Source organism: Rhinolophus sinicus, linkage group LG13 (assembly GCF_036562045.2).
Source record: "Rhinolophus sinicus isolate RSC01 linkage group LG13, ASM3656204v1, whole genome shotgun sequence".
Taxonomy (NCBI): Eukaryota; Metazoa; Chordata; class Mammalia; order Chiroptera; family Rhinolophidae; genus Rhinolophus; species Rhinolophus sinicus.
Window position 1 is genome coordinate 12848765 of NC_133762.1, and position 120840 is coordinate 12969604.

Below are 120840 nucleotides of genomic sequence, written 5' to 3' on the forward strand. Positions count from 1 at the left end.
CTAGGCCCTGGAGAACTTCCTGCTGGAGCAGCGTGAGACACCTGTGAAGGAGGCAGACACTTGTACTGATAATGACAACATAAGCCATAAGAAAGCGGATGGATGTTACAGGAGCATGGGGGGGTGGGGGGGACACATGGGCAGATCTGCAGGGTTAGGTAAGGCTTTCAGGTGTCCTCACTCCTGAGAGATGAGTAAGAGGTATGTCTCAGGGACATACATTGCCACCAGACCCAAAAGGACTAAAAGATGCACTTATATGCCCATAATGCGTGTGTCAAGTGAGCCTCCATGAGAAGAATGTCATCAATGTAATGTCATGCCTGTGCTCCTGGAGAAAGGTGGACACGGTGAAGCCCGTGTCGGCAAAGATTGTGTGTGAGGGCAAAGCTACAGCGGTACCCCATGCCTGGAAAAGTGACCTTGTATCCCTTCACAGGGGAAGGCAAACTGCAGCTGAGAGGCTGTTGAGATAGTCACTCAGTAGGACACATTAGCCACATTTATAAGAGCAAAATATTTACTGGTTATTGATTGGATAAAGTCATTTTTATAATATTGGGTGTGGGGCTCTAATGAATGGCACCAGGGCATTAATGTAGTAATCCACCGTGGGCTCCCGTTACGGACTGAATGTGTCCTCCCAAAATTTATATGTTGAAGTCCCAACTGCCAATGTGACTGTATTTGGAGACACTTTTATGAAGATAACGAAGGTTAAATGAGGCTGTATGGGTTGGCCCCTAATTTGATGCAGCTGATGGCATTAGGAGGAAGAGAGAGGGGTCTCTTTCTCTGTGCCACCAGAGTGAAGGCCATGTGCGGACCCAGCAAGGAGGCTGCTGTCTACAGGCCAGGAAGAGAGGCCTGACCAGAAACGGAATCAGCCAGAACCTTGATCTTGGGCTTTCCAGCCTCCAGAACCGTGAAAATAAATGTCTGTTTAAGTCACCCAGTCTGTGGTATTTTGTTATGACAAACCAGGCTAACTACTACAGCATCCTTTGTTTTTTTCCAGGTTTAAAAACAGACAAAATTGAGCTGTCAAGTGGAGAAGCAGTGGGGCTAATCATGCCTTTATGAATAGGTTTTATATAATAAGTTTTAATCCTTGAAGGCATTATTTTAACTTACATTGGGCCATATCAACTATTTAACTGAGGATAAGAGGTTCCTTGGGTCCCATTGTATCAAGCCAACTTGTAAGTGCCAAAGATTTAATTTTAATTTATTACCCACTGTGTTAGAGTGTGTATGCCCAATATGGGTATGTTTAGGGCTATGGGTATTATAATTATGGGAAATTTAGGCAGGGCTATAAAGTGAGGCATTCCTATTTTTTTCTCTATTTTAAATTTAGTTGCTTTCCTAAGATTATAGAGGCACAATGTTTACATTTAGTGGAAACCCCAGGTATAACTATACCTTGAGCCCCAGGTATTGGTTAAGTCCATAAAGTTTTGTCAATTGGTGCAGTTTAGCAAATGCTAGAGTTAATTTAGAACCTAGGTTGCAGACACACAAAAGCCAGTCAGCACCCTTTTTATGTTTTTGTTACATACTTTTAGTATATAAATCTTTGTATATAAATTTGGAATTTCCAATTGGGTCAAATTAAGGACCTTCATTTTAATTTAGTTAGCTGTCATATATACATATATAATGTATTTATTATATATTTGTTAAAATATTATATATACTTAATTTATTTAGTTACCTTTTATTTTCTCCCCCTGTATTAGGTTTCTTTTTCCCCTGACCCACCCTTTTGTCTCCTGATTGTCTGATGCCCAGGATACTGCAGTGTTGTCAGCCATGCTATGGACTTTTCAGTTACATGAGCTGATAAATTCCCTTTCATACCCCCCCCCCCAAAAAAAAATGCAAGGTACAAAATAGTAGACATAGCATACTACTGTTTGTGTAGAAAATAGTATTTATATATATCTACTTAAATTTTATATGCATTTACACTTTCTGATAAGTGAGAAACTGAACCATGGGTACATGTTGGGGGGTGGGAACTGGGTAGATGGAGAGGGAGTCATAGGAAGACTTTCCTGTACATCCTTTTATATCTTTTGACATTTGCACATTTGAGAATGTTACCTATTCATAGTATAAATACAGAATTTTAAAAATACAAAAAACTAGAGGTCTGAGTGGTATTTTATAAGCCTTAGGAAAAACAAGTCCTATTCTGTCAAATATACTGAATTTTCAAAGTATTGTATGTGCTAGTAAGATAAGTATATTTACACTCCTAACCACTCAGGAGCAAAGTAAACAAAGAACACTGGAGACCAAGGAGATGGGAAAGATCTTAATTAAATTCAAAGTTATGCACAGTCTGTCTTTTGTTATGTTTGCTAAGAGGATGGCAGAAGCTTTCTGAGATACCAGTGATAACTACAAAGTTCTTCCCAGAATATCCAAAGTTATGCACAAGGAGCCCCCGCTTCTGAGTAGGATGTAGTAGGTATCAGTGGGTCATCATTCCTGCTGAAACAATTGGAAAAAGGATAAATCACAAAAATCGTATTTTAAAGATACCAGAGAGCAATGGAAGCAGAAAAAGAAGAGCCCATTCTAGGTGAGTTGAGATTGTTGGTCATTTTTCCCCCTGGTCATTTGTGAAGTCTGGGCATAGGCTGAAGATTGGGTTTGGTCTACACGGAACTGTGGAGGCCACTCAGACTATCATTACAGACTAGAACCTAGATATGAGGCTTTTTTTCCCCATGGGATGTTTGCTGAGCGCTGGGGTAGCCTGGTGGGGAGGTAGGTAAGGGAGGGCCTGGCTGGGGGCCTGAGCTGGAAAGGCAGAGTAAGATCGGCAGGCTCCTGGTGTTTGGAAAAGAGTGTCCCACTGGAGGGAAGGGCCTGCAACAAACACAAGACAGGTCTCACTCAATTAAAAACAGGCAGACCTAGTCTAACTTAAGCTGCAACTCACCCCAACTCAGCTCAATTCCTGATTGGATTGAGGCATCATCCCTTTAAGCTATACTGTCTTAACAGGATAGGTAAACCCTCTGGTGGAAATATGTTTAACTTTTTTATACACAATATTTGGCATATAATAAAAAATTACAAGTCATGGAAAAAGCAGGTGTGGTAGACTGAATAATTGCCTCCCAAACATGTCTGTCCTATTCCTGAAACCTGTGAATGCAGGGATTTTGCAGATGTGATTAAGGACTTTGAGATGGAGATCCAGGTGGGTCCAGTAGAATCACAAGGGTCCAGATAAGAGGGAGGCAGGAGGGTCCGAGTCAATAGCAGGCGATGTGAGGATGGAAGCAAGAGGTTGAGAAAGGGATCAGAATCCTGGATTGCAGGCACCGCTAAGTGCTGAAAAAGACAAGGGAACAAATTCTCCAGAAGGAACCAGCCCTGCCAACAGTTTGCCTCCAGCCCAGTGAAGCTGATTTTGGAGTTCTTGACCTCCAGAAGCATAAGATAATAAATCAAAGTGTTGTCTTAGGCCACTCAGTTTGTGGTAATTCATAGTAGCAATAGGAAACTCATACAGCAGGGCAATGTGCCTGATCATCAAGAGAAAAATGAAACAACAGAAGTAGACCCACATCTGATCTGGATGTCAAGGACTTTTAAAAAACTATTTAAATATGTTAAAACCGTGGGGACAATGGACAAAATGGTGACAAGGTGGGGAGTTTCAACAGAGAATTGGAATATATAAAAACCAAACGAACAATCTAGAATTGACAGATACAGTATTTGGAGTAAAGAATTCAGATGGGCTGAGCATCAGACAGGACACAACAGAGGCAAGAGGTTAGTGAACTTGAAACTATCCAAGCTAAAGTACAGGAGATAAAAGCACAGAACAACGTTAAGTTCTTGTTTTAGGAAATAAAAGGGAATTTGTGTATTTAAACTGTAAATAAACTCACTTTGTAAATCGTATTGTATATACTCCTATTAGACCTCTCGATCTAGTTTTCTGAGATTGCAAGTGACATAAAGTAAAGCTTCTGGCAGGTTTTGAGTGTAAAAACCGCACTCGTTTTACACTTTCAGTTCCCACATTTGTAAAGTGGAAGTGGTAGTACTGTCTCATAAGGTTAGAATGAGGATTATGTGACATAAGGCCATTAGCATAATGCCTGGCACAGAGTAAATGTACATTTTTTAAATTAGTTTTTCCTCGGGCAGGTACATCTGCCGCGTCAGAAAAATCATCAGGGAGTATGAGATAATGGACTCCCATTAAATGAGATGAACTTCAATGAGACACGGATGTAAAGCTCTCCGTGAAGTCCTCGTAAAAGGTGACCTTTACTATTATAGCATGAATCTCAGTTTACCAACTCAGGTGTGCTAAAGAAAATAATATTTTCTTTATTTTTACATAATTTATATTTGGAGCTCCCAATCTGCTAAATTCATCTGCTTATGGGGCTTTTAGCTGGTCTCCTTGGAGAACTCCACCATCCTTAACAGGCTTAGGTTTGGGGAATATTGTTTTCTGCTTTCATTGCTGCTCTATCTCTCATCTGAGCCAATAAACACAGAACTGGCTTAAATGGATGAAGAGGAGGGAAGGGAGGACACCAGAAGGAAACAAAAATATGTCAGGTAAGGGTTCCAGCTGTGATGCAATCCCCGGTACCAGCTTAGCCTCCCTTCTGTGTTGAAGAGGCAGAGATCAGAGTTCGGGGCTATGAAGCAGATGCAAGCTAAGGTCATGGCACTGGAGAGGAAGTTGCTGCATGTGTGGGAGGCAGAAATCTATGTGCGAGTTCCCCCATGAGTCCATGGCTGAGGGCTGGGGTGCACAGGGGACTACCTGAGGCTTCCCAGAGAGAGGCTGCCACAGAGTTGAGACGAAAACAGATGCTAGAAGTCAGGTAGATAACCAAATCTAGAGCCTCTATAATGTATTACCCACAGTGTCCATTAAACAATCTAAAATTCCTACACATGCAAGGAAACAGGAAAACGTGACCCATAGTAAAAACGACAACAACAGAGACTCAATAGAAACTGACCTCCAAATGGTCCAGGTAGTAGATTTAGCAAAGGCTTTAAGGAAATTATTATAAATATGTTAAAAAATCTAAAAGAAAATGTGTTCACAGAATAAAAAGAAAATATTGTCATAATGAGTGAACTAATGGGAAATCAAGCCCAAATGTATGCAGTGGGTTAAGGGGGTCTGGGGGTCTACCTGCTCTCAAATTGCTTTCATCCAGTCCTCATTAGTTTTAGACCATCCCTCACTCCATTCCAGAGATACCTGGTTCTGTCAGTGGCTCTGCCTTTTTAGGATTCTGTGGTATAAACCAGCTTGGCTTTCACTTTTGCCCACTACTAGCCCAGGAATTATCCCTTCTTAGATCTGTTAAAATTTTAGTCACCATTCCTCTTCTGCGGTCTAGCTTCCAACATGTTGTTACTGTTGTTTCCTCTCTTCTCATCCTTGTAGATTTATTGTAGTTAAAAAATACATAAATACTTTACTATGGTTTTAGTAGGGCTTTTAGAGGGAATGAATTTAGATGTGCATGTTTAATCTGCAGTTTCAGTCTGGAACTCCTGTATTGATTCTGAAAAGCAATTTAAATAACATAACACTTCCTGGAAACTGTTCTCATCCAACATGTTAGCCTTCTGTTGGCCTCCCCCTCACTAAAAAGGCCTCAACTGAGATTTCTAATCTCCCTTCCTTCTTGTGCCCTCAAGGTCCACAAAGCCTCTAAAATAAATTAGTTATGCCTGCCCCGAGCCCATTACTTGGACATGACAAATCGGTAAGACACTCATTTTCTTCTAGAGAAATAGCCATTCTCAAGGGCCCTGGGCTCACCAGTTTCACAAATGCATGCCTTCTTGGACATATCTGGGTTTTGCTGACAGCAAATATTAAGTTATGCTTCAAATATAAAACCTCTACTGCATCTAACACAAGCTAACAACATTAAATGACTTAGGTCTTAAAATCCAAAAGGCTTTTTCTTTTCCTTAAACAAGTCCTGTCAGCCCCAGCATTAGGTAGCCATGATTGTACTAAGTACTTCCCTCTTTTCCTACATTAAAAAAAATACCTTAGTTGTACAAAGATTAATGAACACAACTGCCTATTGCCCATTATAATTCTCCTTGCTCTCGGTAGCACCAGATGTGCATCCAGCCTGTGTTCCATGGCTAGGAATCCATCTTGTTGGAGACTTCTATTTTTCGTCTTGGCTGTTCTCTAAATGGGGTTGGGGGAATGGCTCCACTTCCCTCTGTCTCTGGTGCCATCCTTTGTTGGTTCCGTAAACTCTGCCCGTACTTTTGTAAATAATCCCCTCATTAGCCTCTTAAATGTCCCCTTTGGTGTGTGCCACCTCTCAGGACTGACTGATGCACTGGGTTTTCAATTGATGTAGTCACCGTCCACCTGACTGAACCTATATTGGCCGCAAAGACGTCTGACTGTCATCTTTTACGTTGATGGATCTATTCATTGCTTTCAGAGCATGAAGTGGGGTAATGTTCCCCTTTGATGTCCGACATCTGTCCAGGTGAGGAACTGATTGCTTTCATCAGATCACATACCCTTCTAATAAATCTGCCAATATTTTCAGTGATTCCAGCTGACTCTTGAGTTCTTCATATTTATGGCCACCTGGGAAAACAATGAAGAGAAACAAATATCCAAATGTCTTTAGATGAATGCCTTTTCATGCCTTCCTACTATCTTCTACGGAAGCCGTATGCGATGCTGCAGCTGAACATGCTTTGGCGATTGCAGCCTTCTCTCTTTGCTCAGGCCATACTTTATTTTCCTCATCTACCAGCCTGGCTCCTCTGACAACTTCCTTGGATGTTCTTTGCTCCAAAGCCAGGCCCTGAATTCAGGGGAGAAATCTGTAGAGGCCAGTGGTCTTCACCCAGCTCACCTTACGTATTCCCTAGACGGCCACTTGATGGCGCCCAAGAATCTTCCCGTGGCTCACATGATCTGTGCTGTGGTCCACGTGAATAAAGGGGGTATATCAAGGAAGTCTGATGAAAGCTATTGGTGTGTTCCAACATGTTCCATTGTGGATCATAGTACTGTCATGCCGGCCATTTTTTAAGCTGTCGACAAGAGAACATCCAGCTTAAGAAAAAAATCTTATAAGAGTTTATTTTATCCAAACTGATGACAATTGCCAGGAAGCAAAATTTCAGCGGATTGAGAAAATGCCCCAGAGGATGGCAGTTCTGCAGTTTATTTTATACATTAGAATCAAAGGAGGAGACGTAAGGAGGGTTACGTCAAATTCCCTGGTGGTAGATTAGGGAGGCAGGAAAACACAAAGCGGGGAAATTTCTGGGATTGGATAAAAAGTAAAACGGAGAGACACATACCTCTTTTTGCACGGGTGAGTACAAGATAGCTCACATTTACAGCACATAGAGATGGAATGTGGGCAACAAGATAACAACGTGGTCTCATGCTCTGATGCTGGCAGTTGTGTCTCCGAGGAGCCTAGAAATGAAGAGTACGCTGACATTTCAAAATATGTTATCTTCGATGCACAAAGACAATAGACAATTTCAAAGTTAAAGATTGACCTTTAGCAAGGAAGCCACAGGCCTAGGACGTGATTACCTATCATGACCCGTTTTCAGTTAGCGATGTTCACAGTCAGACCACCCTGTGTGGTTTCTTTGGTCTCTGGGTTTGTCAGGCCCACCAAGCGGGCCTCCCCTGAGCTTGTCAGGTTTAGTATGTGGCCCCTTTTTCATCATAAATCATATAATGAAAGGGCCCAATCCACAATGAGATTATTCTGTTTAGTTTCATCCATATGAAGAAATACTGATTGTGTTCACGGAATATATAGAAATATCGCCATATGTAAAATATAATACACTGTTGTCATCAAAGAGCTGTGAAAAGGTTTCACACTCATTGGAAACATTCCCGTCCTTTAGTATAATGGGACTAACTAGGACTAACCTTATGGGTCTGGAAAAGAAGTCGGTGAAGCCTCTCAGAAACAGCAAGAATTTCACTATTGACTTTCACTGTAGATTCAGTCGGGGGTGGTGGTGTAAAATGACAAAATGGGATTTTGAGAACAAAATTGGCCTCAATATGTGCAGAAACCTGAACCAAACAGCCTCCATCTTACTCTTAGTTGTTGAAAGTATAAGATGCATAGCTATCAAAGAGACAAACCTTTGTTATCTTGAAATATTAATGGACTGGCCCGTGAAACTTCCAATTATACTTCCAGGTAACCCATTAAAAGACATCATATAGTAAATGACGTTCTACTAACGTAGTGCAAAGCATTTTTTTTTTTTTTTAAATATCTCAAGGCCTTCCATACTTAAATGTCCTACCATAGCAAATGCTATTGGTCTATATCCCCTATCTATATCCCCTTGGATCCTTCCAACTCTGATTCCAATTCTGATGTGTTTTTTACCCGCCAATAGCAAGCAATTCTCCCACACTAGCTGGGTGTCCTACAATTCAACTCAGTTCTGACACTATCTACCCTGAGATAGCATCAGATCCCACACGCTAAGGGCCCAGCCCTACAAGTCAGCCTCCCACCTTCAGACTCCAGTCATTAAGTCCAGGTTGGTACCCGTGCTTCTGACCTACTGGCTATAGACCAGAGGTTCCCATGACCCCTTCCTTGGGTTCAACTAATTTGCTAGAGTGGCTCACAAAACTCAGAGAAACATTTCACTTACTAGATTACTGGTTTATTATAAAAGGATAGAACTCAGGAAGAGCCAGATGGAAGAGATGCACAGGGCAAGGTGTAGGGAAAGGTGTGGAGATTCCATGCTCTCTGAGGGTGCCACTCTCCCCACACCTCCCGTGTTCACCGGCCCAGAGGAGGGTCTCCGAACCCTGTCCTTTTTGAGTTTTTATGGAGGCCTCATTGTATAGGCATCATTGATTAAATCCTTTGCCATTAGTGATTGAACTCAGTCTATAGCCCCCTCCTCTCCCTGGAGGTGGGAGGTGGGAGTTCTAAACCTCTAATCACATGGTTGTTTACCCTGGAAACCAGCCCATCCTTTGGTGACTTAGGGACTTCCCATGTCACAATCTTAACAGAACTTTAAAAAATATCTTGCTCACTCTCATTCCAAAGATTTTAGAAGCTCTGTGCAAGGAACAAGAACAAAGACCAAATATATATTTATTACAAATCATTATATTATCAAAGTCTCTCACTATTTCTGTTCTGTCATCTTCCAGCTTCTGTGCCCTTTGTTTTCAATGGCTTTTACCTGTGACTTTGTTCAGAAAATCACCCTAGGGCTGCTTTGCACACCAGCACACAAAGGGAGCAAATTACCCGGGAGTTTTTATGTCCCTCTTCTGTGTGGGTGGCTAATGACTGGTGCAGGGGTATGAAAAAATAACTCCGCTGGTTTACAGAGGGACAAACTCCTAGGTGTAATTTACCCTTCTGAACTCCTCTGAATCAGGCTGAGGCTGGGGTTCGGCCAACATCATGGGGACATATCGCACATGTTGTCTTCCCTTTGTGTCTGGGTCCAGAACACTATACCCAACAACTACGAAATAGAAATTTTTTTCAAGGACACATGGAACAGTCCCCAAGAAAGACCATATGCTGGACCTTAAAATAAATCAATAAATATTAAAGAATTCTTATAGGGTATGTTCTCTGATAACAATGGAATTATATTAGAAACAATAACAAAAAGAAATCCAGAAAAGACCCAAGTGTTTGGAAATCAAATAACACACTACTAATTAACTCGAGTCAAAGAAATCACAAAGAAAAATTTTAAATATCTTGAACTGAAAGATAATGATAAAACAACATCAAAATATGTGGGGTGCAGGGAAAGCTATGGTAGAAGGAAATTTATAGCTTTAAATGCTTATATTACAGAAGGAAAGTTTTGAATTAATGATCTCACTTTCCACCTTAAGTAGCTAGCAAAATAACAAATTAAGTCCAAAACAGGAAAAAATAACGAAAAGAGCAGAAATCAGTGAAATAGAAACCCAACAAGAATAGAGAAAACTCAAATTGGTTCTTTGAAAAGATTAATAAAGTTGATAAACTCCAGCAAGACTTAGCAAGAAAAAAAAGAGAAAATAAAAGTGGAGCCAGGATGAAACCTACATGGTGGTTTCCTTATGCTGTTCTTACAGGTTTTCTGTATGTTTAAACTTCTATCAAAATAAAACTTTTTTTAAAGTAGGTGAATGTGCAAACTGACAATACTGAACATCCCAACTATTGGTCAAGAGAAATTGTCTGTTTCTGCTGAAATGAAGACAGGAGGGAGAGAAGTGTGGGCAGGATTAAAGTGACACTTGAAGAAATGGGAGGGCTGAGTCCTTAGAAGCACTGCAATGCCGGTAACTGGCTCGGCTCCAGGGCACTGACTTTCTAACCTAAATGCCCACACAGGCTGCGCAGTAGCTCTGTCATACGGAGTTTTCTGAGCAGCATCAGGTTTCCATGCCAGTTTGCCTTCTCCCCTTGATGTTTCTTGTACTCAACACTTGAAACTCCTCTTGCAGCTCTAACCTAAATACCATGTGAAGCCAAGTTTTTCTTTTCCTACATTGTTATGGGGGAAGAGGATTCAGTTTCACAGGAGGAGAAGGCAGGCATTTAAATTTAGATGTGGTAGATGAAAGCAAGTTTCATATTGCATCTGAATCAGAAACGAGGCAGCGTCACTTCTTTATTCTAAAAGCCAACAGCTGCTCAGAGACAAGCAGATTGGACCACTTCCTCCCTGCTCAGAAATTCTCCTAGTGTGCGCGCGCACACATTTATATACACATATGGTTAGAAGAACAAAGAAAAGGAGCACAAAGAAAAATAATTCATTGATGATGTCAATTGTAACTTCAGCACAGTTATATGTTTCATGGCACATGATTTCCTCCAAAAATCACGTTCATGAGTCCAGGCCATTCTCTCAAACCGGAGGTTAATTAGGGATTACATTGCAGATAAGTACTAATCAACCAGTAAAGACAGACTAGTCATTATTTTTTCTTAATGAGAAATGTTATTCCTTTTTTTAGAGTTTTGTTATAGAAGATTTAAAACATATACAGACTATTCATAATCCCCTCATGTACCCATCATCCAGCTTGAACAATCCAATTACATTGAGTTGGAAGAAATCCTACAAGAGGAAGTCTGCAGTGTGGGATACAGACCAGGACACTAAATTCGGCTTCTTCGGGAGCTTGCTCCAACCTCATTAATGAGCTACTCAAAGCTCTTTGTCTAGTTTCAGTTTCCTTATCAGCATAAAGAAAGGCTATTCACCACTGACCATCTTCACCAAGTTTCTGTAGGTCCAGGTTGAATGCTCACACTGGGTTCAAGATTCTTTGTCTTAGTGAATCCTGCATTAAGCACGGTTGGGAGAAAAGACTTTATATGATTTTTCACAGTTTTTTTCCAACAAAAGTGAGACAATTTCTCGCTATGATCCGCCGTGTTAAGGTGGTCACAGGATATCTGGCGGAGGTGATCACTGGACAAATAGAGCTCAGGAGAGCGTTCTGACTGGAGAGCTATCAGAAGTGATAGCTCCTGAAATTGGGAGACAATGTCAAGAAGAGAGCGTGAGAGTGAGAGACAATGGCCCATGGTTGGTCTAGAGCAGGGGTGTCCAAACTGCGGCCCATGGGCCAACTGTGGCCCACAATCCATTTTTAATTGGCCCACAGCAAATTCCAAAAATATATTTAGTTTACTTAAATAAGCCAGGTGAGGCAATACGTACTTCACCTCGAGTGAGTGGCCCGGCTGTTTGTGTATTTTACCGCATATGGCCCTTGGTGGAAAACGTTGAAAAAAGTTTGGACACCCCTAGTCTAGATCAATGGTTCTCACCTGGCAATGTCTGGAGACATGTTTGATTGTCATGGCTGGGGGGGCTGCTATTAGTGGGGGTCATCTAGGAGGCAGAAGCCAGGGATGCTGCTAAATATCCTGCAATGCACAGGATGGGGCAGCATAAAGGGGAGAAGGTGTGGGTTTTGTGTTGGGAAGTTGAAGGAATCCCCGTATGATGGTCTAAACTTTTCGGTGGAATAAGAAATGCATCTTCCGGTGGGAGTAAGGGGATGGAAGGGCCATGGATATTTGAAAGAATGAAGAATTGGAGTTGTCATTTAAGGTGTAGGGGAGCTAGGTGACACATAATAGGGTTGCCAGACAACATGTAAGAGAATGGAGAGGTCCCGTGGTGGAGCCAGGACAGACTCCTGGGGGCCACCCAGGGGGCAGGGGCCTTTATGGGGACCCTGAGTAGAGTCTGTGTGCCCAGGACCCTCAGCAGAGCACTGCTCAGACCTGAGTGGCACTGAGGGGCTCTCTCTTAACAGACCCACCCTCTCTTGTTGCTGTAGGTCTTGGTGTCCACTAGTCCAACCTCGGTGTCCCTCACTGGCCCACATCGATGAGTGAGTTCCGTGATCAGTGAGCACACATTCACTGCAGGGATCTCTCAGCCCATTTGTTCCTGTTTTCCATTTACAGAGGGGAGAGCTTCCGGCTTGCACCTCAGAAATATCATCGGGCATGGCTGCAGCTCCTGCACGAGTCCGTGAGACACCGATGTGGAAGGCGCAGCGCTTAGTGCCTCTTACAGAAATGGCTGGTGCTGCGGTGCTAAGTGACAGACACTGCCCCTGACCACAGAGGAAATTCACGGGAAGGATGAGTCCCTCACAAAGGAAAGGATTCAGTTGAAGAACTTAATCTGACAGGACAGGAACCAGGGAGGCCTTGAGCACCCAGAAGCAGGAACCAACTGACCGTGTCATCCAGCCAGAGTACAGGGATGTGGCAGCCCCACCTCTTCTCTGCTTTCCCTCCATTCCAGAGTCAGAGGCCAGGAGAGGGGGCCTGGGTGGGCCCAGTGCCCCCTGACCGCCGGGAGGACCGACACCATTTCTAGCTGCCAGAGGTAATCGGAGTGTTGTTCCCAGAAACTGGGAAGTAGATGCAGCGCTGAGAAAACAAGGCTCGTGGATCTCCTCGGCTCTATGGAGGAGTTCTGATGCCCACGCCTTAGAAGACCCTCCACAAGTCCTAGAGCCCCTTTCTCCATGGTACAGACGCCTAAACTCTGAGTCTCAGACACCCTTGCAACTAGGATGGAAACAGGACTACATAACAGTTTCCGGGGGTTGCTGGACCCCCACCTAGAGTCCCGAGTCTAGAAGTCTCTGTCCTCTCCAGCCAGCATCTGTGGCTCAGAGGCAGGCCTCAGACACTGTCTCTCCGGGGATCTGCAGTTTAACCATTTCACGCCCACTGCCACGTGGGTTGCACAAGCAGGGCCCTAAACCTTGTCTGAATCTTGTAAATTTTCTTCCTACAAGGGTAAGACACTATTTTAGTCAGTTTTGCAGGGAGAAAAAGTCCTGTTTGTCCTTATGATTCATTTTGGTGGTTTTTGGACGGCGTTGTATTGATTCAAGACGACTCACTCAGCATCTGGTCTGAATTAAAAGGGACTTTCTCTTGGTGACAGTAAAATGTTAAACAAGGCTAACATTAACAAGAGGCTGGTGGGAACACCAGAGTCTGAGCAATCTTCGGGACTTGAGTCAGTTCCATCAGAGGCCGCGCCGTCTCAGCAGTTAGCAAAGCCCGACCCGCGGCCTCAGTGAGGTGCTGCCATGACGTAGCGTCTGTTCCGCAGTCGTGCTGACGACTCCTCCAGGTCAAACCGCTCCCCTAATGTGCTGCGGTATCCTGCAGCCATCAGCCCAACTAGGTACATGGGGAAACAGAGGCAGGATCTGTCGTGGAGGTTGCATCAGGGGCCAAGGTTTCTCTGCTGGTTCCAGGAAGTTTTCCACAGAAACTCAGAGGCCACCCACTGGTTCTTAATGGGGAATGATTTTGCCACCCCAAGGGGCATCTGGCAATGTCTGGAGACAATTTTGGTTGTCACAGCTGGAAGGCTGCTACTGGCATCTGGTGTGTAGAGGCCAGGGATGCTGCTGAACCTCCCACCGTGCTCAGAACAGGCCCCACAACAAAGAATTTTCTAGCCCCAAATATCAATGGTGCTGAGGTTCAGAAACTCTGTTCTAATATAAACCGATCCAAATCCCTAGTGATTTGATGGTTTCAGGTCATTAACTGACTTAATGAAAAGGGCACCAACGTGGTAGAAACAGATCTTCTGAAAAATCATGTAATTTCTGTGTTTAAAAAGTGTGTATATCTTGCCTATGTCCTTGTCCCTAGATACCATTCTCCACTACAAGGAATCAAGGCTGCTGAGGAATGGCTGATCAGGGCTGGGACAGAGCAAGGAAGGTATTGGAGGCTGTGGGGTCGGAATTAAAGGACGCAGAAGCTAACGTGAAAAGACTCTCTCTGGCCAACATGGGACGACTTGAGCATCGAAAAGAAAAATGCAAATATGTTAAAATCCGTATCTGCAAGTTGAAAGAGAAGTGTGTGGTCGAAAGATGAAAAGCTACCTCAGAATCAATCATGTGGAAACCTTCTAGAGGTTTCCTTTATTTAAAAAAGAAAGGGTGCTTCTATTGCCTTGAGCAAAATGAGCCAGAATGAGGGTGCACAGTGATCACACACTCATCGTCTAACGACGCAGGACCCTACACATACTCTTGGATGGTTGCAGCTCTCATGTGTGTGTGTGTGTGGGAGAGAGAGAGAGAGAGAGAGAGAGAGAGAGAGAGAGAGAGAGAGAGAGAGGTGTGAACAGGTGATTGCAGAATAGATGGATATGTCTGTGGCACGTTGCTTCAGTCAGAATCTGCCTCTGAGAACTGAAAAACCAATTCAGAAAAGTGTCAAAATAAATTTCTAGGCCTAAGATGGAGCCGCTCCTGCCAGGATGTCATGTCAACAGCCCAAACTTTTGTATTCCTGTAAATGCTCCCTGTGACGGGAAACGCAGTGGATCCAGTCAGCCAATCCCCCAAGCCAACTCTGGGCTCTACACTTGTTTCCTTGTTCCTTAATCTTTCTCAATAAGGTCAGACATGCAACCTCAGCCACTCATGCTGTTTCTGCATTGCCACTTCTTCCCCTCTGGAAGACTCGCTCTGGCCCCAAATCCCTGGGGACGAGTGCTTCACCGTCGTGAGGCTCTACACTGCCCCAGTCCATGGACTGTTTTCCCTTGAGTAAAGGCCATCAAACTTGTTGCTAAATTTAAAAAAAGTTACTGAATCATGTAATCAAGAAGTCTAGACAGTGCTTCTCAGAGCATGGTCATGGACGAGCGTCTACAAACGCTTTGTTACTGGCCCACAATGAGCTATAACTACTCCATTGTTGAAAGAGCCATGTGCCCGACCATCTTTCTACACACTTCCTTTCTTCCACTGTTGATAATGCTACAGATCAGTGAGAGCACCTAGGTTTTAGAGGCAAGGGAAGTACTACTTTTTAGAAGGGAAACCATTAGAAGCCACATAGTTCATTTTCATTGCATATTACAAAAGTACCAGGCAACAAGGTAATAGACACATAAAACTGGAAACAAAAAACAAAACAGTCTTTATCACAGAAAGCTGGAGGAACACTGGCCTCGTGTGGTGATTCGCAGTCCTGGCCACTTACTAGAATACCTGGTGAGTTTTGACAGCTACTAAAATCAGTCCCAGAGATTTTGATGTAATTGTCTGAGGGTGGGACCCAGGCATGGGCAGTTTTAGAAGCTCACCAGGTAGTTCTAATGTATAGCCAGAGTTGAAGTTGGTGGCCTGGATTTAGACTGGCCTCAGATGAGACTTGGGCCAGCGCTCAGAAATGTCAACAAGGACCTCAGTTCTCAGCACTAAATGCTGATAATCGGAAAAGAAGGAAGACGTCACACCAGTGACCTCAGCTTCTACCTTGAGAAACTAAAAAAAAGAACAGTAAATTAAATACAAAGTAAGCAAATGAAAGAAAATAAGATTAAAGAGGAAATCAATAAAATAGAAATCAGAATAAAAGAGAAAAATCAATGAAACCAAAAGCTGGTTCTTTGAGAAAATCAATAAAATTGATAAACCTACAGCCAGACTGATTAGGAAAATAATAAAGAAAACACAAATTACCAATATCAAGAATGAAAGAAGGGAGATCACTATAGATTTTATAGATATTAAAAGTATAATAAGGGACTATTATGAACAATTTTATGCAAATAAATTTGAGAACTTAGATGAAATTGACAAATTCCTTGAAAGATTCAAACTACCTAAGTTTGCTCAAGAAGAAATAGATAACTTGAATAGTCACGTATTTATTAGAGAAATTAAATTTGTAGCTAAAAAAGCTTCTCACAAAGAAAACTCCAGGCCCAGATAGCTTTACTAGGAATTCCACCAAACATTTAAGGAAGAAATAATGCCATTGCTACCCAAACTCTTCCAGAAAATTGAAGAGGAGAAAAATACTTCCCAACTCATTTTTTAAGACCAGTATTACTCTGAATCCAAAACCAAAGACATTACAGGAAAATACATAGAAATCCTTAAAATCCCAGCACCTACCAAAGTGGCACCCATTCCTGAGACATTCATCACTGTTGCCTGCCCCTCCACAGCAATTTTGAAAAGAAGTTATCCTAAACCAGGACCTGGGCCTTACGTGGCCTTGAGCTATAGCCCATGACCTTCTTCCTGGTTCCAGATGTTTGGACTCAACAACCACCACTGACCTTCTGTCTGGAGACTGGCTTGAAAAGGTGTGCTGGAACCCAACTGGATGCCCTTGTCAGGAGGTGGATCTAAGAGACACACCCGGACTGGAGGAGCTGAGGGTGAGAGCTGAGGATAGAGACTCATGTTGCATAAGCAGATGTGGCAGCTGTTTTGGAACCAGGAGGAGAAACAAGAGGCAGTGAGGCCAAAGAGGTGAATGGGCAGATGCATCGGCAGAGGCAGAAACTGTCTCCGGGTTTCTGTCTCTTCAAATTCCTCTGGATCCATGGAAGATCCTTTAACCCTGACCCAGTAAGTGGACTTCTATTTCTTGGAGCCAGAACCACCCTGACTAACCAAAATGTGCAATAAAAGTTGCTCCTTCCCTTCCTGCAGGTTCAGTCCGTCCCGTGACTTCACAGCCTAAGGACACTACAGGCCACCTTCTTCATTCCCAAAGGCCTCAGATTTCATTGGATTCTCTTTTCTTTTGTGTATGTTTATCTTCTGAAAAATTATTGAAGGCATAACATACATATAATATAGTGAAGTAAACCTTAAGTGTCTGCCTCGAAGAATTTTCACACACACACATCCGCTACCAACTACCACCCAGATACAGAGCATTTTCAACACTTAACTTTTTTACTCTTCCCACCCTCTCTGGAGTCGCAGATCAGATTATGAGCAGTTGCTTGGCCTGTCCGTGTGCCATGGACTGAATTGTGTCCCCTTAGAATTCATATGTTGAAACCCTAACCCCCAGTGGGATTATATTTGGAAATAGGGTCTGTAGGAGATAATTGAAGTTAAAGGAAGTCATAAGGGTGAGGCCCTAGTCTGACAGAATTGGTATCTTGATAAGAAGAGAAAGAGACCAGAGTTCGTTCTCTCTCTCTCTCTCTCTCTCTCTCTCTCTCTCTCTCTCTCCTGTATACACAAAGCAGAGGTCATGAGAACACACAGAGAGATGGTGGCCATCTACAAGCCCAAAGAAAAGGCCTCAGAATGGAACCTACCTAGCTAGCACCTGGATATGGGACCTCCTAGCCTCCAGAATTGTGAGAAATAGATTTCTGTTAAGTCACCCAGACTATAGGATTTGTTACGGCAGCTCGAGGAGACTAACACACCATGTCACCCACACCAAGAGCAAAGAGAGGAGAGAGACATTTGAACAGGAAGCGACCCTTGGTAGGAGCGTGGCAGCTGGCCCCACAGTACAAGCAGGTGGCCCTGCCCAGTATGGGGGGGAGGAGAGTGCCAGCAGCAGAGCCTGGAAAACAGGCAGCCTCTCTGGCCACAAGTCCAGTCCACTTCCAGGCTGACTGGGACATATTGCAAGAAGACGTTCAATAAATTTGGAACTATACTTAAATGTCAACCAACAGCTTCTCGCTCATCTGTCCCTTAGGAAGTGCTCCAAGGCGTCCCAATGATCCCCTAGGGCTTTATTTTATGTTCCTGACCCAAATAGGAGCCTCGTGGGTAGACCCATCTGAGCATTGACTTGTTAGGAAAAACGAACCCCTCACCACAGAACGGACTCAGTGAATTCACCAGCTGGATTTCACTGAACCACCTCTGAAAACACACTGAACCGCCACAACCTTACTCTGGCATGAAGTGGAAACCCCTCCTCACCTGGATACTGGTGAAACCTTGGCCAGGAGTAGCTGGGAGGGGTCAGGCCTGGTCCAGGCCCCCTTACTTCGTCACTGTCCTGGGGGTTGTCCACTCATGGTTACTCCTTATGCCATTTTGTACATCATGTTTCACCATCGCTTTGTAAAAAAGAGTAGCACAAAGAAGAGTCGGTACACATGGGTGTTACAGACGTCGTGCAGTTTGTGTAGTGCTGTGGTGCAGAGGCCACCACCTCCTGGTGGGGCCAGCGCCCTCCTGCCCTCCCAGCAGAGCCCTGAGACCAACGGCCACACCTCCCAGACTGGACCCCTCCATGGTGCTGGAACCTCTGTGCACGTGGGTCCAGAGTCCTGGGAGATGCCACCCTTGGTGCAGAGAGCAAAGCCGGGCCTTCTGTGTGCTCTGCTCAGGCTGCAGACTTCACCTCTGCTGGGGGTGTCTGGGGTTTCTCACTGATTTGAAAAGGAGGTGCATGGTGGACATGTTGGGCTGGAAAAAACAAACAAACAAAACCCAAACACCCAACCTTGTTTCTGGTTCTTGAGGGAGAATGGACGCTGAGCCCACACGGCCCATCTGACGCCCGACTCTAAGGCCCCGGGCAGGTCTCTGTCCACACCAGCTTTTCCCAACTTTCTCTCATCTCAGCCCCCACCCATGTCCCTGCCACTGCTCTGAGCCCACGCCTCTTCCTGAGCACAGAGCTAAGAACTCCTCCTCTCCTCCCACGCCCGCTTTCTGTTTGGTCTAAAGCCACTCCCTCCTCCTGAGTTTCCCTTCTATTGGTTCTGGGACCTCAAACCAGTAAGTCTCTCCCATTGTTCTCAGTGGCTTTCCTCCCAACTGTGTTCTTCCCCTCAGCACTGAAACAAGCTCAGGTCTTTCCCATTAAGAATAGCCCCCGTGACTCCATCTCCCCTCCTACTCCTGCTTACTCAATCACTCTGCTCCCCTGTGCGTGAGCCCCCTTCTCTATGCTCAGCCTGAGTTCTCGTTCTGTTCAAGTCAGTGGGGTAGAAGCCGGAGAGCAGCCCTGTGGGTTTATTCTACGCTCCGTTTCTACAGCAGCATCAGACATATCCGGTTATTACCGCTCTGGTGTCAGTCTCCGTGTTCTTCAAAAAAAATATCCAAGCAGAATTGGATCCCCAACCTTTGATGCCCAACCTTTTGGGGGAGCTGACACAGTGGTTCAAAGGGAGGGCATCTCCTGGATCTCTTTATAGCCTCTTCTGGGAGCAGAGATAATTAGCAAAACACCTTCCAATTCAAGCTCCATTTCCTCATCAAGGCAGGCCCCTCTCTGTTCAGTACTTGGCACAATTTTGAGACATGAGTTTTCCCAGGAACTTTTAAAAACACTCCATATTCATTTTGTATGGAAAATGTAAACTGTGTCTTTGTGTGAAAGGGAAACACAGATTTTGGTGGGACTGTGAGTCATAAACAATCACGATTTGTTTTATCTTTCTTTCCAGAAAGAGAAGAAAATATAGCTGCATGATGGTATTACATGGGCTTCAGGCCTTTGGAGGAGATTTTAACCATGGGGCTTCTGGACCGTCTTCAAAGCCAAGTTTCTAGAAAGCGTCGTCCATACTCTGTGTTTTCCTCTCTCGTCTCCTATTCACTCTTCTCCGTTCTGCAGTCCAGTAGCTGTGGTTTCCATCTACCCACTGAAGTAGCTCTCCCCTCAACCTCACCAACTTCCTGCGACTCTATCCAGTGACCCTACCGTCCTCACCATTCTCGGCTTCCCACTGCCACTTGACAATGGGGGCCGCTCCTCCTCGAAACCCTCCCTTTCTCCGGTGTCTGCGGCACCACATCCCAGGGCAGCTCTGACACAGGCTGTGGGTGTGTATGGGGGAGAGGTGCGTGATGACACAGCTTAGTCTCCGTCTTCCGTAGAAGGAGGTCGGAAATCAGACGACAGTCCAAATTGAAAAACCAATCAAAAATCATAGGAGCATATTGAGAATTATGGAGGTAAATGCCCCAAAAAACTAACTTAAAAGTTTGAACTTTGTAGGTCTGGATTAGGGGACTGTTGCTGTTTAACCAATGCTTGCTGTACAACTGACCAAATCAAAATTAAGTGAGAAAAATAAGAAAAACAGATCAAACCAGAGCTGCTCTACTTGGACTAGGAGGCTGACCCTGGCCCCCACCCATCCTTGGGGCTCTCACAGCATAACTGGAAAACCATGGTTTCAAGAAATTCCCAGGAAACAAGAGATAACTGCCAAAAGCCTTCCATGAGAAACAGCTGCTTGGACTGCAATTAGCGTCTGTGATTCAGGATGGGAGAATTTTGCCGCATTTAGTTTCTACCAAGCTAATGCAGACATCTCCCTTTTGTGGTTTATTCAAACAGCATGGAGAATCTAGAAGAAGCTGGAGTCTCTCCCCCAGGCCGGAGTGGCTGAAACCTACGAATTGTCACGGGCCCCATGTTAGAGGAGCTGTGTCTTTCTGAGATGTATTCTCCTGGCTGAAGACGTGCCTTCCTGGTCCTGCATCTTGGCCCTGCATTCACAGGGATGTGAGGAGGAGGGCTTGACAAAGCACACAGGAAAAAGCTCTGTTCTCACACAATATGTAGAATTTTTCAGACACAATCTTGGCCCGTTTAAATCAAGGAAATTGCATATTCTGGGTAGGTGCCTCCCGGGCCAGGTTTTTACACAGATTTTCAGCAAAGTCAATGCATGTATATAATTATAGTATCTTTCAATGAGGAAGAGGCTGCATGGAGGTGCTAATGCAACACGCTGCACTTAGAAACCCTTTCAGCTTGAAATCATGTAGAACAGGGACGTATTTTTACCATCTTCTTTCAGTCACATGCAAAATATGTCTTTTTTAAGCCTTAGGAATTCATATATTTATAAAATCTGCAAAAGGGAGCATTACATGGGGGGTCTGCCCCAGAGATTTCCAGGTGCACCTCTTTCTGTGGGGTTTGCAACAGAGAAGAATTTTTTGGAGGTGTGTCCCCACGGTTTGTCCTTCATCTGAGAACTCTCACATCCACTGCCATTCCCAGGAGTGAGCCTGACCCCACTTTCCCCACACATGGGAGCGCTCACAGAGCCACAGACAGAGGGCTGGCCGACCTAAAGGAAGCACTCCAGAGGCTGAGCCAATTGTGGTGTCCAACCTCGGGGTTTGGAATTGGGACACCTAGAGACAGGGTCAGTTAGTGTAGGTACCCAATTTGTTAGGGTCATGGAAAGACCAGCCATGCTTCAGCTGATCTGCAGAGAGAGGGAGAGATGGAAAAGCAGGTATGCTGAGGAAGCAGAAATGGGAGATCTCCTGTGTTGAGAGAGACCAACAGAGGCCAGGAGACAGAGATCAAGTGACAGAAAGATGGAAGGACAAAGACACAGTAAGAAAAAAGACAGGAGACAGAGAGAGAGGCATAGATTGAGAGAATGACAAAGGGATCAGGAGACGCATCTTGGGTCCCCACATGGCCCCCGACCCCAGGACACGCGGCCCCTCTGCCCAGATCTGGAAGCTGGCCCTGCCATCACAGGTAAATCACCATTTTCTCGTGGCCTGCTGGAAGGGACTCTGTCCCACTGGGCACAATCCCTGGGTGAGTCAGTGACCAGACAGCGCTTGACATGGGAGAGCAGCAGCTAGGACTACTGCTTTGTGTCTGTTCCGGTCATTTATTTTTATCCTTTTTGGGGGAGGGGGCATTCAGTGCTACTTTTCCCCCAAAGGGTTGGGAATTAAGCATGTGAGTCAGTATAATAAAACTTGCTAAGCATGTCTCTTTGTTCAGACAATGATGTATATTTTTTCCCTATCTCCAGTCATCAAGTCAAGGCTGCTGTGGGAGTGACACTTAAGTGACTGGGTTTTTATTTTTGTCCCCAAGGTACAAAAAGTACTGCTCGCTTTCTTACTGTGCACAAGGTGGGTGATGTGTCCAAGGCATGACGTGTTCTGAAGCTTCAGGGAGCTGGGAACGAAAGGTTGATCCGTAGAGGTCGGCCATGGTCATTTCTGTAAAAACCCCACAACGGCATGCTTTGAGACGATTCTGCCCACCAGCCTATAGCACATAGTAGTTACTCAACAAACAGTTGAAAGAATGGACATGGGACATACAAATGGGAGCTCGTGGCTATAATCAGGCCCCAGTAGCAGAAGTGGGAGAAAGCAAAGCAGGAAGCCAAGGCCCTAGGCTTCAGGGGTCTCCCCCATTTCCAGGTAGGCCCTGGTGGCCCCTTTCCTGCCACGCGGCGGGTTGTGATGCCACCTGATTGGCTGGTTGTGATGCCACCTGATTGGGACTGGGGAGTGTCCTGGACACTGGGAGAGAGCATGCTCACTTCTGTTCTAGCTAACATCAGAGAACAAAGGGAGACTCCAGGTTCAAGGGCGGAAGCCACAGGGAGTCTGAGAGAGGGATCAGGGCTGCCCTTTTCTCATTACAATGAACACGCCAGGCTGTGCTCTAAGGTCGTCATAGCTCTCAAGGCCCTCCATTGCTTTCAGCGTTCCTGCCGTAATTCTGTGGGTGGGGGGAGAGAGGGGGTAATGTGCCCACCCCAGGCTGAGCCCACCCCAGCAGCACAGAGTGCTCACAGAGTCTGGGAAGACTGTCCCACAGGTCACCACCCAGGGCCAAGGGGCCTGCAATGTCAGAGCTGCAGCTGCCAGTGGTGGGCTGGGCTGCAACCTCCCCGGCTGCTGTCCTCTGGAAAGGGTTGAGGCTGCCCCGCTGGCCCCACTGATGTGAAGGCAGGAGTGACCAAGGGCTGAGCTCTCCCTTTTCATGTGTCCTTTAGTCTCTGCGTTTCACCAAAGGCCTGTGAGGCCATTTTCCTGAGTTTCTGGGTCCGGGATTTCCTTCAATTGTCCTCTCGGCTTCAGGAGTCCTGGGAGGCACTCTTCCCTTAAGGATTTTGTAGTTTTCACGCGATTGTCTCAGGCAATGACTGTTGCCCTGGGAAGTTCAAAGCTGTCCTGATTATCGACATTTTTGAAAGTCACTGACTTTTAATTCTGCTTGAAATTTGGGAGAAGACTTTATATTTTCCATCATGTTTAGGAATTTCACCAGGATGTATCTTAGAAGCCGGTTGGTTTCCCATTTTAACAGGTACAAGATGACCCATCTTAGTTCACTATAGAGCCATTCATTCTTTTATTTAACGAATATTAAGGGCTTACTGTTTTAAGGTCTGAAGTGACAGCTGTGAAGAAAACAGACAAAACTCTCTGCCCTGGTGTGTGTGTGTGTGTGTGTGTGTGTGTGTGTGTGTGTGTGAGAGAGAGAGAGAGAGAGAGAGAGAGAGAATAAGCAAGTTTTGATTATTCATTCTGTTCTACTTGATTTATTAAAAAACGTCAAGGATTTCCACCCCCCATATTATATCTTCACACTTGATCCTGAAATCTGGCATTTTCCCTAGCTTTTCTTTCATCTCTCCATTAATTTGCCACCTAGGTTCCCCTAGTCTTCTGTTTAATAATCCAATCTCCTGTAATGCTATTAATCACAGCTCCCAGTGACAAGCTAATGTGACAGGGCAGCCGGTTCCCCTGCACTTGCCCTTGTCTGATCGCCGAAAGAACAGGGAATAGCTGTTTCCTAAAATCTCTCATTTCACCTGCGAGACCTTTGCAGAGAATAAGATTATCGACACAATTTCACTGCTTTCTGCTTTTACTTCTGTGCTCAGAGCTTTCTCACTGGGATCAGATTAATTTTCTTCCTCTTATGTGCAAACTTCTTGGCAATTCATGTTTCAATCCAGTAAGAACAAATAAATTTTTTTTAAATCACTAAACCTTGCGGTATATATGTGTTCAAAACGGAGGAAAGAGAAGAAAGAGGGAAGGAGGGGGGAGGGGCGAGAGGAGCATTTGAACCAGGCCGTACATGCGGCTCCCCTTCTACGGGGTGCACGCCCCACAGTGTGCAGAGGTGGACAACGTGACGGGGGCCTGTGGTCAGCGTGGATCTGGGTCCCGTGTGCCTCACACTCTGAGCATCTCATCATGAGGAGTGTGACTCTGATGTGGAAAGACGTGTGTTTTTCATACGAGATCCATAAGGCAAACCAACTACTTCATCTGGTGCTCAACCAAAGAAACAGCCATCTGTTCCCAGTTGGAAAGGAAAATTGGCTGAACTGGAATTTTGATAGGTCGTACTGTATGGTAGAGAAATGGATGGGTAATTTAGGGATTTTCATGAGTAACCCTGACTATATGGAATAAAGTCTTACATGGAGATTTTAGAATCTAATCCTCAGGTAAAATGTGCCCCCATATGCCAACTACAGTGTCTGGGATGCCACAGCCCCTTCTTGTTGACTAAAGTGGGCAGATATCTCTCCCCAGAACTTCCAGTTTATAGGCTCCCTGACTACTTATGTCTTGGTACAAACAGATAAAATGAGCCAGTGAGATTCCTCCTCTCTGGAATCTGAAATTGGCAACAGCCCCAAAATGAGGCAATTAGCCATGGGAGCTGAGGTTTGAAAGTCACATGCTGTCATTTCTGCAGTGTCCTCCTGGTCACACAGCTCAGCCGTATTCAATGTTAGAGGGCCATCATGGGCACAATTCATTCACTTCACATGTATTGGCACCTATGACGTGTCAGGCACTGTTCTAGGCACCAAAGCTATAGAGACGAACAAGATCCCCGTCCCCACAGCACGTGGCCAGAGGGGAGGCTAGCAAGCAATAAATAAATACATGAGCAAGATGGCCAGAGAACGGCAGAAAGCCCTAAGTTCTGGAGCAAAGCCATGAACTCTTCTCACAAGTAACTATTTTCTTTTTGAGAAACAGCTCTGGGCTTGGCAGTGGGTTCCGTTCTTTGTAAGTTTAAGTACGGAGGAAGTGGGGGTGAAGCAGTTAAGTCACTGAAGGGGTAGACTACGAAGGATACATGTCATCAATTCACTTTGGCTTCCCCACACCATGGAAGCGTCGTCCTATATTTGGAGAATTCTCTACCTCATGCACTTGCTTCTCCCCAGGGTGGAAGCCAGAGACTTTTCCAGTCTTGCCTGCAGACGGAGCAGAGTGTTACATGACACCACTAGTCGGCGGCACCTGCAGGAGGCGGAGGACACTGATGAGGTGCCCCGGAGTCCTCTCCCGCGAGGATGACAGCACACCCAGGGGTGGTGCCCACGTGCAGGAGCCTCCCCAGGCAAGGGCGGTGCGTGTGCTGGGGCTTCTCCAAGGACTGACCCCTGCAGAGGGCCTCCAACCCGGGGTCTCTGCTTTCCCGGAGACGTCATGAGGCCCTCACATCTCAGATCAGACCAGCGAGGGCTCTCGCTGGTACTTGAAGGGAGAAGGGCAATGATCCAATAAACAAGCTAATTCCTGGTAGAGGCCAGTGCTGGGAAGAAGGTAACACACGGTGATGGAACGGGCATCTCCAAAGGACGCGTAGTGTGACATTGGTTCTGACTGAATGTGGCAAACCATCCAACGTAATTGTGTATCATCCTTCATGTAGTGTCTACACATTTGTAACAGTAGGAGAAAAACCTACAAGGTGATGTGAGAGAGTGACAGGCAGGGGTCAAGGAAGCCTGTCTGAGGAGGTGACATGTGAGCTGAGACCTGACAGACGAGAAGGAACCAGCCACACAAAGATCTGGGTAAGGAGACTTCTAGGCAGAGGAAACAGAAAATAAAAAGGATGAAGCAGGGATGTTGAGGGCCAGGTGGAAAGTTGGTGTGTTTGGAGTTTAGTGCAAGTGGGAAAGAGGAACGTGATGAGATTGGAAAGTAGGTAAGGGGCCAGTTCATGCCAGGCCTGCAGCCAAGGCCGGGCGTTTGCCTTTTATTCTCAGGTGGTGGGAAGCCGTTAGAGAGACCGACGTGCTACCTGTGGTAGCCGCCTGCAGAATGGCCCCACTGACCCGAGTGTGGTCCTTCCCACACAGAACACGCCTGCTCTGTAGGGTGCTGCAGAAATGACAGGGTGTGACTTTCAAGACTGGGTCATAAAAGACATTGTGACTGTGCCTGGCTCTCTTGAATTGCTCCCTCTGGGGACGCTCAAGCAGCCCCAGGGAGAGGCCTGCTGGTGAGGCTGCCGACAGCCTCATGATGAGACGTCTTGGAAGTGGGTCTTCCAGCCCCGGTCAAGCCTTCAAATGACTTCAACTTGAACCAACATCTTGACTACAAGTTCACGAAGGACCCTGAGCCAGAACCACCTAGCTGAGCAGCTCTGAATTCTTGACCCCTAAGAGCATGAGATTATGTTTGTTGCTCTAAGCCACTGAGTTTGGGGGTAATTTGCTACCTCTATCCATTGTTCACAGCTGGTGTCTGTTTTGCTTGGCGGGGCCCATGCTTTAGTATTTTGACTATCAGTAGGAATAATGACACAGAGAGGAGTCACGAAGGAGACCAAATGGTGGCGGCAGAGAGAGACGCTGCACCCTGGGCGGGCTGAGTCACTCGTGCCATTTGGACGAGGACAGAGCAAAGATCTACAGCCCAGCTCGTCTCTGGTCATGGCTCTTCCTGCATCCGGGTTGTTCTGGGTTCGCAGGGTGATATGGGTGAGTGCTCTTTCTTGTTGGAGGATTGGGTTGCTGTCCAGATATGGGCACAGGGCACGGGCTGGCGACAGGACCTGCCTTCACTCTGTTGCTCCATGAACTTATGGCCACATCCTCACCCCACATCAGACTTCCTTTCCAGCCAGGCACGACAGGGCTGTGTGAAGGGAATCCACTTCCTCTCTTCCCATCAGGACGGGTCATATGGAGCCATACGCCTCCTTTTTGGTTCTGGCTGTGCCTGAGAGTTTGTTTGGGTTGATTTCAAGGACATTTTAATGGGATTTAGGGACAGGAGGTGCTGGAATTTCAGATCACTCTAATCATTTCTTGAAAATCAGACACGCAGCATTTCCCCCCTTCTTGGCATTAATTTAAAAATATTACATAGAAAAAGATCCAACAATACAAACATATAAAAAGTGAACATCCCTTTCTCTTCCCACTCTAATTATTTGGATTATCTGCAGTTTTTCCTCTCGTGCAAATAGTACTGTGATGACTGTACTTGTTCACTTGGGCAGGTGTGTCCGAACAATAGGTTCCTAGCAGTTTAGCTGCACATTTTCCTTCCACTGGCCTTCGAGACTCTACCAGCGCGTAATGCCTACAGCATACAGGACCGTCCCTTTCCTTTTGCCAACACTAGATATTACCGACTTTTAAATGCGCATTTCTCTGCTCCCTAGTGAGTATAAGTGTCATCTTTCAACTAGTGGCCATTTGAATTTCTTCTCCTGTGAATTGCCTGTTCTGGTCCTTTGACCATTTACATATTGGAATATAAAGCTTTATCCTTTGGCAGGTAGGGACTCTTTATATGTTTGGCGTTGTTATGCATGTTGCACCTATTGTCTGTCATTGGTCTTTTATCCTTCAGCCCTATAGAAGTTTAGAAGTTTTATGAGGTCAGATATGTCTTTTTTTTTTTTTTTTTTTTTTTGGTTTACGGCTTCTAGATTTTGTGTCTTGCTTAGTTAAGTTTTCCCACTCCAAGAATATAAAAAAGATTATATCATATTTTCTTCCAGTACCTTAATAATTCTTTTTGGTAGTGAGTGTCAAATTGTCCTCCAGAAGGGCTGTACCAATTTACATCCCATCAGCAGTGCATCTGAGCCCTACGTCCCCACGCCCTCACCAGCCCTGAGCATCTGCAATCTTCTCGGATCTTTGCAAACGGTGAACCATATGTATTTCGTTTTAATTAGCATTTCTTTAATTATAAAGGAGATCCAGAATCTTCATATGAGTATCAGTTATTTATATTTCTTTCTCCGTGAACTGCCTGATGCTATTTTGGGCCTGGTTTTGCTGTGGGCCGTTGGTCTTTGTCTTATTGATACAGTGCTCATTGTTCATGAAGAAATTGAGCCCTGTGTCCCACCCCGAATGATAAACGAGTGCCCCTGGTTTGTCCTCATCTCTCCGCTGTCTGCTAGTCTGTCTGTTGCGGGCTGCTTGGTGCAGTGGGTGGAGGAGGAGCAAGCCCTCACCACACCTCCCCAGTCACCTTGCCAGCTGCCGGGGCCTCGCCCGCTTGCTGTACCGTCTTCCCGGCACGCGGCTCACCCCTACGGCCAGCCCCTCCCTTTACAGGAGTCCTCTTCACAGCATTTATGGTTAGATTTTTCTCTTCAATTTAGTCTCCTCTATTTGCCTTTCACTTTTCAGCATCCTTTATTCCTCATAATTTCTGATTATGAGGATTTCCCTTTGTAGTTTCTAGCCCTTTGATGGATTATTCAAAACACAAATTTCTTTGGTCATGTTTAGAGGGTTGGGTTGGAACGGGTGGTTGGAGCAAGTGCTCAAGCTGCTATCTTGATTCAATCTCTTCACCATTAGTTCTTACATAATCATGTAACTGATTCCTCTTATTGTTTCGTGTGGTTTTAAATTAGATTTTCTCCAAGTTTTCGGGCCTAGAATCATTTCATCTGCAAATAATAATCATTTTGCTAAAGACATTTTAATAAGCACGCACTGGTGACCTATACTCTCATCCACACAAACTAGATGACCAGGCAGACGTTTTTGAATTGGAAAAAAAAAACCAAAAAACTTCTAGACCAGAGGCAGCTAGTCAGCACATCCTGGGCTGGGTACCCACAACTGTTTCCATGAGGCGGTGGGAGAACACGAGGGGGCATCTTTACAAGCAACGGTCCCCTTTCCAGTCACTAGTGAAGTCTCAGGGGTAGCTTCTTCCGCAGTCACTTATTTATGTTAATATTGGTAATCCATAGATGTAATAATAATATTTAAAAAATAATACTAATATCATGGCTTGGTCAGAGGCATTTCTCAGTCTTCCCTGAGCCTGGCCTCCTGGGTCCTCCATGTTGGAAACTCTGGGTACCCGCTCATTCTTTCCTTGAGCTCTTTCTCAGTTTTTGTTCCATCCTTTCCCCTCTCCTTATTTGGTCCTTTCAAAGTCTCTAATTCTCTCCCACATCCTGTTCTCACCCATCCCGACTTGTTTCCATGCCTTTCCCAGTGTGGTCCTGACAAAAAGGATTCCAGGGTCAAACGAGTTTGAGAAACGCTGACCAGCTCTGGGAAGTGGGCTGGCACTTCCAAGCCTCTGAGAAGTCCTGCAGTGAGGACGTCTCGTCATGGAGTTTCAGCAGCCAGCACCCGGGCTGCAGGAGCACGGCCCTCGTGTCCTTAGCTCTGCACCGAGCCAGTGTGTTCCAGGCCTTGCCACGGGGCATGCTCACTTTCAGGATCCTGAGTGGGAAGTGGTTAGAAAGCACTGTTTACAGCGCCGAGAGGTATGTGATGGCGTAACACTGGAAGTTCCCCAGAGCGTGGCGAGGGAGATCTATCTTTAGAAAGAACCTGGAGCAAGAAGTGACACGTTCCACCAGCTCCCACTGCCACACCTGATCCAAGGAGGCAGAGTTGGCAACAGGCGCCCACGTGGCAGGCCAGCCACTCGGGTGGGGCAGAGACAGAGCTGCTGCGATTCCCAAGATGTCCCCAGAAAGCTCAGATTTTGCGAGCTGTTAAAGCCACTCTGGGCTCCAGGGGACTTAAGAGGAAGTTAGAGAGCTGCTGAGCCGCTCAAGGGCCTTGGTGGGAACCTTCTCTCCAGGGCACTGCCACTAACGTGGCTCAATTGCAATGACCCCCAGACTTTGTGTCCTTCCCATTCAAGTTTCAAATTCCTGGGAGAGAACATATGATTGGCCAAGTGGATCAAGATAGCATCGCAGGGGGTAGGGACTGTGCCAGCCTCACTTCTGGGAGGGAAGGGCCCAAGTAGCCTCCAGGTGGCATGGCTCTGCCTACAACCAGTAAAATGGGCCCCTGGAAGTGTGCAGGGTTTGATGGAGGAAAGGGAAGCTCCTGCAGAAACCGTTAAGGAAGATTCAGTACTTACAAGGCTAGGCTTCGAGTAGGTGAAGAATAAGCATCATTTGAGGTTGGCCTGAGGCTCATGAACCAGGAACCTGGAGCGTGGAGCAGCCCCGAGGCTGGCTGCTGGTACCCTGGCCCGACTGGTTAGCCTCTCCAGCTCCCTACAGAGGAGGGTGGGGGCTCAGACAGGAGCTCTCTGTGTGTTGAGAAAACTATGTTCAGTGATCTTTTCAGAGTATGGACTTTGTCTTTTCAACAAATCCTTTTCTTGTGTTTCTGAGGTCTAGCAATATTAAGTATTCATTTAATGGAGAGAATAACAGTGAAAATGATAGCTAACATTTAGGAAGTACTTACTAGGGGCAGGTACTACCTAACGAGGTTTGTCTCATCACCCCATTTTATAGATAAAGAAACTGAGGTGCACAGAGGCCACTGACTTGCCTCGGCTTCACAACCAGGAAGAGTGGGGGCAGATTTGAGCCTGGGTCTCTGGAACTCCAGAACCCATGCACTTGGCCCCTAAGCTGTACCGCCTCTCGGCCTGGATCCTTTTCCCAGGCCAACCATACACCCTTGTTTATGCCTGTTGTCCTCGAGCAATTATTAACAGGGCCTCCTTTCACTCTCAAAAGTGTCCCGGTTTGGATGATAAATTTTAAGAGAACCGGGCCTGGTGGAACGTAGATGATCATAGCAAGATGCTGGTGGGCAGAGTGGGGAAAAAGCAGCCTGCAGCTGGCCCTTGCGGGCCCAGAATTCTGGCTGCTAGTGCTCGTTCTCCTGGGCGAGTCTGGGATGTCATCGTCCCCGAATACTTGGGCACTCTGAAGGCAGCCCCCCAAGATTTCCATATTCCAAGACTCTGTGCTTCTATTTGGACAAAGAGCTCAGTTCTCTTCCTGCGCCCACCCTCCTGTGTACTTACCAGGGTCTTCTCCCTGTTTTCACGCATTAGCCTGGCTAGGAAACCAGCTGCTGGGGGCCCTGGTACTCCCAGGCAAGAGCAGCTGTGCCCTAAATGTTTGCCCCAGTGGTGAGCACCGGAGCAGGGCTTTCGAACCATCTTGTCCAAACTTGCAAGTAAGTCTTGGAAGCAGAGGCCTTGGGCTCTCCACTCAGATCGGCTGACCTGCAGAGGGGGCAGATGGAAAGGATACCATTTAGCTGGGCACTGGGGAGTCGGAATTGAATCAGACACAGTCTTTGCTTCAAATTGCTCATAAACTAGGGGGAAAGGCAGACTCTCTAACAAAATTAGTTCTACAGTTAATAAAGCTGTGGGAACGAAGTGCAACTCAAATACAAAAGAGGAAGTGAACAGAGAAGATTATCAATTATTGCCACAACAATGCTGCATAACCAATGAACCCATAATTCATGGCTTACTGCTATAAGCATTTATTTCTGGCTCATGTATCTGCAGCCCGACTAAGGCAGCCCTTCCAATTTCAGTTAGGCCTGGCTAGATTGCCTCCTGGGCATGGCTTTGGTCGAAGTTTGCCCTGTCTCTCATTCTTCTGGAACCAGTGGGCTACACAGTGGCAAAGCTGTGCTCATGGCAATGGCACAAGCCCAAGAGGGCAAGCTCTGCCATCAAGCACCAGTCAAAGCTTTGTTCCAGGTTTCGTCTCCAAACACCTCACTGGCCAAAGCAAGTCACAGAGCAGAGCCCCAGGGCAAAGGGGCCTGGAGACACACTGCTCCCAAAGTGGGAGGGCGGGGAAGGAAATACTTGCCAAACAATAATCCAAACCTCGCAGAAGGCTTCACAGAGGAGGTATTATTGGACGGAGACCTTGGATTTTTCCAAGTAGATGGGGAAGGGAACTGCTGTCAAAGGGATGAACCAGAGGAGGTGGGAATTTCTAGGGTAGTGGTGGGGGGCCTGGTCATAGAGCTAGAAGCCTGGCATGTCCTTTCTTTGAAAACAATACTCTCTGGTCACCTCACCCCATTTTCTTTATTTCCAAATTCTAAAACTTCCAATTATATGTCACCACATACAAGTTCAAGACTCAGTTTTCAAGGAGTCATTTTGGAAAGTGCAGTGCTTATCCCCACAACGGGGATTTATTCCAGTTTCACTGGCCATAAATCAGCCCAATTTTATAGCCCATCCCCCCCGCCCCCCATACACACACACACACACACTTCAGGGTTCCGGCCGCGGCAGCCCTGTGGCTGTGACCAACACAACCCTTCTTGAACAGACTCCTCGACGACAAAGTCAAGGGGGCCAAGAAATGAATCAAAATAAAGAACTCAGGAATGGAGGTCTGGGAAAGCCGTTCTCCAAGGGCTGGCAGGGGATCCACGCACACACAGAACTGGGGCCAAACAATGGTGGGAAGGATGCAAACAGTATAAAGCTTGACAATGTAAAAACAAGAACTCACAGCGCTGGGAGTGGGGCGGGAGGTAGGAAGTGGGTGAGCTCATTTCCTCCTCACCCTAAAGCGCAGGCTGTCAAGAGATGGCATCTACAGTCGAAACAGGTTTAAAGAATGAATCCAGCCTCTTGATATTTTTCTTGCCTTTTGGAGAAATAATTAAGAAGCACAATTATTTGCAGTTTGGTAATTTCTTAGGTACATTTAGGCTTCCTTTTTGTTCTGTTAAATTTAAGTACTTTTCCCAAAAGGAGTGTATATTGCTGAGGTTTTTTGTTGTAAAGATTTCCATCCACCTGTCCTTTTGTCTGAATACATAAATAGAGAGGTGTCTCCATCTCTTCCCAGACCACCTGAACATTTCGTTTTGTAGTCTTCAGCGTTACATGAATTTCTTATAATGAGCGCGCACTCCTATTACAAAAGAAAAGTCTTTTCTTGAAAACAATTACGTACATTTCTGGAAAAGAGAAGATCTTTCGCTGCTCGTGGCCCCCTCACTCGGCATTCTCCTGGGGTACAGTTCCCTGGGGTGGCTATGCCCACACCTCTGCTGCACGGAGGGCTGCACTGCTTCCCACTGCTGGTCCAGCGCGGGGTCTGAGCCCACACGCCACCCTGGGCCTGCTTCCTCATCTGGAAAGCCGAGAAGTCATCCTTGCCCTGCCTTACCCTCGGCGGGCGGTGAGGGACATGTTATGTGCAGTGTCTAATAGTCCACAATGGAGTGATCGCTAGAGAGACTTACTTACATTCTGTCCTCACAGGATGCAAAATTCGAACCAAGCCGGTGCAAGCCCAGTCTAACGGCTCCATTTGAGAGGGTCGAGTGGATCTACCTGGTTGTTCAGAGTCTTAACCGCCACTCTTATGGTCTCAGCTCCATCTAGTGTCCACATCAGGACACAGTCACATATTAACTGGCTTATTGCAAACTAATTTCCGTACTTGCAAACTATATAGCACTCAGTAGGCAAACAGGACCTAAATAAGATCAATTTAAAACATTCCTCCCTCTACTAAGACTTATTTCAAAGGGAGCATTATACAAATTTTGTACTTCTAAAGATGTGTGCCTCTTTTCTTTGAAAGGACAGCATATTCATGGAACAAATAATACTTCTCATAATTGACACTGAGGGAGCTGCCCCGCCCCTACCATGGCCGGGGATTTCTAGATGTGAGGAGAGAAATGACAGCCTTGAGGAAAGGTCTGGAGTGCCCCCTTGGTGGCAGGAAAGGGCTGGGTTAGTGGACAGTGCGGGCTTGTTTTTTTTCCCAGCAGGGCACCCAACAGGGAAAGGCCGAGGGTCAGAGCAGGAGGAGGCTGGGAAGGGTGTCACAGAGGCCACTGACCCACTAGGGCTGGGAAGGAAGGGCAGCAAGAAGAGGACAGCAGGCTGAGAGAAGAAGGGACAAGGGAGGGACAGAATTCTCAGTGGGGTCAAAGAACAGGGTGTGTGTGGACCAGAGTAGAAATGGTAGCTCAGGAAGTCAGGGTCAGAGATGGGATTTCTGAGTAAGGTTTCAGAGGAGTCACCTTTATGACGAGCCCTGCGTGTGGGTGAGGAGGTGGATCTCTGAGGGAAGCGTGAGGCTTCTGGCTATTGGCCAGGCCAGGCCTGTGAGCCCTGCTGGGACATGGGGCAGTGGGTCAGGGTGGGGGTAGGAATCGGAGCCCAAGTCCTCGGTGAGGTGGGGAGAGGACTAAAGGCCAGTATAAGACAGCGGAGCACGGGGAGAGGAGAGGTGTTAGATGAGGCAGGAGCAGGGGTCTGGAAGGGGCGCTGGCAGAGGGAGGCAGAACTCTGCGGCACTGCCAGGATGCCCTCTGTCCTTGGTACTCACAGCTTCAAAGGAACCGCGTGCCCTACTTCTTTCTGAGCTTCTCTCAGGAGCAGACTCAACAGCACGAGTATTAAGGACACATGACAAGCAGGTCAGTGCAGGACCTGCCAAGCCAAGGAGCGGAATTCCCTAACTGCAGGCTGAGCTGCACAGGAGGCGGCGAAAGAGAAAGGCTTTCCCCCAATTCATCTCATCCGAGGCTGAAGAAAAACACCAAATGCAGATACAAACTTATTGTGCTTTTAATTACGAAAGATGTAAAATGATGCATTATAAAACTTGGAAGCTACTTTATACAAATTCCAATCTTTAAATATTGTTTAACAAGGGACCTGGGAGTTAGGACACTGGCGGGAAGTCTGATTAGTTGCTGTGATGGTTCCATCACGAAGCAATGGAAACACGCTCAGAACCATCTGTGCATAAATCAGAAGAGCCGACGAGAGTCAGAATCGGAAATGTCTTGAAATATGCAAATGGACTGGAATACACAACAGTTCAGCTCAGGTAATATACAGTAGACTTAGGAGAAATGAAACAGGACAAAGGAGAACTTATGTTCATCTTGACACGATCAAGAAAATTTTCTCCTAACACCTTATGTTCTAAAAACCACAACCGTACAGAAAGAAAACAATGGAAAACACAGATAGGTTTTTAGTTCTATGCCGTTTAACTGCTAGTAAATGAGAGTAGTACAGCCAACAATTTCTTGTAACAAAACTAAATATTGACAAGTAGTTGATTCTGAAGTACGCAGCCACTTCAGATGCGGAGGACCACGCCCGCTGTGTTGCAAAGGCAGCAGTGAGTGCAGACTTACCCGCCGAAGGCCAGAGCGACACCTGTCCACGGTTGTCCGACACCATCTAAGCAAAGTGGGTTGTATAATGCCCAAAACCTTTTCACAGGAAAAGATCGGACTGATGGACCTAAGGACAAATTTAATTCAGTGCTAAACCTTATTGTCGTCATTATACTCCCCCAAACAAGTCACTTTTCCTGGGAGACTCCATGTCCACGAGTCACATGGAGAAAGCCCCAGGGGCAGCACCTATTTTCATGTAGGTCTCGGGGTCTCCAGCTGTAAGGCGGGGATGCTTCGCAGACAAAGAAAGACCCCCCGGGTAAGGCACTGCACAGAGTGGATTATGCTGGGACGTCCACTTTGAACAAAAACCTCTTATAACTTCAGCACCACTCCCTGTCCAAAAGGCCGGACCAGAGGTCGAGGGCCTTGGACTCAGGAAAGGCAGCAAGGAGCGCGCTCCTTTCGGCACACTGGGTGCTGTGTACCGTTACAAGGAAAGACTTTTTACTTGAACAAAGACTCACCCTCTACCCCCGAGATCTCAAGTACAAAGGGATCTGAAAGTGTAACTGGGAATAAAGCTGGGAAGAGGAGGCCAACTGCCCCTTCCTGAGCCAGCGCTTGGCGAGGACTCTGGTTTGATTTCCTAATTCACCAGTGGGGACTGGGGGCTGAAGCGAAAGGGAACACTCAGGTTCCACAGAGAAAGATGGAGTCGTACACCATCAGGGCTGTTGGAAAGCTCGGAGGGCAGGCAGTCCCTCTGGAGATAGAAGAGGAATGGGAGGCGGTCTGGCGAGGTTAGCAGCCCCGGATCGTGACAGACTCCTCTTGCCATAAGGCACAGATGTGTCCGATTCAGACCCGCATAGTTCAGACTGCTTCTCTGGGCTGGGAGTAGCCTAGTGACCTTCAGGGACACTCCTGGTAGCTCCTGGAAGGGCAGCAGCTGTCCGGGCAAAGGTGCCGGTCTCTTTCACTTCTCCTTAAGTGTCCCTGTCCTCCCACTTTTTCCCCCATGCCCGCATTCCGCCCAGAACCCCCTACCCCAGGAGTGCTTGGCCTCGTCCGCCTGCCCCCTTCACGCCCACCCATCAGGTCTCTGGTCAGGGGCTGACCTAGCCTAAGTCAGAGGGGGCAGGCAGTGGTAGAAATCTGGTAATACTAGTTTATGCTACAGTATTAATGACTAATGATGGTTTCAAGAATTAGGCCTTCATTTTACTACAGAATTTCTTCAACTTCAAAGAACGAATCTCTATTTTGAAACAATTTAGAGCAAAACACGGATCTGAGAGGGAAGATCTTTGGGGGTGGGGCCTGCCAGGACCCCTGAGCCCCTAACACTCGGGAGGCTTTGGCTTGCTCAGCCTTTCTGGAAGCTCTCAGAAGACAGTTTGCACCTACCTGCTCTGTAGCAAAACCTCGAGGAGAACGGGTGCCCAGTCCAATGATGGATTTGGTCACCTAGTGTTAAAAGCATATTAAAGTGCATGCTTGACTTAACCACAGGCACAAGTATTAGAAAAGCTAAAGCTCTGAGAAGATTTGGCAAGGAATAGGGACAGTTAAAGATTAGACTGCCTTACAGCAGGCAGAATCATCCATGCATCCATTCACTCACTCGTGCATGCATTCAACACGCAATTACACAGCACCTGCGCAGTGCCAGGCACTTGTTGGTACGGGGGGGTTCATTGATGAATAAGGCACAGTCCCTGCCCTCAAGGAGCTTGCGGTTCAGTGGAGTTACATTAACACTCCTGTTCACAGAGCTTTGCTCTGCTGCTGCTCAGCTGCTGGCTGAGTCTGATTCAACCCTCTAGCCGTTCCCTCCAGCCGGTGTGGAGAGAGGGAGGCCTGTACGGGTTTGGAGCTTGTCCGGAACTTGTCCAAAGGACGTCGTGTGTCTGCAAGATACCCACAGGCCGCCCTCTCACTTCTGCAGCCACCAAGAAGAAGCCCTGTTCTTTCTTCAGTCTTGTCCTTTACCAAGGGCCTTTTTTTTTTCAGTGACTGAATAAAACAGTCTTCCTTTTCCTCCTGTCCATAGGAAAAGGTGAACTGAAGCAGCAGAAAAGAGATTACAAATGGGAAGAAAACCAATGAGCATTCAGCTTGCTTAACTCGAGTCTGTTCTTGGACTCCTGGTGAAATCCTTCTTCATATGAGAATTAAGGCACCCGAGGGAGCCGTGGCTCCCGCTCCGCCCTGGGCACCCTACCAGCAGCTGGCCAGCACCCCCATGACAGCTGGTCAGAGAAGGCACCTGGCACTGCTGCTCGATGCTGCGCTAACTCCCAAGGCTGCGGCCCCTCCGAACCTCCCACTCCAGCCAGCGCCTTCTTCAGTGTTGACAGCAGTGGTTCTGAGAACGACCCAGTGCTGCTGGGGCCTCCGTTGCATGGTATTTTCTGCTTTTTCTCACTGACCGACTAGAGGGTCAATACAAAGAGGCGAGGGTCATAGTGATGACCAATTCACTGGAAGCTCCGAAGCAGCCTGCCTGCAGCAACATAAGCTGTGCCACAAGCCCGAGAGGCAGTGCATAGCGCTGTGGTCTAGAATAAGCCCCAGTGTCTGAGATGGGACCTCATGAAAGCGAGGAGCCGTGGAACTGGTTCCTTCCATGTCATTAGTCCGAGATAACTAAAGCCCAGGGGTGTTGCTGGCTCCATTCTAGTCCGTTCTATTCTGGCTGTTTCAGATATAAATTTTCCCATTCCATTTCATTCTGTTCAGAGCCGGTCCGCTCGAAATGTCTCTTCCACGGAGGGGTCGAGGAGGCCCATGCTGGAGTCGCTCAGCATGCTGAGTCCGTCCAGGCTCAGGGGTTCAATCTGCAGCTCTTCTTCCACTGGAAATGGAGTGTCCATGCTCAGGCTGGCCTCGGGCATGCCCGCCAGTGCACTGCTGAGGTCTCTGAACAGGCTGGAATTCGAGTCTTCTGGAAGAAACAGTGAGAGGGAACAACAGTGCAGATTAGGAGGGGCGAGGGCCCCAGGCCACAAAGAGGATACAACCGATGACATCCCCAAAATGCTGTCCCTGTCATCTCCCCAACCAGGACAGTGATCACCGTGTCCCAGCCACTCCCAGGCCTACACTTTTGCTCTAAAATCTATGTTCTTTCCAGTCAGTTCCACAACTTCCGATTTTTGGAGGCTTTCTCCCTTTGAACAGTTGTCAATCACTTAAAACTAAATATTTCAGAAATGGCTCATTGCCTCATGGTCTCTGGGGCTGGACACCTGCAACTCAAAAAGGTAAAGCTGAGCTGGGGGACTTTCATTTTTTTGTTTTATCTAATGTTATTGTTAAACTAGCTTACAATAGAATCTGTCTAAACAGCAAAATAAAGAGTGAAGAAGCTGAGGGGTGGGTGGCCCACACTTACCTGTCAGGATGGTGTTTGGGAAATTCCCACAGTTGGAATACAGGTTTGGTCTCAAATGAAATGGATCCTGCGGTTCTCGGAGACCTTGTTGCACCAGTGGCACCTGGAAACAACAAAGGTTACACTGTAAGGAACGCTCTCTGCTTCCAAGGAGCGAATGCAATGGGCTCCCAGAGCAAAATTAGACGTGCAAACTGTCTCCTAGTCCCATCTCTCTAGAATCCTAGAGTTCTTTGCTGTTGTAATAACTTATATAGAACATTCTTCTCGGAAGGCAGATGCAGGCATGGAATAGGAGCTCCACAGTGTAGGGGACTTGTCCCCATTCCACACTGCCCGGCCGCTCAGCCATCCCAGGAGACACCAAGAGCTGTGGCTTCTGCGCTGCTCTGGTCTCCGTCCTCCTCCTCCTCAGCCACACTGAGGCCTGTGAAAACTGCCATCTTGGGAACCCTGTCAAGGCTCCCCAAGGATGACCAAGTAACTGATGTAGCCAGTGGGCTCTTTTCCTCTTTGATATCCAAAAAAATGAGAGAGTGGAACCCTTTCCTTCACACTCAGAGGGACGAGCCTCAGCAAGCCCCTCTATGAGAAAGCCTCTATGAAGGCTGGTTGGAACTGGGGCCTATCTTAGGTGCTTTCCAGAAATTAATTTTCTAAACTATTTTTCTTAATCTCCCAAAAGTAGGAGTTTTCAGCATTTTTCAGGCAGACACTGACTCACCAAAACTAAAATGGCTTCTCCAGACAACAGGAAGGCAAGGACTATTGGTTCTTACCAGGAGGCTTTACCACAGCCTACTCAGGAAATATCTGTCTTTATTTATTTTACTGTTATTATTATTAAGACATGGAAAGTGCTCCTTCTGTCCTTTATTCTAGCCTAGGGCCCAACCCATACTTATTGAACATTATAAAACCTAGGGAATATTAAAAATGGTCAGTGTTAGGGAAAAACCAAAAAGCAAAAGGAAATGGCTGAATGCAAACATTTTAGGGAAGGACCGCTGGCCCCAGCAGGACCCAGCTCTCCTTGGAGGCCACACACGGTGCTGGGCACAGCAACCAGGCGGAGGCTACGCCCTCCCGGAGGCTCCGTCTCCTTGACGTGACAGATTAGTGGACTGTATGCTCCCTTCCAGTAAGAACCATTCTACAGCTCTACGACTAGAGTGTCATCACAAGTCTCCTATCACTTGTTCAAATAGTTCCTCTGCTGAGGCCTGACACTAAATAAGGCAGCCAGCGCCAGCATTTTAGGGCTAGGGGAGATTCCAGGTGCTCTGAGCCAGCAAGCACATCTGAAGTCAGAGAAGTGGAGTACCTAGTGTGTTTGGAGTGGGTTCCTCACTGCACAATAGTTCCTGCTCTGAGAAGAGGCGGGCCCAGGCGATCACTCACCTGTTGAGTAAAGGCGGGGCCTGGCCTCATGGACTGCTGGTCAAAGCTCATAGGTGGGAAGAAGTTGGTCAAAGATGAGCCCTTCGGGGAAGAAGGAGGCGACCATTTAGCTTGGAACTCAAGGCAAAGGAAGCATTCCCTCCCGACTGGTGTACCTGGTGGGACTCACCTGGGTGGTCAGGAGCTGGAAGTCCGACTGGGGCAGTGCTGAGGCTGCCTGTGCCTGCTGAGTGGGGAGCTCCTGGGCGTGTGGCTGCTGTAGGAGGGGCTGGGGCAGCTCCTGGGGGGTAGGATAAGGGGGTGGGGGGGACACTTGAGTTTGAGCTTCTGTGGGCAGGAAGGAAAGCGGGCTTCGATCAGAGGACATCATCTGTAAAACAAACAAAACCACTAATTAGCTTAGCTTCTGAGTTTCTAGCAGTAAGTCCTTTATGGTTAGGAAATGTCACAGTGAGGAAATAAGCCTGAGATCTTCTTCACCGTAGGATTCTGTGCAGTGCTCTGAGAAGCCTATTTCTGCTCCTTCAAAGTATATCTCAAACCTCACTTCCCCCCAAAGCATTTCCCATTCAATGACAATGTCTACTGTCTTGAAAAACAAAACAAACAAAACCCAAAAACCCCAGCCAATTTAACCAGTTTCCTCTCAGTTTTCTCAGTGACAACCATGCTGTTCCTTTTTTTTGTTGTTTTTTTAAATCAGTAACTTCTGGTTAAAAATGGAAGACTGAAAAAAGCATTCAGCTCTACTGTCTCTCAAAACTCTACTAAACATACTAAAATATTAAATAACAGTAAACATTAATAAACAACACTAAAACAGTAACAATAACATGATAATAAACAACATGAGGACAGATAATGGGAGAGAAGAAATGGCCACAAAATTTTGAAAATGAAAAGCAGATGGACAAGTAGTGACTGGCTTGGCAGAGCTGAGAAGGTCAAATGCTCAGAGGGAGTGGAGAAACCCAGAGCCAATCTGATTGACATCACAGAATCCGAGGCCTCCTGGAATTGGGGCAGCAGGCAGCAGGGGGTGAGGATGGAGCTGAATCCAGGAGGATGTTGTCAAAGTTTACGGAACAGTAGTTGGGCTTTGGAGCCCTGGCCTTCCAGGAGACTGGGGGGTTCTACTCCCAGCCCTCTCAGGTGAGGTGTTCTACTGAAAATATGAACTTGAGCCCGCCACCGTTCTTTCCCAACTTAGCTCTGAGGGAAAGAAATCATGAAAGAAGTCATTAAAGAAAATTTCCCGGAAATGAAGAACATGAGTTTCCAGATTGAAGAAATCTACCTAATATCCAGACTCATGTCAAGCCTCATTATCCTGAACTTTCAGAAAACTGGGGACAAAAAGAAGATCTTACAAGCCTCCTGGGGAAAAAAAGGAGATTTCATTCAAAGTATTAAGAATCAGAATGAAACTGTGTTTCTCAATAGCAGCTCTAGAAGCTAAAAGGCAATTAATAACTTCAAAATCTCAAGAGATAATTATTTCAAATTTAGTATGCTGTAGCCAGACAATTATTAATGAAATGGTGGGTAAAATAAAGACATATCTAAATCATGCCATGAACTCTTTCTTGTAAAGCTACTGAAGGATTTGTTTTTAGTTGTATTGAGAGGAGATCTACTCAATTCCGAAAGTTTCTACATACACAGAAAACCAGACTAACAAAAAAAGTAAGACATTTATTAACTCCTAGGAGGAAAAATAAACGTTCATTTTGTTATTCCATAATATACTACATTGGTAAATTCTGACTACATTATTATAACTGTGAAAACACTTAACACTGAGTACTGCTTTAATCAAAATGATAATAAACCACATTGTAAAGAATGAGGACGACGAGTAGGAAATGTGTGTATGTGTGTGGGAGGATTGGGGGAGTTGGAAGAGAACGAAAGCCCAATCTTCCATGGTTGGATGTCACTGATAATACCTAACACTAAACATCTACAACAGAATAAGCATGAAATAACATGGTTGTAACAAAGAGATTCGTTAAAGAGAAAGTAGCCATCTACAGGGAGTGAGAAATAAGGTTAGTGCGGGCGGGGAAACAACTGTAACTTCATAATACGTCCTTTAGAACCACTTGACTTTTGAAACTATGTGTATGAATAACATTGATTTTTAAAAAAAATCTAACTATTAAGCTGACAGAAAAAGCAAAAACATCTGAAAGAGGATGCTCTCTATCCCTACAGGCTCCTTAAAATGTATCTAGAAAGCCAGAGTAATAGTTTTTATATCCTATCAAATAATCTGACAAAATAAAGTTAAAGGCAATCCAATAACATGAAAAGAACCATTTTAAAAAAACAATTATGAAATACCCTCTCACCTCCTCCCAAAAGCCCACAGCTAGTAACTGGTGAAGAATGACTAATAACTGGGTCTGCTAATCCTTCCGTTGTGTTCTGTCCACTCCTCCTTGCTAAGTCATTACTCATTTATGGAGAAGTGGTGAGTAAATGATGTTATAATGTATCCAGGGAGTGACCAACAGGTTAAAAATATATTCGCTGATGATTTTGGTAAGGAGACCCACCCTAAGAGCTTAGAATAAAAACAAAGTCAACAAGTCAGAATCTGATGTTTCAATTCTTGCATTTCGGTAACAGGCTTGGGACTTCCTTCAGCCTTTCTCTAAATAGACGTCTTTGGGTTCTTTATCTATGATCCTTATTACACCTGGTATTTCATGAACCATAAAAGTGCTGTTTCTCAAATCTGTAGTTGTAGTCAGGGCGGAGGTCTAATATCAAAGCTTCAGGAAGGTACTAAATGTCTTTTTTGGCATCCCCCTGTGGTTTAAAATACTTATAGAGCCGGTTGGTTTTCCACACCAATTTTAAAACCCCTTAGCTAACGTAGACACATCTGGACTGCATTCTCTACACCTTACCTCTTCCCCAAACCCCAACTTTAAGAGTTACAGTAACTGCAAACTGTTCAATGTTCGCTTAGGAATAATCAACACAACTAGTCTGCTCTTAGAAAATCATTAATGAATTCTGAATTATTCACCCTTCTGCTCTCTCTGATTTCACATATAAGTGAGAACTGACTGCATCTGAGACCTCATGGACAATGCTTGGTGGAATGGAGCCAATCCAAAGTCACGCAGAGAAGGAAAGCAATTCCTCTATTTTTCAGTCTGTTTCATCGTAGTTTGTTTTTACCTGTGAGGAGGGATATGGGTTCAGTGGGCTAGTTGAAGAGAGCTGTCTGCTGAATCCTTGATGTGCTTCAGGGCCAGGAGAAAGTGTGAGGGGGCTGACGGGAGGCTGCCTGCGCCGAGAGGGGCCGCTCAGGTTTGTGGTGGAAAGAGACGGGTTGCTGAGGGAAAAGAGACGGAGTGAAGGGTGAAGAGCAGAGGCGTTGGGGGCAGACATCTGCTGGTGGCTGTTCAGGGAAGAGGAAAGCGCCGCCTTATCGAGCGTGGCCTGGATGGAGGGGTTGCTCCGGGAACTCTGGAGACCTGGAAGACAACAAATCCACAAGTTACTTGTCATAATTTCAGACCAAACCCTTTGTTTTCCAAAGATTAAAGAAAACTTAACTTCCTACGATCCCTATTTGATGAAGATTCTGTATGTGAAAGAGCTCTTAGGCAACTCTCCTACTGAAAATGTACGAAATGTCCGAACAGCAAGGAAAAGATGCCATCAAGAGAACGGATTTTCTTCAGAGGAAGGAGATTGCATAAAGACCTGCTGGGAGAGCAGGACCAGGTAAGCAGTGGGCAGCAGACACGAACGGGCAGTGTGCCCAGCTCCAAGCCAGGGAGAGAACCCAGGGCTGTACAACCAAGCCTGTTTAGAGCCCCCGAATCCTTCTGCCCCAGGCACACTGCCCAGACCCGCTGCTGACTTGGGAGACATCTTTCACTGAGAGGCGTCACTCTCGGGGCGTGCGCCTCAGTGGACCCTTCAAATACCCTGCGCACACCAGAGAGTCATGGGAAGGACACTCTCCACGTCTCCTGCCCCACAGTTCCTTTCTTTCTGTTTTTCTGGCTCCCGAGAAATTGTCCATCACAGTCTATTCTAATTCAGGGAAAAGGAATTTTTGCTGCTGGTTAGTTTTATTTTGGGGGGAGGGTAGTGAATTTTAACATGAGCAAGAGTCTTGGGGGAAAACATTTCCATGACACCGGCTGCTAGGGTACAAGCTCGAAGGGGCCAAAGACCCTCTCCCATGCCCTGTTGGATCCCTGGCACCTGGCACGGGGCCTGGCACGGAGTGGCTTTGCTCCGTGACTGAATGCTGCTGTTGCTATGTATCTCAACTGGCAAAACCCATGTTTCAAAGTTCGGCCCGAAATTCTCGGACCAGCAGTTGAGGTAAACAGAATTGTGTATTGTTTCATGTTGACAAAAATTTAGTGTTAATGATGGAAATGAAGAAATGACAAAATATTTTTAGCTGGCAAATAACTTTTAAAGGTAGGAAGGACATCTCTGATAAAACTCCAAGTAGTGTCTCACCACTTAACTCTCAATGTAAAGGTCAGACATTGGGCTGGCTCAAGTAAGAATTAGAACGAAAGATAAGAATTTTGATTTAAAACAAAGCCCACTCATTCAGAAAGAAAGCACAAACATCTGTAAAGAAACATGTGCAACTTCACGTACCATGCATTTTAAGTTCCATGTCTAGGAACTATAAAAACTTGACACTGGTTCTGACATGTTCTGGACAAAACAATGCTTGAGGAAAATAACAGCCAGTAATTAAACATGGCATTTTTAGCTGAAGCAAAGTGTCAGAGGCTGTACCAAAGAATGCCAGCTTCCCCAAGGCCCAAGGGAGAGTGTGACTTTACTTATGTGACTTAGATGTCTGTGTTCATACAGAATTGACTACGTCACCTAAGTAAACCAGCAGGGTAATAAAATGACCAAAAGAACCAAAAATAAAGGTGGTCAAAGAAATCAATTTTTCAAACCTAAAATTATGTCACACGATGGCAGCAGCACTGCTATCATTAGCGAACTTCCAGGGGCCACCCTGAAGGGGGCCACTCTCATTTGAGTGGTGAGTTCTATCTGCATGGACAAGTCTTGTTGAACCCAGAGTGGAGAACGGCAAGCACTTTCCACACCAAAAGCCCATCACCAAGGATCCCTTCCAAAGGAAATGTCCACACCACAATTCTTAGGACCGTTACTGCAGGGGTGACCCCGCCCTAGACGCTGACAAGAGCATCCGTCAGAATTTAAGCAAATGCAGTCACATAGGGTCTGAGCTGTAGACACTCAGACTCAGAGTAACACCCAACTCACATTCTGGGTAGCATTTGAATATAGCTACATGTCACATCTTTTAGCACTTCTGAAAATTTGAGCCAATAATTTTGAACTGTGGTAGCTTTCTATTTAATATACATATGTATTAAGTACAAGTATTGTTGTCACTGTATCCACTGTAAATTTTGTAACATTCAAAATATTGTCTTTTGAAATCCACTGGGAAATTGGAGGGATCTACAGGTATCTGTATTTATTAAATGTCAGAATGTATCATTATGAGACACTAACACTGTTCTGCCCACATAGACTAGAATGGACCCTTGTTTCTTAATCTCAAATCCTTTTCTCCAAGTCCCAGGGACACATGGGCAGGTGAAGACGATAAAGGAGGTTTAGCAGAGCTGCTGCAGAGCTCCTCACATCCAGCAGAAACAGAGCCACCAAAGCAAACTGTCACCAGGGTCAAGAGTTACGTTATAATCTGTAAATCAGATGCCACCAGGCGACAGAGCAGGGACACTTACCAGAAGAGCTTCTTATGCCCAGGTGAGTCATAGCAGCAGGAAGGTTGCCCATACTATTCCCCATGCTCATGCTACCAAAACCGTGGTCACCGGTGTCCAGGGAGGCTGGCAGGGGTGCTGAGTAGTGGAGGTTGGTCAGATCTGGCAATGAACCCCCAGTGTTCAGGGACCCCAGAAACGGCGAGAGGCCTATGTTTTGACCGTTGTGTGGAAAAGTACTGAAAAAGGAAAGATAAGTATTAACTTTCTAAGATCATTAGGCTTGGGGGAATAGGGCATATATGGTATTTTTCCTTGTTAAATAAACACAGTGGGTATCAAACAGCCCAGTCGTCATGTAGACTCTCTCTTCCTTATCCTGAGAACTTATATCCTTAGCTTAACCTTTCTGAAGTGCCATTTCCTTATTTGTTATCTTGGACTGAGGATGTCACCCATGCCACCTTTACAGGAATATCTTCCAAGACCAGATTAGATAACTGATCAAACGGACTTTAAAAATTATAATGCACTATAAAATGTGAGGCACTGCTCTGCATTTGTAGTTGTTTGCTAGGTTTCTAAATTACCTTTCCAACAAAAAAAAGTATCTCTGTATCAATCAGATACATTGTAAGATACAGTTTTTCATTCATAGTTTTCACACAATTTAAAGTGAGAGAGAGACATTACCATTCATTTATCAAAATCTGTTGGTTGGTCCCTCTGTGCCATGCACCGGGCTAAGTGTGGAGGTGGGATGCTGAACACGCAGCGTGTGGATCGTGGTCAGGCCCACCCTTAACACGTGCAGGCCTGCAGCCAGAGCACTAATGGAGGCCCGCATACCGTCTGTTTACATCTCTTAGTGTTACAAATCAAATGAACAAATCCTTAAATGAACTGTGTTCTATGTGTCCATCTTGGCAGATTATACCTCCATAACCTAACTCAGATCTGCCACCTCCTGGGAGTTCTGCGATGAAACACGTGGAGAGGCAGCCCCCATCCTCCGGCATGCCCCCTTCTCTTCCTACCCGAGCCCTGGCCTGCACTGCGGGGCACACACGTGGCCACCCAAGCCTGGCCACGCTCTGGCCATGCTCTGTGTCACCCCTGGTTGTCCCTGCTCTCAGGAGAAACGTTAGGACAGTCTCTGAGCCATGGACAGGAAGAACACTACTCACTTGCCACCTCCGACATCACAGGACCGAGGGCGCCCCGACAGGGACTGAACCTGGGGAGACAGAAAGCTGGGCTTACTCACTGGAAAGCAAGATCAAGTGTTTCAAGTGTCTTTGTAAGTGTCTGGGGCTCCTGTCAGTGCGAGCGAGAGCCGGCACATGGACACAGTATCTTCACATAGCAGCCACTTAAGTTTTGACTAGACTTTTCCAGGTGCAAAGGAGGCATACATTAATACATTTTCTCAATTTCATGTTTTATTAATTTATCTTCTAGATGAATATTTCCTTCAAACAGGCCAATGTTTTACACATAGAGCTTTTAAATAAATACACATTTTCCATTGGCCTGAAAGGAAAAGAAGAAAACAAAAAAATAAAACAAGGTGAAGAAAATAGAAATTATGTGAGACAAAAATAAATATTTCAACTAGAAAACAAGCTGGTGGGAGGGGGGCAGGAATTTTTATTTTGTTTATTGCAGAATCCTTGAACCTAGAATGCCTGGCAAAAGGTGCTCAATAAATATACTACATGATGAAAAGCATGAATGAACCTATTGGCTCACGTCTTCTCCCAGAAATGATTTCTGGAGAACTGTAAATCCTTAAGAATTAAGGGAGGTGAGCACCTCTTCCTGGAGAGAGCAGGCCCCAGGACTCAGGGATGAGAGGTGCCGCTGCCGCCTTTGCCAGAAGAGATACAGCTGTGCTCTGATAGAAGCCTCCAAAACCACTTGTGCCTCCCAGAGCCAAAAAGACAGTGCGGCTGCTTCTCCTATGTTTAAGGATGTGAATTTTAAATCATATCTTTTTTCCCCCAAAAGATGAAACATCAAATACATCTGCTTTTACAAAAGACCTTCCAAGCCCACCCTAATGCTAACGATGACCTTGGTGGACGTGGCAGAAGCAAATGGAACTGGACCAGAGGAAGCCTAAATGGGCGGGATAATTAAGCACGGAGACTACATAAGCAAGTGCAAGGGGCAGCACTAAGGGCTGGGATGATGAACTGTTTTCTTTCAAAGGAAACACCGCTTTCCTACGGGAAGAAGGGCCAAGGGCTGAGTCAGAGTCAAGTACGGTGGGACCACCCCCTCTTCCACAGTGAGAGCGTGGTGGCGGTCAGCTAGTACAACTGTAGATACAAATATTCAAAGACTCATAGAAATCATAAAACAGATGACTTGTTTACTGACTCCCTGAGGACGCAGGTCAAATGCCCTCGGTTGTAAAAAGGACTATCTGGTGAGCTAGCAAATCTGGATAGAAGCTGGTGACTGGTAGAAGGTGTTGGCTACAAAACAGAAAAGACAACCTATGACTTGTCACCAGGTGTCAGTACTTTTAGCAACATGGATGAGATCTGGGGGACTAGCGGGTTTTTCTGACTGAGTCAATTCACATGCAAGTTAGGAAGCCAAGCGATCACTGTACTAATTCATTCATCAACAGAGTGGGATAATTTTCATTTGAACCATCCTTCTCTAGTGTATCCTCCCTTCCTTTTTTCCCAATTCCTCTTGTTTTCTCCTCTGCAGGATTTTACAATGACTCCTGAAGTACACATATTCGGGGACAACAAACAAGCTGAGTGCTGCTCACCCACCTCCTTGGTCTCCCACAGCTGTTTTGGCAATGGCTTGGCAACAGTTAACAGATTCTCTTCTTTCAATGGCCCCGGGAAAGATACCACTAAAAGGGAGGAAAAAAGCACATTCATTGCATTAGATGGCAGCCATCCCACCTTTCGCCAAATTATATTTGTAAAAAAATCATTTATTTCACAGATATTTATTGACGGTTGACCAGGAAAGGTGTTTTCAGTATCACTGTGGAGTTACATAGATGGGTAAGTCATGGACTCAACCTTTAAGGAATTTATAATCTATCTAGTCGGGGAGAAGGGCGACGCGTAAATACCCATGACTGAAAGGAGAAACGAGTGGAGGCCCATGAGAGCTAAGGAAGTGCTGAGAAGGAAGGGCACTCCCAGAGAAGTGAAAAGAAGAATAAAGGCGACAGAGGGAAATGGTAGACTTCTACTGAGTAAAGCCACTCTTTTCAACTGGAGTGTAGTAGGGTAAGTAGAGGAGAGTGGCAGGAAATAGAGCTTGGAAGGTCAAGGACAGACCAGGGAGAGCCCTGCAAATTTGGAAAGAAGAGACTGAAAGAAGAGGGATGAGGAGAGATCCACAATAATCTGGGACAGATGGAATGAGGAAAGTCAGAAAGATAAAGGTGGAGTATTATATGGACGACATGGTGGCCGTGAAGCGGCTTGGTATTGGGCTGGGAGTTGGGGGGGATAAAGAGGGATCCAGAACCCAGAGGATTTGTGGCTGGGCAGCCGAAGCCACCCCTACTGACTCTTCAATGCTATAAAACAACCTAGCTCTACACCAAGGACCATTCCAGGGCTTTCTGCTTTAACGTTCTCAGTCATGCCAGATACAACTGCAGTGCTGAGCCTAAGACAAGGGACACGTTATTCTCAGACAGAGACCGGAAGACGAGGGCCAGCCGTCACCAGTTAAGGGATCGGATGCCAGGAAGGGGATTCAACATTAGACACTGGTGACTGCTCAGAACGACAAATGTGGTCAGAACAATGGAAGCTCTCGTCTCACAGTCATGACTGTTCTGTTTTAACCCCACACAGGATAACAGGGCCCAGAAAGAAGTCTCTTAAAACAGGGATCAAATTCTGAGAAAAAGGGTTGAAAAATGGAAAGAAAAACTCTAAAATAAGTTTATCTCATATTTAATAAAACTTAGGATATAACTGCATTGGCAGACTGTTAGGATGAGCTAAGGACAGATGGGGGCACAGCTTCCCTGCCAGCACTGTAACAGACTATGATGCAATATCTTCACACTAACCTCCTCACACCGTCATAACAGCTGTCATTCCTACTCAAATATTCCCGGCTTCATCAATGCTCCCAGGTCTCTCTTTTCATCATGATACTCAAACCACCCAATTTTGAAGAATTTATTTTGCCAACATCCTTGTTTGACTTTTTCTTCAAATGTTACCTGGTTAACTGTTAACAAACTGCTTTGGAAATGTGAACTCCACAGGGGACTTTATTTTTTCCACCACTGGGGAGTGCTGAAAAGCAGTGCCAGGCAAACGCTGGCCCTGCAGCTGACTCTCAAACTGGAGGGCAGGAATAATAGGCTTGAGAGCTTTCATAAAACAACATAATGAGACACTCAATTAAAAAATTAAAATTTTTTACTGCTCTGTAAGGTCCCATTAGGTGACAGGAAAAGTTTCAAGGGCTGAATGAGGTGGCTTCGTGATTCAAGGTGACTTCTTATAAGAACGTGGTCACAGGAAATGGTTGGAGCAGATGCCAGGGCCTTAAAGAGGACTGTTTCCTTAAGAAGTTATTTGCTTTTAGTCTCTTTTCATATTCAAGATTGGTTGGGAATTCTTCAAAGAATTCATTGGTGGAATGCAAAGAACACTGAAGCCTTTTTTACATTTCTGTCCTAGTGGATGTTTATTGATGTCGCCACTTTTCATGATGTAGTCATGGCCCAGAGCGGCTTGCCCAGAAAAGTATACAGAATGATGACAGCGCATTGTGCCTCTGGTGCAAGAGGCTCTTCATATATCATACTCCCCACGTCCTCACCTGTGCAATATATAAACCTAATTGATTTGTTCACTTTCAGATTGTGAAAATTAAATTTCAGATGATAAATATTTAAGGAAAAGAAAACAGTGCCTGGTACTGAACGAATAAATGAATTGTGTCAGACCGTCATTTGTCAATGGCTTTCAGTGTCAATTCAGCAGATCGCCAACATTACTTTACTCGGCTGCATAAAACTCAGTATCTTCTGCAAGAGTTGTAATTTCATTTTGCAATCAATTTGCATTTTCCTCGAACTGCTTCCTTATATCCGTCAATTACTGACTCACAGAAATTTCTAAATGGGCAGAGACAGACAGCTGAGGAGGGCGGGATATTGGAATAACCAGTGGTTCAAACTTTTGCTTCCCTGAACCACCCTGTCACTGTGGGGACTTGGATGAGGAGGAGCCCTTGGAATCTAACCATATATTTCTTTTCTCGTGGACCCGGGCATGGCTGGCCCTAATTTTACAGAGCATCTCAGAAAAGTAAACCAATCCACAGTGTGAGCACTTTGGGAAGTCCTGAAAGATGAGTATTAATTAGTTCAGATGTTGAAAGGAGGTTATGTGAACTACCGTCAGCATCACACCCAGCATAGTGGCAAAATCAGTTCGTACCTTCCCCATGTCCATCATTCTCACCATCACAGAAACCTAGGGGGAAAGAAAAAAACGAGATACAAAAAAACAGTTTTACGTGGTGCTTTCATTTTCACTTATTCATGAATTAGTAACTCTTTTGGATTTGAAAAAGAATTTTGAAAATTCCAACAATTTTGGAACACTGATGTTCATCTAAGGTACATTAGTATTTATGCTAAAATTAAGACAGATATGCTACTTTAAGTCTAATGTTGGTGCCTATCCACTTTTTTTCTTCTTTAAAATTATCTCAGTCTTAACTTTTTTTACTGCCTCTGTCCTGAAAGAGGAACAATTTACAAAGTCTGAGAACTTCATTCAGATCACAAAGAAAACAAGTGTAGATGGAAACTCTCTTCCAAACGTTTTCACGGGGGAGGGCAGGGAACTCCAAAAGTCCACCTCACTGCCTCACACCTACCATGAGTGCCTAGAGGAACAAACTGGAAGCTCCGTGCTGTATGTTGTTATATATTTCTTGCAAACAGTCAAGTTATTTTTAAAAAGTAATTTATCTGGCATCTCAATCAATTTAAATAGTATATGTGATGGCCATTCACAAAATTTTAAAAATTAGGCTTTAAATAAATTCTGGCTGAATAAAGTATTTTCAATTCATAAAGTATACTGCAGAGAAGTACAGTATAGCCTATTGCTCTAGGCTAAAACCAAAGACTTACGCCAAGGATGTAATGTTACCATTCTCCTTGGAGCAATCAAATATACCAAATGAGTTTTCAGTATAAACTGGACAAATTTTTAAGTTGTAAGCCTTTAAATATCACTTATCTGAAGTTTAAATAAGTTTCTGGGTCAGCTTAATCTGTAAATTAACCTGGTTAGTCTATAAAACTTATGCTCAATATCTAATAATCATTCATTCAACATATACCGATTAAGCCCCTGCACTAGCGCTAGGTGCGGCCAGGGACGGAGTGTAGGTAAGAAGACAGAACATGGAAGCAAATTCTACGACATAGGCGGAAGGGCCTGGGGCAAGGGCAGAAGAGGCTGCGCGGAGGGCATCTGCCCCTAAACTCCTGTGATGTAGGGAATGCAAGGTCTTGTTCATGATGTAACTAAGCGTTACAGAGCTTGTTCTCTAAGCTGAGTGGGAGGCAGATTGAAAGGACAAAGCGCAAAGGCAGGAGACCAGGTGGAAACCAACAGAACAGTCCAGGTGGGAGGCAGGAAGCGAGGTACCAGCCAGGAGGACAGAAACAAAGGTCGAGCGGTGGGACTTGGCTACCGAATGGCGTCGGCTGTGGGAAAGACAGCAGTAAAGACCACACCCAGGGTTTGAGTTTAGGTGCCGGCGACAGCTGATATGTTAGCACCAAGCTAACATATGACCAAAATACCCAAGCCTGGATTTTTACTACTGGATAAAAAAATATCATGGGATACAGCTATAAATAAAGGATTAAAAATAAAAAGGAACGCCTTGTGACTAGATCTCTGCAGAGAGGACACTCACTCGCATCAGTCCCATGGGGATGGGACAGCAGTGACCAAGGCTGCATCTGTGTTCCAGGAACCCTTGTGGCCTCAGAGCTACCAAGGATGACCTCCTCAGTGTAACGGAGACCATGTTCCCTCTCCCCGCTCCCATGGTGACAAATCTAAAGTAACTCCTAGCACAGTCTTGGTTCAGCAAGAGGTAGGTGCCTTAACCAGAGCGGGTCCTTTCAGAAGCCTCTGGGGTCTCAGCCCCTCATCCTGGGCCCTCCTGCCATGTGGGTGACACTCTCAACCTCCCTATGACCTGGGGTGCTGTGCCCACCCTCTCTCCCTCCTATCTGATCAAGGAACAGGCTCACTTCTTTCAGGGTTATTTGCATTTTAAAACTTTCCCTTAACTATACAGGTCAAAGCATATTGCCTATTGAAAGGTCACGGACATCCTGGCTTCTCTATACCTGTCCCAAAGGAGCTCAGGGCTGTATCCCCAAAGCTGGCCATACTCAGCCTCTGGAGCTGTGGGTGTGGAGAACACAACTCTCCCACATTCTCCAGCCCTGAGCTCTAGACTGCTTCCCGAAAGGACACGGACCATCCCAACCCCCTCCTTCACAGGCTGGAGGTGAGCCAAGGGAAGTTAAGGGACAGTCCTAGGCTTTGGGACCAGGCAAGTGTCACAGAGAGCCCTTAAATGTCTGTGTACGTATGTGAAACAATAACTAAACTGCACATGCTGCCAGGGAAAGGATTAACATTCCTTTTTACAGATTCTGGATAATTAAACAAGAAGAGAGAAATTAGAAAAATCTTGTTTGGTTGTATAAAAGTTTATTTCTGTCATTTTATAACAACTGCTTCTCAATTAGGCCTAACTATCATACAACTCAATAACCATTATGAAAATGACTAAACATGCTCAGAATCATGGCTTTATTTTCTTGGGACACAAACCGCTGCTCATGAATGTATCAAAGATTACTGCTCCTGTAGTGAAACTGTGAGCAGAGGCTCCCTTATCATCTGCTCACAACAAAACAACAACAACCAATAGTGGGAACGGTAACTGAGGCGACATCATCATGCTCAGGAAAGACTCCCAGGAAAACAGCAGTTAGCATTGCTTCTGCTACAGAGCCCAAGTCTGGGATCTAATTATATTTTCCCATCACTTTTTTAATCTTTACTTTATTTGGTTGGTCCTATAATAAGAAATACCTTTTTGCAAAGCTAGTTGATATTTTTAATATCCAAAAGGAAAAGAAAATGAAAAACTTTAATGAATTACAGGGGGAAAACACATGAAACTATTTAAAATAGCTCCCACCAGCAAATATAATTCTCCAGAAATAATTCCCATCCTTGGAGACTTGAATAATATTTTAAACACACTGCCTTCCATGTAAACACATCCATATTTGGATGTTTCTGAGTTCTGCTATACTCGCAAGGCAACTGTAAGAAGCAGCCACATGGTTCAGACATTCAAGCTGGAGGGCAGCGCACCCTCCATGGCTGTCAGATCCTGTGGCCCAACAATTTTTAACTGCTAATGTGAAAAGGAGCACCCACCATGATTCTTAACTCAACCAAGGAATTCTGCTCTAGGATTTCTTTCTTTTTCTGCTTTTCCTATTGCTCAGCCTACCGGGATCAACATTTACATTCTTTTGCTTTTCTTATTCATCCTCACTTACACCTTCTGACATCTCACCTCTTCCTTCAGAGGCTAGCTCACGCTTAGCATAAATACTCCACTCATTTAATCATTTTCTTTAGTTACCTTCTTTTCTCTTTGCATGCAAGCCTCCAAAGCTCCTTACTTACATTACCTCTGATTTCCTTGTTCTCTTCAAGCCTTTGGCCCTTTCTAGAGTAAACTTTGCTCAGAGGGCAACGCAAACGAAGGAATGCCAGAGGCAGAAATGCAGCTCTTTATTGGGGCTTCCAGGGTGAAAATCTATCAGTCTGGTTCCCTCTCAGTCAGGAAGACTAAGATCTTGCTGCACTCACAGGCCCCCACTGACCACAGTTTCTGCTTCTCTTAGGCTTTGTTCATCTACTCCCATCTCTACTTATCCTGAAGCGAAAAAATTCCATCTCCCCAGGTATCCCACTTCTCTAGCCCATATCCAATTCCAACAAAACTGCTAGCTTTACTCTCCTCTTCCCATGTGTGGAAACATGGCTAGATGGCCCTAACCGATTCCAAAAGATCTCACACTTTACAAGAAAACACCTGTTTAGGCAAATGTGGTCATCTCTGAACTGCACCAAGGGAACAAATACAGCAAAAGCTATTACTAAATCCTATTCCTACTATATGCAAGAAAATAAGACCAGGACTGTTGTCTCAGAAAGAACAGACTATTTAGGCTTTGAATTGTCTAAAAAGTAAAGGACACCAGAAAAGCTAGTGTCATCTTAGCTGAAGATTTATTCGCCTATTTCAAGACCAAACACAAAGTCCTACCTGACTATGGACTAAGAGTCAATCTGGAATATTGACTGGCATGTGGAACGGATAATTCAAAACCATTGTTCCTACTCGATTATAACCCCCGGGAAGGCAGCCTTGTTTCGTGTGCAGGTTAGATGTCAGCATCTAGTGTGTGTTCGCGGCTGCTCTGCATAAGTTCCATTCTCATTTCATCGAGAACATACACATATTTCCCCACCGAGAGCATCTTCTCTGCAGACTCCCAGGCTGGGCAAGTGCACACACCACCGAAGCTCCTAGAGGACAAAGCATAGCCGCTGTGGGCAGGGGCCTGCGTGTCTTACCCAGGTACTGGGCCGGCCAGGCCGACTGGCCTCCTCCTCCATAGGGGTCCTGGGGCTTGATGCTCAGAGCACTCGTGTGAAGGGCAGAATCAGAATTGGTCCTAAAGGGGGAAGAGAGAGTCTGGCTGAAAATCCATTTTTCCTTAGTGAAAACGCAATATTCTTAGCTGAAAATGACCAGCAGGAGAGAAGGGAAGGCTAATCCACTTACAATAACCCATAAACGAGGGGCTGGATCTCCCTGAAGTCCTTCACATCAACAATAGCCCCTGAGGATCGCCCACAGCCAACATGATTGTAAGCTGTGCGCGCACAGCCGTACACCTTGAAGCTGATGGCATCATGCTCTATCTCAGCAAGGCGGGCCTCGGACTCATGGCTTCCTCTAAGGCCTGCACACTCTTCCTCGCTCGGACAAGTACATTCTCTGAGGCTGCACTTGCTTTTTCTCCACTGACAATAACCCCTCCTCCATGAAGGACCACCGAAAGGGTTCTCAAACCCTTTCAGGGCAAGCGCAGGTCAAGACGACTTTCAAGATAATACTAAAATGTTCTCTGCCCTTTCACTCTGGTTCTCTGACGAGCGCAGTGGAGTTTTCTAGTAGCAATGTGACGTGTGATGTCACCAGACTGAATGTGTAAGGAGAGAATTCAGCTACCTTCAACACATTTGTCAACAGTATAACAATGGCTCTTCTCAGTAAAATTTTTGTTTGGGAAAATATAATTCTGTTTCTTAAAAAAATGTTATTTATGTTAACATGTAATAGGTTTATTATTTTTATTTTGCTATTTTAAAATTCATTAATAAGTGGCTCTTTAAAATTTCTCAATTTAATTTCTAATACCAATAGATAAATACCAACAGATACACCCACATAAACCAACACTCTAGGGCCTCCATGGTTTTGAAGTTTGTAAAGGAGTCCGAAGACAAAAAGCTCAGGAACCGCGGGTCTATAGCATATTTCTGAAATTCCCCCAGACAGCTCCAATTCACACAGCCTTGTCGCTAAGACACGATCATTATCTCATCCAAGGGTCAAACCATCTGCCATAAAAAGAACTTGTGGACTACAAATTGCGCTAAAATGCTGCGTTGTGGTCCGCTCCTGGCGATGGCCTTGTGTGGCCATTGAGCCGCGTGGCCTGGCTGTGCACCATGGCTGTGCTGTGTTCAGACGAGGGAGAAGCAGTTCAGAACCTGCGTGTTACAAAGGGAGGAGCATGGACTCTGGGATCAGAGAGCCCTGGGCTCAAATTCCAACTCCGTTACAGATTCAAAGAGACTCAAAAGAAAATATCATCAAATGCAGACACAACTGGGGAAAAACATTTTTTTTCTGCTTGTTTGTTTTTTCCTTTGAAGATCCTTTATTAAGCAATTCATGAATCAGTCCGCATCCCAGCTAACAGCTAGAAGGGTGCTCCCTAGGAAAATCTGAATACAGACTGGGTATTAGATAATATTAAGGAATTATTGTTAATTTTGTTAAGTGTAATCATGGCATTGTGGATATGCGTGTTTTTTTTTAAAAGGTTCTTATCAGCCTTATAGTGTTAGAGATAGTTACAGGTGAAAAACTATATCTGGCCGGTGGTGGGCTGGGAGTGAGAAGCGGGGGGCAGAGAAGACACAAGACTGGCGGAATGCTGGTAAGAACTGAGGCTGAAAGATGGGCACAAGGAACTTGGTTTAACTCTTCTTCTTCTCTCTTCTGTTTATGTTTACAATTTTGCACTATACAAAGTCGCTTGTTGTTTTTTAATCCTGGTTCCATCACATATTAGCTAAGTGGCCTTGGACAAGTCATTTAACCTCTTAGAACAGAAGAAAAACTGCATTCTTACAGGATGTTACTAGGATCGAAAAAATGACCTACGTAGAACACTTACCACTAGAGTCTGGCCCAAAGTGATCGTAACAATAGCTAACGCGCATTGAATACTTACCCTTCCTCCCACGTAGTATCTTATTTACTCTTCATAACCATCCCTTGGTTAAGTACTGTTATCTCCCTTTTCTAGATGAGTAAACCAAGGCCCAGAGAAGTCAAATAACTTGTTCAGAGTCACACAGTAAGAGTCAAACTCCAGTCTCACCCCAGACCCCAGCTTTTACACTGCGCTATACTGTCCCCTGTGGACATTCAGTAAATGGTGGGAGGTCTGGGGGTTTTTAACACTTCATATAAACACAGCTGATATGAACATCCTCCAGCAACTGGACAACAGACAGAGAACATCAAGACAATCACACGGATTGTTCTTTAAAAGTTATTTCTACTAGGAAATAACCCACGTACCTGTTAAGTGCAGATGTCAGCCTGAACCCAGGATGCTTTTCTTCTTTCCAAGGAGGCTGCTGCCTTTAAAAACCACAATAACACAAAAAGAAAAGTCGTTCAATCCACAGGAAGCGAAGGAGAGACTCAGACCTGGGTGTGAGAACTGACTCTTCCACTCGCCTCTCTGCACGGCCTGAGGAAAGTCATTTCAAAATGCTCATTTTGTTCATCATTACTAAAATGAGATCAGACTGAATGATCTCTCCAGTTCTATGATTTCTGATTTCTACGATAAAAACTACCATAAATCCATGAGAATGGGATTAGCAAGCTGGGTATATAAGGGATTAAAAAAAGAGGGGTGAACAAGCACCTTTGAATGCCTCGGGAAATGGTTCACATCTATGATCGACTCCTCTCCAGGCGACATGAGGTCTTGCTTCAGATGTGGAAAAAAGTTACCCCTTAACAAAGCCCAAGTGTGTGTGCAGGGCGATCCTAGGTGCAAAACCGTCGCATTCCCATACAGAGGGCCGTGAAGAGGAATGTAACCGGTACAGTTACCCAGGGTATGAAAATATTCATCCAACTAATCCTCATGCCTGAAAAGCATAAGACATTTTTTCCTGGATATAAAATTTTAAAATATCAGTTTGATATTTTAAAATATCATCTTTCTATGATTTAAGAGAAAGTATTGCATTGATCCTACAACCTTGGGTCCTAAGATTCTAGAAGGCAGTTGAAAACCTACTTGAGGTAGGCCAGCCCTCCCTCACGCGGCCCTCCCCAGGTCCTGCCCACGTGACCCACAGTGAGTACCGGGGCAGCACGTGCCCAGACAACAGATGGAGAGTAGATCTCAGCCCAGAGAGCTCCATATTTTCAGTACGCACAACTCAAATGCCTCCTAAATCTGACCTGGTGATTTGAAGATGATACCGCACACATAGTTTTCAGTTAATTTTACATGCTGTTACCCTCTGTACTAAAAAACACTCAGTTTTTTAAATTATGTGCCCTCTGTATACCAAAGTACTCAGACAGACCCTAAATCAAATCCACTGTGCAAACTACCATCTGGGGAGCTTACCAAAGCTTACGTTCCTTTCAGCAGCGGACTAAAACACCTGAGGACAGGCAACTATTTCTCCATGTCTCAACTATAAGAACACCAACTCAGAGTATCACATTGGTAAATGTATTCCAAATGTGTTTCTGCATGGTTTTAAAAATGAAGCTCTGGATTTATTTAAATAACTTTTCAGTTTAGATTTTCATATAAGCCATGATTAGACATGAAAAGCTTGTTTTATAAGAGAAAACAAGATTCTACGCTTTATATTAGAAATTTCTAAAACAGCATTCAAGGTTGATAAAATAAAGTAAAAGCATCCAAAAACAACACATGCCCATCATATCTTTAAAATATGGCTTGCTTACCTTGGCCAGCTTTCATCCAGGGGCTGAGAGGAGTAGTTGGCTCCAAAAGTACTACCATCAAAGTAGAATTTTTAATAAAGGAAAAATAAACATAATGAAAAGGTGAAGCAGAATTAAGACACTGGACTTGTGGAGAGTTAAACAACTGAGTTTTTGGCTCTTATCTTCATCTCTACACCCAACAGCTCTTCCTCCACACTTTCTCTTATCAGCTTCCTCTGGAAAGTCCATTCCTCTATCTTCTAACCAGCACCGTCTTTGCATGATTCATGCGGGATGTTTCTTATTTTTTATGCCTGTCTAGCCTCGCTTGTTTTTAAGAACTCCCTCCAATGCCACCCAAAGCTGGTAACGCTGTCATTCTATGCAGGCCTCCCTGTCCCACGGGAGGTACCCAGGCCTAGTACTTCTAGTCACAGTGCCTTATTCCCTAGAAATAATTATTGGTTCACGGATGGGCTTAGGACACAAACAGGTCCAAAGAGAGTGCTTTTGAGGGGAGAAAAAGCAGCTGCCCCAGTTGGGGTGGTGAAAGCCTACCTACATATGACAGCAACACAGAGGTGGCATCTCGCAGGTACAGAGTCTCAATGCTGTTGTATGAAGCCCTAGATCTAACCCTTGGGTGACAAAAGCCAATAAATTTCTTTTTTTCAGGTTAAGGAGGGTTCTTGCTACTTATGACCAAAAGAGAGCTGCATTAGATTGCAGAGAAACGCAAACTTCCTTATGTTGTCAGGGCCTCTGTTCTATAAACTCCGCATTCTTCAGCGGGCCTAGCATGACTGAGAACATATTCCAGATGCGTGGAGAAACAAACGTGACGCTGCGCTATACATGCTGAGTGCAGTAGAGACATTTTGGTTAATTTAGGTAATTACACCCACAGAATAGTCTTCTAAAACATTTTTAGTATTATTCTCCTGCTAAAACATCATCAATGATTCTCTATAAAAGAAGCCGTCGTGTTTGGGCTTGGAAGGAAACAGGACCTACACATAGGCTGGGTGGCCACTGCAGGTAAACACAGAATCTGGCATCAATAAAATATGGCCACTAATGAACTCTTAACCACTCAGCGAGAAATGTTTCCTTTGCCCGAGCATTATGATCACAAGTTCCGCTTTCTGTGTATTAATTTTGTCGTGTCTAGTTATCTTATTTCTTAACCTGAACCTGCATCAATACACTAAAACAGAGATTTTTCAAAAGAGAGACATTTCTTCAACATTAACTGTTAGGCGTAATTATATGAAGTACAGATAAGAGACCACAGTAGGAGGCAGAAGAGGAAAAGGTGATAAAAATACAAGATAAAGAAATACGAAGGCCCTCTCAGAGGTAAAACATAGCAGTATTTTAGTCGGCAGAGCCATGAGGCAGGAGGCCCTGAATCTTGTAACCTGTGGGTATCTGTCTTTCTCTTTTCTTTAGAGTTTGATGAATCTCTATCCAGAAAAGCTTAATTTCATGAAGCAGAAATTAACCACTTCGCTCAGTACAACTTCCATCCTTGAATTCATCAAGTCCAATTATCCGGCCCTGGTAATACAAATCAGAACGCAGCAGGGTAATAGGAATATAATGATCGAACATCGATTATTTCAGTGTTGAGGTACGGTAGCATTTTCATCTTTCTGACGCTAATGTTACATACAATCCATCATATTGAAGGAGGGCGCCATCCACCTGCTGCTCGCCCAGGTTGGGAACCTCAGTGAACCCCGTGTATTCTTGCTCCAACTCCCTGCAGTCCTGCAGAGGAAAATCCCTCTCCCGTTCCTGCCTCAGTCAGTCCTTCGACGAGGGGACTCTTACTCCTTCCCTACTCGGGAGTGTCAGAGGGAAAGTTCTTACTCACTCTTCCCCAAAGGAAGGGGAGTAGCTCTGCTGTTGATAAGACAGCACATCTGTTGGCCCGTTTACCCGAGGGTGGGGTCGCTGAGCCACAGAAGCTCCGAAGTTCCACCCATCTCTTTTTTGTGCTGCCTGCGTCGTGGGTGGTGAGCACGGAGGGTTCTTCTTTCGGCTTCCTGTTCCCTGTGGTAAGCGCACCTGCCTGGGGGCCTGCCATTTTCTCTCCTACCTTCTGGAACTCTGTTCTAACAGAGTCCGAGTCTGTGGGGCAGGCCTGACCTTCCATGCAGCTGGCGGGATAAGTGAACTTGGAATCTGCTTAATCGAACCCACCCACCAAGATGAGTGGCAGGGTCAGATTTAATATATAAAACGGGTCACAATTTGGTTCCTTTGTAATTTCTCAACCATGTCTTCACCATCATTCTACTTCCTCTTGTCCTTTACCTCCAACTATGTCCTGCTAGAGCACATCTGAAAGTCGAGTGTTAGGGGAAGTGTCTCAGTGGGATCTTTCTGAGTCTTCGCGTATATGAGAATATTTTCCTGTTTGCCTCAGCACACGAGTGACAAATAGGTGGCATGTGGACTTTTAAAGTCTGAATATTTTCTCCTTAAAACGGAAAACAAGCATTTCCTTGTCTTTTGAGATGGAAATCTCTAATGGGTGTTAGGTAAAAACTGGGTCTTGTGATCAAATAAATTTTGGAAACCTTGGGTTAAAGATAAGAAGCTTCTCAACTGCAGGGCTTCTCGGAGCCCTAACATTAACTGAAGCTCCAAGGATAGTACAGTGTTTCTCAAATGTTAACAGCCCAGGTACTTCAAAGAAACAGTGTCCTATAAACCGATGTCCCCACATTTTCATCTCCTTGTATGAAAAGAATCAAAGCAAGGCCTATTCCAAAGAGGAAAGCCATTTCTAACTGTGGCAGGTCTTAAGGCATCTCTTCACGAGTGTTCACACTAGTTTCCTAGATGCAGTATACTCTCAAACCTTCTTGGGAATATAAATCAGAAATTTCCTAAATATTCATTTTACTCTTTCTAAAAACACCTCTCTTTTAGAGTAAGGCATTTGCTATCATTCACCAGTGTTTTCCCTTCTTTTCCAATGTATTACCTATAGGTCTGAGATACTTTTACATTTGCTGTCAACTTATGTTAACGGTTCAGAAATTCAACAAGACAGTATTTGGGGTCCATGTTAACTGCCCTGGAGTGAGGACTGAGAAGGGCTGGTGAAGACGTGAGCAGCTGCAGAAAGACAGCAGAGCTCCTATTTGGAATTCTCATGGGTCGTGCCTCTCCTCGGCCTTAGTGCAGGCCCAGGCAGAGCCCCAGTAGCCAGTGCCCTGGTCTTTGCTTGTGGGGGCCACTCATGCCAACAGCCAAGCCCACTGCACCAGCCTCCTCTGCGGTTATGCCGCCCACCGCAGATGGCATCTCCCCGGCTACCCACTCTGGGAAGAAGCTGGGATATTTGTTAAACAATGTTCGTTTCATCTGAGATCATTGTATCATAGGGCTGAACCCTGGTGCAGGCAAGTCTGCCCATTCTAAAACAACACCCCGGCCAAGAAACAGCTGTCACAAGAGAATTCTGAACACATTTTTTCTTTTTGTTCTAACAATGATTCAAACCAGTGTTAATGCTTTCAAACGATAAAACTTCATTAAGGGGGTAATATACAAGTGTGAAAGGCAACTATTTTAAGCAAATTATTTCAAAATCAGATGAAGGCACGAAAAGAAAGAGACTCACAGCCCTCTTCCTTCAAGTTCTCCCATACACATTAATATCTTCAACATAAAATCATCCAACTTTTATATTTTACTGGGCGCTCATGGTCTCTTGATTGCTCAGAAGGGACTTCGCTCGCTGTTCATTAATGAGCAGGCCTACGCTAAAGAACTATTTTTGGAGTCAGCAGATGTCCAGTCCCAATTAGGTGTTTAAGAAGAGAAGACAGTGAGACAGCTTGTGATTTGTGAATCACAAGACTTGTACTGGTCGCTGAACGACTTTCATTTATCTCTATACTAACTGGGTTTTTGCTTCTTCTCCCCGGCCGCTGGCCGGCCTACAGAACTGATCTGCTCTGCTATTGCTTTCAGAAGTTGATCCACATTTGAGGTCAGTAATATGTTACCTGAAAAGAGACAGAGTCCCCTGAACACACAGTGTAGTCTCCCCTCTGGGACTCTGCCTGGAACATTCCCTTCCCAGCTACTTTCCTCTCTACATCACTTACAGCCAACTGAAATTATTTTCCTTAATCATGTTTTACTTTTTGCTATCTGTCATTTCCCATAGGGCTGTAAACACAAGAAGACAGGGACACGTCTGTCCTATTCATCCGAGTCCACAGTGCTGAGAACAGTGTGCCTCATACAGAGAAAGGACTCTGGAAATATCTGTTGAATAAATGAACACACTATCCCCTTACTTCTTTCTTATCCTTCAAACCTCAGATTTTCCTCCAGATGCCGTCTCCATCCTGTCAGGACTGCTTCAGGCCGCCCCTCCTATGAGCTCATACCGCCCGAGCTGTCTCAGCTGCAGCTCACCACACTGCTGCGGCTGAGTCCTCGCCTCGCTGCCTCTCGGACTGAACGATAAACAACCTGAGGACAGGGACCATCTATGTTCATTGTAATGTCTGCGGTGTCTACAATGGTACCTCACACAGTAGGTGTGTAAGTCGTTGGGCGAATGAACATGCCTCCTCTTCCAAAGTATTCCTTCCATTATAAAAGCTGCAAGTATGTGTATATATTTAGACTACACTTGCTGCAAAAAGGATCTGAGGTAGCTACACACACAGACAGACAGACACACACACACACACACACACACACACACACACACACAAATTTAGAAAGAACAACTACATAGAAAGAGGAATTGAGAAATTAGAAAAAGATATATTGTTAAATCAAGCAAAGAAACAGTCTTTTGCCTGAAAATTCCAAGCAATTTGGAGAACGGTTTGATGTACCACACATATGTCACGTATGTGAATTAACTGAAGAATTGCCTCAATTCTCCTTTCCCTTTCGCATTCTATGTAAAAGTTATCACACATTCCAGAAAGGGATTCTCAACATCAGTTGTCATCTTCACTTTCCTTGAAAATGGCCACATGAGTCAGAAGTCAGGGTACTCGGTAGATTGAATGTGGTGGGTCCCCGGGGGCAGAAGAGAGGAACAAATAAACGTTCCCTGAGGTCATGGTCCTTGCCTCCAAATACATGAAAAACTGCAAGAAGCCTGAGGGCAAGAAAAGCAGCACTTCCTCTGTGCCCCCACAACTCCTCCCAGGCACGTCTGAGCAGATGGTGTGGTGCAGTGAGGGGGCCCAGGCCCAGAGTCAGCTTGACCTGGGCTGAATCAGGGCCCCTCCAAACTCAGCACTGGAATCTTAGGCAAGCAACTCTGACGCTCAGTTTCCTCACTGGAAAATTGGGGTTAAAACAATAAACTGCTCAGTGAGTTTTCAAGACGAAATGACATCGACGCTGCCCAGCACAGTGCCTGGCATGGGTAGGTGCTCAGTCAACATGAGCGCCCTTCCCCCCACTTCCTGGTTTCTAGGCTCCTGAAGCCAATTCGACCATCACTGCCAGGAATTCAGCTCAGCAGTAAGACTCACCCCGCCTCTCAGCGCCTCCCTCTCTCCATGTGTGAGAAGAGTGAAGTGACAGGCCCCTCTATGCTTATTCTATGTCCTCTCCCACAAAATCCAGCTCCTCCTGTGCCCCCAAAGCCCTCGGCACAGTGCTGATGGTCATCCAGCAGAGGACCCCACCTCAGCCCCTGGTAAGGCCTGGTCAACTAAAACTGTCAGGTGAATTCACAACCTCTGTGTCTTTATTCCTAGTTAACAGCATAGGAGGATACATTATTGTACGAGAATTTTCTTAAATACCAGCTTTATATTTTAGTTGTCACTTACTGAGTTTGAAACTCCATAAATAGAAAATCATATGAAACGTCTTCTGCAAGTTCTAAGAGCAGGTCAGCTAGTCAACAGAAATAACAATAAATCACATATCTGTGTATCTGTTTTAGCTAGATAAACTAAATTTCTCGAAGCTCATTCAAAGTCAGGTTTAACTCTGAACTTGCTGATTTCTCAAGAAAATGCTGAGAAAGCCTTGCAGTTACATGTTGTTTATGTTCAGTTACTTCATTAAAGTGAACTTTACTGATGTTTTCATAAAGTAAACACGTACCATGATCTTTCCAATTTTTGGCTGCAGAGATGTTGCTAGTTTCCAACTCACTTATTTTTTATTGCCTCCATTCATCAGATAAAATGAAGATTTTTGAGGCCAAAGAGGAATTGCAGAGAAGATAAATCCTGAAAACCTTCCAAACATTTCAAAACGTATCCTCTCTTCAGACAATGAGAAAGGATATCTGTCGTCCTGGCTTGTCCCCAGACCTTCGGTGAAGGGGGTGGAAGCGCGTCCTGGATGGCCTTTCCACCAGCCCGTGGTGGCGGGTTCCCCGCAAGCTGTCAGCTTGATGAAATGACGGCTGCAGAGAGAAGGGAAGAAGAGTTGGCCTGTGACCATGACGTTGCCACTAGGACAACAATTGATAACACAACAAAGGTCAAGACTGATTTTGTAATTTTACTGTATGTCTGTATATGTGTATGACTGTGCCTGAGTCAAGCTAAATAAAATAATGTAGCACACAGAGCCATTTCTGTAGTTATAGAATAATTAAAAATAGTCTTCAGTGTGTTAAGATGAGAGCTGAAAGAATTATATATTAAGAATTGTCAGAGTTTGGCGGTGGAGAATCAGGGGACTATGGATTCATATATCAAATCCCAGAAACTAGGAAGTATACTTGAAATGTAAATGAGGTACATTTAAGACAGAATAAACTGGATACCTGTCCAGAAACACAGATACAGTGTCAGAAATACAATGCGATAGCTATTGACTGGGGACTATTTGTTCTGTACAGTTTCTTTTTAAAATTTCGATTGAATTGACAATGTTTAAAAATCCATCCTCAGGGACTTCCAGTACACAGTCAAAACTCTTGGCCACACTGGTCCCACATGGCAGCGATGGGCTGACACTGAGTGGCTGCTCTCTGTAAGTGGGACGCCCACTCTCAGGCTCCTAATTCTAACACCAGACCACTTTATTGACTCATTGGGTCAGACATTTGAGTCTGTAACCCAAGTGAAGAAGAGAAAAGGAATATGCGCTAAATACAAGTGGAAAACATGTATCTCGTTATTTCCAAAATGGCACAAATGAAAGTACACAGAAATTCACGATGAATCTATCTATGGTCAGTAAATCCAAAATCCTTTGCTAAGGGGTGCTTGGGGTATATTCTTCATTTTTGAGAATGGCATCATAAAGGACAACATTTTTCGCTGTCAGAGAGCAAATCCTCGGCTGGACCGTTACAGCTCAAATAATGGGGCAATGTGTATGCACGCTGCATACAGAGAGATGTGTTAGTGAAATATATGAACACTCTTTCTTTTAGTTAAATTGAATCATATGTAAAATAGCTCGCTTACTATGAAAGGAATCCTTTGCTGGAATATGTTTTTATAGGGATCCTTTAGCTAAGAATTGATCACTCATTTTCCTTTGTTAAACATATGGATTTTCTCATATTGGATTTGGGAATTACTCCTTTTTCTCCTGAGTGGTCTGATAAAACGTCTGGGCTAATTTAGTGTAACAGTTTCAATCTGTTTTTATAATCTAAATCCATTAGCTCCTAAAACACAGAGATCTTAATAAGGAATAATGTCTGGGCCTGGGAGAAAAATGTCCACTGTGAGGAAGCTGGATGTGGACCTCAGACGACAGAGCACACTATTCTAGTGACACATGAAATACCTTCGTAATCGAGAGGATGCACAGCACGCTTTATTAGCAAATCTGTCTAAAAAGTAGACACGAGTTTAAGAGACAGATGACTTCGTTCCAGGATAAAGGAAAAGGGGAGGATTCTCTGGTAATAGTCATATATTCACCACAGTAAAGTAAATGTCCTTGGACACATAACATACAGCACAACTACTGCCAGACCAGGCTCCTGGAGACCAGCCTACAGGGGTAGGGCTGAGGGTCTCTAGAAAGCTTTGGAATGTCTTCTAGAGTCCCTATTACGCACATATTTGCTATGTACACTTGCCGCTTTTGCATTAACCCCTGCTGGTGCCAATCCTGTACTGCTTGGACTCAGTTTTTTGGGGGACAGTCTTTGCTTGCCTTTGATATTTACTTTTCTTCCTCACTGCAGCCCAATTTCAACTCTGTCCTGTAGTAGCTGACCTTCTTCCAAACTGTATTTGGCTTCAGCCGTCTCAATTCACAGGGAACCGCCTTGCTCATCAAATGAGTTAGAGCAAATGTCTGGTCAGGGACACTGGCGCTGAAGGAGGTTTCAGAGGAAGGAGCCTGCCAGCCAGTAGGGTGTTTGGTACGCCTAAGTCTCTGGGTCCCAAAAGAGCTAATGACAAATGGACACATGAGTCTCGTGTTTCTACCAACATCCAACTTCTCGTGCTTGCTAGAGCTAAAATTCTGTTATTTAAAAATGTATTTGTTAAGTCAACTTAAAAGAAAGAAAGAAAGAAAGAAAGAAAGAAAGAAAGAAAGAAAGAAAGAAAGAAAGAAAGAAAACCCTGCCACCCTGAAGTCCAAGTACTTCATTTTTTCTGTTCCTTTCAAGTTTACCCATAGTTTTTACATGGTTGTACCCTTAGGCCTGGAGAACATATATTTTTGTGATCTACCGTTGTATTTAACATTATTTTGTGAACACTTTTCTATATATTACATAATCCTTACAGTTATGAATTCAGTGAGTGTGCAGTATTTCATTTTTAATGTTTATAAGGCCACCATTCCAATATTGCAGTTCAAGAACACGTGATTTGGAGTAAAAAAATCAGTTCCAGTCCGTGATCCTCCACTTCCTAAGAAATGACTTCATCTTCCTTATCTGCCAAGTGGAAACGATGATGCTGATAACTCCTTGCAGGCTTGTTGAGAACACTGAGTTAGGTATTGTGAAAGCTGCCTTAGCCCAGGGATACTGGATCTTACAAACTAAATTGTATCCTCCAAAATTCACAGGTTGAAGTTCTAACCCTCCACGTGACTGTACTTGGAGATGGGGTCCTTAAGGAGGTAACTGATGTTAAATAAAGTCAGAGGATGCATTCTAATCCAACAGGACTACTGTCCTTATAAGAAGAGGAAGAGACAGCAGAGGAGAGGCCGTGTGAGGACACAGCAAGAAGGCAGCCGTCTGCAAGCTAGGAAGAGAGTCCTCACCAGAAACCAACCCTGCTGACATCTTCATTTTGGACTTCTAACCTCTGGAGCTGTGAGAAAATAAATTTCTGTTGTTTAAGGCCCCTACTCTGTGGTATTCTGTTACGGAACCCAAGCTGACTAAAACACTGGGCATTAGAAGGAGGATGGATATCCAGGCGGTTGACACTGGGACGCATCTTGTTAAAAGTGAGGCCACCCTACAGAGTCCTTTTGTGGACAGCTGGAGTGGGGGCTTCTCAGCATTCTGAGCCTCCCAAAGTCTCCCCCAAGGGACGGAGACCTGTTAGCATCCACCTGCCGTGCACGCCATGTCACCTCTGAAAGCTGCAGCCTGGGATAAATGGCTGAAAAGAACATTGGCAGGGCCTTGTGACTTTCTTTGGCCAATGGCTCACGAGCAAACATAATGTACATCTTGTCCAAACAGAAACTCTCATACTCTTTTCCTTCTGCCATGAAAATGTCCTGTCTCAAACAGGGGGTGCTCATTCAGGGGGTGGCCATTCTCAATCCTGTATATATCTCAGTCCTCATCTGCTCTCCCCTCCACAGTAGAGCTCAGGTGGGAGAGGAGACTGGCTGCAAGTTTACCAGGACGGAAAGGTGGTAGAGAGGCTGAGTTAATGCCTGGCTGGCTCTGAGGTCACACTTCTACTCAATAGTTTGCTCTACAGGACCTCCAGCTTGGCCATTATAATGCTTACTTCTTCTTTAGTTTTCTTCTTTAGTTCTTGGTAAATGTGTGAAAGACTGGCCCCTAGTATCGAATACATTTTTCTTGGGGAAGGTGTAGGAGGAAGGCAGGTTCCTGGAGCTTGCAGGGCCTGTACATAAGTAAAAAGTCATGAAGATGTGATAGGCCCTCTCTTTTTAAAAGGGCAAGTCTAACAAAGGGACAACTGTGCCTCTCTTGGGAACCCAGCTGGAGATCATTCCAGCCACAACCAGCACCTCCTTTGGTTCTCATGATGAGGAGAGGGAGCTGTGAAGACCTGCCCACAACAGAGAAGAGGCTATTAATTCACTGCCTTGGGGTTAAATGGACTGTTTAATTCTACCTTATAAATTGAGCAAAATAAAAAGGATTTCATAGCTTGGTTACAGACTCTATTATACTACCATCAAAAAAGAAAAAAAAAACTTAAAGAGAAATTCAAAATACTTTATAAATCTCCAGGGTCAGACGTGCCTACGCCTTCCAGCCCTCCCTGACTGCAGGCCCCACCCTCTTCCTTTGCCCTCTGCGGTGTCAGACCTGGGCAGGAGCTGGTGCTTATACACGCCAGAGGGTGAGGTCTTGAGTTCATAAATCTCCTGTCAGGCTCACGGCTTCTGGGAACAAGGCAAGGCTTTTCTCCCAGGAGTCGGCCAGGACTACACTATCTTAGGGCTCGTCTTCTTCCAATCTTGCAGGGAAATTTGAGCCTCAGAGCCTCTGAATCACCTGAGTGGGTAGTTTGTTTTTTGTTTAGTTTTGTTTTTTGAAGCATGGAGACGATGCCTTTTATGAGCAACTGAATCTGGGATCCAGTCTTCTCCAAAGGACTGCGTGAGTCCTGCTGTAAAGAGGAAAAGAGGCTATGAAAAGCAAGCAGACCTGAGAAGGTGCTGGCACCCAACCTTCCAACTTGAGACCTGGACCATTACCATGTCCCTCTGTTGCCCCTTCCTAGTCCTTATTTTTAAATGAAAGGTAAAAGGGAAGTAAAGTTAAGAAGATACACTAAGCTGAAAGATGACTCTTAAAGAATGACAGAGAAAATTGTTTGTTTTTTAAGGCAGCAAAAGTTCAAACACACAAATCAAAGCAATCAAAATGATCTCGGAGGGCCAGGCTAAATAATCTGTCAAAATAAGAGAACAATAAAGCATGAAACATGCTCAGACTGCGGGGTCTAGAGTTCATGCTAGGGGGGCTCTGGTGCAAAAAGAGGCGGATGAGAAAGTGGTGCTCACGTATGCTTCTCAGCAGGGGAGGTCAGGGTGACACTCGCGGACCCAGTGGCTGCAGCAGCAAGCCCCGTCCCTCATCCTGACCCAGCACTGTCCTCCCAGCACCCACAGTGCCTGTGACAGCAGGTTCCAATACATGTTGGGTGAATTACTATTATGTTTCTAAGTCATTGGGCTACGAACAGTGTATGCCCCCCAGGGGGTATACAGGATGTGAATAGGGTAGAGAGAAGACATTAGAAGCTCTGTTTCCACTTAGTTTTCTATTTTTTGTGTATATGATTTAACAGTAGAGTGGTATGTATACATAATTTATGAACACACACACATACTTGGATCAGGGATACAAAACTATATTACTAGGATGCGTGATCAAAAATTTTAAATGCCAAAATGTTGATAATTACTGAAACTGGCGACGGCTATATGGGAGCTTGTTATTCTATTCTTTCTACTTTTGTTGGTAGCTAAAATTTCCCATAATAAAATGAATAATTTCAACTTCAAATCCTCAGGGATGGGCACAGGCATTGCAAGGGTTAACGCAGACCCCAAGCCTAACAGCATATTACTATCTTTCCAGGAAATGCCACACAAGCCCACACAGAGGTAGAAGTTTTAAATTGCCTGTCCCCACCCCCACCTTCCTGCCTGGTGCATGTGTTCCGTGGAGAGAGAAGCCGTCTGTTGAGTGCTGTTCCCCTTTTAACTTTGCTAATAAGATCACGGCTAGAGAAACTGGATGTGGGTAAATGGGGCTGCCCATTTATTTCCTCCAGAAAAAGCTGATTTGCGTCTTATGGTGATGACAGAATGATGGAGAGGAAGTGCGGAAAGGAAGAATCGGGTTTTTTGAGCTAAGACTTCAGCAGTGGCAGGGCAGGGCAGGAGCCTGGCCTAGAGGCAGGTTAAACAGGAAACTGGCCAACAGAGCAAGGCCTAAGGTGTCCTCACAGGCCAGGAGGGTCAAGTAGGTGGTTTGGGTCAAGTAGGAAAGGAATCAAAGCTCCTGACCCCTAGCCTTGTCCCATCACCTGCCTTTATGCCCTTCTTTCCTTTCAGTCTCCTTGCAATCTGAATCACACCAGTACACCACTGGGATTGAACTTGGTAAGACCTTTCACTGAATTTAAAAGAGATCAGTAAATCGGAATTAGAAAAAAAACGGAAGGCGGGGGATAGATGAAACAAAATCACAAAATGTTGAAAATTATTGCAGGTGCTGGAAGTGGGTGAAGGTGGCCAAAAGGTATCAAATTCCAGTTTTAAGATAAAAAAGTTCTGGGAATGTAATGAACAACAAGGCCACTATAGTTAACAATACTGTACTGTGTATTTGAAAGTGGCTAGAAGAGTAGATCTTAAAAGGTCTCATCACAAGAAAAGAAATTGTAACTTTGTGAGGTGATGGATGTTATCTAGACTTATTGTAGCAACCATTTCACAATACAACTGACACCTGAACAACACGGGTTGCAACTGCATGGGCCCACTTACACGCGATTTATTTTTCAAGAAATACTTGTACTATTTTTGATCCACAGTTGGGAGTCTGCGGATGTGGAAGGCTGACTGTATACACTGGTCTACGCCATTTTATATAGAGGACTTCAGCATCCATGGATTTTGGGGGTCTTGAAAACAACCCCCCGTAAATACTGAGGGACAACTTAAGCTTTTTAGAAGTCCAAAGTTATATGCAGATTTTCAACTGCATGGGTGTCGGGACCCTATTCCCCCATGTTGTTCAAGGATCAACTGTATACACATACAGCAAATCATTATGTTGCATACCTTAAACTAATACAATGTTATATGTCAATTATATCTCAATAAAATTGGAAAATATTTTTGAAACTGGTGATGAGTATAAGGGGGTTCGTTATTCCATTCTCTAGTTTTGGGTACATTTTAAATTTCCAAATAAAATGCTTGATTTTTTTTACAATTAAAATTATGACTGTAATTAATTAAAGGTAGCTTTTTTTTTTAGCTTTAACCCAGCAGCTTCTATAGACATGGAAAAAAAAGACATGAAGACTAAGTTTTCTACCATGCGGACAGGAAAAAGTGCTACTAAAAATCTTTTGTCCACATGACTTTAAAGGACAAATAAATACATAATTTTACAAATAACTAGAAAAGTATCTTAAGAGAGAGAAAATGTTTCTGGAGGGAATGAAATAACCTGGAATATTTAGATATAACAGCACATGGCAATTCTAAATAAAGCATGTTAAGAAAAAAAAATGGACATCCTGTTTTCGATTTAGAAGAGCCTAGGGTACTTTTTCATCTGGCTATTTGCTTATGAAGAGGCACACACAGTGTCCTGTTCCGTCGGATTCATAGTCACAAGCATTAGGAACACCCTACAGGCCGGCCAATCAGCTCTGCAGCATCCTCGCCCATGACCATCCAGCCTCCACGAGGCCCCGCCGGAGATGGGAACCACAATTTTCCCAGGCAGGCCACCCCTCGGTCATACAGCCACGCTTCTGGGATGTTTTCCCTATGGCTGATCTGTTAATGTCCTTGGGGGAATCTGCCCAGATGAGGTTTCTAAAAATTCATCATTGTAAGTTCATTCTTCTCCATGAGGAAGCAAGCTACCAAAAGTGGAAGAATAGGTCCGTGGGACCACGTTCTCCTTTAAATTTGAGGTAAAACTGCAAATGAGTCTGGGTATTTGTTTGGAGACTCTGAGTTGGTTTGGCATTCCTTTTGCCAACCAAACAGAACAACTGGCAAGACTCCTAAGGAGGAAGCCTTTCCTTTTTATCTGCAAGTGTCCATCTCTGCCTACAGACAGGGGAGGGAAAACCAACCACTCAGAGCTGGTGGGAGCTGCCAGGACCCTCCTTTGGATGGGTTATGATTTAATCAATTGTGCCTATGTAATGATGCCTCCATAAAACCCCAAAAGGATGGGGTTCATGGCGATTTGGGGAGAGTGGCGCTCTTGGTGAGGGAAGCTCATCCTCTCCCACGTACCATGCCCTGCGCATCTCTTCATCGGGATGTTCGGCTGTAGCCATTATCGTATCTTTTTGTCACACACGGTAAACATGCATGGGAACCTCAGATTTAAAGCCAAGTCGGACAGAAGCTGTGGGTAACCCGGGACCTGGACTTGGAACTGGCATCTGTGTGTGCAGAGCTGAGCCTGTAAGCACTGGCGTCTGATGCTATCTCCCCATAGGCAGTGTCAGAACTGAGCTGAATTGTAGAAGAGGCCCCTCCCCACCCTACCCATGGTGAAATTAACTGGGTGCAGAATATTTAATGGGCCACTTGGTCAAGCTGTGGCTAAGAGGGCCTGGACGTGCCAGTCCAGGCCACTATCCTCTTCCCTGACCCAAGATCAGGACTGCCCACGTCCCCAGGGCTGCTGGTCCCCAGTGGGGAAGAGTGGAGAAAAGACAGACTCACACCTTCCAGGCGCAAAGCCAGAATGTGCTTCTCAGTGGTTCTCAGATGTGGAAGACCAGAGAAATCAGACACTCAGAGCCATCAGTGACTAAGAAAATTCAGGGTCTGCCAGAACCCTTACTTTTAAGGATAACCAACATCTTAGATCAAATTATCTGAAAACTATTTTTCATTCTTAAAAAGTATGGGGGTGGACGGTTAGCTCAGTTGGTTAGAGCGTGGTGCTGATAACACCAAGGTTGCCGGTTCCGTCCCCTCATGGGCCACTGTGAGCTGCGCCCTCCTTGAAAAAAACAAACAAAAAAGTGTGAAGATGGACAGTGAAAAGGCAACCTCCATCTCTTGTTCCCCTTTGATCCAGTTCCCATCTCCCAGTGAGTAACCAGATTATTAGTTTCTTGTGACTCTTTCCAAATACTGATGATGCACACCCAGCAAATATGACTATATTATTTTTTCTGCTCCTTTTTCCCCCACACAAATGGTAGAAAACTAACACACTGCTCTGTACTTTGCTTTTTAACTTAATCTCCATTAAATTTCTAAGCCTCATTCCAATTTCTTATAAGTTCTTTCTCTAAATTCTCAAAATATAAAAATGGCCAAACAAAAATATTAGAAAACTCAACAAAATTAAAAGTCAAAACCATCAGAGAACATATGCCAACACTGTGATGGATTATTCTCTTCCAGGCAGCTTCTGTCGGCCCATTTCTCCAAGCCCCATACCCACGTCAGCATTACCTGGGCCTCAAAGGCCAGATCACAAAGCTCTTCCCTGTGCATTTACCCACAGCCCAGCCTCTCTCATGGGGGGCGGGGGGCTAACTGTAACTTGATGCATCGTCTCCTCCTAGTACGAGTGTCTTCTCTTCTTCACAGCCAAGCTCCATGATGGCGGAGTTGCCCCAACCACTTCCTCAACTCCCGCTTACCCCTTTACTCCACAGAAATTTCTCTCCCCGAGCTAACTGTGGACTTTCCTTCCCTGAATCGAACTGGACCTTTTCAGCTCTTTGGTTGCTTGACCTCCGAGCAGCATCTAAATTTACTGACAAGTCACTCTCTTTTGAAAACATTCTTCTCTTGGCTGCGATGACTCCAAGCTCTCCTGGTTTTCCTCCTACCTCTCTGTATGTTCTTTCCAGTCTTCTTTGCAGACTCCTGAAGCTCCTGACCACCCTTTAAATGCTGGGGTTCTTCAGGGCTCTGTCATACAACTCTATCCCCAGCCCACATCTCTCTCCAAAGCTTCAGACTTGTATATTCAACAGCCCACCGGCCAACTCTTCTAGGACTGCCTGCGGGCATTTCAAACTCAACATGTTCAGAAGTGAATTTGTCATCTTCCTCCCAAACCAGCCTTATCTTGTGTGTTTCGAATTTCCGGGAATAACACCACCCAACTGCCTAACCCCGGAAGTTTGGGGGTCATCCTCGAGCGCTTCCTCCCCCACCCACTGTATCACAGGCATGGCCAAGTCTGGTCATTCTGACCTGAACCCCTCACTACTCTCGTCAATTCCGCATCTACCCACTCTACCCAGGGCTATTGCAACAACCTTGTAACTGGCCTTTTTGTCTCTAATCTTGTTTCCTCCAACCCAGTTTGCACACTGCAATCAGAGTAATCTTCCTAAAACACGAATCTGATCATATCACTCAGCTGCATAAAATCCAGTCATAACAGAATTTTTTTTTAAAAAAAGATCCTAACAAACTGATTTTCAAGTTCACCTGGAAAACTAAACATGCGAGAACAGACTGGAAAAAAAATCACTGGAAAGCATGAGAATGAATTAACCCTACCAGAATTTTAAAATGTAATATAAAGCTATAGATAATAGTCAGTTAAAATAGTGTGGCTCTCTTGTATGAATAGATAAGTCAATAAAAGAGAATAGTAAGTCTCAAAACATAAACATGTGTGGGAATCTAGTATATGATAGAAGCAGCATTTCAAATTAGTGGGAAAAGATGATTATTAAATAAACAGTGCTAGGACAACTGGCTAATAAACTGAATAAAAAAATAAGTCAAATTCATGTTGCACATCTTAGAGGAGCTAAGCTCCTGATGAGTCAAAGATTTTAAACCTAAAAATGAAGGCACAAAGTATTACAAGAAACAAAGAGAAGAATTTTTAGCATGACAAAAAAACAAGAAGCCATTAAAAAAACAGTACATTTTGACACATAAAAAAAAAAAATTTAAATGTCTGCACTGGGGGAAAAAAAACTCATGAAGAAAAAGACAAATGACAAATTGGGAAAATGTTTACAACTCAGATCACAATTAAAGGTCTTAAAAATTAGAAAGATCAAGTATTCAAAAGAATCAAGGGCAAAAGATATGAACAAATTGTTCATAGTAAAGATAACACAAATGATTCATAAACACAGAGAAAAAAATGCACCTTAGTCATAATAAGAAAAATGAAATTTAAAACTACACAAAAACATGATTTTTCATCTATAAGATTGACAAAAATCAGTTTGATAAAAACACTGAGCTAGGGAGGACGTGGACAAACAAGTAAGGAAGTCAAATGGTACAATTTCTATGGAGGGCAAACTGACACTATTTATCAAAACTATAAATACATATACTCAGTGCCCTAGCAATTCCACTTCTAGAATATTTTCTCGCAGCTATACCTGCATGTGTATAAAACTGTATGTGTATTATGTGTATAAGATTGTCCATTGAAACATAGTTTGTATATTTTTAAAAAGTCTGTAAATGTTAATCAATAGGGAGCTAGTTAAATAAATTGTGATAAATCCATAAAATAGGATACTGTGTACTCAAAACAAAAACAAAAAAAGCATATTCTTTGAGAGTTGATAAGGAAAGATCTCTAAGATATTCTAAGTGAAAAAAGCAGATACGGAAACATGTATGGTTAACTACCTCCTGGGTAAAGAAAGGGTGGGGTGAAGTGGATTAGACAGCCACATTTGCTGATATCTACATAAAATATCCCTGAAAGAATAAACAAACATGACAACACTGGATGCCTGTGGGTAGTGAACTGGGTGACTAGGATAGAGATGGAAGGGATATTTTTCACTGCATACTCTTTTCTCTTTATTCTTGAACCACATGAATATAAACATTTATATGTATTCAAAAAAATAACTAAAATTATAGTCAAAGAACATAGTATAAAGCTATAGAAACTATAATAATGTGGAAATTGACAGAGAACTAGACAGTCGTATCAATGGAACAACAACAACAAAAAAAAACCCAGAAAGGACCATATTAATAAATAAGTTATTTGAGAATTAAGACAATAGGTTTGCCATAGAGGAAAATGTAGGATCTTTGTCTCAAGTTTCACATCAAAATTAATTCCAAAGTAATAATAGTATTAGAATAAAGTATGGGTTAAAAATACAAGTGAACGCGTGAGAAACCTTGAAGTAATGACAGCCACTCTAAACATACTACAAATTATAACAGAGACGCCACAAAAGGACCAACACATTTGCCTCATAAAACTTAGAGCACAAAACTCCCAAACAAATAAAAATTACTAAATGGAGAAAATATTAGGGGTATAGATGGCAGATTGTGGTGGACAGAGTCTGAGGTGCCCCCCACTGATCCCCACCTCCTGGTGGTTCATGCCTTAGTGTAATTCCTGGCTGTTGAATGTGGGCAGAACCTGTGACTTTCTTCTAACCAACAGGACATAGCAAGGGAATGATTATGTTTCGATATTTGTAAGACTGTCTTGTTAGCAGAGGTGCCAGAAGAAATAGAGGCCATGAAGTTAGTGGCCACGTTGGAGAAGCCCACATGGCAAGGAAGTGTGGCCTGTAAGAGCTGAGGGCAGCCTCCGGCAAGAAACTGATGCCTCAGTCCTGCAACCACAGGAAATGAATTCTGCCAACAACACGTGGGAGCCTGGAAATCCATTCCCAGTTCAGCCTCTGATGAGACCACAGCTTCGGCTAATAACATCTGGATGGCAGCCTGGTGAAACCCTGATGCAGAGAAAGAACCCAGATAAGACGTAACCAGACTTTGGACCTACAGAAACTGGCCAATAATAAAATGTGAGCTGTTTTAAGCCACTAGGCTTGTGGTAATTTATTGCACAGCAATAGAAAACTAACATTCAAAAAGCCAATTTCCTTAACATGGTCACACACCACATAACGACATTTTTGTCAACAAGGGACCACATACACGACAGTGGGCAGGCTGGTAAGATTATAATGGAGCTGAAGATTTCCTAAGGCCTAGGGAGGCACAGCTGTTATTCTAAGGTCCTAGCCATGCATTCCTCTTCGTGCCGTCTCAGTCTGACAGAAACACCTAGGGGTCCTCACCTGGGCCTGTAGAACTTCCACAGACATCTCCCCTTTCCAAACCAGTGTGACAACTGGACCGACCCTGTGGTTCTTATTACAGTTGCAAGACACCCTTCAGCAATAACCGTTAAGAAACTTTGAAAATATGTGGAATCTAAAGAATAGAATAAACTAATCAGAAACAGTCTCAGGGATATAGAGAAAAACTGAGGGTAGCTGGATGGGAGGGGGGTGGGGATGAGGGAGAAGGTGAGGGGACTAGAAAGCACAAATTGGTCACCACAAGATTGTCACGGGGATACGAAAGACAGTTTGGGGAATATAATCAATAATGTTGTAAAGATTTTGTAGGGTGTCAGATGGGCACCTATCAGGGGGACCACTTCAGGGACGGTGTAGATGCCACACATGCAGGAACAAGAACGGGCCTACCTTTGCTTCCACTGGGGTCAAAGGTAGGGGCCTAGAGTTTCACAGGCTCACTCTTAATTTGTGAATTTAAAACATAAGAGTGGGAATGAAAGCACAGGAAGAGAAAAATCAAGCAGCCCAAACAGTCAGTCATCAACTTAACCAAGATCTAAAACAAAAAAGGTGGCCTGGCTCTTTATCCAGTTGTGTGGCTCGCAAGGTGTTTATTTGAGATAAAAATAGCCTTTGTTGAACAGAGGTACCCAATCAAAGCTTAAGTCAGGCACTTGCAGTTCAAAAAGAAAAGCCACTTTCAGGGCTCACTGGGCTATTACTCAGGTGTCTGTGGCCACGCTGGTGTAAACAAACCGACTGCGCTGCCCGCTGCCTGTAACAGGCTGTACCATCCGGGTTTGTGCACTCTGGGATGTTCGCAAAACTACGAAATCACATAACGACACATTCCTCAGAACATGTCCCCATTACTAAGTGGCACATGATTGCACCTAATAAAGAATTTTTATGAACCAATAAAAAGATAAAGTACTCAATAGAAAAACAGGCAAAAGACTTAAACAACATAGTCTACAGAATAGGAAATACAAATGGCCAAAGAAACATAAAGAGATGTTCAACCTGTCATTTGTGTTATGTCCCTTGCAATTTACAACAGTATTAGACACATAGGGGTCACTCAATATTTATTCGTTAAATTATGAATGAATATAATTCATTCATCATTAAAGAAATGCCAATTAAAACAATGAGATGCCATTTTTTACCCATTAGTTTGGCAAAGACAGAAAAGATGGACATAACTTCAATAGATATTTCGCCAAAGATGACATACACATGGCCAACAAGCACATGAAAAGGTGCTCAAATATCACTGATCATGACACAAATGCAAATCAACCACAATGAGCTATCCCCACACACATCAGGATGGCTACTATCAAAAACGTAGAAAATCACAAGTGTTAGAGAAGATATGGAGAAATTGGAACACTTGTGCACTGTTGGTGGGAATGCAAATGTTACAGGCAGTATGGCTGTTCTTCAAAATATTTAAAATAGAATTACCACATGATCCAGCAATCCTAATTCTAAGTATATACCCAAAAGAATTGAAAGAAGGATTTCAATGAGATATTTGCACACCCATCTTCATAGCAGCATTATTCACAATAGCCAAGAGAGGGAAGCCACCCAAGTGTCCTTTGATGAACGAATGGGTAAACAAAATGTGGTGTATACTTACAATGGAGTATTATTCTGCCTTAAAAAAAGGAAATCTTGATTGTGCTACAACGTGAATGAACCTGGAGGACACTATGCTAAGTAAAATGAGGCAGTCACAAAAAGACAAACACTGAATGATGACACTTATATGAGGTACCTCGAGTGGCTGAATTTATGGAGCAGCAAGTAGAATGCTGGTGACCGGGGTTGGGGGAGGGGAAAGGGGTGTTGTTTAATGGGAATAGAGTTTCTGTTTTACAAGATGAAAAGGTTCTGGAGGTTGGTTATATAATAATGTGAATGTACGTAAAACTACTAAACTGTACACTTAAAAATGGCAAATATGGTCCCTTTTATGTGTTTTTTAACACAATTTTTAAAAATGTGTAAGAAACAGTCTCATAATGTAGGTGGGAGGAGAAAGAGTAACTACTTCTACAGGGGCTAGTTTGGTAACACCTACCTTAATTTTAAATGTGCAAACCTCTTACCCAGCTATTTGACTTTTAGGAACAGATACTCCAGATACAAATACCCAAAGATATACATAACAAGGATATTCATTGCAGTTTTTCTTTGTAACAGTGAAAAATTAGACATCATCTAAATGTCCCCCCGACAAGCGACTGGTTAAGTAAACGATAGGATAGCTATTAGGTTGGTGCAAAGGTAATTGCGGTTTTCACAATTATTTTTAACCTTTTAAACCACAATTACTTTTGCACCCACCTAACACATAAAGGTACACGATGCTGCCATGAATAGAATATATACGTTTATTACTGAAATGGAAGGCTGTCCAAGTTTTGTTTTCAGAGGGCAGGTATGCAGTTTGGTGTAATTCCATTTGCGTAAAGAGAAAGGACGCACTCTGTCAAATGCCTGCTTGCATACACACAGACAGCTTCTGGCACCTCTGGAGACTAGATGGGGTGAGGGTGAAAAGGGGAGAAGGGGAGACTTACTTTCTGCTTTATATGCTTCTTTATTATTTGAGATTTTGCAACAAATGTATTATTTTTTTTTTTAATTTTATTTTATTAAATTTATTGGGGTGACAATTGTTAGTAAAATTACATAGATTTCAGGTGTCAAATGTATTACTTTTATATAAAATTAATTTGGAAGAATAAATAAGTGAGCAAGCTGGCAAGCAAATAAATATTTTCCTAATAGATTTATATTGCCTGTGGGACAAAATCTAAGTTCCTTAAAAAGAAAGTAAGGTCTTTCGTGATCTGGTTCCTGCTTCACCCTCCAGCCTCATCTGTCACCACCCCCACCTCATACTCAATCCGTGTTCCAGTTTCACCAAACTTCCAGTTCCTCAAACAGGACACGCTTTCTCTTGCCTCCCAGCTTTGCCAAATTCTGTCTCTTTTGCTTGGAACACTCCTCACTCCAACCTCCAGTTACATCGTCCTCAGGTCCCAGCTCAGACATCTCTTCCTCCAGGAAGCCTTCCCGGTGCTCCCGGGCCCCCGTTGGGGTAGGAGGCTCAGGTGTGTTCCCAGCGCTCTCTGAAGCCCTCTGTCTACCTTGCGATGATCACATAGTCTCGCAATGACTGGGGACATCACTGACCTCTCCCATGGGCAGAAGGCCCACCAAGCAGTGCCTGTCTGGGCGACGCCTGCCTCCGGCATGAAGCGCAGCGTCTGACACGTAGATGGTGTTCAAGAAATAGTGGTCAAGAGAAATGTGACCCCATTATAGACAGTTTCAGAACATAGAAGGGGGAGGTGGAATTATAATTCTACCATCCAAACACGACCACTATTTTCATCCAGTGTTTTTATTCCTTGAGTATATTTTTTCATAGCTGTATTCCCAAGTTGGACTTTTTGACAAGACCCTTCTGACACAGTCATTTTGGCCGGGGAACATTTTGCTGCACCCTGTCAAAACATGAGGCTTTTAGAAGCCAAAGTAAAGACTGCTGTTTTCCTAATCGAGTAATGTGTGCAACAGACCTTTCTCGACACTAACCTACCTCTCAGTCAGGGGACTTCTGCTTTGTACTTCATTACTTACTGGATTGGTTGGACTCTTATGAGGATGGATCACTATTATAATTTTTAAAAAAGCAATGATTTAGTGTACAGCCTACTGGGTTAGCATCTAAAAATCACTATTACGGGGCAGCTGGTTAGCTCAGTTGGTTAGAGTGCGGTGCTCTTAACAACAAAGTTGCCGGTTCGATCCCCACATGGGCCACTGTGAGCTGTGCCCTCCACAACTAGATTGAAACAACTACTTGACTTGGAGCTGATGGGTCCTGGAAACACACACTTAAATAAATAAAAGTTTAAAAAAAATCACTACTCCTTCCCTGAAATAATCATTATGAGAAGGGTTAGAACATTAATACAATGTATGTATGACTAAGAAACTGTTAGGCACGTCACTGAGGATGTGCCCAACAGCGGCGAGATCAAAAGTGAGGTTCCTACTGACACCCACAGATCCCTCCCCACCTCCCTCCTGACAGCCCACAGAGAAAAGCTCGAGAATTTGAGAAGAAACCCACATAAGACACAAGTGACTCCTGCAGGCGTCTGAGCCCTGCCTGTCCCTCACTACCCTCCCTTTCCCACTCCCAGCCCGAGATTAGGGCTTGGCAAAAGGGTTGGGGTCAGAGTTCTCTGTTTTGCTCATTACTTGATCATGTTTTTACCCACATTAAAAAAAACAAATGCTCTTGAGCAATTTCATGAATGACAAGATGGCAGATGAGAGATACTGAAAGAGCTGCAGATCCCTGAGCTCGTTAGGCCACAGGTGTCCTGGTCAGAGAGGCAGCATCAAAGCACCCCTGGAAATAAACCAGCTACATCTTAGCAGCCATGTGAAAACTGCATACATTCCTACAATCATCAGTGCATACAATTTTGTGCCTCTTTTAAAACTTTTTGTTTAGCATAGTAATACAAGTATTTTTTTCATGAAGCTGCAGTATTTCCATTCATAATTTTAAACTGTACTAACAAGATGTATCATGTTTTACTTAAATCAATTGTTCACTATGATAAATAATACTGCAACATTACCAGGCCGAAAGTTTTCTTAGCATACCTTGAATTACTTTCTATTTTAGAGTCCCCAAAGTAGAATTCATCACAGATGAATACTGTAACACTTCATACATATTCCTATACTGCTTTCAAAAAGATGTATACCAATTTATGACATCTGTAATAATGTATGTAAGAATAACTTTCATTACCCCCTCACCAACATTAACTCAAAATTTTTTCCTAATTCAATGAGCAAAAAGGCTAATTATTACTTTGATAATAACCCACTGTTGTTGGCCTTTACAGTGTTCCAGGTGCAGTGCTAGATGCCTCATACACACCATCTCAGAAATCCTGATAACAACCCTATGAAATGGTACCATTATCATCTCTGCCTTACAAATGAGGAAACTGAGACTCAGAAAGCTGGAACGCAAAGCTCCTAAAGGGAAGAGGAGACTTTGATCCCATGCTGTCTAAATCCTGAGTACATATGGCATGGTATCTCATTATTGTTTTAATCCAGGTGTCACAGCTTCTAGTGACCACAAACAACACTCCCAAGGATTTCTTTCCTGGGTGAATTTCCTATTTTCTGATTTTTCTGTCCGTGGCAAACATAAGCAAGTGCAAAGGGTCAGAGGAGGCTTGAACTGTGGGGTTTCAGAGCCAACGTTTTGGCAATGGGCAGGACAGGGTTTGGAATAAAAGCAAATTGGAATCAAGAAGACACTCTCCACAGTTACTGCAGGGCCTGTGCTGCCTGCCTTTGCTCAGAGGCTGGGATGGCAGTTCCACAGGCTTCAAGGCCAGACGTAGGGCAGAGAGAATCAAAGACCAGGGTCGAGCTTCTGGCCTCCAAACAGCTTCGGAAACTTCTCAAGAACTATCTTTACTTTTGTGTGTGAAGGCAAGGGAGCTGCTAGTACCAGCCTTAATGAAGTCACAGGGCTAACAAATGAAGAAATCAGGAAACGGTTTCTTTTTTCTTCAAGAAATACTCTGGCTGAATTTCCTCAACAGGTTTCAACTTCTGCATTCAGAGAAAATAGTTCTGTTTTAGTACTCCGACAAAAGAACAACAACAACAAAAACTGCTGGAAGGACAGCTAGTAGTTGCAAGCATGAACTCCAGAATCAAAGAGCCGGGATTTGAACCCTTGCCATACCCACATCTATGGCTGTGGTCTAGGGCAGCTGCCCTTCTCAGCCTGCATTGCGCCCCCTGTAAATAGAGACAGTCCCAGCACCTACCTCTGGGGGTTCTGGGGCGATAGTAACCGATGCAAAGCACTTAGCCTTGGTACCAGATGCATGGTACCCATTCAGTACATTCTCACCGATAGCGGCAGTGGAAAAAGGGGTAGCAGCACTAATACTGATAGTGACAATCTTGTTAGGAAGGAAGGAGTAAATTTCCTTTTCCATTGCATTCAGAAACCAAGGGCAAATGTTGGTCAAATGGTATGGAGTGATTGAAAACTCATCAGCAGAATCTGACTCTCGCACCAGCCACTTACTTACTGAGTAATATTAAGCTAATCACCTTTTTTTTTTTTTTTTGCTTTCAATTATTTGACCTCTAAAGTGAGAGCACTGCATCAAAAGAGCAACAGGATCTATTCTGATTCCAAGAATTCTGATTCATCTGCCAGGGCAAGTAGTCAATATGGAAAGATCTCTGTTACAAATTAGAGCCTCCATTATTGACAGAAGTCCAATCTAGTTTATGTTTTGTCTCCCATAAATGTTTCCTCTTTAATATTCTTCTCTCTGCTTCATTTTGAGTTACATTTTAACTTATAAGCTGCTTCAAACGTTTTAAAAGATAGGTCTGAATTCATTCATTCTAAATCAACCCCTAAACTACTTAGAGACTCACTAGGCATAGACTGGCAGAAAGCGTCTCTTGAGCAAGTTCATGAATGACAAGATGGCAGATGACAGACACTGAGAGAGATAAAGTGCAGCCTCTAATTCAGCCGCAGGTCCCTGAGCTCTTTAGGCCACAGGTGTCCTGGCAGACTCCGTTGTCCACAGCAACGAAGAGTCACAACTGTGGGGCCGCGTGTGCTCTGCTGACCCCCAACCTCACTGGCTCTCTGATCTTTGGGCCCCAGCTTACCTTCCTGATCTTGCCCGCTCTTTCCTCTGTTAACTGACCACCCTCTTTCATCCTGGCTTTTAGCCTCCCATTCTGGCCTTTCCTGACCAAGGTGAAAATCCCAGTCCAGGGGAGAGTTGACTAACCCAAGGACATCTGCTGGATAAGTCAAGAGAAGAACTGAAAGCAGGATTAAACCACCAAAAAGACTTCATAGGTGGCCAAAGGAGTGGACATACAGAATGTAAGAGAAGGAACCAAGCAAAAAGCACATTGAACCGGGCATCTGAAGGTCCCAGGGGCCAGAAAAGGGCATCTATCCAGACTGAGAAAAAGAGAATAAAACACTTTTCCTAACTGAAAACGAATTGGTTTTGTGTGTCTATACTGGTTTAATTTGCAAAATAAGAGCAAAAGCCTGGGAAAGCTAAATCTGGGTATAATCCTGACTCTGTCACTTACCACGTGTGTGACCTTGAGCACACTGCTGTTTAAGCACCAGTAACATGGGGGTAATGATACATACATCAGAGGGCTAGTGCGGGGATTCAATCATAGCGGGTACACAAAGCAGGCAGGTACTCAGTAACTGTACTCGTCTCCTCACCACTGCTAACCTATCGGATTAGTGTCTGTGGGGAAGTGCTTTCCCTTACACTTAAGCAAATGAGCATAAAAAAGTGGTTACCATGGTGACTGCCGCTGAAGAGGTTACAGGAGAAAATGGGGAGGGGAGAGCTTTCTGAAGTCACATCCCCAAGAGATTGGCAGGAAGGACAGAAAAGGACGAAGATGTTAATTAGTTAGTTAGCTGTTGCAGAGGCAGCCAATTTCCAAACCCCGGAGTTTCTTGAAGCACAGACCACTGACTTTGAATGGGGAAACCACTCTGGTGTCTGGCATCAAGGCCTAGGTAGAATCTTCTGCAGATGTTATCCTGACCTTTGGAAAAGGTCCAGAGTAATCATAAACAACTACAGCTTCATTTTAAGGTTTAAAGTATAAAAATGGGCTGTTTCATAACATAGGGACTGACTCCTGACTATTGTGAAACTTTGCAGGGAATTGGAACAAAACTTTGGCTGGTTCTACTGCCAAAAACTGTGAGAGCTTAAAAGTTTAGTTAGAGACAATCAGTGCTTTAAATGTAGTGCTTCTCCCTCTCTTTCATGACTCGGCAGTCAGAGGCTGGATTCAAGGAGAAAGGTCAGAGGATTGCTCCTTATTCACGTGATCTGCACTTAACACGGAATCCAAATGCGAGGGAATCGGACACTGGATGTGCCCAGGTGTGTCGGCCTCTCCAGACACTGCACTGGGCCAGGGCATCAACGCACAGCCTGCTGAGACCAGGACGGGTACTGAGACTTTCGGCAAAAGCGGCTTCATCTAGTCAGTGAAGAGTGAGTAGGATGTCACCAACCTGTCTGGAATTTAAGAAGCTTCGTGTGAACAGCAAAAGCTTAGTTCTCTAGCCCTAGATAGGGTGCCTGCAATGAAAGAGGGAAGATGGTACCAACAACTGACTGAAGTCAAATTAGAAGGGCAGTATGCCCTGCTTCTAGTACTTCTTTCAACAGGAAAGTCTGTACCAGGAACTTTGCAACATTTATTGAGCAATAACATGTTGGGCATTGTCTAAGGAAATACATGCATTAACTAATTTAGTCCTCACAATGTCAGCAGCCACATGTCACAGGTGAGTGAGCTGAGGCATAGAGAGGGTAAGGATCTGTCTGAGGTCCCCATGCTGGTTAGTGGCGAAACTGGTCACCAGATCCCCAGTCTGACTCCAGGGACCATACTCTTGACCACCCGCTGAGACGTGGAGACAGAGAGTGAAAGCTATGCTTACTTTGAAGCCCTGGATGGCAGGCTGTAGAGACTTCTGGAAGAGATTTACTGAAGCTGCTGTTTAAAAGGACTCAAGTGGCTATTAGAGGTTTTGGAGATCGTTTTGTTAAACCCCCAGTTGACTTACAAGACAGTTCTCGTGTGCGACATCTCCACAAACTAAACCTGACTCTAGAGGGTGAAACAGGAGCGCTGGTGAGTGACAAGGGACTTTTATTACTCAGACTCCCACTGGAGCTGGGGTTCCAGCAGGTTGCAACCCCCCGGCTTTTGAGGATCTGCAGAGCTGGCAGCCTGATATTATGTCACACAATTTTCAGAAGAGCCTCCCAGGTTTTGAGCAGGTGAATGATGCGTGTAGTTCCTGAGGCTGCCTGGCTGTGGAGTTCACCTCCCATGATGTCGGAAGTTGTCATCATCTGCCCGACTCACACTGTGGCTGCAGGGAGGGCGGAGCCAGCCCACGGAGGAGACTGGAGGCCTGATCATTTGGCACCAAGTCCAGAAATTCCAGAACTCTTTGGAAATTTCTGATTATGTGGCCAAAGTCTGGGAAATAGTTGGGTCTACTTGAGTCTGAGAAAACACATTCTCTTTCAGGAATCTGCTAAAACCAAAGCTGAGAGCCACCATCAGTGACGCAAACTGCAAGTCAGGATTTAGAGCTGTCCTAACTGAATGGACATCCCACAGAGAGCCCGAGCACTCAGTAAATATTTGTTGAATGAATAATCTATAGTCTCACTGACTTGATCAATCACTAAAACTGGGCCTTTAAATATATGAATAAAAGAAGATTCCAAAACCATTATCAAAAGACAAACGACAGTGTGAGGAAAATTATTTGTAACACATAGAACAACACATATCTCTACTATTCAAAGAACTTCTGCAACTCAGTAAGGAAAAAAAAAAAAAGAAAACTGGACAACGGTTATGAACAGGAAATTCCCAGAAGAAATCTGAATGGCCAATAAATATATGAAGAAATTGTCATCCTCGACAACAATTAGGAAAAGATATATGAAAATAACATACCTGTGATCTCCTGCAATCCTTCTACCCGAGAGGGAGACTCATTGTCCATATTTTGTAACTGAGAAAACTGAAGCTCGAAAAGGTTGTAACTCAACCAATAATTGACAGAGCTGGTCCTTGAATGCAGATTGTTTAATAACAAAATCTATGTTCGTTCTAACCTGCTGCCCTACACAAATCTTTGTAGCTCAGGTGCCCTTGGTCAAGTCACTTAACCCCTCTAATTAGCCTCGATTTTCTGTTTGGCACAGTGGGAATCACCAAGTCCCATCACATACAGTTACTGTGAGAATTAGATGAGATTTGGAACAGTGCTGACACATGGCAGATATTCAACTGATTTATTCATTCAACAAATATTTAATGACTTCATACCCTGGCCAGGCACTGTTCCAGACTTTGGAAACACAATGAAGCAAAGTGCCCTTGCCCTCATGAGGCTTACATTTTATTGAAGACAGAAGAGAAATACCATCAATAGGAAAATAAAGCATGTTAGGTAGTGAGAAGGAGAAAAATTGAGCAGGAAAGAAGGTAGAAGGGGCTACCTGCCCCACTGGGGAGGGTAAGCCTCACTGATGCGAAATATCTATCTGGGGGAAGAGCATTTGCCGCAGAGAGATCCTAGGGAGGGTTCAAGGAGCAGAGAAAAGGGCAAGTGGGGCTGGAGAGGAGAGAGCGAGGGAGGGTGTGGGATAGGTGTGCAAGGCAGAGCAGAGCAGTGATCGCGCCTTCCAGGGCACTGGATGCTCTACCCTCCGGCTTTCCGCTGAGTGAAGGATTCTGAAAAGAGAAGTGATGATCTGGCTCATATTTTGAAAGGACTACTCAGATGGCAGTGTTGAGAATAACTAAAAGGGGAAAAGGACAAAAGCCAGGAGACCAGACAGAAAGCTCATGCCAGAATCGAGGGATGAGATGAGAGTGGCTCAGACCAGGGGAGTCAGATTCTGGACGTATTTTAATGTAGAACCAAGAATTTGATGAAGGGTCGGCTGTGCGATGTGAGGGAATAGGAGGAGTTAAGGACGACTCCAAGGTTTTGGCCTGAGTAACTGGAAGAACAGAGTTGCCATTTGCTGAGATAAGTGTCCAGAACAGAGGCTTCCTGACTCAGGCGCTGCAGAACAACGAGAAATCTAGGACACTCTGGAATCTAATAGAAAGGCAAAATGGGTGGCTGCCATCAGGAAAGTGCATCATCGGTCACTGTGTTTCAGGGCAAGACTTCAGTCCCTGGGAGGGAGGCTGATTAAAAACAAGGCACCGGGATACAAGGCGGGTTACCATGGGATTCTGGCACCCAGGAACCAGACAAGAGTCCAGTTATCAGAGCTGAGGCACAAGGCCAACAACGGTGACTTGAGGCCAAATTACAGAGTGTGAGGCAGCCTCGGTCCCTCTGCCTCAGATCGTGCTGGGTCCTAGAGACAGGCGAGAGGCTGGCTGGCTAGTCAGGGGCCAGGAGGCCGGAGCCTGGGAGAGACGGCTACAACAGGAGCCAGAAGCCACACCGGCCTGCCTCCCTCTGTACCCACAGCCCTGTTATCAGGTGATGTCAGCATACAGTAGACTGACTGCAGGCCTCTGACATACTGGGCAAGGCCACAAGGCCACGTCACTCTATGAAAGGGCCAGGGGCGCAGAAATCCGAGTGCCTCGGAGAGGGAGCCCCATTTTGTATGTGTCTGAGACAGCTGCAGGGAGGCGGCAAAAGGCAGGTCCTAGAATGGGAAGGGCTGGAGGTGCTAGTTTGCCAGCAGACTGTGAAATAAAAGCGAGAAACACTGTGGGGACCAGATGGGCGGCAACTGTAGCCACCACCCTGTCACCAAAAAGAGAGAGAAACTGCAAGGGGAATAGTTCAAATAAAGAGGGGAGAAGGCGCTGCTCTTAGACTGTGGCGCTGGCGGCTGGCACGATGCGTGGTTCCACTTACAAGTACACGGTTAAGCAGAGATTAACTTGTGAGTGGTCCAAGCTGTGTCTCTTTTGCTAAGTTTGTTCTCAAGCTCCTAGATGCTCATTAAATTGTTTTCCACACACTTTCTTAGCAAGAGTATAAGACATGCCCACCAAAATACAAAGAATTTCTTTTAAAATTAAAATAAATAAGGGAGAAATATCTGTAGCAGCCCATTGCCTGATGATTCATGTATTTATTTTCCTAGTTTGTTATAAATATGTGTATAACCATTTCATCATGATTCACTATAAAGACTATAACTTCTTTAGTTGACACTAAACATGAAATTGGATTTATTTTCTAGAAACGACACATTAATAGATACTATCAAGCAATGAGAAAGTAGACCTTTGCAAACCTTCACTTTTGTTAATATGGAAATATCTGTACAAACTCCTGGGTTTTTCTTGAGCCACATTTCTCTGACAGTCACAGATTTTCTATGCATATTTGTACACAATAAATGAATGGCCTTTTCAGTTTTGATGAAAGTTCTCGACATTAAAAACATTAAAAATTTAAAGCAATGTATGAGAGGCACTGCAGAGGACCATGAAGCCCCAATGAAACGTGTGTTGCCAGCCAAGGGACGCAACTCTGCACACCAGCCTCAAGGCCCACGGTTACATTCTGTGCTTCAGTAAATATACAAACTACTTTATGTCATGAACTTTGGAGTCATTCTTGAATAGTCAGCGCTTGGGATGTTTGACCTGCAAAGGCTAAGGATCTCCTATAGTTAGTTAAGGTAATAAATACCCAAATCAATCAGAGTCAGAATTTTGTTTGGTTAAATATCTTTGCCAAAAAGCAACAAAACCACATGTGTTAATAACTTCCCAAATATTTCTACACTTTTACTGAATAATTCTACCTAAGGAAATCTGTGATCAGAAACATAGATGACTCATACACCAAGTGTGTATTATTATATTGTTCATAATAAAGAAAAATTGGAATCAACCAAAAGGTCCAACATGTAGGGAGTAATTATAAATTATAAGTCATATACGATGAAATATTATTTAGCAATAAAATTTACTTTAATAACAGGGAAATAATAATTACATAATGGCTGAAAGACAAAACAGGATATAAATATGGAGAATGATATCACCTGTATAAAAGTTGCATGAAAAATAACTAAAAAAAACACAACGCATTAAAATGGTAATTTCTAGTTGATGAAATATGGATCATTTTTAAGTTCCTTTTAGTGTTTACATATTTTCCAAATTTTGTACAATGAGCATGTATTACTTTTATAAAATAAATTAAGGTCCCAAAAATTAAGGGACCAAGCCGTAAACAAATACAATATATTACTTTTCCTGAATGTATAAGTTTAAAAATGGAACCTGAAAAAAAAAGAACACTAGAGTCAATGTTTTTCTGCTATAGTTCTTACATACACAACCTGTCCATCAAACTTGATTTCAGACTTCTTAAATGGATATTCTTTCTATTATCTCCATAAACCCAATAATATCTCACTCATAACAGGCACTCAATAAGTACTTATTAATGACTAAAGTCAGGACAAGTTACATAGTTGGTCACTGTAATAGAAAAGTGATTTTAACAGTCAAAACGAGTATCTTCCTGGCATGTGCGTAGATTTGGACAGGGTAAGAATGGCTGGGCTTTGGGGGTTGTGGCACTTGGTCTGGAAAGCCGTAGGAACAGGTGTTTGCCACAGGGAAGTGTGAAGAGTGTCCTCTGTGGCGAAAGGACAGCACCCCAAGACCAGCGACTCTCAGACTTGTTTTCTGCCCCCCCACAGAACAGGCCCCACATCCCAGCAGCTGCACCCAGGTTCCCATACTGGGTGTGCAGGGCTGTCTCCTCCAAGGGCCCTCCACTTCTAAAAATGGAAGTGAACAGCAACAATGCTGAGGTGGGGATAACTCTACTCAGCACCAATTACCTTTTCAAAATCACGTTCTTTATTAAAATTAAACTGATAATAAGTTTTACTGACTAGTAAGAACATACTACTTGTGACACAACTCACAACGGAGACTAACACTGCTGTGGGCCACTTCTCGGTGAAGAGCCACCCAACAAGCACTTCTGCCCCGGGCCTCACAGGGATGCCCTGCTTCTCACCGTAACCCTGTGAGCTAGATACTATTAACACCCTATGTTACAGAGGCAGAAACAGAGACTTTTAGACCAAAGAGGCCACCCGGCTGGTAAGCGGCAGGGCTAGAAGTCAACCCTGGATGACGCCGAAACTCATGGTTCAGAGAGGTCGCGGTGGGGGGTGGGGGGAAACAGTAACTATGAGAATAAGAGGAAACCCTCTAACATACTCACCCCGTGTCAGGCACTGCTATAAAACTATGTATATTAACTCATTTATTCCACACACCAAAACTCTGATAATGGCTTTACTACCGTCCTCATTTCATAGGTGAGGAAACTGAGGCAGAGATGTTATGATTTGCCCAAGGTCACAGGGCTGGAAAGTGGCAGAGGCTGGATTTGAAGTCCGATTCTGGCCTTTTGGCCACAATACTACGCAGCCTTGGTACTGCCCCCGAAGCTTTTATTTTAAAAAAAAACATACATTGACTCATCATTCCTTGCAGTATTTTTTTTTAATACAGCATTGGTTTTAGCCACAGGATGGACTTCTCCGGAGAAGTTCCCATCTCTTCCAACTTTTCTAGCTTAGAACCCTGAAATTAGTGGAGAACAATTGAGCCTTTTAAAGCACTGTTTGGAGGTCTGTGCTCTCTGTGAGCCCCCCGCCATTGTGTGTCTCATCGGGAGTGTGTGAACGGCGGAATGAGAGGCGGTAATATCCCAGTTCTCTTGTTCAAGCTCTCACGGATGCAGGTGTTCCTCAGTCAGTGCGTGCAGCCAACGTCTCTTCACCCCTCCTATCATTTCAAAGACGCTTATTCCTGACAACTAGACATTTATGGGTTGTCTACTTTTTCCCTTTCATTCTGTAAGGCTTCCATTCAACACACATGGTTAGATCCAAAGTTAAGGGAAAAGTACTACTCAAATCTGCATTAAAAATAGGACAGCCATATTCTTGGTCATAGCTCCTCTTTTGGGACAGATGCACATTCCGACGCTATTAAGTCAGCCCCTAACTTTCTGTGCTTCTCACTCTTTCCTGAGGCAGAAGAGAAGAACATGCTTCTGGAAGTCAAAATCAAAGGCAAACCAGTGAAAACAGAGACAGTAAAAAAATCAGTTGCAAAGTGCACATGGTTTGGGAAGTACAGATGCTACATGAATTTAGGGACAAAGTCAGAAAAATGTCATTCTCTGAGGAAAAAACTAAGACATAATAATATAAAACAGATATTAGCAATTGGTGAAAATCTTTCCTAGAAATAACACATGCTAACATCATTTGTAAGTGTGGTCTTCTAAATCTCACACAGAAGCCCAAGGTCACTACCCTATCTCATTATATCTAATAGTATTGGATAAAAGGGTATTGTTTTAGGGCTGGCAGAGAGCATGCTGTACCCAAGAGTGGGGCTGGCTAAGGTTTATTACTCTGGAAACGAAATTCCCTCTCACTTTTAAGTTTTGAGCAGATGACTATCCCACAAAAGCCACAAACTATGACGAATGGGCATGCACAGACAGAATTTAGTTAGTGGACTGGGAAGGAATCCGTTATCTTTCCACCATAGTTCCCTTAACTCACTCCAGCCCCCAAATCCCTTGGTCAGTGTCTCCATGCCTCGCATTACTCAGTTTATCCTATGGATAATTAGTATTATCCCTGTGCTACATGGGAAAAAATAGGCTTAGCGAGCTGGAAGAAATGCCCAGGACCACAGATCAAGAGTGGTGGAGTGAGGGCTGGCGCCCAGGCCTGTCCGCGCCGGGGCTGTACTCCTCACACCACGGCCTCAGCTTGGCCTGTGCCCAGAGGAAGCGGACGCTGAGGGGAAGTTCACCTTGCAAGTTGCTGCCAAACCTCCATCTGACTCTAACACAAAGGAGTTAGATGAGGGGTGGTCATGGAATATGAGGAGCTGGGAGCTGAAGGTAGAGAATTTTTGAAGACCAACAGATGGCACAAGAGCGTCTGTGGAGACTCTCATCTGTGACTCAAGACAACCACTGCAGGACGCTCTCCGATATTCCACAATCATTCATGGCTTCATGAGCAGACGTCCTTCACTGAGGGGCAGCGGCCAGATGCAGGCTGCCCAGACCTCAGGACACAAAGCTGATGGCACTAAACAAGGACTCAGTGCACCCCGATCTTCTATGGAGGGGCCGATTTATTCGTTTCTATGTTTCCTGTGCCTCATACAGAAATATATGTGTATTTCTGCCACCATAGTATGTGCTCAAGAAATATTTGCTGAATATATGTATTATTTATCTATTAATTAATGAGAAGTGAAAAAAGAAGAGAAGTTAACTCCTCTCTCAGAGGTGGGAGGGAGCAGGACACAAAACCCTCCCAGGGCTTGTTCATTCAGGTGTCCACCTAACTTGTGTGTGTGTGTGTGTTTTGTATGTATATACTATAATTTAAGGATGAGCCCTTCCACACAGCTTTACAAATTAGCTGCCACGTTTTATTGAGTGAAATTCTGCAAACTAGAGATTTAATTTTGCAGACACCCTCTTTTGAAATGCATATTCCTCAGAGTAGCTAAAATTTTTTATATGAAATCCATTCAGAATACTTATAATCCAAATAGGCACATCAGCCGAGACACAGAAATCTGATTGGCTGATGAAGGACAGGAGGGAGGGAAAGAGCACCTTAAAGGCTTAAGGGATGGTGAGAACTTCATCCAGTGCTGAGACTGGGGGCAGCATGAGCTCGCTAACCGCCCGAGCGGCGCTGACCAATACAGTAGCCAGCAGCCACGTGTGGCTATTGAGCACTCGAAATGGGGCTTATGTGACCGAGAAACCGAATTTCTAACTTTGTTTAATCTTAATTGAAGTTTAAACAGTCACATATAGCTAGTCACTACCATATTGGACAGCACAGGTCTGGGGGCGGGGGGAGGTAAGAAGAGCAGAGGAAAAATAGAGGTAGAAAGTGATAAGTAAAAACTTCCTACTTCAAGATTGTTCCTAAGCACTCTTTGTGTTCATAAATGACGGCTGCTTGGTACGGGACAGTCTCCAAAGCTCTTCTGCACGTATTCTGCACTCATTAGGTCCTTGTAACAAGCTGGTCAAGTAACTGTCATTGTCATCATTTATAGGTGAGGTTCGGAGAAGTCTGTGATTTGCCAGCGGACACTCAGTGGGAGGGTGTCTGCAGCCCCTCAGGTGGGTCAACTGCACAGCTGTCCAGACGGCACCCAGGAACCTCAGCTCTCCCTGCTCTGCATGATCGGCATGGCTATTCAATGAGAATCAGCCTCTCATGCTTCACTACCTCAGCTTCTCAGCTCCTAGGAGTGTTCCCGGTGCTGTGCGCGAGGTGGGCACATCTCAGCCCTTGGTCCAAATCAGCTGCTGCCGCCCTTCCCCTCGGCGGGCCCTCCCAGCCTACAGGGAGGAGGCCAAGGGTATGGCGGAGCTCAGAGAGGGGAGCTTCGACTGGAGAGGGTGAGGGCGTTTCAGATTATGCCTGACGGTACCTATATTCTACTCATGATGTGACTAAATTCAAAGAAGCAGCTCTCAACATGTCGCATACAAATATGCATCCACGCCTGGATTTTCTGTGAGAAGAGAGAAGAGATCTCAAAGGCTGCTGAGAGGCTGCTTGAGGATTAAGGGAGCAATGGCAAGAAATAGGTATGTCAAATTACTCCTTTTCTGCCTGTCTTATGTTATGCCAGGTTACTGAAACATCTTCCACAATTTCCCTTGACTGTATTTTACACACTCAGAAAACCAGGCATAAGAAGGTAAGGGAAATTTTTAAAAAAATATTTAACACAAACATAAATAAATGTAAACCGTCCAAGGCCAAGAATTCTTGACATAGGATCAAAATACATGCAAAAATGAGTGTGATATGTTTGAAATTATCCCCAATAAGAAGATTTTTAAAAAGAGTAGTGAATGATTCAACAAAGAGATAGGAAACATAAAAAGGAACCAGTCACAAATGAAGAATACAATAACTGAAGTGAAGAATACTTTAGATAGAAACAATAGATTAGATGAAACAGAGGATCAAATTAGCAATTTGGAAGATAGGTAGCAGAAAACACCTAATCAGAACAGCAAAAAGAAAAAAGAATCCAAAAAAAATAAGGAGCGTTTAAGGGGCCTCTGGGACAACATCAAGTGTACCAACAGCTGCATCATAGGGGTACCAGAAGGAGAAGAGCGACAGCTAGGAACTGAAAACCTACTTGAAAACATAACGACTGAAAACTTTCTTAACCAGGCAAAGGAAACAGATATACAAGCCCAGGAAGCAGAGAATCCCAAACAAGATGAACCCAAACAGGCCCACACCAACACACGTTCATAATTAAAATGCCAAAGGTTAAAGACAAAGAGAGAATCTTAAAAGCAGCAAGGGAAAAGCAGTTAGTTACTTACAAGGGAGCTACCATAAGATTGTCAGTTGATTTCTCAACAGAAACTTTGCAGGCCAGAAGGGATTGGCACAAAATATTCAAGTGATGAAAAGCAACGACTTACAACCAAGATTACTCTACCTAGCAGGCTATGATTTAGAATCGAAGGACAGGTACAGAGCTTTCCAGACAAGAAAAAACTAAAGGAATTCATTACCACCAAACCAGTATTACAAAAAGTGTTAAAGAGACTTATTTAAGAAGAAAAAAAAGGATCAAAAATATGAATAATAAAATGGCAATAACTACATATCTATCAACAATTACTTTCAATGTAAATGGATTAAATGCTCCAACCAAAAAACATTGGGTAGCTGAATAGATACGAAGATAAGACCCTTACATATGCTGTCTACAAGAAACTCACTTTAGATCAAAAGACACACAGACTGAAAGTAAAGGGATGGAAAAAGCTATTTCATGAAAATGGAAAACAATGGCTGGGGTAGCAATGCTTATACCAGACAAAATAGATTTTAAAACAAAGGTATAACAAGAGACAAAGAAGAACCTAGTAATTCCACTTCTGGGTATTTATCTGAAGAAACCCAAAGCACTCATTCAAAAAGACATATGCACCTATAATGTTCACTGCAGCACTATTTACAATAACCAAGACATGGAAGCAACCTAAGTGTCTATCAATAGATGAATGGATGAAGAAGATGTGTACATATACACAGTGGAATATTACTTAGATCTAAAAAAGAATCAAATCTTGCCATCTGCAACAACATGGATGGACCTAGAGAGTGGTATGCTCAGTGAAATAAGTCAGAGAAAGGCAAATACCATATGATTTCACTTATATGTGGAATCTAGAAAACAAAATAAACAAAAACAAACTCATAGATACAGAGTACATTTTGATGGTAGTCATATGAAATGGAGGGTTGGAGGGAAGGGTGAAGGGGGACGGGATTTCGAGGTACAAATTGGTAGTTACAAAATAGTCATGGGGATATAAAGTATAGCATAAGGAATATAGTCAATAATTTTGTAATAACAATGTATGGTGTCAGATAGGGACTAGATTTATCAGGGCGATCACTTCGTAAGTTATATAAATGTCTAATCACTATGTTGTACACCTGAAACTAATATAATATTGCATGTTAACTGTAATTGAAAATTAATTTAAAAAATTTTAAATACATAAAAATGTAAAGAAGAAGAAGAAGAAGAAGAAGAAGAAGAAGAAGAAGAAGAAGAAGAAGAAGAAGAAAAAAGTTAATGAGAACATGTGTACGTGTGTATATATTTTGCTCAGGAGGGATCCATAGCTTTCATCAGATTTTCAAAGCAAAGGCGAATCTTTTAGCTCCTTTTCTCATGCTTTATAGTTTTTTTAATAAACTTCTTATAAATTTCTTAAATGTTTTGTACTATATACATATTTTTAAGCTATTATAAATGTAATCTTTTTCCCCTTTATGTGTTATTCTAACTTGCCACAGATAATATATCTAATAGTTTTTTTAAATAATTAAAAAAAATTTCAAATGGTTGGCTTTTTAATTTAAATTTAATTACTGATGACAATTTTTTATCAATTATGTTTAGATTCCATTTCTCCTTTTTTAATTTACTAAGAATTTCTTTAGCCTACTATAAAATCAATTTATGCATACAACTCACAAACTCACACACACATAGAGATACACACATCTGATGAACAAATAGTGAAAACAACCCAAATGTCCAATAATAAGGAAGCAGTTAAACTGTGGTACATCCATGTGATAGAATATTGTAAGTCACTAGAAATAATGTTTTTGAAGACCATTTAAATATATAGAAAAATGCTCATGACATAAAAAAGATACAAAACCATACATGCAATATGATGCTGATTTTGTTAAAAATATTTATAGTCACAGCAAAACCACTGAAAGAAAAAAGCCAAAATGTGAACAGAATAGGGATGTTACCTGTTTTCTATAAGCCAGTGTCACTTTTATAATAAGGAAAAAAAATGTTGGTTTTAAAATTTGTGAATATCTGAAAATAGTATCTTACCTTTTTAGAGAACAAATTATAGAGAATAAATTTTGGTATATAGTAATTCTGATTTGTTAACGTTATCACTCTTCTTTATCTTTATTTTGAATGTTGGCTCAACCACTATAGAGAATTAAAAATCTATAGCTGTGCTACTGTCACATCCTCAGTTTACTAGGTTTTGCTTTTCGCAATTTGTTGCTATGTTATTTCATTATATAAAAGTCAAATAATGCTATGACAATTACCAAATACATACACCAACCATAAAGGGTTTTTATGAAGATTAATAATCTACATAGAGAGCTTAATGCAGTGTCTGGCACACAGCACGTACTCAATAAATGTTGCCTATTAGTACTAGCAGTATTTTAAGATTAATATTGCTATTTAAGTTTTCCCTTTGTTTGAATTTAACTGACATATCTCGTCAATCATTTTTTAAAAAAGAATCTTAAAAATTGTAACGGAAATACAGCAAAGGAAAGCCGCTGAAATTGAACTAGGAGTCTAAAGCTTGATTTTTAGGTTGTGGATCTCTTACATACTTGCGATGCAGACTCTAGATCTCATTACACCCACTCACATTGGTAGTGGGCCTCAAAAAAATCACTGTTCTGGATCTGGCCTTCCAAGCCTTTACTGCCATGCAACAGGGCTTTCTCCCCTTAGTCACCAGATTGTTCACTAAATTAGTGAGAACTTATAAATCCTCAGTTATAAATAAGATGACGTAATTTTGTTAAAATGTAGTAGTCAGAAATGTAAAAAGTGCGATTCGTTTTTTACAATAAATTTGAAAGGACTGGGTGGGTTGTATGAGGGCTATGAAAGGCTATAGCTATACCCAGATAGCCCGATACAGAGTCCTCAGTCTCTCTCTGTAGCTGCGTGGCTATCAGACCACACAGCCAATAGGTGCCCTAGCTGTTCTGCACGCTGGAACATGCTAGAGAATGATTATCCCTCCCCTAACCAGAAGAGACCGCCCTAGCCCTCAGAGAAGGTAATGCCCACTTCCTCCTCTCTGCCTTCAATGTCCATAGGTCAGGCCCTGCCTAGAGATATGAGGGCTGTGACCCCAGCCACCCTGACTGATGACCCACCCCTTGCTAAGGATTATCAGAAGGCAGTCTGAAAAGCTTGCTTTGGTTTACTCATCTGATAAGTCTGTGTTCTCTGATAAGGGCCCAGTGGGTTAGAGGAAGAGAATGTGCTTTCAGATCCTCCATGAGGATAGAAAATTGGTTTTTAACCAATATTAAAATAGTACTATGCTTACCAACTAATGTAGTAAAATAACAGACGTGAATTCATTTTGTAAACTCCAAAGTGATCTCTAAACATGAAAGGAAGAGGACTGTGTTGAAATAATTAAAATTAACTAGAATCAAAACCTGTGCTTCTAGACCATGTTCATGGATTGGAAAACTCAGTATTATTAAGACATCAGTTCTCCCCAACATGATCTACAGATTCAATGCAACCCCATTTAAAATCCCAGCAGGCTTTCTTGTAGAAATCAACAAGCTGATTCTAAAATTTTATGGACAAGCAAAGAAACTAAAATCAGCAAGACAACTTTGAAAAAGAACAAGTTTGAGGAACTCCCACTACCTGATTCCCAGCCTTCCTATAAAGGAATAGCAATCAAGACAGCATGGTATCAGCAAAATGATAGACACAGAGACAAATGGAACAGAAGACCGAGTCCAGAAACAGACCCATACACACACGGTCAAGTCCTTTCAACAAAGGAACCAAGGCAATTCAGTAGGGAAAGGAAAGTCTTCTCAACAAATGGTGCTAAAATAATTCAACATCCATGTGTAAAAAGAGTGGTCTTCACCCATACTTTGCACCACATAAAAATAAATTAACTTGAAATTACCTAAGTATAAAACCTGAAACTATAAAACTTCTAGAAAAACACAGGGAAAAAATGTCTGTGACCCTGAGTTAAGCAAAGAATTCTTAGAAAAGACGTACAAAAGGCACAAATCATAAAAGAACAAAATGATAAATTGGACTTCATCAAAATTAAAAACATCTGCTCTTCAAGAATTTGTTAAGAAAATGAAGACAAGCCACAGACTGGAAGAAAATACTTGTAAAATACTGATCAGATAAAGAAATGGTATCCAAAATATATTTAAAAAAGAAAAACTCTCACAACATTGTAATAAGAAAATGAACAACTCAATTTTAAAACTGGGCAGAAAAATTTGAACAGACACTTCACCAAAGAAGGTATAAGAATGGAAAATAAGCACACAAAAAGATACTCAACATTATTAGTCATTTAAAAAATGCAAATAAAACCACAATGAGATACCACCACACATGGATTACAATGACCAAAAGTTTTAAAACTGAAATACCACCATCTCACACCCATTAGGATGCCTACTATGAAGAGGAAAAAAAAATGCCAGAAAATAACAAGTGCTGACAACGATGTAGAGAAATTAGAACTCTTGCACACTGTTAGTGGGAATGCAAAATGGTGCAGTGACCATGGAAAAGAGTTCGGGAGCTCCTCAAAAAATTAAACACAGAATTACCATGTGATCTAGCAATCCCACTTCTGGGTATATAACCAAAATAATTGAAAACAGGATTTCAAAGAGATGTTTACACACCCATGTACATAACAGCATTATTCACAATAGCCAAGAAGTGAAAGAAACCCACATGTCCATCAATGGATGAATGGATAAACAGAATGTAGCTTATACATACGATGGAGTATTATTCAGCCTTAAAAAGGAAGGAAATCCTGTCACATGCTATAACATGAATGATCCTAAATAATAAGCCAGTCACAAAAAGGCAAGTGCTGTATGATTCCACTTAGATGAGGTATGTAGAGGAGTCAAACTGACAGAGACGGAAAGTTGAATGGTGGCTGCCAGGGGCTGGGGAATGGGAAGGCGGAGTTGTTGTCTAATGGGTACCCAGTTTTAGCTTTATAAGATGAAAAGACTGGAAACTAGTTGTGCAACAATTGAATATACTTAACACTACTGAAGTTACATTTAAAAATGGCTAACATGATAAGTTCTATGTTGTGTTTTTCACCACAATTTAAAAAAAAATGCCAAAGGCTGGAGAGAGAAGGTAGTTACTGGAACTCTCATACATTTGCTGGTGGGACTGCAAAATAGTATAGCCACTTTGTAAAACAGTTTGGCAGTTTCTTATAAAGTAAAATATACACTTACCATATGATCTAGAAGTTCCACTACTAGGTGTTTACACAAAAATTGTATGTCTATAATATCTTTATATTTTGTCTATTATATCTTTACTCACAATTGCCAAAAGACGGAAACAATCCAAATGCCCATTAACTGATAAATGGATAAACAAATTATAGTACCTCCATGTACTAGAGTACTACTCAGCGATAAAAAAGGAATAAGCTACTGATAAATGCAATGTAGTAAGTTGAATTATGTTCCCCAAAAAGATTATGCTCAACTCCTAATCACAAGTACCTGTGAACATGGCCTTATTTGGGAAAAGACTCTTTGCAGATGTAACCAAGTTAAGATGAGGTCATCCTGGATTGACAGGGGGCCCTAAATCCAATGACTCGTGTCTTTAGAAAAGAAGGGAGAGGGAGATTTGGACACAGAGACACAGACAAACAGAAAAGAAGGTCATATGCAATGGAGGCAGAGAGTGGAGTGATGGAGTTACAAGTCAAGGGACACGGAGAACTGGCAGAACCAATAGAAGCTGGAAGAGACAAAGAAGGATTCTTCCCTGGAGCCTTCGGACAGCATGGCCTGCTGACACTTTGATTTCAGATTTCCAGTCTCAGAAATGCCTGTTGTTTTAAGCCATCCAGTTTATGGTACTTTGTTACAGCAGCCCTGGGAAACTAATACATGCAACAACATGGATGAGTCTCAAATGCCATGTGCTAAATGAAAGAAGAACCCAAAAGACTACATATTTTTTATTCCACTTATAAGACACACTGGAAAAGGCAAAACTACAGATCAGTCGTTCCAAAGGCTGGAGGTAGAAGATGGAAACAGATTACAAAGGAACATAGGGAACTTTTGGGGGGAATGGAACTGTTCTATATCTTAATTACGGTGCTGATTATTCAACACAGAACTGAATACCTAAAAAAGGTCAATTATAACTTACAGTATGTAAGTTACACCTCAAAAATATTTACTTTAAAAATATCTAGGGGCAGTCGGTTAGCTCAGTTGGTTAGAGTGTGGTGCTCTTAACAACAAGGTTGCCAGTTCAATACCCACATGGGCCACTGTGAGATGCACCCTCCACAACTAGAGTGAAATAACTACTTGACTTGGAGCTGATGGGTCCTGGAAAAACACTTAAATAAAATTTTTTAAAAAGTTAAAAAAAAAAATATCTGTGCTTCTGTGATTTCCTTTTTTTCTCAGTTTGTCAAGATCCTGGGAAGAGGGTTCATACTGGCCTAATCAGGGATAATATGCGGATCAAAATAATAATAATAATTATTATAACCCATGGAACAAAATAAGAAACCACAAAACCATAGAGAGAGATAAATAAATAAATAAATAAACGTATAAATTGAAAGTTGATGAGGATCAGGATAAAGTATCTCCTCACAAAATATTTATTAATTACAAAGGGGAAGCATAATTTTAAAGTGGAGAAGACTGACAGATACCACCTTTATTAAGTGATAAAAGTGACCATCATTAGTAATAAGACAACTGAAAATCACCCACAATAACAGCATCGCTTCTGTGCTATTCCTGCCAAAGATGCATAATGTGAATTTAACCATGAAGAAACATCAGACAAACCCCAACTGAGGGACACTCTACAAAATAAGTGGTCTGTAATCTTCAAAGGTGGCAAGGTAACAAAAGTCAAAAGAAATTTTTTTTCATGTCAAAAATAAAAGACTGAAAAACTGTTCCAGACTGAAAGAGACTAAAGATAATAACTAAATATGTGTGATTTTGAACTAGATCCTTTTGCCGCAGAGGCAGTAATAGGACATTTGATGAAACTTGAACAAGATCTGAGATCAGATGGCAATAATGTTTCACTGATTTTGATGACTATGTTTTAGTTATGTAGGACAATGTCTTTGCTTGTAGGAAACACAAAGTCAAGTATTTCGGAGTGATATGGAATCAGGTCAGGAAATTATTCTCAAGGGGAAAAAAGTTATCTGTACAATACTTCCAACTTTTATGTAAGTTTGTGATTATTTCAAAGTTTAAAAAAAAAGTATTCAAAGAAATAATCCTGGGAAGACCAAGAGCTGTCTGTCACTTTATCCCATTTCCAAACGCAACAAGAGAGGGTCATGATAGTAAATTCTGTATTCCTCTGAAGTTGACAATAAAATGCCACAGAATCAGGAGCTCAAACACAGCAAACCTTTCTGAAGCATGAAATCCAGTATAGCAGAGATCTACTTAATTTGGATACTGAATGATCCAATAGGCCAACATATAAGAAGTTTGATCGATACAGGCAGACATCTAACATAGGCAGTTAAAGTGAGATTCCAGTGTATATTAAAGACAAGATTCCAGTGTCATAGGTATAAAAATATGCTCATATTGTTTAATATTAGCACTCTCAAATGGAAGTCCCCAATTTAAATAATACTTTTGCTTTATAGGACATCATCAAACAAATGAACCCAGTTTTCACAACAAAGAAAGAAGACTGTACTTTTTAAATGGAGAGGCATCCAAATGAATCAAGTTCTGCTTCATCTTAAAGTTGATATCTCAACAGCAAATCTTAAATTGTGTAATAGAATGAATGAATGACAGGCTAATTTTTCGGAGAATAGGATATCTGAGTAAGTGTAACTCGGATCTTAACAAAAGCATCATGTACCATTGTCTAAAACACCAATTTCACATTGTTTTGAACAAGGCCCTTCATGGATATGAATGATTAAGGCACCTATGACACTGCACTACTTTCAATGTAACATAGACCACTTACCTATGCCTTAGATCTGCGCTGTCCAATATTGTAGAAACCAGCCATGTGAAGGCAGTGAAATGTGGCTAGTCCAAATTGAGATGTGCTTTAAGTGTAAAATACACACCAGATTTCAAAGACTTAGCACAAAAAATAATGTGAAATAGTTCATTAATGTTTTTTTACATTGATTACATGTTGAAATGACAGTATGTTGGAATATATTGAGTTAAATAATTATTTCATTTATTTAAGTAATATTAAAATTAATCCCACCTGTGTTTTTTTTCTTTACTGCGGCTACTAAAATAACTTAAATTACATATGTTGCTACATTATATTTCCACTGGACAGTGCTGCCTTAGACGATTTGTGAAACAACACTGTCTTATGCTCCAGAAACTAGGAAAGAGAATAATGATGGACTTCCCAGAAGAACACTGAACTGTATGTAGGCCAGGTTTAGGCTTCAAGATCTAATCTTTTTAAGGATAATCTCTGCCTATCTTTTTACAGTTCACCCAGCTTATTGAAGTAAATATCTGGAGGTACCTGAAACTCGGATGCACTGCTACGCAGCTGGCTCACATTCGGTAAGGACCCGCCATGGTACTGTGTCAGGCGCAGTTGCTGAAGCTTCTGAAATTGAACCTGGAAACAAAGTTGAGAGGTTCAGCTTTGAGAGATGACAGCAAAGGTCTGAAGGAATCATCAAAGTATGGAGTGTTGTAGTGAAATGGTTCAAGAATGAAAGTCTTGGTTTCGATTTCTTCTCTACCTAAAACCGTCAGGTTTCGGGTGATTTGTGGTTTTTGATCAGTCTATCTCTGGAAAGAATTTACCCATGTTCCAAATGTCCCGTGTGTCATGATGGTAAGTCCCTCTTGCGAGATCTCTGAGTGTATGAGTAGGTGTGCGGGCACAATCAGCAATAAAAGAATTTCTTGAAGAAAACCTAAGCCACTATCTACGACTCTGTGACATTAACTGTTTTTCCTTCTCCATGCTCCTTTCCAGTCACTTACCTTTGTGTGTAATAACTGTATAGTTGTGATCATAACATAGGTACAACCGTAAACCTTTTCTATGATATTACATAATCATATTTAATGGCAACCTAACATTTCTCCTTCTGAATTATTTCCTTAGGTCACATTCCAAAGAGTGATTACTAAGTCTCTGGGTATGGGCCGTTTGATGTCTCTCCACACAGGCTGCAGAAATGTTTTTCTAAAGAGTATACCAATGTATGTATGAGAAAGCGTTTCACCAAAAAAACCTCACTAACACCGGATATGATCATTCATTGGTGGAAGGAAGGAGGCCGATTCAACAGGTATTAGATGGTATCCCATATGCCTTTCTTCTTCAAGTTCTTCCTTGCTTCATTTTTCAAAAGGCAGTAAACTGGTTACAGTTCTTGTAAACCCCAAAGTGGTCCAATTTGGTCTTTAAGAGTTCTCTTTCTAAAATAATAAATTACCTCTGTGGTTACATAACCCTTGGCACTTACAATTCATGTAAAGAAGAAAGGGTAAATGGGAACCCCGAAGCAGATTTTTACCCTTTCGTTACTCCGTCTTTGTCTAATAAAACAAATGAGCAGATCTGCATCTCACTGTGCACCTCATCCCTAACGCTCTCCACAACCACCAAGGGAGACAGCGTTATCCCACTTTTATAGACCTGGAGACCCAGACTCAGGGAAGTGCAGAGACTTGTACAAGGTTACAAAGCTACAGGAAGCGGAGCTATGGTGGTCTAACTCAAAAGCCACAGTCTTTCTTATTTCTGCCATGTTCTTTTCCTTTTTATCATTTCTCCCTCAATGATCATACTGTTTACAAGTTCAGAGAAAAGTGAAATTCGGTTGATCAAAAGCATTGCTGAGCCCATGAAGCTCTGATTTTGTTTTGTTTTTGCATTAATTGTAAAAACTTTCAAATATATACAAAATAGAAATAAGTATAATGAAACCACTTATCCAGCTTCAACAATGATCCCAACTACGTCCAATCTTGATTCATCTTTACCTCCAACCCTACTCACGGCATCCCACTGAGAAATCCCAGGCATCACATCATTCCATACTTCAATATGCATCTCCAAAAGATAAGGACTTGTATGTGTTCAGAAGTTTTAAAGGCATACAAAACACTTTGGCAGCCTTAACTTCCTTACAGCCACAGAATGTGATTTCTCAAACTACTGCAATGGGAGATGGTTATCATCTATCCATCAAAACCCAGATCTGAGAGTCAAATCTGAGGAGGAGGACATGGTGCGCTTTCCCATCTATCAGCTGAGTTATAAGAATAAAGTCTCGGCTTTTGATCTTAACATTCTCAAAGCACTTACAGAAGCATTTGACTCTATCCTTGAAATTCTCTAGACAAAATTTTCACACACCCCCACCTAAAGCCTCAGAATCTTCTTCCATCAATCCCTCCATTTATTCACTTACATAAAAACATTTAACTGTATGTCAGGTACTGTCCAGGCCCTGGCTTACTAAGATGAATGCATGCCAAAGTTCAGGCCTTCAGAGAGTTCTCACAAAGGCTTCGACTCTTACCCCAAAGCCTTGACACTTCAACCAAGCTAAGTTCTACATCTTGCTGGAAAGCTGCCTTCCCCGGAGCCGAAGGCCCTCTCGTGGTCTCCCGGATTTGCTCTACCTCCCAAAGTGCCTGTATCGAGAGTCTTCAGAGACCGTTGCACCACAGTAGTAAGAGCACTGGATCTGGAATTGAAGACCGGACTTTGTAACCTGGAGCTGCCCTGTGGTTGGGCAAATTATTTTGCCGTCCACTTCACAAAGACAATGTATGGATTAAGAGAGAGAACAGTATTCACAGTGGTATATAAAATGTAAAGATCTGGACAACCTCTCAAAATATTATCATTATTGTTGATATTCTCAATGACCTCCTAAACCCTTGAGAAATTTTTATATTTTCCTTTCTTGAGACGTAGAATCATGAACTAAAAGAACCTTAGAGACTGTCTGTGACACCGTCATGCTTACTGATGATGAAAATGAGGACCGAGGAATGATTAGCCTGAGGCAGAGGTCACAGACTGGCAGGCCGTAGGCCACATTTAGCCTAGAGCTCTCTACATGACCCACAGGATATTGACCCACACTCAATGTTTTACACTGTAATGTTGTAACTGGAAGACTGCATAAAATTCTGGATTCCCAATTTCTCTTCATTGAGATCATACGACACTGAACGCATATTCTTGCATGGCAAAAATGCATGGAGCTGAGAAGTGGCTCCCCCCTTAGACAGGGCTTGGGATCTCCTGTTTGCCCAAGTCCTCATTGTACCCTATTATTCCTCCACTATGGCCTGAGGTCAGCTGCCATTTATCGTCTCATTCCTGATCCCTGTACTCATTTTCCCGTAACTTGAGTTAGAGACCTTTAGACTGTAGTCACTCACTTTACTGGCATTTCCTTCAATGTCTATATGAAATGAGATCCCATCCTCACTAATTTCTCCTAATAGTCAATACAATCCCAAACAAAATCCCAGCAGGCCTTTTTATAGAAATTCACAAGATAATTCTAAAATTTATGGATGTGCAAACAGCCTAGAATGTGCGAACAACCTAGAATAGCCAAAACAATTTTTAAAAAGACCAAGGTCATAAGACTTAAGTTACCTCATTTCAAGACTTACTATAAAGCTACAGTAATCCATGCAGTGTGCTATTGTTAAAAAGAGAGATGTATAAATCAACAGAACAGAAGAGAGAGTCCCAAAATAGACCTGCGCATAGATGGCCAATTGATTTTTAACAAAGTGTCATAGCAATTCAATGGGAAAAAAAAGTGTTTTCAACAAATGCTTCTCCTACAATTAGGTATGTTTATTTAAAAAAAAAAAAAAAAAAAAAGCAGTTGAGTATATAGACATTCAGTGTGACAGCCCGATTCAAACCCCAGCTCTACCGCTTACCAGCCATGCAACCTTACCTCTCAAGCCTCAACTGGCTCATCTGCAAAATGAGGGACATTCTGGAAACAGACTCCTAGGGTCATTGTGAGAACTAAATGAGATAATGAATGTAAATGGATCACTACAGTGCCTGGAAAAGAGATAACATTCAATCCTTAGCCTAAACCTAGTCTTTCTAGTCTCCTCTCTCCCTCTCTCAGAGGCCTCGCTACTCCGTAACATACCTAATGTTTGTTTTAATCTAAAAATAATGTTTTTTTCCAAATAGTCAAGCCAAATTAACGGTCCAGGTTGATGTGCTGAGTTTATCCTGTGGTTTCCCAACACTACAAGTTGTCCTTCAAAGCCGAACTTCTTGAACAAGTTCCCAACCCTGTCTCCATTTCCTCTCATTCATTACTCAATGCCTCACAACCTCCCTTCCAGCCAGCACCCTGGAACGCAGTGGCTCTCAGCAAGGTTACCAATGGTCTCCACGTGACTAGACCAAAGGACGTGTCCTTATTGTGTCAGACCAAGTCAGGAGCCCTGGGCTCTGCTGGTCGACATTCCCTCCTCTTACCAATAATCCTGGCTTTTCTCCTAACTGTCCGGTGGCTGGTGCCTCCTCTCCCTCCCCTATGCACAGTGGAGCACCATGGGGTTCTCCTAGATCTTCTCTGCGGCTCACTCCGTAGCAGGGTCACAAACTCAAATGCCTACAGGTGCCAAGTATGGAAGCTAACTAAGTGAAGCCGGCTGGAATCACTCTGAGGAACACCACAGGGAGTGGTGGGGACTGTGGCAAACCAAAGAACACATACATGCGCTATCTAATGGTGGCAGCCACTATTTAGCTCCAGGTCATTGCTGTCGTGCAGAAATGTAGGGTGAGTGTTGTTAGATAATCTCAATTTTCAAAAGAAGCCAGAGTCCAGATTTTAATGTAAAATCCCCAAATTCATTGTTGGCCCTAATTTTTTAAAAACACACATTTGGAGGCCCCAAATTAAAAATCTGTCAGAGGGCCAAATTAGAATATAGATCACCAATTGGCAAGGTCTGTCCCAGAAATTCCTCCTAGGCAGCTGAATCTATCCTGCAGCTACACACCAAGGATTCCCAAATGTATGTCACGAGTCTATAGCTTAGACTTCCCTCCTGAGTGCCAGCACCACAAAAACAACTGCCTGCTGAACCGTCTCTACTTACATGCCTCACAGGCACCTCAAAGTCAGCATCTCTTGACATTGCCCCCACCTTGCTTCTGCCTGTGCTCCCTCTCTTAACGGAGGACACCCTGAAATGGCTCAGTCTGAAAGCATCCTCGAGTCCTCCTTCCCCCTCAGCTCCCTTATCCATTCACTAAGTCTGGTCCTTTCCACCTAAGGATCAGTCTGTCCACCTCTGTGCCTCCCTGTTGCTACCAACCGAGTCAATGCCGACTCGCCACATCTCCTAGAATAGCCTTACACCATCCAAACGATTTCTCGGCCACCCCCTCCTCTGTGCTGTCTGCCACTCTGGCACCACAGGCATTCTTTTAAAATGCAAAGTTCTCATGGTTCAAGCCACTGTCCTTAGCATCAAGTCCCAAATCCTGTCTCTACAATCTGATCCCTGTGGAGGCCTAATCTCAAAGCACCCCCTTCACCCTTCTCGTCCCCTTGCTTGAACCTGTTCCCTGTGCCTGCAACACTCTCGTTCCCTCACCACACAAGCAGATACCTTCAAATGCCTTCCCTACTCCCACTAACCCTTTCGGCCACTAGAGGTTAGGACTCCCTGTCATACACTCCAAAAGCTCCACCTGCTTTCCCTGTTGTAATACTCATCAAAATGAATCCTTACTTGTAAAATGAATGGTCTTTCTCATTAAATCCTAAAATTCATGAAGAGACTGTGTTTTGCTTACTCACTAACTGTACCCCGAGTGCTCATCCTAACCCCTGGCACACACTAGGGACTCAATAAAAATGTTTAATAAATAAGATCTTTGAAGTGAGACACCATCCCTGTGCACACATCCCATTTACCACAGTGAGCACCCCAGTACTGACAAATTAATGAACGAACAAAGGAACAGCCTCTTTCCAGGCACACCTGCCTCCATTTTTCCCTCTCCTTACCATCGCTGGGACCACCTCCCAGCATTCTCTTCTCAAAATTTTCCCACTGCTTCCTGATACAGCTGAACCCTAAAGCTAGATGAAAAATTCTCCATAATCTAGTACATCCCACCTACTAGGATTTAACTTCAACTCTTGAAGAATTGATTATGTAGCAAAGAACTTGAAGCCCAGCACAGGCTCGGAGAGGAAAGAGTACCTAAGTTGATTAGCGCTATCTGCCATGGGACGGTAACGAAAAGTCAGTATATCTGCCATCCAGTTACCAATACAAAACTAGACGGATTCTTCTCCATCTGGAATCCTTGGACCATTGGAAGTTCACAGACATATCCTTGGGGACTAAGAGTTCTCTAGAAGAAGTACTCAGTTTTGTGATTCATTATGAAAATAACCCTTAAAATGTTTAAATAAGCAAATATTACTAGGCAAATTCTGTGTTTTTTGTCTTTATATTGATGAACACAGTTACTTTACTTGCAATTGGTAGAGGAGAAAAGAACACAAAAAACAAAATCAACATGTAAATGATGCTCTGTACCAGTAAAGGGTAAAGTGATATCATAATTTTGTAGTAATTAGAATAGAGAGAAGTGGTGGCTGAAATGAGTTATCATATAGGGCCCAGTTGATCAGGCTTGCTAAACTCAAGAGAATCTGAGCTATAGGGGTTAGCACCATATTTACATTAAGAGCTGCATTTCAGTTCAGCAAAATAGCATTTGTCCCGTAAATTAATGGTGTTAATTTGAATTTACTGCATTTTTAACTTTGAATGTATCTGTACATGTGCTTTAGATAATGGTTATATCGCAACTATAAGCAAAAGACACTATCGGCAAATCTGTTTGAACATATTTGAGTAACATGAAATCAAACTCGTTTAAGTGAACGCTGAGGATCTGTGAACAATTTTTGTCTTTAAGAGACTGAGCAACTCTAAATATAGACACAGAGTGGCCGTATTTGTACATAGACAATGTATGTATCTAATAACCCAGGCCCAGCATTAATCCCCAGCTTTCACCCAGCCATTCTCCTCAATATGCTCTGAGCTTGGCACGCTCATCCCTAAATCGAACCAAGGTCACACGTAAATGTCTGTGGACACCAGGTGGGCAATAAATGAGTGAAGGTAGTCAGGGTACGAGAAAAAATTTTTCTTGAAATCCTCAGTCTTCTTTAGCTATAAAATTTTTTTCTCAGAGTGACAGGTATGTAAGTATAACAGTATTTCATTTACCCCTTAACTTCACTAAAAAAAAAACAAAAAACTAAAAAAAATCATCAGAAATATGACAAATGGCAAGTGACACCTAGCTCAATGTGGGGATCATGACGGTGTGGTGTGGACTGTGGCCAACGAGAGAATTCCTGCTCCATTTGAGGGGGTAACATCACCCAGCTCCAGCCAATGGCGCATATGGGAATTCAGGATAAGTACTATCAAGTGTGTGTGTGTGTGTGATATTATATACAGAAATATTTATATAATAAATAAATGTTGGTTTCATGTGAAAATCTCCCAATCAAAAAATTCTGGGAACAGATTCAAGAAGTTTTCCCAAACACTGTGCTGACCGAAAACTAAGGTGTCTGCGGCGGGGTGAGCGGAGACCGCCAGTTTGCGACTCTGCACTCAGCGCTCCTTCCCGCCGCCCCCGGCCCAGCCTCTGCGCATCCTCCCCCATCCTCCCGATGGTCCTTCAAGGTCAGCATGAGGCTCCTCCAGGCCTGCCCGCTCCTCAGCAGTCCCGCGGACACTGCAGCTGGCTCTCCATCCTCCACGGCCTCACGCAAGTGACCCAACCCCGCCCGGAGTTCGTCCCGCTCGCGCCTTCCTGCTGGACCCTCCTCCGTCACCAGCAACGCTGTGCACCTGGCCCATCCTCGCGAAATACCCGAAGCGGAACCCAGTAAACCGGCGGATACAGCACCTCCGAGGAGTCAAAGTAGGAAAGGCTCGCGTCCAACTTCGAGTCCCCTCACGGTACCGAGACCCCAGCAGGCGGGCGCCGGCCCAGAGCGCCCCTTTGGGGAGGGTGGGACCCTCGGGCCGCGGCCCTGGCGCCCAGCGGTCCCGAAGGGCTCACTGGGGGTGGACGTTCAGAGCGGTGAGGAGCCTCTCAGCCCGCCGCGGAGCAGCGAGTGATTTCCTCCCGGGCTCCCGGTCACCCTCCCCCTCAGACTTCCCTCACTCCGCCGCCCGCCTGGCCGCCCGTCACCGCGACCTCCCATCTCCACGACGCGCGGGTGCTGGAAGGCGGGGAAGTGAGTGCCGAGGCCGCGGCCGGCCGACCCCGCTCCGGGGCACCGCCCCGGCCCGTCCCGCAGCTGCCTCAGGCCCGCGACCTCTCACCCGCCGCGTGGGGCCCGCCCGCAGCTGTGGCCGCCCCCGCCCGCGCGGGCCCGGGCCCTTACCCGCGACAGGGTGAGGTCGGTCATGAGCTGCTCGAAGGCCCGCGTCTCCTCGGCCTGCCGCTGCGTGTGCAGCGCGATCTTCTCACTGAACTTCCGCGGGTTGGCGCTGCCCGAGCCCGGCGAGGCGGCCATAGCGCGGCCCAGCGCTGGCGGAGGGGAGACCGCGGGCGCGGGGCCTGCAGTTCGGCCCACCCGTCCGTCCGTCAGTCCGCAGGCCGCCCAAGCCTCCGCCCGAGGCCCTTCCTCCCGCGCGACCCAGGAGAGGAGCCGCCACGGCCCCACAGCCAGCGAGCGGCCGGGAGCGCGCGAGATCCGCCCCCGCGCTGGCCCCGCCCTCGGCCCCGCCCACCGCACCGCCCGCCTGCCCCCGCCCGCCGTCCCGTCCCCCGCACAGCTGGCTGACCCAGGGCTTCCCTGGGCTCCGGTCCCCGCAGCGCGCAGATCCAGAGGAAAGCCCGGGCAGTAAAGCAAACGGATCTAGGGAGGAGCTAAGCTACCATTTGACTAAAACGGTCCAATTTGGGGATAGCCTGGCTTTTGGAGTCACGTTACAATTTTAGAACAGCGTTTTAGCACCCTTCTGCCCCCCCAGTTATGATGGTTTACTTAAGAGGGTGAAAACTGGGGACCTCAGCTCGCCCTTAGTTCCCACATTGTGGGCTTAACGTCCGCTCTCTGGCCCTCCGGTCCTCCAGCTCCCAGCCTGTTCCCTCCTTCCATTCATCTGCTCAGGCCCACCCAAGACAAAGTTACTCAATTGGATCTTTTCAAACCATCTTCTGATTTGCACCAACATGAGACACCATCCCCGCCCTGGTGCAACCTCTTTGCTCCTCAGCAAAGGCCCCTTTTCCAGGTTCTTTCCAAGTCTCCCCTTAGCCTCTGCAAACTCCAGCTCCAGCCAGGAGTCAACCTCACCTTTCAGAAGCAGCCCATCAGCCTCCACGGCCCTCCTCCTTCTTGCAGTCCAGGAGCCACTCTCAGGTATAAATGCTATGTGCATAAAGATGTCCTGGGCAGCTGAGGGTGAGTCTGTTTTGCCAATCAGGCAATATCAGAGACATGCTGAAGAGTGTGGAAAATAATATTAACAACTCACGCCCTCCACCATCAAGATGAAAGATATCAAAGCATTTTGCTTCACTTACATAGTGTTTATTAAAGAAAGACAAAATTAGACATAGCTAAAGCCCCACCCTTATTCCTTCTTCCTCCTCCCTAGAGTCACTGAGCTCAAGGTGGCACATATCATTCTCGTTCATGTTTTTATACTTTTATTACATCTGATCTATGGATCTACCACTGCATATGGAATACCAAATTTTGTTTTTAAATCTTACAAAAATGACATCATGCTGAATAATCTTTTGCAACTTTTTTCATTTACCATTATATTTTTGGGATTCATTTGTGTTGATTCATTTGTTTTAACTGCTGTGTAGTATTTCATTATGCTTTTCATGTCTCATGCATAGCATCTAGCTGATTTTCAAAGGAAATTTCATATGAGGATATATCTCTATTACCTAGAGTTCAACTTGTTTTATTAATTACAATTGGATTTATTTCTTCTGTTTTATTTTGTACTATTTACCATGCTTTTTCTTTGAATTTTTTTCTGCTTTCCTGTTATATTGTCTGGGTTCTGTTTCAGAGAACAGAATTCATTCTACCTAGTTTAAGTACAAAAGGATTATTACGAGATATAAAATGGCTTAAGGGCTTGTGTGGGGGCTAAAGAAGCAGACTCTCAGTTGAATGTTCAGGAATAACTTTGAGAGTCAGGCTACCAAAGGAGCCACTGCCTCTTGTAAAATCTGGAAGCCACCTATTGAATTGGAAAGCTGTCACTACACTTACCAGGTCCTGAACCGTATAGCTATTGTCATGATAAGAGCCACTGCAGAATAAAATCAGACACCTCCCCTACAGTCCTCGCCAACAGAAACAGTACACACACAGGCTCTGCTTTACTTCCACCTTACAAATCCAATTAGAGAGAAAATTTGATTGGAAGAGCCAAAATTGCATCCAGCATCCTAGCTGCAATAACACCTAGGAAATATGGTCACAGGCTTTGGGCTTCTGACATAAAGGACAGTGGAATGGGTATTCAGCTAAATCCACCATATCCAGCCACCAATTCACCAGTGCAGGGGTCTATCATATGTGCATTCTATTGCATTGAATGACTGTGTGTGTTTTTTAATTTCCATATTTCCCTTATTGATTTGGAAGATATTCATTCCATTTCTTTTCTTATGACAGTTAATCTAATCATTCTAACTTAATTTTTAAGTCAAATATGTGTGAATTGTTTTAAAATAGTTTCACAAAGTCTTGTAATTTAAAAAATTCCCAATTTCCACTGTAAGTTTATCCTGCTGATTTGTGGTTTTTTCTTTAATTTTAGATATTAACTATTCATTTTGTTATGGAAAGGGATGCTTTGGCTGTTTTGTGTCCCCATCAAAAATATGATTTTCCTGTAATGGCTGTATGCGATGTCAGAGGAGGGGTAGACATCGCATACAGATGGGGAAGAGGGCTTATCACTTTGTGAGGGGTATAAATGATAAATGTCTATTACATTGTTTTGTACACCTGAAACTAATAAAAAAGAAAAAAAATGATTTTCCCTGCTCCCATTCTTTCAATGTAGTTATATGATAATTTTTGGTATATTAAGTGTTTACATATAGTTCCATTTCAGCACGATTTTTTTTTTTTTGGAGTTAAAAATTGCCTGTCCTTTATTTGCTTAGATTTCTCTCAACCCATTATAAATTTTTTCCCAAACTTTCTGATTTATAATGTTTGTATTTTTAGCCCTGTCCCTCACCTCTTCTGGTGCCTTCTTTCTGAGGTTCTCTGAAAGAACGGTGAAAGACATAAGTGAATCTGAATGGTGGGTTTGGGAGCAACTTCTCTCCTAGAGCACTTTCCTTCTTGCTCCATCCTGGACTGGTTGTTCTGCAGGCCTACTGTGCTGCAGTGGCGCTGGCTCTCCCCTAGCGATCATTCTGAGGGGTCCCTCATCTCCTGTGTTCTGACCTTTGCTTCCTGCATCCCACCTGTCCTCTTGCTTTGTGTACTCCTTCAATTTAGTGAAGTACATTCTCCAAGTTTCCTGAGGGGAAAAAAAGAGTACATAAGAAATCAAATCCTTGAGACTGTGTGTGCATGCTTCTACTTTACCCTCAGACTTGACTGATAGTTTGGCTGAGAATAATCAGTCTTTTTCCTCGGAACTCCTTTTCACTGGGATCTGTGCATCACTTCACTGCTTTCTCACTTCCAGTGCTGCTGTTGTGAAGGCCACTCCCATTGTTTCCCTTTCCTTTGAAGGTGACCTGGTTTTTTGAGAGCTGTCATTTATTTTTGTTTTCTTTCCCCCATTCTCTGAAGGCTTAGTGTTCTGATGTTATGACGATGCGCCTTGGTGTGGAGCTTTAGTTGTTCATTGCACTGAGCAATGTGTATATACGTGGAAACTGGACACTCATATCCATCAGTTCTGGGAAATTGTCTTATTTTTTAATCTTTTTTGTTTTTCTTTATTTCTGGAAATTTTGTTAGTCAATGGGTCTTCTAGATTGCTCTTCTAAGGTTCGTTATATTTTCTCTATTTTCTATTGCTTTATCTTTTGTTGCTGTTCTGTTTCCTGATAAATTTTCTCAATTTTATCCTCCAACCCATCTGTTAAACTTTTTTTCTGCTATTATATTTTAAATGCTCTTTCCTGATTTCCAAATATGTTTTTTTTAAATAGCATCCTGTACTCATTTCATGGATGTGCTATTTATTATAGGTTATTTCTATTTTTACATTTTCGTCTACTCCTTAAACTGTCTGTGTTTTATGTGAGTTGTTCATTTTGATGTCTCTGTCTAGAAGCTTTCCTCAAACTTCTGCTGATCCTTGACTCGCCATTCATAATTAAGACATACATACCAAGTATGTATAGACTCCTTGTTTCTGGACATAAAATGCTTTAAAATATATTGTTTATATATTTTGTAGCAGAGATTGCTAGTTGTCTCCCAATATTCATTCTGTTTTCCTTCCTTTAATAAGAAACACTGAGCTTTCGCTGGGTGCATCAAACTTGTTAACTTTGCCAGTGGTAGATGTCACCATTTTAGGTTGGGATTTCACCCTACTTACAAGCTAGTACATTAACCTGCTGCTGTTTTATGGATGCTGGCAGGAGGCATGAGATTCCTGGGTTGGAGACCCCACACAGCGTGCAGCACGAGCATCATTTCTGCGTCAATTCCCCTTACCCAGAGTCCCACAGGCGTGATGCAGAAAGGCCCACATGGATGCCTACACATGCAGTGGGAGAGAAACAAACCTACTCTGTCTCAAAAGAAGGCATGACCTTATTCCTCAAAGTTGCTTGCTGCAAACACAACCCTGAGAAATGGCCCAGTAGAGAATGATCATAGCTTTACATTTGTGGCATAACCAACCAGAATGTCCAAGAATGCTCAGGGCCCAGAGATGTCCTCTCCCAACACACCGGAGGGTACATTCTTTTGAGGGTCCTGGCTTGGGCTCCAGGCTGAACTCTGGCTCATGTAAGATCTCCTTTTACCAAAGTGGGCATTGAGAACTGAAACTGTCACAGCCAAGAGGATCTAAGGTGACATGATGACTAAATGTAATGTGGTATCCTGGAACAGAAAAAGGACAATAGATAAAATCCCCAGGAAATCTGAATAAAGTATGGATTTGAGTTAATTAAAAATATTTTTTTGATGCCCTTGGATTACTGGGGTTAGTGGGATAGATAACCACATTTACTATCTGATTTTTAGTCACTTGAGGATTCTTTTTGTGAGCTCAACGAAGCCTCACATTTGTTTTATCTAGCATTTCAAGGTGTTTGATTTAAGTTTTCTACCTACCTTTGTCTACGACTTTGTGGGAAACCAGGTGCTTGTTTAAAATTTATATTCCTGGAGCCCATCCCCAAAAAGTATGATTTATGCAAATTGGGCTGGGGCCCAGGATTCTGCCTTTATAACAAATGATTCTGATGTAGGTGGTCTATGGGTCAAACCTTAAGAAATGCTGCCATTAAGAATAGAATCACAGAATGGGTCAATTAATTAATACGGCTTGTACTTTTCAAATTGTAAATATTCAACCTGGTATGGCAACTCTTCTACTGCAGAGACCAGAAAGGCAGAGGCCACTTCCTGGCCTCTCTCACAGAGGAGGTTGGCAACATGACCAGTTTAGTTACTGACACATAAAGGAAAGGCAAATTTGTTTAAACCACCAGAAGTTGGTTTTCCATTTCTTGCAGCCAAAATCATCCCTGATGTACTTAAGATCCTCATTTCTTTTTGAAGTCTTTTTGTTTTATATAATCTCAGACTTACACAAAAGTTGCAATAATGTGAGGTAAATCCCATATACTTTTTACCCAGATTCCCCAAATGTTAAGATTTTACTTCATTTGCTCTATCGTTTTTATGTGTTTATTTTTTCTAAACAATTTGAGAATAAGTCGATATGATACCCCTTCCTCCTCAATACTTGTGTTTATTTCATAAAAACAAGGATATTCTCTTACATAACCATAGTACAAAGATCAAAATCAGGAAATCAACTTTGATATAGTACTATTATCTAATCTACAGATGTTATTAAAAATTTTACCAACTGTCCCAATAATATTCTTTATGGTAAACCTGTGATCACTCACTATATTCAGTTGTCATACCTCCTTAGTATCTTTTAATCGGGAACAGTTCAATTTTTATTTGTCTTTCATGGCTAAAAATTTTTGAAGGGACAGACCAGTTATTTTGTAGAATGTTCCTTATCTAGAGTTTGTCTTGCATGTTCTCGTTCCTGCATTTTGGGCAGGAATGGCACAGGAGCAATGTTGTATTCTTCTCAGTTTATCAACCAGGAGGCACATGATGTCCCATTGCTGACATTAAGCTTAGATCGTTTGGTGAAGGTAATGTCTCTCAGGTTTCTCTGCTATAAAGTTCCTGTTTTTTCCCCTTGTAATCAATAAGACTCTTGGAGATACTTTGAGACTATATAAATATCTTGTTACTTAACAAACTAGCACCCACTAGTTCCAGCATCCATCGATGATATCAGGGTGGGATCATGAATTCTTATTTTATCCAGTAAATTATAATCCATTACTGTTATTTTCATACTTAAATAATCCCAGATTTGACCTTAAAGCTGATTTCTGTGTCCTTTTAACATGCTCTTTTTTTTTTTCTCTCTCTCTCTCTGGGCACAAGAGGATCTAGGCTCATCTTGTACTTTTTCTGTCCTGCCCCAGAAATCGGCCAGTTCTCCAAGCAATCCAGGTTTCTTTTCATGGAAAGGAGTGTCTAAGCACTGGTTCTCTTTATTTTGGGAAGCTAGTTGTTTCTGAGTTGGCTGTTCATGAGAGGAGTTACCTTTAATTCCTATCACATCATCCTTTCTGTTTCTTTTCAACCCCTACCCCACATTTTTCCTCCACCATTGAAATCTCTGTGCCTCTGTCCCTATAGGAATTTGGAATGTGTTTGCCCAGGGACAAAGTGGCTATGAGCAAGTACTATAAGTTTATGTGTTTATCAATTCTTACATATTCATATCAGTTATTTTCTAGACCAGTAGAGGCAAAACAGGGAATATCTGCCTTTTTTTTTGTTTGTTTCCTAAGTAATATTCACTATTCGTTTGGTGCAAAAGCAATTGCAGTTTAAAAGGTTAAAAGTTGCAAAAACCACAATTACTTTTGCACCAACCTAATAGTTACTAAAAGCTTCACGTCAGGTTCTATTCTAGCCTTTCTCCCGCCTTTCGGAGTGTGTCCCGTGGAACATGCATTTCATAGATGACTAACAGGAGTTTCCTGAGAAGAGGGATGGGCTAGCAGTCAAACACATTTGGGGAAAGCTAGGTAACAGAGTTAAGCAGGTTTCTTGACTGTGGAAAGTTTTTTTAATATGCTTATGTGTGTCATGACTTGCAAATAGAATGATGGAATACAGTCCTTCCCAAACTTTCTTGATCACAGAACCCTCCCAAGGAGCACTTGCTGGCCCACTACTCCCCCAACACCCAGTAAATCAACTCTACTTCCTAATAAATATCTCTAGCATACATCCCCCCACCCCCAGGCTAAGAACTACTATCCACTCAAACCACCAAACCTCTAATTGAGATCTTAATTGGTTCACTTGTGCATCAGGGTCCCAGCAGGAAACAGATGGCACACTCAAACTGGTAATTTGAGGAAAGGTTAGTAAAGAGACAGAACAGGATTTGGAGATAATGCAGGACCCTCGGGGCTAGTTATGGCAGGGACATTGGCACTCTGGGCCTGGAGGGACTGCTTACTGCCATCAGGAAGGGCAGTTGTTTAGGGAGAGCTGGGCTTTGGTAGCGAGAGGCAGTCAATTCAGTGATCTGAAAGAATATATCCTACCTCACCCTGTTCCAGAACGCCAGTCTCCTTGTGGGGCCTGCCATTGACCAAACCCACCCAGAAGCTGCAGGGAGACAGTGGTGCAGTCCACGTGGCCAGCTTTCTAGGGCACAGAGGAGAGTGAAGGGTGATCTGGAGGGACAAATAGAAGATGTCTAGCACAACCTGTCCTGAGTCTTGCCTCCTCATCCCCACCCATCCTCCACGTTTCTAAAGCGTAAATCGGATTTCTTGCTCTTCTGTTTAAAATCCATCAATTGCTCCCTATTATTCTTAGAAGACAATCTGTAGTTTAGAACTAGCTCACGAGAGCTAATTGCTAGCATCTTTTCCTACTTCTCCATTCAGTGACAAGTGACATCAAGCTTGAAATCAGCTATGGGGAAGTATTTGCACCATAGAATTGGCAACTACTACTACTCAGGGCATTCTTTTTTCTTTCATAGAACTGCATATATTAAGATAAAAGCATTTTATTTACTTGTTCTGTTAT

General features: G+C 43.6%; 1 protein-coding gene across 2 annotated transcripts; it reads right to left on the reverse strand.

The window, feature by feature from the left end:
- Positions 1-34719: 34719 nt before the first annotated feature.
- Positions 34720-113229, reverse strand: CRTC3 (CREB regulated transcription coactivator 3). Of its 2 annotated transcripts, none has more exons than XM_074318253.1 (15): positions 112885-113229; positions 104940-105038; positions 65612-65731; positions 59329-59390; positions 57904-57966; positions 55596-55696; positions 51330-51365; positions 48669-48754; positions 47061-47110; positions 45895-46112; positions 43298-43596; positions 40272-40472; positions 40103-40183; positions 38702-38804; positions 34720-38248 (listed from the first exon to the last, which is right to left on the reverse strand). In XM_074318253.1, exons 1-15 carry the CDS (start codon positions 113014-113016, stop codon positions 38043-38045), a joined length of 1857 nt encoding a protein of 618 aa, XP_074174354.1. In that variant the 5' UTR covers positions 113017-113229; the 3' UTR covers positions 34720-38042. The 2 variants fall into 2 exon arrangements, with proteins under 2 accessions (XP_074174354.1, XP_019571668.2); XM_019716109.2 differs by having other exon boundaries at positions 34720-38251; positions 112885-113228.
- Positions 113230-120840: the final 7611 nt, after the last annotated feature.

Excerpts from the sequence above, each read along its gene's own strand:
- CRTC3 (XM_019716109.2), bottom strand. The coding sequence starts at position 113,016 with ATGGCCGCCTCGCCGGGCTCGGGCAGCGCCAACCCGCGGAAGTTCAGT. Across the intron at positions 47,111-48,668 it reads AGCTGTGGGAGACCAAGGAG|GTTCAGTCCCTGTCGGGGCG; the intron begins GTGGGTGAGCAG and ends CTGTCTCCCCAG. Across the intron at positions 43,597-45,894 it reads GGGCATAAGAAGCTCTTCTG|GTCTCCAGAGTTCCCGGAGC; the intron begins GTAAGTGTCCCT and ends GTTGTCTTCCAG.